Source organism: Poecile atricapillus, chromosome 7 (assembly GCF_030490865.1).
Source record: "Poecile atricapillus isolate bPoeAtr1 chromosome 7, bPoeAtr1.hap1, whole genome shotgun sequence".
NCBI lineage: Eukaryota > Metazoa > Chordata > Aves > Passeriformes > Paridae > Poecile > Poecile atricapillus.
Genome location: NC_081255.1, coordinates 21,917,126 through 22,058,228, shown reverse-complemented (window position 1 = coordinate 22,058,228; position 141,103 = coordinate 21,917,126). Strand labels below are relative to the sequence as shown.

General features: G+C 38.9%; 1 protein-coding gene across 1 annotated transcript; it reads right to left on the bottom strand.

Annotated features, from left to right (window-relative positions):
• Positions 1-31,967: 31,967 nt before the first annotated feature.
• Positions 31,968-105,161, bottom strand: ADGRL4 (adhesion G protein-coupled receptor L4). Its single transcript, XM_058842635.1, has 16 exons — positions 104,682-105,161; positions 103,127-103,276; positions 67,652-67,804; positions 61,586-61,741; positions 60,997-61,067; positions 59,142-59,315; positions 58,869-59,052; positions 56,513-56,629; positions 55,220-55,413; positions 53,784-53,951; positions 52,064-52,267; positions 50,848-51,068; positions 50,687-50,753; positions 35,849-35,940; positions 34,108-34,276; positions 31,968-33,673 (listed from the first exon to the last, which is right to left on the bottom strand). Exons 1-16 carry the CDS (start codon positions 104,701-104,703, stop codon positions 33,611-33,613), a joined length of 2,205 nt encoding a protein of 734 aa, XP_058698618.1. The 5' UTR covers positions 104,704-105,161; the 3' UTR covers positions 31,968-33,610.
• Positions 105,162-141,103: the final 35,942 nt, after the last annotated feature.

The window sequence follows — 141,103 nt, the reverse complement described above, 5'->3', positions numbered from 1 at the left end:
TGCTGCTGTCACTCTTGGGGAAATATATCCAGCATTTCCCACTTGTAGCAATAACATTTAGATCAATCCTTAGCAAAACTGTGTCAGGAGGGAGTTTGCTCCCTGACTTCAGTTATATGTACTTTTTTGCAAGTATTTAACATTTACTTTGAATTTAAGCTTGTCTTTTGTTCAAATGATAAATTAAATATCATGTAAAAAACCACCTGCATACAAAGGTTACTGAGGGGGCAGGAAGGAGAGCTCAGGAATGCATACCTGGTATTTCCACGAGGCTGTGGAAGGTGCAACACAGCAAATACTGCACTAAGTCAGGCAGTCAGACTTTATCCTCCAGGAGGGGAACAACGATTTTTCTGCTGGTGCTGTTCATCAGGCAGGAGAAGGGTGAAACCTAAATCCAGGTCCTGAGGTCTTCACCTTCAGGCTCCATCAAGCAGTCCTTTACATTGTTGCTTCATTTTCATTGTTGCTTTACTGGGAATGGTGCCACCTGACTGGGGAATAATGAAGTTCATCATTGTGGTGCCAGGACACCTGAGCTGGAGTCAGGGATGCAGTTGCATGGTCCCTCTACCCCATCATTGCTCCACCAGGAGTCAAATAAGGGCTCCCTCGCTTGGGGTCCTTCACTACCGAGACCTCCTGACATCCTGAGGATTTTAATATCACAGCTTTCCTTGAAGGAGGGAGCAACACAGAATTGCATGGGTAGTCAGACCTTCCCTGAAATGAAACCTGTCCAGTAAAATATTTAAATATAGTAGACATATGAACCATTAAAAGAGATTAATAATTGCATCTTTGGTTCAGTGTGAGCTCAGGTGATGAAAAATTGAGTGCACACAGATTTTCCTTGATGTGTTCTCCTAGGGTACTAAGTCCTGTGGGCTATGACAAGATACACCATGTTTGTGAGCCCTGTGAAATTCAGCAGCGCACCTTGGTGCTGTGAGATGTAGTCAGAAATTCCTTACAAACAGTTACATTTTTTGCAGCCAGAATGGAAGCAAATGCACAGCAGCAAAGTAATACTGTAAGTGATAACATGCAAAACTCCTGCTTCGATCACCCTGCTTTTATGACACTGCTCATCAGTGCCACAGCTTGACCTCTGCAGTAATATTGTGCTATCTTATTGAGCTCAACTAGCTCCATTCCACAGGGCAGAATGTAGAAGATAAAGTTTTTATTATATACAGAACTGTGTGAGAAAGAATATTTATTTAAACATTGTTTTTAACAGCTCAATGAAATACTGTGTGAGGGACACATAAATATTAAAACAGAACTATAGCATTTTTCAAGTTTAATAAAAGGTTTTATAATTAAGGTGTAACACAAATAAATGTCTTCTAAATGGGTAGTGAGAATACTGCAATTCTTTTTTCTAATGAATCACACTGAATCTAAGCTTACAATCAGCATGTGGATACCTGATTGCTAAAATAACAACTATAATAATTAAGATGGTTCAAGCTGCCATTTTCTCCTCATTTGCAGTATGTACTCTCCCTTTTTAATGGCTCCACTCTACCCAGGCTTGTTTTCTTGGGTGAGAAAAGAAAGTGATCTCAGAATTGTTGTACCCATTATTACTTTAAAGGAACTACCAAATAAATGCAGTAAGTAGAGAGGAGACACAGCTAGAGTTTGAGGGTCACAGCACTGAGCTCTAATCCTTCCTTCAAAGTAGACACATCATTCCAGCTGGTTCTGAGGGAATAAACAGGAGATCTATCACTTTAAGGAAATGGATAAAAGGAGGAAAGGTAAGAGCCACACTCTTTAAAGGCAATACAATTTTTCTTAAACATTCAACAGGTCATGTGAGTGAGCAAGAAAACACGTGAAAAATACATAATCCACAATCAAACAGGCCCTCCACAAACAATTTCCAAGTGCCTAATTTGGTTGCAGAGGAAGGAAATTTAATATGGGCAGAGGCTTTATACACAGCCTGTATATTTTCCTTTTTTTCTTCTTTTAGGTGCAAAAAATGAAGAAAAGAAATTGTTAAAAAGCAGTGGGAAATATCTTGGGACTTTTTTCTTTTAAAGAAGAAAATATATGGTGTTGAGTGCTACAAAGAATGTGATGGCTGTATAAGGAGTGCAGTAAGAGGAGGTAGACTGCTTTGAATTTACAGGGCACTTGCACCATAAATGAAACATGAATACAGCCTAATTAACCTGATTAGAGCTATTGCTTCTACACAGCAATTGTCTTTGCATAACACATTCTGCTTGAGTAACAGAGTCCTATTATCTGCTGTTGTACTGCCACTGATAGCTCTGCACTCTCCTTGTTCTGTATTCACATTGCTGAATTATGGTGCAGTGATGCCATTTCCATCCTGCTAATGTATAGCCTAATGACAAAGCAGAGATTAGCCAAACAGCTCCCAGGCAACCATAGCAGGTTAAAATAGATACCATCAGTTGGCTAGGTGAAGAGATTTTTAGCTTTCAGTTTTCTTCATTTCAAAAGATTTTTAAAAAGAAGCTTCACACCTACTTCATATTTAACATTAGCTCCTTGAATTTTTTGTTAAAAACATTCAGCATTTGTAAGTCTGGCATAGCTTCCAAGATAATGTTTGATATTCTCTCCAGAGACATCGTCTAATGAATAAGAATGTGTTCTAGGTTGGGCTAAATTGCCATATGCTGGTTCTAGTACATTCACAAAGGGATTTTTTTCCATTAGATTGCTTTAAAAGGGGTTTTTAGTTTTTTTTGCCTGTTATCCCAGTTTGATGCTGGCACACCACCAATAGAGTGATAACTGTGCGAATTGGATAGAAAGGTTGAAAACTAAAACAGGTAGAAATGTCTAGCTTTTGATGTATGCATGGTTTCAAAGATACTGTTGGCCTAGATTTATAGAATAGCTGTAGAATTTTATTTTGATAAATTTTCTTTTTGCTAATATATGCTGCTAAGATAAAGGCACATTTTGGTGCATTTTGTGAAGTAGTTGGTGGGACTCCTCCTAAGGCCAAGTGTGCACTGCCTGTCATTTCCAGATAAAAGAATGAAACTCTGAAAAAGAGGAGTGTGGAATCTAAAACAGATTGTTTTGATACAACTTAGTTTTACTAAGAAGCAAAAAGGTTTTTATTTGTATTCAAATATGGAAAACACATTCTGAAGCCTGACAGTCCAGCAGCGTTGATGACAGCCATCATTGGCTCATCAGCCAGCATACTGATTCAGTGGCTTCAGGATTTCCCCCCTTCCCCTTCCAGGATATACTATTTCCCAAATCATTCAGTAGGGTTAAATGTTAGACAACTTGCATCTGAGGTTTGAGTCACGTCATATTTGAGGACTGGTGTTTGCTATGTAATTCCATTGCACTAGAAGATAACTAATAAGTTTATCTTAACCCTTAGACTTCATGGTCACAGAGTGATTAGGTCCTGAGGGGTTGGTGCTGACAGGAAATCGGGTAGCCCTGAAATTTAGCCGTGTCAGGAGTCCAGCTCAGTCCCTTTGGGGTGAAATGGTGATGGCCAGCCAGGACACAGAGAGCTCTGTGCCCTGCACCCACAGGCTTGCTCAGCAGGCTGAGGTGCTGCAAGCCTGGCTATGGGTGTCATGGCTGGGAACTTCTCTGAAGGGAAAATACTTGTGAAATGTTTATTGTGGTGAGCTGTGACTGTATAAAGTGTGGGCACTGCTGCAGGGAGGTGAGGAGAGCATGTGCTCGGGATGGAAAGCAGGAAGAGGGAGAACACCCAGTTTAGCTAACTCAGCATCACAACCCTTTTTCAGGGCCCTGTGAACACAGAAAACAGCTGCCACTTCAGAAAACAACCCATGACCCTCTGCCATACTGCATGAGGATGCCTTCCTATCCCTGGAGGAACAATGCCCAAGTAAGTGGTGGAGGAATTTTAAAAAGGAGAAAATTCTCAAGGCTTTCCTTTTTCTTTACAACAGTCCAAGCTTATTCCACTGCAAAACCCCATATTAGCCTAAGAAAGGAATTTGCCTTACTGTTTTTGATTTTCAAAGCGTGGAGATGTAAAAATATACAATTATTTCTTAAAATTGTTACTTATATTGTGGTCCCACCCAAAACGTGGATTTTTTTTTAAGAATGAAGGGGAAAACACTGATTTTTTTTCTTAAGAGTCAATGTTGTCTGGTATAATGATGATTTTGTTTTTTGTTTCATGAGCCTTCGTCTTAGTAACATATTCCTTTATATCACAGAACCACTGCAAGAGCAGGATGGGTCTGGATCATCCCTTTCCAGTGCCAGAGTAACAGACAGGTTTATGGTGTCAGGAGGAAGCTCACTATGAATTTTCTCTCAGTAGGGAATATATGAGGTGAGCGATATGTTAGTTTCACAGCACGGGGTCACTGTGACATTAGGTCATGGGTCAGATAAGATAAGCTGTGTATTATTCCTAAGGAAGGAGCAGATAATATCCAGCCAGTTCAAACAACCGGCATTGACTTTACCCTCACAAAATAGGTAAAAAAAGCAAAATCACATACTGGTATTTAATAGATGACCATGACTTCCAAAGTATAAAAGGCCTAATCATATACAAATAAGAACATGTTTTAAAGTTAATGTGAAAGTTAGTTCAGTAATAAATTGGCCACCATGTTTCATCAGTTTAAAAGAAAGTTGCTACATGGTTATTCCCACAACAATATGTATTAATCATCACAATATTTTCTGTACAAGACAGTTACAGATAAAATATTAAATGGAGCACTGATATTCATACCTGCTTATCAAGGACGCAGCACTATGGTTCAACATTACCCATAAAAATCAGAGGGTAAACTAACTCTTGAACACACCTTGGGCTAAGACCATGAAGATTTAATTTAATCCCCCAAGTATAAAAAATTAAGGCTGAACAAATTTGTATAGCCAGGAGAAATCAGATCTGGATGCAGATCCAGGCCCGCTGTCTTACGCACTTACACAACTGCATTTTCTCCCATCTTGCAGAAAATCTCTTATCCATTTGTCTGGGAACAATTCTTACATGATAAAGACCATCTTTTCCTGCAAGAAGAACATATATCACTAAAATTTTATTCTCCAGTATGGTATGTGCAGCCTTCATGTGTAAATACTCAAATTCTATTTTCAAGACTTTTAAATATAAGAATTAAAAAAATTTAAAGGCAGGCCCTGCTCTCTACTCTCTGTACCCTGCACTGAAGTTAATGATATCTGTTCATGGAGTTTAATTGGAGTTATATCTAGTGTATGCTGACACTAATTTGCTCATTTAGAATTTACTGTAGCTTCAGTGCAAACACTCAAGGAGTAAAACTGCTCTCAGTATGAATAGGGCTTGAAAATCTGGTCTAGCATGGGTACCTTTCAGAACATTAAAAATGCTATATGAGAATTTTATTTCAGAAATCATCCAAGTTTTTAACTATTCAATTATTTTTTTTTTAAATAATAATACCTCTGTTAAATTCCTTTTGCTCACCTTTGGAAAGAACAGTGGGAAGATTGTTATTTTCTTGGTTTTCAAAGGCAAGTAACTGGGAAAGAAACTTCTAAATTTAATTTTCAATGAATGCTTGCACTGATCAACAAATAATGCCAATCTCAAAACTTAAATTGGACATAATTATCTATTTTTTAATTCTTCAGAGAAGGCAATGGAACAAAGCCAGAGAGATTCCATGGATATTTTCTGCAGTTTTGTCTTGTTGGCTTTCCTTCCTCCTCTGAAGATTTATTTGTAATTCATTCACTGGCTGAATTTCTTCTGGAATTAACTGATGTAGCTGTAATTAAATAGAATTGGGTCAGTTTACTCCTGCTATGTAGTTAGTATTTTATAGTTTTTAACCTAGGAAGATGTTGGTTGATACTAACTTCTTGGTTTTTTAGAGACTTTCTAACAGGAAACTAAGTTCCCTTGAACTGATTACTAGTGCATAAACTCTCTAATTGAGGACTTATACTGCAAAACACAAAGAACCATACGTGCAATCTAGTAAATGATTCAAGCATTCTTATTCATCTTCCCAGGTTTTCTGGACACTGTGACACAAGTGAATGGAAATTTATCTTCCTCTTGATTTAAAGATTGATTTAAGATCTTTCCTGCAGCAAATAAAACTATTGGGATTCACATATCTGTAAGTTTTCAGAAGTGAATGTTAACTTTACCACTCCATTCTGTGTTTGTGCACTTTTAAATACATGCAGCATATACCACAATCAGGTGTAATAAATATGTGCATTTAAGCATATAGATTTTTTTAAACTCCTAATTAATTATACAAACATTTTATACCACTTGTGTTCTTGGTCCATCTATCACAGGCATCTACACTTCAGTGCAGGTGCCAGTGGCTGCCACCTCACACAGAGTCTCAGCAGAAGGGCCTACTAACACAGCCAAGACTCTTAACAAAAGATTTCTGTGTCTATAAAGCTCAACTATCTTTCTTAGTGTAACTATTACTTATAAGCATTACAGATTTTTTCAAATCTGCTCATGTTTAGCCTCTCCAGAGAGCTCCTGGGTTTTCTGTAGCAGCAGTGTGCTTGAGCAGATGATGGCAGTGCTACGGTTGAACTTGGAGTTAAATGATGCTATCATTTTAGGTAGAAGTGGTGATACTAAATAATTCAGTATCTTTCTGGAAGGTAGCAGCCCAATAACCTTTCAGCTGTCCTCACCAACCAGTATACAAAGAAATGTTGCTAGGAGAAACTATGGAGGAGTGTGGGAAGAGCTCATCTTCAAGGCATAAAAGTAACTGCAGGTATCAGCAAAGGAAAATCAAAATATGAGATATGCAGCTGTACAAGAAGATATTCTCTACATGAAAGCACATCAGCAGCTCCATCTGTAAATTTCTACTCACTCAACATGTTGGGAAATGTACAGAAAAAGATAAAAGTCCATGTACAAAGACTTAGGCAATGTCTGAAGAGAGGGTAACAAATGTTCTCTCTTAATGAGGCATAGAAAAGAAACCAATCTCACAGTACAGTTGGGAAAGCCAGGCCAGTCACCTGGGAAACAAGAAAAAAAGGCAAACCAAGAAAATCAGCTATCAGCCTAAGCCTCACAAAGCAGTCACAAAATTTAAGTACCAGAGACTTGTAAGTTACTGGTTAATAGGCTCTAAAATGATAGAACTGTCTATAGCACACATGGAACCACAGGTATGTGAGCCAGCCTTATCACTGAAGATTACTGGAGCAGCAGGTTCAAAGCACATTGAAATGAAGACCATTATAGGAGTTTCTAGATAACTTTCTCTGACTCCAAGGAGCAGTTTAGCAATGGGTTTGAAACAGTCTGGCTTTCCATCCTGCAGTTACAGCAAATAAGTTTTCATTGCCATTTAATGGGTAAAATTCCTCATGCAGGAACAGTTAGACCTGTGGGCAGTTCTTTAAAATGGACCTGGACTGAGATGATCAGAAATAAGGTGCAAGGACCACGACCGAAGGCAAAAGGAGGCAGTGTGTGATTCTTCAGAAACAGTGGGAAGGATATTCCTGAAACAGGCTTGAGCTGCCTGCCATGAAAGGTGGCACAAGGTGTGAGGAGAAGATTTGTGACAACTGTATGGAAGAGCAGATTCAGAGAAGCTGCCAGGTTTTTCATGAGAATATTCCCAGACCCCAAGAGCTAAGGGGAGTCTGTTTTGCTAAAAAGCACGAATCACACAAGATGCTGACAACAGCCTCAGATTGATCTGGAGAGCGGGAAGGGACGATGGACTTCTCAGGGAAGGAGTTGTTCGATTTCTCATCAGAACACTTTGCCCTCACTGTCACTCATTTTGATCTAGAGTCTTATAAGATCTTTAACCCAAAACAGGTGGTTTTGTCCTACTAATGAGACTTAATTGGAAACCTATTGTTTTTACAGAGAGACTCTTAGGTCTCCTCAATAGGCAGATCGAAATAACATGAGGGAAAAAGGGATTTAAACTGAAAGACACGAGTGACATTTTGTCCATGTTATTACCTCAGTATTAAGTAGTTTATTTTTGTCTCTCTGTCTTGGGGAAAAATGGTATGGATTTGCCCTTGAATATGAAAGACAATAGAGGGGTTTTAAACACTTTAGATAAATACACATTAAAAATTACTCTGGAAACAAATGAGAATAATTTGAAGCTACACAATAAAAAAGATAGACATATATAGAGAATTTTATTTTTCCATTTTGAAGTCCATCTAATATACTTCAGATTAGAAGGCTGGAAAAAGGTGTCTACTTCAGTCTCTTATCTGAAAGCCAGGAGCAAGTGTACAATGAAGAAAAAAGGGAACCAGGGAAAACTTTATATTTTTCTCTTTGATGCCTTCACAGATCCTTCAGAACAACATAAGAGAACTTCAGATATCTTTTTTTTTCTTAGTCTTGAACTTCTGGAAGACCCCTGAATTTTATATATTATTTTTTTTTTCCAGTTAGCTTTTCATTTTTATCTAGAAAATGTATTTGAACATCTCCCACCATTTTTAGCTTGTCTCTTGCTTTGTCACAGTATAGACGCAGAAACTGTCTCAAAGTCAAATGAGGGCAACAATATTCCTCAGATGGCTTTTTGCTCTCTGAAAAAGCCCATCCTGCAGTTCTCTAAACCTCTCAATAATATACATTACTTTGTGGGGGCTTCAGGAAAGACTAAGTAAAATGAGAGGGACAAATACACCTCATGAGTACTCATGGGTTAGATGGGCAGAGAATGGGAGCTTTATTTAAGTCACCCTTTAGGTGCTACTGCCTTCTCCTGTGGTGCTGTGACTGTCCCACTGTGACAGGACACTGACCTTGCTGCTTCCCCTCCCTCCTCTGGGAGCTCACACAAGATGTGGGAGGCTCTGTCTTCCCAGACTGCTCACAAAACTGGTCTTGTGCTCACCATAGGCTTCCCTAACAAATGAATAAGCAAAAGAACACCCCAAACCCAAAGTCCCAACCAAAGAACTCCAGCAAGACCAAACAGGAGTTCTGTGTGTGTGTGTTGTGTTGATTTCCAGGGATGTTAATAGCTGCCAAAAAGCACAAAATCCCCAGCCTCACCTCAGCATTATAGCACAAGGGATAAAGGGAAAATATACAAGAAAATATATAAGAAGAGAGTCCAAAGACCTGATTCATTTGCTGGTAGTAATTCATTTGCTGTAGTGGGAGGAAGGTGCTCTAAGTAGGGGTAAGGAGAGAGAGTAGAATGCTGACATGAGCTCCACTCCTACAAATACATTGCTGTTTGCCTGTAAAGTGCCAGAGACAACACTACTTGAGGCGTATCTGCTTGAAGGAGGTTAACAGGAATGCTATCTCTCCTCACATTTCTGTTTCTCATTCTATTTCAATAGGTTTTCTCAATCTATTTCAATTCTATCTCTCTAGCAACAATTTATCATAACCTCATTAGCAATCTCTGACAACTGCTTTCTCTCCAGCTTTGTTTTCTCTCAATTCTTGTGATCAAGAAAGACACAGTTCACAGTTTTGTCTTCCCTGACTTTCTTCAGTTTTGTGTGGTGTGGTTTTTTTTTTTTTAATGAAAGCCTGCAGTATGTAATGAACGATTGCTGCCAGGAGCACATTGCAAAGTGTCTATGTGATGATTATGTGAGTGGTTCACAGTCTTTCACGTTCCATAGTATAGAAGTTAGCCTTTGGGGCAACTCAAAAAGTTTTAAAACACTTGATTTCATTCAGGGAAGAATCAAAGAGTTTCACTAGAAGAAATTGTCTTTACACATATAAAAAATGAAGGTTTCTAAAGGGATCTTTTGGTTAGATGACAGAAAACCTGCATTTTGTAATACCGCAGGGGTTCTTTTAATAAGTCACTGAAAAGTTCCATTTGACAAGTCAAACCTTGAATTTTTTTTTCATACTTATTATAGCCAAGGAGGTGCTAACCTAATACAATGGGCAAAGGAGTGTCATCACAATACAATAGACCAGACAGAGTTAGTACAATGCTGGGCAATAAGGGATCTCACTATAATGAGTGAGAGAAGCAGTGTCTGCAGCATAAGAAGCATGCTTCAGAAAAGAGAAAAGAAATGTGTTTGGTTTGTTACTGGTCATTTTATAGCTGCAATTGTAACCCAATGCAATGACCTCTAGATGCTTAAGAGTCTTTAAAAAGCAGAATGATCATTTCAAAGGTTCACAGGCCAAAAGAAACCATTATGGTACCTAACTGGGGGCCTCAGTAACACAGGCTTATAGATTGCTGCACAATGTTGCCTCTATCTAACTTGATAATTCAGAGTTACATCAGTGGTGTTAACTGAGGCTCAGTTTGGCCCTCTATATTGCTCACATTGATGCTCTGTGAGAGCTACAGAAGTATTAGAAGACTAGATGAGAGAGTTTTCTCTTGACTTCCATTTAATTATATTTGACAAAAATTTGCATAAATTTAGTCAGAAATATCTTCTTTTCCTGTACTTTTTTTGGTATCGGTTTCCAAAATCTTTATTATATTTTTAGCTCTCAAATCACTTTATTCCATATATACTCACTTCCCTTCTCATGCTCAAATTTCAAGGTGCACTAACTCTGGCATCAGGACAATCCTATAGAAAGTATGACTAGCAGAACATTCCCACTCACCACATCATTCTAAAGCACAACATGGGCGAAGGATGCTCAGAACAAATCCATACAATACGCTGTATGTAAATCTCCACAGGTTTTCAGCAAACTACACTCTACAAATTTATGTGACCTACTTTTTTCAGATTGCTTAGTGCATAATAGCATCCTTGCTGTCAATCACATGGCAACTGCAAGTATAATATATGCCCTTGATGTGGAAAGAAGAGAATGAGGCATAACTTGAATAAAACTCGGGCAAGATGTAGAAGAAAATTACGTAGGTATGAGTTCAAATTTACAGCACAACAATACAAATGCTTGGTTGGGGAAAAAGTGCTGCTCATTCACTGGAGACCAGAATGAAATATGTGGGGTAGAATGGAGTAATTGTAGTATACAGAGATACAGTTTGGATCACTTAGATATGCATATGACAGACATCTGAAAGTCCAAGAGCACCTTTCCTGATTACCCAGAAGCTCTAATGCAAAGCCTCATACAAAAGAGTGACATTGCAGAATCACAGAATAAGCTGAGTTGGAAGGCACCCTCAAGGATCATCGACTCCAACTCCTGGCCCTGCACAGCACCGTCCCCAGGAGTAACTCTATGTGCCTGAAAGCACTGTCCAAAAGCTTCTTGAGCTCTGTCAGGCTGGTGCTGTGACCACTGCCCTGGGGAGCCTGTTCCAGTGCCCAAACACCCTCTGGGTGAAGAACCTTATCCTGATATCCAACCTAAACTTTTCTGATGCAGATTTGAAGAGAGAACACAATATGTTGGAGTTACTTGATGCAGTACAGTTTAAGGAGGACTGCATTTCTGGACCTAATTTTTTTAAACATATTTAATAGTTTAGTACTAATGAAAAATGGCATTCTTATTTAGCATAGAAAAACTGTAGTGGTGCATAAGTTTTAATTCAAATGTGGCAAAAAATGCACCCAAACTGCAAACATCGTAAGAATGAAACAACATCCAACTTCAGTAAGACCCAATTTACAGCTACTAGAAAAAGAAACTATGAAATATTTCTGAGTTCCAATTGCTAAATGGCCTTCAGGAGACAGAAAACTTGTTTTTTGGTTTTGTGGTTCATGCAGTAGATAAAGCCTGAGAAGAACTGGTTTCAATTTATGGATCCGTGTTGGTCTTGGAGCAAATCACACTTAATACAAAATGTGGATAGTATGTCATGCCTGTTGGACTATAAGCGTTTTAAGGCAGGGAAAATCTCTCACTAGGTGAAGACTCAGTATCTACCTCAAAGAAGTATCTATCTTGACTGAGAGGTTGAGGTATTCCTATATTAGAAATACTGATCAATAATGAAAACAAATATTGCTGTCTTTTCCCAACTTCCCCTGGTTGCTGGAACTTATTTCAGATGTGAGGTTGGGTACAGAGATTTTCTTCTGCACCTAGCTTTGTTGGGGGCAGACAGTTCCTGCTTGCTGATAAAGATCAAGAAGACTGGCAAAAAAGAAAATGAACCAGAGTTGTGAGGGAAAACAGAAAGAAGGAAGAGCTGATGGAGGAAAATATTCTGGTGGAGATATTCTGGTGTGCAGATGGTGAAGGGCTTATCCCAAGTGCTTTCCACTTCACCATCTGGCACTAGCTAGAACAGAAAGTCCTCAAGGAGTTAGAAAAGGTTGCTTTCATCTCAAAAATAACCCAAATATAGGGCTAATGATTAAGGGGGAAAACAATGGTTATGTAGTCAAATATCCAGAGTTCTAAAAGTGGGGAGAAAGCATAAGCAAGTGAGGATGAGAGAGCTCTAAACCTATTTTTTAATTTTTTTATTTAAATTTTTTCTTTGAATTTTTTTAAAATTTTTTTTTGTCTTGCCAACATTCAGGAAAAAAACTAACCCTTGCTCTAAATTCTCCATCTTGTTCCTGAGTCTGATGCTTCATGCAGTCCTCACCATCCTCATCCTTTCAAAAATCCCTGCATCCGCAATACCACTGTGAGTTGCTCCTAGGACATAACCTGGCACATGGGATGAGGGCTAATGGTTTCAGTAGATATATATATGCTTTTTTTTCTCAAGGGAGATGGCATAGGTTAGAAAATGAACTGCCCCCTCTCTATCACTGTTATATTCTTGCCTCTCTAAGGGACATTTGGGATGTAATGTGGTGGGAAGACATGTTACAGATGGAAAAAACATGGTGAGAAGCTGGTTTTATCTGCCTCAAATTAGACATGGAGACAGAAAGGACAGCAGTTTCTGGACATTAGGAGGAAAGTGTGTTTGGCAGGGTTTTTGAAACTCGGTCACATAGTTTTTGTTTAACAGCTTACAAGATAGTGTATTATAGGATTGAGTGAGTGTTTATGATCTGTGTTGGAAAAAGACTATGGGATGTAAGTTGCTGGTGAATGGTTTCAGTTTATGTCTGAAAGGCTGGCAAGGATGAAGGAGGCACTTTTTAGGGCCCTGAACCCTGGAGAAGTGGATGCTGACCACCCTACATCTGCTCCATGGCTCCTCCTGGGAGGAGCAGTAGTTGCTATTCCAAGTAGTTGCTTGTATTCCATGGGGGGATTTCAGCACACAGTGATTACTTCACTCTGGTGTTTTTAGAGGAGGACAGCAACTCCCTTCAGTTTATACCTGCCCTTGTATTTATTGCTAAGTGATTCTAGCTTCCCATTAAGTGCCTCTGAACTCAAATAGCTCCAATTGTTCTGCCTTCTTTTTTGTGAAAGCACGTAAGGAAAGACCTATACTACCAAAGACAACTCTGCTTCTTATTCTTTAAAGGCTTTGCAAAATGTTCTTATTTAATAACAGTTATCTTTATGTAGTAGCTGTATCTTTTCATAAGCTAATAGTTGTAAAGCACTGTCTACTTTGCTTAATGATACTACTTTCCCAATATAAAACAGGTCTAATGGGTGTCAAATGTGAAAGCAATATTCCTGCAATTTATCACTTAAGCCTTTTTTCACTCTTTTGGGGTGAATTGTTGTATTTTTAAAAGGAAATTGATTGCCTTGAGTGAATTCTTTTGTTCTTCTACATTAACAATTCATGAATGAAGCCAATAGCTGCAACACAATCTTCAGTTCCTTGTCCCACCAATAACCTCAGCTGTATCCTGGAGGGTAAACTCACACTGCATCAATCAGCTGTCTCCGTGGTCTGTAGCACAGCCATGTGAACTGTGGCTTACACTATGTTCCCGTTTGCTCCCTTGACTTTTGGCAGTAGGGAACTCCACAAAAATGAATTAACTGCTACAAAGTTTTCTGGTGTGCTGTACTTTACATGATTGGAAAGTTACGCTCCTAGAAAGAATAGAGACGTTTGCTCTGACGTTCAGATCCAAACGCCAATGGTCAAATGATCCTGTGCATTTTTCTTCTCTGCTCTCGTCTTTTGTCTACCATTGTTGAGCATTGGGCCAGTCCAGTTAAAAAAATTCTGGGAGATTAAAGAGGTTTCTTTTAGGGAACATTTTGAACTACTTTTTTTTTTTTTTTTTTTTTAAATAACCCAATAACAGAAAAATTATCCCAAACCGGCCCTATAAAAATGAGCTGGGAATGGCAAAGTGGGTAGCAGTTTAAGAATACATTAAGATTGCACCTGCAAATGAGTTCATTCACTTCTTTCCATGAGCAAACCCTGTGCTTCTATTCCCAAATGAGAAATAAACACCCAGGGCTGGTCAGGCAGACATCCAAATGCCCAGACTCAATGTAGCTATGTGCCCACAAAACTCATATGGAGAAAATGGAAGCTGTGAATGTGGACTTCAGCCTAACTTGCAAAGCCGGAGCTGTTGTGCAGGAAAACTCATCAGAGTCTGCTGTCCTGGCTGGCCTTCAGTCACTAATAAAACTTCTTTCTGGCATGTTCTTCTCCTCACTGCTCCTGACTCCTCTCCTCTCCACCTGTTCTTAAGCACATTTTCCTTCTTTACCAGCTTTTATTTCAGCTCAGTCTCCACATAAGCATGGGTATGCACGTGCTTTTTGCTGTTTTAGTTCCTCTCCAGCCAAATTCATTGTCTGTGTGCAGCAGCCTGTACCCACACACAGCTCTGCACACCCCAGGCTGGACAAGAGCAGGTTTCCCAGGCCCAGAAGGAACACCTTGGGCTCCCTCAACACACTTATTTCTATCTCAATTTCATCATGGTACTTGGTCTGGCTGGTTATAACAATTTGTACAACAACAACAACAAAAAAAACACTGCTGGTTTACAAAAAAACCAAAAACAACTTAAATGTCTTTCGTTGAAAAAAAGCCATTTTTTTGGTGACCAAAACCCACTAAGACTTAGCAAACACTTAATTTATTTCCTCAGGAAAACAATAAATTAAAGTGTAAGTAAGTAGATCCCCCTTTGTCATTGAAACTATATTTTAGAGAAGCTCCTCTGGCCTAGTTGCTTTAGTATTTGACCTCAGAGAGATGGAGGAGGTTCAAAAGTTTGTTTGCACATTGAAAGATAACAAGCAGTACATATGAAAATGCCAACCAGAGATGACTCTTCTTACAATTATCCTGGGAGAAGATGAAAAAGTACAAGAAAGAAAGAAAATAATAGGAAAGATGCAGAGAAACGAATGACGGACTCGTAGATTGTATGAATAAAAATCTAAGAAAAGATCAGTGAAAATAATTAATTTTTCTGATCCACCACTGAAATTTCTTGAAAGTCCCCAAGAAATCTGATGTCCACCTGAACCTAATTTTTTTTTCCTAGAATTATCCACATTTGAAACAAATATTGCCTGGGATTTAAAAACAAACAACAAAAAAAAGTTTATTTTAGATGAATTATTTTTTTAACTTTAATTTGAGATATTCTCTGAGAATTTAGAAAATAAAATAAGTACTTGAACATAAAGGGATTGACTCATAGGGATCACTGGTAAAATAGAAGACAGAGAACAAATAATGATGGCACCTTTCAGAAAATGAAGCAGAAACAAAACCTGGGTTGTGGAAAACCTAGGCTTAGATTTCATCTCTACCAAAGCTGCAGTGCAGACATGAATCTCCCTTTCCTTTCCTATGCTCATGTCACTTATTCAGACAAAAATGCAATAAAAATTATTTACATTTTAATTTTTCAACATGACAAAAAAAATTATATCTATAGGCCCAAGTTGCAATTGGGGTCCCACACACACCAGGAAGAATTAATGGCATGACCTTACACAGTGGAGAGAGAAGATCTGCATCCTGTTCTTAAACTGTGGCAAGACTCAGGAAGGCTAAAGTTGTCTTGTTTGTCCAAAGCAAATCCCTGGAAAATGGGATCAGAAATTCCAAGTCCTGGTACAGAGGTTTTCTGAACAATATTCCCCAAGACAGACTATAAAGACTCTTTCTAATGTCCCTCCACCCCTTTGCTCCCTGAACTGGTTGTGCTGAGACTCCAGGAAAGCTCTGACCAGATAACCTTGATCGACAAAACATTTTACAAAGACAAGGGCAAGGTAAACTTCCCTGGACTAGTCTGCAGTGTCATAAATGTTTGCAGAATTGACTGTTCCCTCCAGAGGCAGCCCCATGCTTCACTGTCCCTGCTGCATACAAATGAAGTCACTGCACAGCACAACCAAGTGCATATGCTGTGGTGTGACCTCCTGTTTGATGACATCCATCAGTGAATTGCTCTGTGGTAGTGGCTGTCTGAAAATCAGCTTGTACATGAATTTCTACTCTGATTTCACTAAAACCCAATCAATAAGGCCACATAGATTTAGTGTTCTCATATACCTGCTCTGTGAATAAAATAAATGAAATATTTGCACAGACTTTTGTGATTCTTTTTAAAGGGCCTGACCAGAGATTGGAACATGTCAGGACTACAGACAAGCAGCATTGTATGCACAGAAACTGCAAACTTCTCTTCTAGGTGAAGGAAAGGGAAAATCAACCCAAATCGGAATGAACACTTATAAAAAATTCTGAAAGAGTAATTTAGCATAAGTTAGTATTGCTAACTCTCTGATGCTGGACTCTTGTGAGCAGGTAATTCTGATAAAGAAGCATTACAGATAATTGTTCAACTGTAAGCACTTATCCCAGCTATATCTATACTTGCATAGTAATCTGTGAAATAAAATTCTCTTAACATGATAATTGTAAGGAAAATATAGGGGAATTTTGTTTTTTCTGGTAAAAAGTAAAGCATTAACCAACCAGATTATTTTGTAATTATGGAAAGATTAGGTAGGAAGTGGAAACAATGGCTCACTTTGTATTCTAATAAGAAAACTGGGGCAAAACAAACAAAAGCGCAAATAGCAGTTTCAGAACAAAAGGAGATTCCTCTGTACTGAGTGTGTCACTAAGCTCAACATGCCCCAGCTATTGAAAAATATCCATGACTAATTGGAAATCTTCTGAAACAAATTGCTACTAAGGCTCATACAGAGTTGTCCCACTTGGACCAAAATAGACCCAGTGCCCCTGGTGGCAACACTGAGAAAATATAATTATTTTCTGAAGTTCATTCTAAGGTATTGTCTTTTAGTTACAGACAGTACGTGTGGCTTTGTGAGTAAGAGCAGCAGTGCCAGCGTGAGACAGGGGGGTTATTATTCCTAAATGTTATGTTATTGTTCTTAAAACATTCTTCTGCTAAGAAACACTGCAGCAAGATAAAAACAATGGTATTATACTCAGGAGAAAAAAACAATGGCTTTAGGAAAAACAACTCTGGGAAATGGAGAGGAGGTTTTGCAGAAGAGCTCTTGTTTTGCTTTGCAAGGGTTTACATGGGACTGAGCACACATAATGGCTAAAAGCAGAGACCAGAGCATTTAAATGAGCTTTTCAGAAGTTTACTTAATAGATGCATGTTTTACATCAGGGACAGATGATAGTAACTTTACTTGCTCTGGGTTTTTGATTCTGATAAAGATGTGGGGAAAAGATAAACTTATCTGCTCTAGTGAGAGAAAGATATTTGATTAAAATTGTCACTTACTTTTCAGCTACAGAAGTTATATGCTAGTCTTTGGTGTTCAATAAGAGTTTTGTTGTCTTCTCAAGCATTAAAACCGGTTGATTTCCTGCCTAAAAATCTTTCACCTTCTTGCTGGTCCTCTTAATTTTTGTTCCTATCTTATTCCCTAACTCCTTTTCCAGCTGTCCACAATTATAAAAGTAAATGATTTCAATATGATGCAAAAAAGTAAACAAACCCTTACCCTGCAATTGTTCTAGGCACTGTGAAAGAACAAATAATCATTTTGACAGGTAGACAGGAGACAGGTCAAAGTGATCTGCTGAAAGTCTGCCTTCAAGAAAGGGCAGCAATGCAAAGATTCTTTCCCTTTCTTTTCTTATACCTTTGTTTTCTTTCCTTCCCTTCCTCTCACTCTCCTAAATTTCAGGGTGGCCCAACAGCATTCATAGCTACTGAGCTAAAATAGTGACTTTGTTCACAGCAAACAATTTCTGAGGCAGATATTGCAGAAATATGTGAATGTTTCTGCATTTTTAAAATAGTAGTATGAGATCCCTTTGCTTTTCCGTAGTGATATAGAGGCATGGCCATTTTCTCCATCTATTACAATAAAATACACTCTGAACATTAACTAATTAGAGATATGGTAATAATCTCTATTACAAGAGGGAAAGTTTGGACATGGGAATGGGAAGGGTACAGCTCAGCAACTTTTTCTTTCTGCTTCTTGCTACTGGAAGAAAACATCCCATCCTGTTAAAACAAGGCAGGTTTGAAATAATGATTTGGAACTATAAATTATGGACCTTAAAAACATCACGCAAATTCTGCAAAATACTTATAGAGACATCTATATGTATTACACATGTATCTTTATATGAGTAATAAATTTTATAATTCTTTCTAAGGACCTCCTGTGTCTTTTTCTGAAAATTCATTCATCTTCTCAAGCTTTGGCCATCCCTCAGGCTATGGAGATTAGATTTTTCTCCCCCTAATGGCAGCTAGCAGCAATCATCACTTTCCAGCAGCTACTCTGGTAGCAGGTCTGTCCTGATCTGGGGACAAAGGGCACTTGGGACACCTGTCCTGGCAACTCATGGCCTTGTGTGATTCACGGGGAACAGCAGTGGGAGCTGGGGCGGGAGGAGCCGGCTCCTGGCCATGGTGTCCTGGCAGTGGGGTGGTGGCTGGAGGTCCTGATGGCCCCTGAGCAGGGCTGCCACGTGGGGATGGAGGTGTCAGTGGTGGCCCAGCGCTGGTCACAGACCCGGACTCTGTAGGGAGACAGGCTCCAGGAGGCACCACCAGCCCACACCAGAGGCCTTTGTGTTCTGGTAGCTCTCAACTACACATTTGCTTGTGTTACTTCTCATGCTGGCAGGCTCAAACTACCAAGGGTAATCCTGGGACAAGCTACAATTACAACTTCTTTCTGTTGTAGAGACATGACCTTTGACTGTTTGATTGCAGCTGGCTTTGGATCAGGGCCTGTAGCCAAAGCTGTGTCGCTAGCATAACATGCAACACTCTCTGCAGAGCCTCTAAGTATAAGCCATCACTTCTCTGATCTAAAATACACATAATTGCAATGAGCTGTGAGATCCTCCAGAATTTCACAGCATATAGAAGAGATTTATTAACAAAGATTTTCAGTTTCCAGATAGAAAATTATACAGAAAGCCAAATTTTTAGCTTTCATGAAGAAATGAAGCCCAGTGTGTGAAGAAGGGGTGAATTCTGGGGGGGGGTGTGTGTGTCTGCACATGGGAACACACCTTTTCCACTTGGTAGTTCTATGAGAACAGATCTTCAAAGGAGCCAGAAAAAACTGACAAAATTGTTTTAACTTTACAGTCCAGCTTAAGTTAAACTAAAAGGTGATATGGGCATTCCGCATTCTCTTGCTAGATAAATTTGGGTCATGCCTTTTACATACAGAATGATGCTAAATTCTTATTAATAATCCATACACACAACAGAATTATACTTCTGAGTTCATGACAGAATTGTGGTTAAGACTAGTTTGGCAGTCAGACTGCCACAAAAGTTATGTTACCATCTCAGCTGTAGGCACAGCACAGGGCTGGCTGGATCAGTGAGACTCTGCCTTCAGCTCTTCTGTGCTGTGCAGGCTGGGACCAGCCCACTCTGGTCTGACAGCAAAGCAGGCCTGTGAGAGGAGCACTGCAGCTCTGAATATCTGCACTGAATACCACTGAAGCTTCCAGCATTTAAAAACAACCCCAAAAAACCCTCACTAAAGCAACTGCCCTGTCAACCTCTACGCAATCCAGTTTATCTGTCACACATGATTTGTACAAGCGTCAGCCTATTAAATTGAAGAGAGTCAACTTCAAACTTGCTAAAAAGGGAACAGGACACAATGAATGTATTTTGGTCAGGCACAGTACAATATTTATGGCATTTCTTCCCCACTACCGTTATGCTACAGATGCATTTTATTCGACTAGATCTTGTTAGACAAGCAGGCGTTTGCAAAACATTACAAGTTCAACAAAGTATAATGAGTACACTTCCAGAGAGGATATTCTGCTATACCCCATGCCTTGCTTGGGCAGCTTGTTTAAACATCAGGTTAAATCCTTTTAAACTGAAGTGCCTTATAGAGGTTTGGCAGCAGTGCTCTTAATGACTAAAGAAAAAAACAACGAAAAAAATATAAAAGGAAATAGAATAAATTCAGTTCTCATTTTCTTTTAGCTAACTACTCTAACAAAGCTATCCCAATTTTTTTTTTCCCCACACATGAATTGTATGTGGCATTAGAGGGAATATATCTTTTCTTCTGCCTCTCCAGCCAAGCATCCTCCCGATGCTACCGCACCTCCTTAGCTCCTGCCCTAAATCCTACAGCCTTGGTGTCCGGCCGGGTTTCCCCCGGGCGCCGTGCCCAGCGCTGCCAGCTGTTTCCAGCTGTGGCCCCGGCAGGTGGCACTCGGGCTCCGCGCCTGCGGCTCCAGGGCCGGGCCCGAGCGGCGCTTCCCGGGCTTCAGTCGCGACAGGAGCCTCTGTCGTGACAGCCCCAGCGGGGCGGCTGCCGGGGACAGCCCGCGGGGGGAGCGGAGCCCCGCTGGACACCCAGCAGCACCGCACACCCTCGGGGAAGGAGGATTTAAAACACGGTTATTATCCCCAGGGGGAAATCGAGAGGGGAATAGATGTATGCATGCTGTAACTCCTGCTAGTGTTAATGGGAATTATGTGTGTAAATCCCCGAATTCCAGCGTACAAAGATGAGAGTGTCCCCATAAGGGTCTGAATTATGCGTTTGTATTAAACCTGACTGCTGGGAAACTCATAATGCTGTGGCTCTTATTAGAAATTTATACTTAGTAGGACTAAGTTTCACCTGAAACAACAGAGCCTGAAGTGTTATTTGTTCCAGCACATTATTTTGTTAGTTGTGATAATCAGCTCACAGCAGGACTGTGAGAGGCTACTCAGCTTGTTGACAATTCTGGGTCCCATCCAGCTTCAAGCAGCTTCTGAAGCATCTCCAAAGGCTACAGAGGGGTATCCCAAACCTGTCTCTTCAGTAAGACATGGCCTGGGCATTGCTGGCTGTCCACTGCCCTTCCCAGGACATCCCTTTCCGGGGCACAGAGTTGCTTGTTCTGTTCCGTTTTGTCTGCACTCCCACCCCAAAGCAAAGACTACAGGTGAGACTGCAGAGGTGCTGCAGCTCCCAGACCCCTGTATTTTACCAGGTGCATGAGATTTTTTTTCTTATGAGCTAAGTGCCTAGAAAAGCAGTCTGAGGTGGAGGAAGAGCTTCAAATCAGTTCTCCTTGACTTACTGGGCTACTTTGTAGATTATTTCAGGAATTACGTGACCTAAGGGTATGACTTCCATTAGCATTACCTTTGAATTAGGAAGGTGCCTTTTACAGGAGCTTTTGTCCCACATTTATCATCTCAGCCTCAGATCTGTTTTAATCCCAAGGTATCCCTTCTCTCAAGGCTGCACATTTTCTGTCTGGTCTGAAAGGAAGGAGATCCTGTCCTGACCCTCATGTGGCAGCAGCTGGATTTGGTGAGTAGCTGCAGGAGGGACGCCATGGAGTTGGGGGAGTTCCTAACAGGGGAACATGTCTAAAGAAGCCATGTCCATGGCTTCAGCCTGCCCTATCTAACCTTCATCACCTTGTTACATGGGCCAGCACCTACAGGGAGGGAAACAGAGGAACACAGAGGACAGCTGTGGCGGGCCTGAGGCAGCAGTGCATGTGTGGCAGGGAGGGGTCCCTTTCCAGGGGTGGGCACCTTATGTGTCGCAGGCATGTGATGGTGCTGGGGGCCAGCATGAGCTCCAGGGCCACTGCTACAGGTTTGGCCACAACCATGGTCCAAACCACCTCCCAAATAGCCCCTCCCCCCCTCCCATGTGCTCATATTTTCCCCTTCCTGTCTCTTTTTGTTCAGTACTCACACACTTCGCTCTTCTCCGCTACCTCATGCGAGAGCAGCCATGCGTGCCCTCTAATCCTGTGCAGTCCCAAGGTAAGGCTGAAGCAGACCAGCACTTAATGCCACCCTAGATTTAAATACCAATCACAGAGACAGGAAATTGCTTTATTGTGAATGAATCCTTAATCTATTGAGTTATTTGGAACAGCACAGTTAATTATTTTTAAACCTTGTTCTCCTACCTTAAGCCTGGGTGTGTCTCCAACAAATTCACTTTCAAATCTAGTAATGGAATAGAAGTATTGCCAGTCCTCATTAAAAACACCACAAAAGCCACAGCAGCAGAGCTGTGTTCCTTGTAATGGTTTGTTTTACTGATAGACCAAACAACCTGTTGACAGTGTTTGACGGCAACCAACAGCCTCTTTTAATAAGATAAAGAAGTTGTACATTTTATTGATTAGAAAAAATTGGATTTTTGTCCCTTTAAATTTTTTATTGGCTAAAATTTGAGAACTTAGGCCTTTGAAACTGCAGCTTGCCATGACATTACAATGAATTATAATCCTAACCTATTCATGCTTCCTCAAAGGCCTGACCCATTTGCGTGCCTTGCAAGCATGTTGTAAAATGCCCTGCATTTACATACATATTTTCAGGAGCTTTTTAATTCAAGAACTGTGGCAGACTGGAGAAAGAGAAAGGGGCTGAATGGGAAAGAGTTCTTGAGATCCTGGAATTTTAAGAGTCTTGCAATATTTTGTCACAAGCTGAGAGCTCGCGGCAGACATTTTCAGATAAGGTTCTTGGTTTTTCATTACACAGGAGCTGAAATTTTTAATCCTTTCTGGCTCTGAAGATCTATGTTCCTGAACATCCTGGGGATGGAGCCCATATTGCTGAAATAAATCTAACACTTTCTAGATCAATTTTTAGGGTCAGATCTTACAGAAGCTTAAGGCAAGATTTTAAAGACCGACTGCTTAATATTGGGACCCCCAAATCTGCTCTCAGCATCTTTCTTGCAACCCCAGGTGTCTCCGTGCCTGAGTCCAAGCTGTGCAGGCATCTTCAGCTCTGCCTGTGCATTTGCACAGAGTGGAGCAGGTAGATGGGGATGTGTGACTGAGTGGCACTCAAGTCCCCTGCCTGGCACTGTTTGAAGGGGGAGGCCAGTGAACACCTATGACCACAGAGTGCCTCAAAAAAATCATCGTGTCAACTTTACTCTTCTAGCAGAAAGAGAAAGGGAAGGAGAAGGATTGCTTGTCCCTTCCCTGACATATCTTTGTGGGTAAGAAAGCAGGAGCACCTGACTGTCAGTAAAGATGCACAGTTGAGTCAGCAGCGAGAAGGAGCTCCAACTCCTGGTCTCCAGTCTCAGGGCTATTTTTGTTCTGTTGCTCTTCCTGCTCTTTTGCTGCTCACCAGTAGCAGTGATAAATGAGGAGGTGGGGGTGGGGTGGGGATGTTTTGGAAGGAGGTTTCAGAGCACAGGCTTCCACCTACTCTCTCAGGCCTTCCAAAGGGAGAGACATTCGGGCCCCTCTTGGGTCCACGATTTTTTGCTTCAGCAGCTGAGGTTTGTCAGGAAAACATACCCCTATGTGATGAGTAGCAGGTTTCTGGCAAACACTCACAAAAAGTCAGAGACTTAGATTTGAACCCTTACAGGAGCTGGAGCACATGTACCTGGACCCACTGCTCCTGGTTACGAGGCACTTCAGGATAAGTGGATCAGTGCCACCATTGCAGTTTGCTATGAATCAAGAGTGTAAAAAACAACCCTTGCTCTGTTATTATGCAATTGGATGAAGGTTACATCTCCCAAAATGCTGAATCTAGCACAGAGTGATAGCAAATGCTCTCCTAATCACATCTTTGTTAGAAGGACAGACTATTCCTGTGCTCCTCTTTTTCTAAACTAATTCATATATATGAGAAAAAATACAACGTTTCAGATACCACACCACCCTGAAAAACATCCCTCTGGACTGAGAATTTTGTCCATATGACCCTTTCCATGTTCTCAGACTCAACATCTTTCAGCAAGGAGGAAATGCACACACAGAGCCCACATCAAGTGACAAGGGAAAAGTGAAACTCAGGTTCCAGTTGCTTTAGGATGGGCAACTTGTGAACTGCTGCCCACAAAGTGATGAGGCACCTCAAACCACTGCTAGCTGTCTGCAACCATCGTGGCATTTTGACCTCTGATGGAGCTCTGCCCTGTGAAAGGACCAGCTGCTAGTTCTACACATCTGGTCTGTCAGCCTGGAAACTGGATCTGAAACCCAGCTTGTCAAACTGGCAGTGTTTCCACAAATGGTGACCTACTGATTACACCCACAGTTTGGTGCTTATCTATCTTATTTTTTTTTTAATTATTATCTGGAGTGGTTTAGTAACTCCACCATATATTTCAGTGGGGTGTTTGAGCTTGGGAGACTGGTTTGAAAATTGTGACTCAAGTATATGTGTTATAACCAGGTAACATCCATTCACTCACAAAAAGGGTCAGTAAAAAGCAGCTTGCAGTGCAACAGTTCATGCTATCTCTGTCTTCCAGGGTTGAAAAGTACTTTGGTTTCCTGTTTGTTGCTCGGGTGCTTTCTCCAGTGCTCAAGTCAGTCAAAGGAAGAAAAAAAATTAACACAGCTTTATAGAAATATTATATTCTTTCCCCGGAGTGGAGGCAAAACAAACAGAAGTTTAAAGTAAACAATCTCTACCAGCAGATCTTTTCCCCTTTATTGCATGAATTACAATGCCCTTCAGCCAGCAGAAGACAGAGAAAGTTCTGCCAGGAAAAAGAGTTATTTGAAAAAGTTTACTTTAAACTTTTGTTTGCTTTGCTGTATGCACACACACACACACACACACAAAAAAAAAAAAAAAGAAAAAAGAGGAAAAAAGAAGAGAGAACCTTTCTTCTTCCACTTTAGTGCTAGGTAGAAAGAAAATGGATTTCTCTTTATCGACTGGTATGTGATTGGCAGAAGTAAAGGCAAGTTTCCTCATGGTCATGCCTCTGTGCTCAACCATGACCTGGAAGAACATTGCGAGAGATAAAGCAGGACTGTCCTGTTCACCAAGGACATGCAGAGCAGTGGGAAAAACAAAACATGAGTGTCTCTGATCATTCCACTGATATAAAAAAGCAGAAAGCTACCAAAGCCAAACAGCACAATTTTATTCTAATATAACTGTTCAATGAATCTTTTTCTTGTAAATCTCTGTCCCTTTTGTGATGCGGATGAAAATTGCAGCCTGTTTTCATTCTCACTCTTGTAAATCTGGAGTAACTGGGAAAGAGATAAAAAAAGCTCTTTGTTGGCTAGGACAAAAATTCTGAGTAAAAAGTAAAGTGTTCTCAAAACAAAAACCATCACCTTTTGTGAAAAATGTTCCCATTTCTGATCGGTTCTAATGTTTTCATTTGAAACAGACTTCTTGATCAGAAGTTAATAAAAGTATGTTGTGAAATTCTCAGAGCATTTTATAAAATGTATAACAAAAATAGGTGGTTTCATGAAGACTTCATAATAGACAGAATAAGAAAAAGAGACAAAGGAAGATAAAAAGAGATTTCTCGCAATGTGTAAGCAGAGGGGGATAAAGCTGAATAGCAGTTGGATTAGTGCAGCATGAGCTTGTTTTTAAAGTACATCCCTTTTCTGCACTTCCACCCTCTCTTGTTTGCCCCACAACCCTGACCTTGTTCCTCCCCATTTCAAAAGAGCCGTCCCTTCTTATTTTCCTTCTGACCTGCATTCCTCACTGCTGGCTGTAATGTGGTGATAAAGGCACCAGTAAACCCAGCCAGCTTGCCTAAGATCAGAAGATATGGAGGGTGATGTTAGCAAATTAACTGATTGGTATAAAACAAAGGGGGAAAAAAGTTGTCAGGAAGCTGAGAACTTTTGAACCCATTTGAGCAAGCACATGGCAGAGGAGCAGGCTTGTCTGTTACAGGAACAGTGTCTGCAAGAACCAAGCCAGAGCTTGGAAACTGCAATCAGATGCAGCCTCAGAGAGCAGCCCCTGGTAGGGGAACAGAAAGGGGAGTTCCTGCCTGGCAAAAGGCAGGAGATAGTGGGATGCTGCTCGCTGCCCTTTCTGCCCTTGCAGACCTGTGCTCCAGACCCTCCACCCTGCAGCACCTGCAAAGAGACAGCAAAGCCTCTTTGTGCACTCCCCTTGTGACTGTGTGCTCAAGGGCCCTGGGCTGGTAAAGAAAGCATGCTTTACTGAAAATAATTGCAGTTAAGGCTTTGAGACACACAGACTCATTTATTTAGTACTATTAACTGGTTTTCCTGCTTCTCCACCAGCACTAAAAGGGTTAATACCTTCCTCCTGGGCTGGCCTCCAGAGATACTGCTCTCTGTGGCTCCAGCTGGCTTTCAGAAATCTCCAAAGTTTTGTTCCCTCATTAGTGACAGATGTGGGAGTTACAATTTGAAATGTAGGGTCCCTAAAGTAAAGAATTGTGTAATCCCAGGAACCCACAGAAGCACTCTAAATGGCGCCAGTGGTACAGATCACAGAAAACATGCCCTCAGCACCAAGAACATCACTTTCCTTCTCCCCCTCCACTTTGTCACAGAATTCCAGTGCAGCCTCTGGTAGCCTCCCACTTGGTTTTGCTGCTTCCCCAGAGCCCCACAGCATGGTGCCTTGCCATGGTGGGCACCCTGGGAATGGGCCTGGCAGCACCGTGTCCTGAGCTAAATCCCACATGCCTCCTTCTGTCCTGACAGCACAGGAACCTGCCCCAGGCACAGCTGGGCACTGATTCTGTCCTGGAATCAGCCCTGCTATTGCAGCACATTTACTACAACCAGCTCCTAAAATAACCTGAACCAGAATGCATCTCAGCCACTGCATTTGTCATGAAAGTGGACATCATCACCTCTATTCAACATACTTGAGAACCACCTCTGGAGCATGCCTTTGTTACAAATTCCCTTCCTCTCTTCCTGCTATAGAAAGAGGAGATCTAAAATGTGGCTACACTCCTGGAGAGGACATTTGCTTTGTCAAGCAGCCCATATCACTTGTATGCAGAACCTGACACGTAAAGCCTCTGAGGTCAGCCTGCACTGGCGCTGTACAACACTTGGAGAAGAGGTTATTGCTTCATTGTCACCCCACACAGCCCTTCACCAGCAGCTCTTGGGCAGAGAAGAGACTTGGTACAACTGCCACGTGTACTGTCTTCCATTAGTATTGCTTGGATTTTGGTCTGGGGAGGAGGCCTAGAATAGCCAAAAAATGGGATCGTTTCTGAATGGGCTTGAAGTAGACGGCACATAGTAGGGAGAATCTAACTTTTGGGCATTCAAGTGCTTAAGATACCACTGGCCACCTGAAAGGACAGCTGACTTTAAAATATGGTTTTATGTAACTATTGTACACTGTGCATGACCAGAGAGCACGTTTCTGTTCATCCTTCTCTGCACAGACATATAACACGAGCAGAGAAAATATCTCTGAGATGGATGCAGCCTAAGGTCACCAGATTCAGAAAGGTGCTACTCACTTGTATCTCACAGCACACATATTCCATGCACACCATGTCTTTTTGAAGAAAATAATAGTTTTAAAGGAGAAACAACAACTAAAAAAAAACATTCAAGCCAGGCAGCAGTATAAGCAGATCTCATGGTATTCTTTACTCACTCCAAAGCCAAATGTTGCACTCACTCCTTCTCAGCTGTGTTGGGGGGCTAAGACAGCTGCAGGTCAGCTCTGGGAGCTGGCTGCACCACAGAGGGAGGGTCTCGGGGTAGGTGTGTCCTCACCTGTCCCTCTGCCAGGGAAGGGCAGACACCTGGTCCTGCCCCATCCAGTTAGAGAGGGCATCAATGCAGTGCTGCTTCTGAGAACGAGGAATCAACCCCCAAAGTGTTTAGGAGTTGTATTATAGGTATTAAGTGTCAATTATAATGAAGACAGAGTAGAGCTGGGCATCAGAAGGGAGATTATCCTTCAGTAGGACATGCACTGTAATTTCAGTAAGGATATACTTCACTTTTTTCTGCTTCAATGCGACTCACCTGCCAGAGAGGAGTACAAGCTGCCTCTCCCTTAGCTGGCATCTATGCTAAATGGGTTACAGCTGCTACTCACTTCATTTAGGGCCTAACCCCTTGACGATAGAAGCCATGACTTGTGCACAGGATTTTGATGAGTCCTAGCTGGGTATTTGCAATTGGTATTTCTGCAGCTCTCTTACACAGCAAGGAGCATATTTTCAGCTTAAGAAGTGTGACCTGATCTTTCATCTTGAGCATAAATGAGCTATACTAACGTGGCTAAGGTGGGCATTTGTAAGTGGAGGGGAAAACCCCACATATGTTAAGTGACAGGGACAAAATAAAAAATGGCTGAGGAGTGGTAATCAAAACAAGTTGAAGTTCACTTAAAAGAAAAGGCTCATAAACATCATGGAATGAAAAACAGCTAAATTAATTCCACTACTGATAATGAGCAGGAAGCCCAGTGCTTGGGATCACGAGTTTATGCAAATCTGTTATTACTGCAAATTGGCATCCTAAGACCCTGATCATACAACACTTGCACATATGCTTAACTCTATGCACATGAGCAGCCTCATTAACGCCAAAGACTTAGTCGTGCATAAAACTGGGCAAATACATGAGTGTTTGTAAGATTGGGATTTAAACACAAGGGAGAGAAAACAAATTTACTGTATCATCAACAATTATTTCTGAAACCCAGCAGAAGCCAAGGTGATGCCAGAAATCTACACAGTGCAGAAACATTCAGAGAGAGTGGAATGGGATTTTGAAGAGTGTTCCCTTTAACTCAATCCATTAGACCAAATAATGGTGGGCCAGACACAGGAGGAAAACATCTCTACCCAGATTAAAATATAACTGATTTTATTTAACAAAGTAAACTGGTTTGTCTCTTGAAAACATAGTTTTCAAGCTTAGTTATTATAAAGAAGAACAGTTTATAATCAACTTGGATTTTACTAAATTATTCAGCAGTGTCTCACAAAAGTCTTACAAAATTAATTTAAATGGTGTTAGGTTTATGTGGATACAGAGCTGACTGCAGCATTTATATAAATAGTTACAATAAATACAAAGACTTATATTGGAGGGAGGTGTCTATTGCACTGCAGTGAAGACTGATGGTCAGTCTTGGAGCTAGTTTTAATTAGAATATTCAGCAATGCTTTGGGAAACAGAGAAGCTTCCCCTATGTTTGATGAAAATACACTTTTTCCTTGGGAATCCAGAAGAATAAATACAATAAAATTTGAGTACTTACCAGCAAAGCAAGAAAAAAAAACCAAGGAGCTATAAAACCACATCTGTAGAAGTAGCTTCTGTCATATTTAAAGGGATAGTTCTGGAAAAGGAATTCTGGGAAAAATGCAACCCTGCATTGGGAAGATATAAAATAATGCTTCTACAAAACATAATTGCTATCATAAATAGAATCAGTAATAATTTATGTTTCATGATAATTTCAGTGTGCTTTTTAAGCATTTTTTTGTTCCACTTGAAATAAAAAAGAGTACATTCTCAAAAGTCAGTTTTACTGTTACATTTTGGTGTGCATGGATTTTTTTTTTTTCATACTTTCTGTTCTTCTGACCCAGTAGGATTGCTGCTGTCAATATTGCTGTGTAGCAGTAAAGTTGATGGAATTACTGTGTTTCATATTAGTCACATCTTGCAGCTTATTCTGAAGCAGCAGTTCCAGGGCCTGCAGGCTCCATGCACGGCCATGGACCTGACTCCTGGCAAAGTCTGGGTGTGTCAAGGGCTCTTGGTTCTCCATAAGGTTTGTTCAGGAGGGTTGTCATGGAGATACAGAGTCTGAAAACAGCAGTCCCGTCCTTCTGTGGCTGCATCTCCATGGACAGGCTGCCCACAGCGATGGCAGTGAGGGCTGAGCTGGCAGGGAGCCAGGCAACTTGTGAAAATGCTTTAGCATATTTGCACTTGACAATTTGGTTGTGTTTAAATGGACTATCAGTGCATTGATGATCAGCTGTTTGCAAGTCTGCATCCATCTTAAAGGCTTAATTTTATAAAAAAGTTGCATGGGGGATGACTTTGGTGCGGTGGCACCATCGCTTCTGTAATCTCAGAGCACAGCACTGATCGTATAAGAACCAAGGGAAAAGAGTAACACAGGCTGGAGGAAGTTGTTGGCCAGTGGCCCTCCTCCTGTCACCATTTTTCCCAGAGGAAAGAAAGTTTTAACTTCATGGGTTTTGACTTTTTAATCTCATCTATACAGATTTCAAAGGAGGAGGAAGAACTTCTCCTGACATTAACACGCACATGGCAAGGGTGTGAGTATGAACTGGCCTTTAAGGAGCTATTATGATAAAGGTATAAAAACTGATATTATTGATGAGAAAAGTGATGCTGGAGGTGTAGCAGCTTTAGGAATCAGTCCTGAAAATATATTTGTCCTGCTTCATGTGATCATGTGCAGCATTGCTTTATACATGTGGGCAACGAGGTGCACAAGTGTCCAAAGTCCTGGCTGCAGAGCATCACCATGTTCTGAGTTGGAGGTCTGTGACAACTGGAGACTGGAGAAAAATCTGATATAAATTTTCACTGTATTTATCTGGTTTTAAATGACTACCTGCTTCATTCCAATAGATAAAAGGCATAGAAGATCTGTTTATTAGCACAGCTCCATCAGACTGAGCCTCCCAATGGCTATGGTGATAATATTGCAGTTTCTTTGAAATACAATTCTAATTCTTTGAGGGAATGTTTATTTTAGAATAGACGAGTCTTTACCTTATCTGTTGTATTCTGAAACACACCTTGAAATGCAATGCTGAACACAAATTTCTGTTTGGTTTAATGGAAAAAAATTCTTCATCAAGCATTTACTTTCAGAGCGAAACCTTAACATTTTGCTTTTTATCTCTCTGGTCAATCACTGATTTGTTTTTACTTTTTTATTTTTCCTGTTGGCCCCACTGGACATGTCACATGCCTCTAAAATGTGTGTAATCTTAAAAAGTGTTGAACAAAATTCTTAGTTTTCAAGCCGGTCAGCTAGCTGATCTGATAAATAGATTACATGAATTTACTTTTGGAAAAACAGTTTGCCTAGCACTTGAGTGCAAGTTTGCATAACAAAATTGTAACTAATGCCTGATTATTATTTTTCTGATTTGATACCATAGACTAATGGAACAATCCATGCTGGAAGGGATCTCAGAGGGTCATCTCATCCACCTTCCTGCTCAGAGCAGGGTCAGGTTGGGATCAGGTTGCTGAGAACTTTATGCAGTCTTAAAAACCTCCAAAGATTTTAACACAATTATACAAACTCTCTGGGCAATCCTTTCCAACACTTGACTGTCCTCATGGTTTTTCCTCATATCTTATTGAAACCTCTCTTTTTTAAATTAATGCCCAATGTCAGTCCTTCTCTCTCTGCTGAGTTGGGGTTCATGTAACTAAGGGTTGTGACAAATAAACCCTTTAATTTCTTGTCAGTACATCTGCATGCACTATGATGGACAATTGCAATATCCTCTAGAGTCTGAGGCAGGGAATCTAAAAAATTTTTTTCTGTTCTTTATGTGCTGTATTAAAAGATGAAAACTCATCCTTGTTTGTAAGGAAAACAGAGTTTCAATGAAGATCTGACCCAGAGACAGAAGTTTTCCTATAAAAAGAACATCTTTCATTACAAAGACTATTGTAAGCTAAACATTTATGATATATTTTCTTTCCAAGGACCTTTTTTCAATCTCCCTGAGCATGCTGAAGTCATTATATAGTTACTAGAGATGCTTTGTCCAGATCAGCTTAGTATAGGTTACAGTTCTGCAGGAGATTAAAAATGATGGGCTGGTAGATATCCTTCTAAAAATACTCTTTTAAGTAATATACATCTGCATTTCCCAACCCCAGAAGAACATATACAACAGCAAAGGAAATACAGGAATAATTGAGGGCAAATGATATGTAACAATGAGAACTTTAACCACTGTATTTATTTAAATGAATGGAAATGTCAAAATGTGAAAGCAAAGCTCTCCAGTTTATTCACATATTTTACATTCAAAGGACCAGGAGATTTCTTTAGTATTTTTTTGAAAAATAGACTACTCTTTTTTCAAAATACTTGACAAAGGCATGGAACATACTTAATGAAGCCTATCATTGCAGTGCATACAATAAAAACCTTGTGTATAAGGAAAAAAAGATAAAAACCAAAGTTGACCATTACTAAAAAAAAGATTTCCTTTAATATAAATAAAATTCAGACTAGTGCTTTATTTTAACAGACAACACAACCATGGGATTTATTAACTACATATTTACAGTGCCTCACTGGCAAAAATACTGGGCTCCTCTGAGATCCTAGACACTTCCTGAGAAGGCAATGTGGACAGGAAATTTCTCAGCACTTCACATAATTTGGGTGCTAGAAGGGTGAAATTAAGAGTTTTCAAATAAGTCAGAAGCCATAGGTGGAATGGTTGATGCACTGTGTTTATGCTCTGATCTGCCAAACTTGCACCTCGGTACTCCCTTTGATTTTAGTAGTTCTATACATACTCCTAAGGTTCAGTGCAGGATTGTTCCATACCCAGGAGCCTCAGAGTTATAAAACTGCTTAACTCAAAGATGCTATGAGAAAACTGCTGTAATTGGAATTTTACATGGTACAGAGCCACACTACCTTAAATTTGAATCTGTGTCCTTCTGCATGAGTGATTTCCACCACTTAAATTTGATCCTACAAAGTCTGGATTCCAAGTATCTCCATGAAGTGACAAACCTGTGAAAGCATCTTCTTCCCACAGCCTCCAAAATCATAGTGCCAGTTAAGCAGATCTCAGTCTTTTTGGCAATTAAATAAAACAAGAACCAGATCTTTTTCAAAGTATTCACAAAATAAACTTTCAGTTATAAAATGACTGTCCCACCATTCTTGTATCAGATCTGACCTCAGCTCTTTAGATCTAAACAGTTCTTTAGAAGTTATAAAAATAAAGGATTGATTAATATACAAATATATATTTCAGAGTGATAAGAGAATAATATTAAACAAATTCCTTTTTTAATCTACTTTAAATTAAAAGAAGTGTTTTCAAAAGTCTAGGCTGACGCAGATCTTTATCTATTGACTCTTTAATGGAACCCATTCCCTGCAGATGGTCACATACAACTTAAAGTATGAAGTTCATTACTACAAAAGGATTGTGAACATGTTTCCACTAGCAAAGCACTTCATAAAATCTGCTGTGCCAGTTGGTTTTTGGTATCTTGCTTTCAAGAACTGCAGATATTTTTAATATTAGAATCAAAACCTCAGTCTTTAAGTCTCGAGATTCTTTAGAAATTTGCTTCTTTCCCTTGTCTTAACATTTGTTTTGCAATGATCCAGTTTTTTGTATACTGTTAGTATACAGAATAATACAGATGTTCTGCACAAATGCACATGTATGTACAAAACCAGTAATTCAATTAAGAGATATGTCTGCTCACTGGGTCATTTCATACTTTCACAATACCATATTTTGTAGTAATATCCATAACACCACCACATAAGTTGCTTCTTTCTTCAGCTGAGATGATTTTGGGTGTTTTCCTTCCCTTTATCTCAAGCAGCCGAAACAGCAAGGAACATTTTTGAACAATCTATAATACTCCTCCTGAATCTGAAATAAAAATATTGAATTCAATTATGAAATAGATTTATTAATAGGTCTATATGCCTTTAAACTCATTTTGTACTGCTCCCATCACTAGGTGTTTTAAGGCGGGGCTGACTTTTACTTTAGGACAGAACACTGAAGGAAGTCTCATCCCAGGGTAGTGTGAGTGAATCCTGCTGCTAATTGAAAAGACTGGAAGGAAGTTTTATATCATTTTTGTATCATTTCATCAGGTTAATGACACTATCACCAGTTTCGCAGTTAAAAAGCCCCATTTTCCCATGTTTCATACATCAGTTTTAAAACTGGAGCAAACGTGAGGATGTAAAAACTGGACAGAGGGACTGCCTCCACTGAAGGCAAAAGCTCAGCTTCAGGGCTGGGCACCTGGGCAGTGTAGGGACATGAGGCTGAGTCACTTCCCACAAGGAACTTACCTTCCTAGACAATACACAAAGAAATATGAAGATGAACATGCCCTGGAATGCATTGAAGATTGTAAAAAGATAGGCAGTAACCACAGATCCCTGGACCACATGGAGGACCCCGAAAATCCAGGTAGCCCCAAGGAGGAAGAGGAGAGCAAGGGCACCTCGGGCACAGGATCTAGACAGGAAGAAAACATTGTGAACAACACGTGGGCACGTGCTACTCTCCTTTTTCTCCACTTTGGGTGGTGAATGCTGCCTTGGAAAATTTTTTTCCCAGTTGCAAAGGCCTGAGAAGTTGCAAGTACAGGGGCTGCTCTTCAGGGTGTGCTGCAGCACCGTAGCATTAACAAAGTCTCATAATCACTTCAGAAGAGCAAAGGAGTAAAACTGGAGGGCCTTAAAACACTGGCTTCTTTAATCTTCAGATATGTTTTCTCTGGTGTACTGCAGCACCATATGATTTGATTTAAATCTACTGTTAGTGTAATTCCCCAAGGAAAAACATATGTCTGTTATGAAGCATTCCCCCACTTATCCTACTCCCCCTTATCTTCCTCAAAAAAATAACCCAGAAAAATGTTCAGTATGCTCTTAGGTCAGTGCATGTGCATGACATCAAAGGATTCCCAGGCTGCCTCTCAGGTTCACTGTAGAGGATGGGACAAATTGTAAAACCAGATATTTTTAAAATTCTGTCTCAAAAAAAAAAAAAAAGAAGAAAAAAAGAAAAAAAAATGTTTTTAGAACACAAGTAGTCTCAAAAATTTCTGGGTCAGCATATTGATGCCTTAAAATTGTAGGAACTGATTGGCTACGATTTTTTTTTTCCAAGGATGCTTTAGAGCACTGTTCACAGACTTGAGCAAATTACAGCATGTTGTCTTGGAAATGAAGCTACTGGTTACTTTCTTATTCATTCTCAGCTCAGTCATTGCAGGACTTCCTTTGAACAACAGACATTTTTAGCACTGTTCCCCTGAAAATGAATAATTTTCAGCTTCATTAGAAACAGGTCACCACATGAAGCTGTGAAAGGCGAGGAATAAGAGAAAGTAATCAATCAAACAATTGCTAAATCCTAACTATAAATCTAGTACAATGCATTGAAACTGCAGGAGTGTTCCTAAGCAACACAAACAGTAAGTTGTTTTCAATGTTCCCTGTAGTACACTTCAGCTTTTCCTGCACAAACGGTTTTCAAGGTCCCTATAAATCAGTTTTAAAGAGAGTGAGTTGATGGAAAAATCATAGCAGCATGCAAAGTAAAGAATCCACTCCATCCCCCAGTGCCACAGAAGCATAATGTCCTACTGCAGACTTTTCCCAAGTAACATGAATGCCTCCAATCTCTTATCACTTATTACTTCAAGGCAAATATTTTGGTCCCATTTCAGGCATAGTTTTGAATTCTTTTTTGCCTTGCATAAAGGCTGTGGAAAATACTTAAAAAAAGGACAATTACTTCTTGAACTTTGCCATCAGTCTTTACCCTCTGTTTGATATGGGCCACTCGTTTTCTTTGTGCATCTTTCGCACACACCCTATCATACAGGGTATTGCTCAGTGGGAATAATGATTGTGAAATTTACATCCAACTATATATAAGGGTAATAACAGAAAAAAAAAATCTTTATTTTTCTACAAATCTCAGGATATTAAACTGTTACTTTTGAATACTCATTATCAACATACTCTGTCTTTATTTAAACCTACAGAAGGTAGAATTTGTACTGAATGGCAAACTTACCTTATATTTTCATAACAACTGACTTCTGGCTTTAACATTGCAGTGTGTCGAAATACTTTATAAATAATCACTCCAAAAGCCAGCAAATTAACCTGGGGCAAGCAGAGAAAAAAAAACCTTCTAGTTCAAACCAGGATACTTTTGAATGCCAATAACTGCTAAACATTTAAATGAAACAAGTCAGATAAAATTTCTTTGTATCTGAAATCTACAGAATCCTATGCCAGAATGGGAAAAAACCCCACCCTGTTCTGATCCACTTCTATTAAAAAAATATGAGCCCTGAAATAAAGATTGATCAACAGGGATGTAACCCTACCTTATCACAGCAGTATCACTACCAACAGTCTGCAAATGTTTATTGATTTTATTGGTAAATCTCTTCGATTTTCTGCTGAGATTATTTTTCCTAAGTAGAGAGGAAAGGAAAGGAAAGGAAAGGAAAGGAAAGGAAAGGAAAGGAAAGGAAAGGAAAGGAAAGGAAAGGAAAGGAAAGGAAAGGAAAGGAAAGGAAAGGAAAGGAAAGGAAAGGAAAGGAAAGGAAAGGAAAGGAAAGGAAAGGAAAGGAAAGGAAAGGAAAGGAAAGGAATTTAAAAAAAGGAAAGAGAAATGGAGAAACTCCCAAAGAACCCTCTACTCTATGGGTTTTCTATTGTATTAGATATATACATTACATTATATATATATACCTTATATATGTATGTATTGTATTATTCATATTGAACTAGAAATATATGTGTCTTTTGTTGCTGAATAACATTAATAGCATCATACAGTTTGAGGTCTTTACGGTGTGAAAACTTTCAAGTGACACAAAAATCTTAGAGGCTTACACAAATAATTAAAAAGCCTAGCTTTTGTTGAAAGGCTTCTTGCTGCATATCTTCTCATTTATTTTTTGGTTTTTTTCATAGATTAATAGTTTTGGTATTTTTTCCTTGATTTTTGTACAATGGCATTGCTTGATTAGTTTGAAATAAAGAAAAGCAATTTAAATAAGCAATTTTGCAAATGATGCTCAGTTGTGGTTCTGATCCTCTCTTGGCTTGGCTAGGCTTCACTGATCTTTCAGTTAAATTTATACTGCTTTCCTTTAAAAATGTGAATGGTTGCCTTCTTACTTTGCAGCATTTAACATCAGAATATATTTAAAATGTTAGTAAATGAACCAAATTTTAGCTGTGTCATTCAGATACTGTTTTTAAATCCTTGGTTGCAGTCCCTCAGTCTGTTCCTGTGGGGTTCCAGCTGTAGAATGAATAGAATTAATGCCTTCCCCAAGCTGTTTCTCCAGAAAGACTGTATGGTTTTCCCCCTGCTTTTTTACATTAAAAAAACACAAACCAAACGCAAAACCCAACCCAAACAAAAAAACCAAAACAAAACAAAAGTCTCTGAAATGCAAACAAAAAGCTGTTGGAGCACAGCACCACTTGAAAAGGAATCACTTTCATTTGTTAACACTTGTAAGTTGTGTCCTTAGAACATTTTTGTTGTGTCAAGGGGGGAGTATCTGATACTAAGGCAGGCTCTGCTTTAATTAGCTGCATGCTCACAGTTTAATGCAGCATAATATATTTACAATTTGATAAGATAGGAGATAGAGCTGAGGAGCAGTTTAGGGAATTAATCCTTCATTGAATACCTTGTACTTGTGCTGATCGTGAGAGCTATTTTGAAGTTCCTTATATTTAAAATTGTAATCTATGGTATCTCCTAAACTAGCAATTTTTCAAAGTTAATTATGAGTCAGTCAGCAGTTATGGATAATTATATGCAGACTTACTTTTTATCTTATATTTGTTGGTGAATAATATATCAAATAACTTCATGCACACACTGTAATCTGCATAACCCACCTAATGTACTTATTAATTTAAAAAGGTAGCGGGAAATGTGATCAAAGTACCATAAGCATGGAGAACACACTGCTACTTCTCTAGAAACTGCCAGAAGTAGGTTTTGTGAGAAGCTCTAAGGGCCAACCCCCCTTCCTCACAAAAACAGCTGCAGAACTGGCAAGGTTTTGCTGAGCAAGGATGGGGCGGGCAGCAGGCTCCATTTCTCCTTGTCCCAGTGGGGTTCCTTTACACAAATACTATTTGCACTGTCCGTTTCACAGGATAATAGGATTTGGCCTTCTGCATTAAAGTAATACCCATTAACTATGATCTTTTCATTCACCAAGCCATTCTAATGGGAATGATCTTTATGTATCAGGGGAACAGGAGAGGTTAACACCAGCTTCTTGGAGTCAGCTGCCAGAACACAATTATTGTACAATACGTCTCAGGTAGCCTCACAGGAGGTAGTGTTACAGGGTAATGAGGGTGAACTCCTGAAACACCCAGTCATTTCCAAGATTTATTAAAGTCTTAAGTCGGTCTTTGCCCCATTTTTAAACACTCCATTAATAAAAAAATTTCTATAGCAAAGTGAAAGCGCAAAGAGTGGCTTTACACGATGTTTCAACCTATGTTAGAAACCTCTGGAACTGCATTTTGTCCTTTGAGTGGGGATAAAACAGATAACAAGAAAGTTGTAGTAACTATCCTGTGACACAGAAATGAAGCAAAACTTGAGGGAAAACAATAGCTTGAACTCATGGGTAAACCCAGGATAAAAAACTAGCTAATGTAAACAATGTGTCAAGTGTGGCCTTTGGAACAAACTGGTAATCCAAAATATATCCCGAAAGGTATCCTAAACTTAATGCATCCAGCTTCAACCTGATACTCTGCATGTTCTTTGCTATGAACATACCAATGGCCTCAACTATTTCTGGGAAATGTAAAGTAAAAAGTTCATATCGGATGGCAGTACTGAGTATGAACATTAATAAGTTGGACTTACTAGGACTAAAGGGGAAATAAAACTGAATTCCCTAAAGAGCTATATGTGTTCCAACAAATGGAATGAGAAGTCAAATCACTTAAAATGTCTGGCCAAAGTTACAAGCGCTTAAGTAATTTGAATTTGTATCCAAAACTGGGTTTCAAACAAGCAGAAATTGAGGTAGTAGGCTGCAAAAGTAATCTAAAATATAGGTGTACACGAGAAATCCTGGATCCCCAAATTTTCCGTCTGGGACAGAGAGGCTTCTGGATGAGAGACACTGAAACATCTGAAAAGTTTCAATTCCTCCTTACAGCCAAATACTGTTTTATACTTACTTTGGTTGTAATCATGTGTTTTCATTTCTGTAATTAAACCACAGTCTTAAGATCTTGTTGAATAAACCTTCAATGATATTATAATTAAGACTGCCTTAAGGTGACAGGCAAGGTGACTGAGAAGGAAATGGCAAACATAAGGCACTGTGTCTCCAGAGAGGGAGCGAGCTGGAGCAGAGCAGGATGTGCAGGCAGCTGTGAAAGCCAGCTCAGGACAGGCTCTGCACAGGGCTGGGAAGGGGCAGTCTGGGGACGAGGTAGCTGAATAATGAGCACAGTTCGCCTGCAGCTCGGGGCAGAGCCGGAGCTGAGGTGTTGTGGCACGGCCACAGTTTTATCAAGTGAATAACGATGTTACAGTGTGACACGGCAAGTTCTGGTGCCTTTGTTTTCAGAGCTATTACATGGCTGAGCAGTCAGAGAAACTGCTGTGTGTCCTGAGAGGGGCTTCTCGGCAAGTCTAATAGACTAGAGGGGAATTGCACTGATTCCAAGCCCTGAACTGAATAATTTTTTTGTATTTTATTTATTTAACAAACCTCCCAGACTGCTATTGGGCAAACAGTGCACTCAGTCCCTACCATTTTACAAAGGAAACCTCTGACTTTCTCCCTACCAGGGCAATTCTCTGAAGTGCAGAGCATCCTCAGCCCTGCCTCCTCTGCATGCAGTGGGAATCATGTTTCACTCGTTGCTCAGGTGCACTACAGGACTAATTTTAATAATTAATCTATTCCTTTTTTTTTTTTTTTTTTAAGTGGTTAATCAAAGTCAAGGACTGATGCAGAAAAAGCCTCCACTCACAGCATCTTCAGGGAATCAAGTCTCTCTAAAGATATTTGTAAAAGTATTTTTAGCCTTCTTAAATTCTAGAAATGTTGTGGTATATTTATGAACAAATGAAAAACTTAAAATATATTTGTGTGAAATAGACATTGAACAAGAGCAATTATTAGGATGCCATGAAATCAGGATTCTATAGGTATGGGCAGCTACATTTATGTAGCTGTAATACCCTGGGTAATCTCTAAGGAGACACAAACCTGCATGAGCTGGGTTGTACTGCACACCCGAGATGGGATTTAAGGGAAGAATGGTAAGTGTTTGGTATATCTCTCTCGGGGGCATCACATATGAAAAGCAGCAGAAGGATTTAGGGTTTTGGAGTGACTTCTGGCCTCATTAAGCCACTCCCACTGCCACCAGCACTGTCAAGGCTTTAGCGCTACACACCACAGAGAATGGCAGTCCAAGACATTCACAAGCAACAGTGGACACTGCTGCAGGTTTTGCTCTGCAGAGCAGCACTTAGATGTGTCAGGGATGCATACTGTGGTAAAGAGCAGGACAGTGAAATTTTCCTGCAGCTGTTTTGTGATCTCCATGATACAGCTCCCATGCTCAGAACTGTGATGTTGGTGGGTTAGGTCCAGCAGGCACATAAGGAGGAGTTCAGAGCAATCTGGAGTGGTACAAGTCATAGGGTCAGATCTGACCCACAGACTTGATCTGGATAATTTCCTCTTGTAGGAGAGAAAAAGCAATTTAGAATTCAAAGAAATTTCCTGGTGCTCTCCTAATCATCTTGTCAACAATAAGGAGGCTTTGCCTGGGCTTAGCCTGGGGAGCTCTGTTCAATCAATCGTATGTATTTTAGAATAGGGTGGGAAAAGCAGCGTGTGGAGTTAACCTACCTCCACCTACATCTAGGATAGCTCTGGAAATCTGCTTGCAGATTAGCATCCCTCTCTCTGTCTCCCTGCTACTGAACAGGTGCTTCTGCAAGAAAGGAAAGCTGGGCATGGACTCAGCAAGATGCTGCTGCTCTGGCTGCTACTTTTATCAGGCCTGGGACTGCTCCAGCAGAGACCACTGAGGAACAATCTCATCTATTGTCTAAGCAGATTACCAATTTCTCTGTTGATTGCTAGTATTTTGGAAACTGAGTAATAGTATAAAAATGAGCATGTTGGTCCTAAAATGCTAAATATTCCAGGCTGCTCGAGTTCTGCTAGTAGCGCATTGCCTAGCAACAGCTATATTTAAAATAGGTCCTTAATTTCACTCTTAAATGTACGTATTTTACATACTGGAAGAGTACCCTAGTGTTCTGTCCTCAAGTAAATATGATGTTAGTACTTCACACCGCATGAAACTCTCTCTCTTTGTAGATACAAAATGATAGTTATTGTTAGTTGAACACTGCACAGTATGAACTACACAAAATTTAATATAACTTGCAAATAAAAATATTTGCACTCAAGTTGAAGAGCTGTAATTCCTTTCATAATTAATTACAATTAAATTGTAAGACACTGAGTGAAGAGATCCATCATCATTTTGCCCCATCAAGGTAGCTGAAAGCTGTCAAATTTGACAACTAAGACATCTTTCTTCCTTCTTCCCCCCCCTTCATTTTTTAAGGCAAGACAAAGAGCACTTGAAAGCTCAGAGGGGAACAGTCTGTCTTTCATGGCAGTAGCTCAGTTAGCACCTGGACCTCCGGTGAAATTAAATGGATCAGGACAGGGCATTCAAAAAAAAATTCATCCAATACTTTTTTCTTGAAAAATGTCAGTTCATTAGCACTAAAAGACATTTACTGTTTTAGACTGTGTTTTCACCAGGAAACGCTTCCTGACGAGGATTGCTTTTCTGAATAAAACCAGAAAGGACACTCCCGAACAATGAAAGTCCCTGTGGACAGCACATTTTTACAGGATGTTGGAGACATGGGGCACAATTTTCTGTTTTACTTAATATTCAGACTAAGCTATGACCCTTGGTTTCTCCAGGCTCTGTGTAGTTATTCACTGCTACTGCTGGATCTATTCCATGCCATATAAATAATTAAATATTCACTGGAGCAGAAAGACCTGGATTTCCCTCAAACCTCACCCCTGCCCCCCCCCCCCCCCCCCCAATTCCTCATCCAGGATTATCTAAAGACAGTTTTGTTTTTTAAACACTGCTTTAATTGTTTAATATGACACGGAGGTTTTGAGACTATTTCCAATACACATTATTTATAGAATGAAAAAGGAATTCGTAATTTCATGTAGGATATCTTTGTATAAAAGATACACCCTAGCCTTTCAAAAGTTATTAAAACATTTCAAATACCAGCCTTTAAAGGCTCTCTAGTGTTACAAAGAGAAGGTATGAGAAAGAGGCAGCTAATTCTAAAGACTCAGACATACTAGTTCTGATTCAGTCTGAGCACTTTACATTCAAACTTCAAAAATGAAACCCCCAAATCATTCCCTTTTCCTTTCTTAGTCTCTGTCTCAATAATTGATGAAACCATCTATATGCTGATGTCAGATCTCACAAAAAAGAATGAGAAAATTTCTCCTGCTGCTCTCTTAGGCATATACTTGAATTTTTTACATATATCATATTGAATTTGGCTCTTTCAAAAAATGTCTGAAGTTCAGAGCAGCTGTATCTGTATCAGTCTGTACAATGACCCTCATTATGAGCGTTTGAATTAATGAGCTTGTGATGGTCTGAGTTCTGCCACAGAGAGCAATACATTTCTGTCTTTCTGGCTGGATGGCTAATGGCTGGGTAAAATGACAACATTCAGTGGGTCATCGTTATTTCAGTCAGGGGAGAACGGAATTAAGCTATTAACAATACAACAGTTTAAGCTTCAAAATGAAAATGTATGCTATATTAATTGCATAAAATTGGACACAAGCTGGCAGTCAAACAGTCAGGGTTTGTCTCCTGACTGATTTATCTCATTACCATGTCCCCAGTGAATATATCTTCTCAAATGCTTTAAGTATACAACAGCAGTCTTATCTGGGAGTAGGAAATGGAACAAAAACATTAATGAACCCCCTTCAGGCTGTATTTTTGGGAAGAATTTTCAATTATTCAGGCGTAGAATTTTATGCTTCTAAGATTTTAATGATTTCACGTGTTTTAAAAGTTAAAACATAGCCAAATGAATTTATTACAAATCCTGAATCAGGAAAAAAATAAAAAAGTTCACATAGAATTGCTTTTTATTTATGAATACTTCAAAGTTTTCTTTTACATACTTCAAGCTATAGATTTAGACTCAATTAAGCATTTCTTTTATATTTTTAGAACACTTAAAAGAATATGTAAATAAATAAATAAATGGGGTTTCCATGCTTTTCATCAGGGTAAACAACTTTATTGACTTGTGGATTCAGTGTTATTTCTTACTGGATTGCAAAACCAAACACATTATTTATCATCAGTTCTGCAGCCAAGGGCAGGAGGGATGAACCAACAGAGGTGTACCTGACTCAGCCGTAAATGCTACCCCAGTTAGATCCAGTGGTAGGACTGGGGTCGATTTTGCTCGCAGTGTAAATAATTCCTGGGCTTACTCTTCTTTTCCAAGAAGCTTTTGAGAAGATGTATTGTGATACGGGAGTGACATAAGTCAGGCTGTTTAATGAACTAATCCAAGGTGCATTGGAAAGTTCAGATACACATTGCTCCTATGGTTTCCTTGTGTACATGGAAACCTTTCTTAGGCTGCTACTGGAGCCTTATGCAGGAGCCCTGCAGAAGGTGTTTTACATGGAAAAGAGGGGACAAATAGTTGTATATCATCTTTTAGTACAACTAGCTTCAGTGACTGGAGGAGTTACCAGGAAGGAGAAAGTATCAGGAGCATGTCTGAGATGTGAAGTCTTGGAACAAGCCATATTTTCCATTTTGGAGGTGTGAATATTTGGCAGAAAGCTATGCATATCTTCCACAATTTGCCAAATCCTCTTGAGGATTTGGCCTTTTGCTTTTTCAGGAATATCTATGATTCTGCTGTGGATATGGTCACAGAATCCCATGGTGTGATTTATTCAAAACCACAAAAACTTCTTTTGGTGTCCAAGTGAGATTTCCAAGCAGACTATTCTTGTGCAATTACTATTGTGAATTTAACTTCTCCTCTCTAAATGCCTGTCAGGTATGAATCAAAGGGGCAGCTGAATAGTGGAAGAAAATCTGATTCAAGTGAGAAAATATATCATGTGGATGAAGTCATTATGCAATTGCTAAGAAAGTCCAAAAGACATCATCAGTCCATGTTAACTATCTGAAGCAAACCTATGGTGTCCTTTCAATGAACACTTTAGGGGAAGCATATATGTTTATAGTAACTGCACTTTTCACAAGGCAATGTACAGAACCATCAAGAAGATATTAAACAATTAAAAAACCCATAAAATTAAAAAACCAACCAATTTCAGTCTGTTGTGTGGCTTTCCTGAAAAAAATATCCACAAAAGCTGATTATGTGTGGATCCATTAAAAAAGTGGGCACAGTATAGATTTCTAGAACTGAAGGGGGTTATGTGTGACATTAATCTGCACTGAGCTGTGGAACATCTCAGGAAATCTGCAGCCAGCTGGCACATGCAGGTGCTCTTCTCCTTTCCCTTGACATCCACCTCTGTGCTCCCTCCCCTGCTGTGTCTGCTTGGTTCACTCTGGGTGTCAGAGGACACATTTGACTTTCAAGTCTAGTGTCCTTTCAGTTGCTGCAAGGGAGAACTTCATATGCTTTTTATTACAGAGCTACTAAGTTGATTTTTTAAAAAAACAAACTTTTGTTTGGAACATCCTTCAAGGACCCTTCAGCCTTATGTGATGAGTTTGTTACTATGCAATAACATAGGCTCAAGTAATTTTTTTAATTACATTACTCTAATATGACTAATGGACACACCCTTTTTTCTATGCATTTCCAGGGACCAGAGAATTGAGGCTATAATGGCAGAGAGAAGGAAGATAAAACCTTGATCCATGTGAAAGCTCTGGTCTTGCTGAGAAATTTGGTTTGGCAATATGGAAGCCGTGTCTTGGAGATTTAAGCTGATCCTGTCCACTGAACAGGGCAAGTATTTTCTGAATCAGTTATTATTTAGCACAGCAGGTATTGTTGCTGAACAGCACTGTGGTTTGAACTAATCTGATTCAAGCAAAGTTGCAGACTCTGTCTTTAATGCCACTATATAATTAATTCTCTCCACTTTATCCACAATGGCATAAGAAATGCCATGGAGACACCTTTAGCTGAAGCCACAGAGGGACCAATGAAAAGGGGACTATTACTCTTTAAAAAAAGAACAATAAAGGAATTGCTAGTCCCAGTAGGAATTTATTTCCACTAGAAAGGCAGACTGAGAAATAACAGTAGATATTAAAAAAAATGTTTAAAATAGCTTTTTTCTGAAAAACATACAGTAAATGGTAGAGTATAGCTTTCACATCTATCTAAGAAACATAACTAAGCATTTATCACAAAAAAACCTGCAGAATTTTTCAGAGCATAAATATTCACTGAAAAATGTGAGATGGTTCTATGTTTTGTTAAGTCAGAGGTCAGGCAACATTTTTGATAATAATTGTTAGAATAGCAAGAAATGTGAGGAATACTGAATGTGCAAGGTTTCACTGAAGAGCAGGGATAATAAAGTGAGGAAGCCCAAAGAGGCAGTGGACTTGATGACATCACTGTGATGTGACTCACCTCAGAGGGACTGATTTTTTTTTTTTCTTCATTTTTATTTTTAGATGGTAACAATGGTCCGTCTGACCATGTTCTTTATTGAAGTTTGGGAAAACGTAATATCCTAGATTATTTTAATATTTTTTTTATAAGAAAGATGTTCAGTTTGAATAGCCTAGATTAAGTACATGAAATTTGTGAGTATATGAGAAAACAGCACAGTAATGGATTTACCAGGAAATTTCTCTGCATTGATTGCAGCAGTATTACTAGTCCTGAATCAACCTAAATGTAAAGAACTGAATAAGTATTAGAGCTGTCCATTAAGATTTGATAAATACACTAGTCCATTAATTTTACCTTTTTTTTTGTTGAATAAATTATTTGACAAATAATGGTAAAATTCATCAAATAAATGATCCGATGAATGCATTTTTTAAGTAATCGACTAGCTCTAATGAATATGTAGGCAGTTGCTTAATGAAAAGCATTACTCTACTGTTAGCCTGCTTTCATCACTCATATGTCACTTCTTTGTATTTTGCAACTGCAATCTGTATATTTTATTCATTTACCCATTCATTTATACAAGAAAGGTTCAAAACAGTATGGTTAATCAATCACTGATGTTCTTAGAATATTTTTGCTTTACAGTTGATTATTCATTAAATTTAGCAAAAAAGGGCTTGGATTTTCTGGGGACACCACTCCCAAGAATTATTCTTGGCTTTTTGTTCCAAGTCAAGTGCACAAGAATGCTCTGAAAATTGCAGGGTTCATGTATAAGCCATTTTTATAGCTGTAAACACTACAATTACCAATTGTTTCAAGAAACTGGAACTTGAAACTAAGCCAGACACCTTCAAAGTCCTTAAAAACACTCATTAGAGGAGCAAAACAAGGCATAGCATACAGGAGCTATCTCGTCACTGCACAGCTCTGGGATGTTTGGACAAAAGCCACAGAGAGGATTATCTGGATGATGTTCAATTTTGGAAATGTTCCAACCTCAAAGAGCAAGTCTGTATTTTTTTATTGCAGAGGTGATCTCAACAAATGATACTGATAGATTTATACTGTCAAATGGCAAATTGCACCTATTAATGTTACAACACGTCACACTTCTGAGTCCTGGCTCCTCACAGAGGTGTGCCAATTTATTGTGGCGGTGACAGTAGGTACAACAGTCAAGTCTGCATGACTCTGTCGATACTGTAAAAGTACAAATCATGTTTTCATGGGTGACTTTGAACTTGCTGCACAAAGCTCAGCTGAACACATTTGATGGGAGAACCTTGTGGGAGACAGGTAAATTAGAAGGGTTGGCTATAGCTGCTCTTGGAGTAGCAGTGACTCTTTTCCAAATTTTCTTTTAAATGTCTCATAAGCTTTCATAACTACAGAGTTAATAGCCCTTGGCCAACCCTTCCAGACATCTTTGCTACTCCCAAATGGATAACTAATATATAGCTGAACCTCAAAATAGGTACAAGTGGAAGGATTTACACTGTGTCCACAGAGTTTAAAAGATGAAGTTTACAAAAACATCAGGGGTGCAGAATAAAGCCCTACACAAGTCTACTCCTGCTCAAAAAGCGATGATGCCAGAGGTGGGGAAAGCCATGTTGAAATCCTCCACGATGGGAAGGAGTTTGTTATTGACTGGTATTACATGCTAAACAAAACTGCAGCTACGTCACCCTGGTGGCAAATACTCATTTCCACTCTACACACTTATTACAGGGAGATTATTATTGTAGGAATGTATTACGATAGAAAAAGTCTTCTAGGGCTCTTTTTGTTCTCTCTCTCTTTTTTTTTTCTTCCCCATTTTCATACCTTTTATCACTAGGGTTTATATTTGTCTTTTCCTCAATCAGTCTTGGGTTGCCATGTGTGTGAATGTTTGTCCTTTAAAACATGAGATAACCTCACGTTTCTATAAAAAAGTTTAAATACTTGTTATAACTAATTTCTCCATACTTGTATGCTTTGATCTAATCTATTGCATAGTTTTAGTTAAAATGGTTGTGGTTCTAAAGATTACAAATATTAGGAGGAAGAAATAAGTTGTAGAAATTATCTTCAGTTTGCAGCTTGTTTTATAGAGTTTTTAAATGCTTTTCCTTTGCTAAGTCTATCTAAAGGGTTTCTGACCCACTTCTTTTCATGTACAGTCACCAATTTAATAATAACAATAATTATTTTTAGATGGGATCAATAAAGCCATTGCTTTGCACTTAAGACTTCTAATAGAACCTTAGTATTAATAAGCAAACACTGTCAGAAGTAGTGTTTCTGCTTAGGCAATCAGGGGAGAACTTAATTTGTACTGATAAACACTTGAACTCCCTATGCTTCATTATTACTACAGATTTACAGCCCAAGAACGTGTTTGAAACAACGTGCCCTGAGACAGCTAACCCACTGGTACAGGAGTGGTTCTGTTCCTCATCATGTACGTGCTGTCTCAGAGGCATATTACAACATAATCCTAACCACAAATCTCCTGGGCTCCCACTCACAGAAATGGAAACCACCATTTGGGTACATGGGAATTTGTCCTGACAATGATTTTAATGTTTTTGTGCAAGAATTTTGTGGTGAGTAGTCCTCCAGAGAACTGGTATCCATGGTCTCCTGACTATCTTGGAAAATCTGCAAATTCAATGCTATTAGTAGATGAAGTCCAGGATTAAAGGTAAACTTGAAGCTTCCAGATTTTTCAGTTTTCAGTATGATGGTTGCAGTGCCCTGTCTGGTTATCCCAGAACAAAAGTGATATTTTTTTTTCAGAGCCCTTAATTAATTATATTTTTTTTTCTTCTTCTTTCTCTTTAATTAGCTGTGGGAAGAATGGAAACATTGAGAAAATATTGTCTCTTGTAATTAAAAGGACTGCCTGAGTGGCACTACTTTGGAAAGAGTTTAATCTTTGTCATGTTGGAGCCCATGCAGTGTTCTCAACAGGAAGGCTGCACAATGGAAACAGAATTACTACCAGCAATGTGTTTTCCATGGAGAAGACATCTGAAACCCACTTCATCTTCTAGTGTCAGTGACTATTTTCATAGGGTTTTCCATATTTTCTTTTATTACCAGGGTAGAGCATCAGGAAAACACCTAGGTCCCTGCACCCTTAGAAAATATCTCTTTTGCAGTTCAGGCTTCATTTTGCTATCACTCCATCAAAACAAGCTGTCTGAACCCTCAAAAAAACCCTGGAGCAGCTGAAGCACCTTTCTGAAAGCACATTGCCTTTTCCCCCGTGGTCTAGTGGCACATCATTATGAAGAGACAATAAATAAAAGTATGCCAATACTTTGAAAACAAGTCAGCACAAAGTGACACAAAAAAACCACAGAAAGTGGCTGAACAACCACAGGGTTCTTTTCTGTTCAGCTACAAGTCTTTTGCATGGCTGCACTTAGGCAAAGGAGAGAGAGAAAAATAAACTAGCTGCTCTCCTCATCCATAGGAGGGCTGCACAGGCCTGGATCAACTTCTAGCACCTCCCTTTTTCCTTTTAATTTGTAGGGATTGCAGGAAGATCTGGAGTGCTCAAAGAATGTCTACAGGCCTCAGAGCCCAGCTTGCAGGATTTGCTTCAGCAGCCAGCCAGATTTACAGCAAAGCCACTGCAGACCTGCTCTGCCTCTGCGCCGTGTACCTGAGATCCCCACTGGGCACAGCCCAGCTGGAGCTGAAAACAAGGCTACAGATGCCTACACTTGGGGCATTTTAGAGATTTTGATAATGCAATTTTCATGTGCTAACCATAGAGAGATACATCACTGTGCATAAATCTTTACTTGAAGGCAGAGGAAGAACAGGAATGAGAGAAATAACAACAAAACCCCAGCCCTGCTGCCTCCATGGAAGAAAAGATAAGGTCCAAAGAGGAAATAGGAAATTGTAAACTTAAACATAAGAATTTTAAGAATTTCCTGGTAAAGGATGATGTCTCACCATGGTTTTATTCCATTTTAGTAACCTGCTGGCCACTGACTATCTGACCTAGAAGCACTGAGCCAAGGGAGGTCACGGTGCTTTGCCTCTCAAAACCTGCTGTGCTCACCAGAAGGGTGAGATGAGGAGGCACAGCCTTGCAGCTCTATGTGGCAGGTTGTTTCCAGCTGTACCCAATATGCAGTGGGAATCTGGTGTGAAATTTGACCAGAATTATACGTGGTACTTTATTAAGCTTTGAAATGGATAATGCCTTGAAATAAAACTGTTTCACTACCAAGTTGTATGTGCTAGGATCTTCCACTTCTTTTTTAACAAATCCTCACATTATACCAAATAGCTTAAAAAGCAAGACAGTTGTAACTGACTTGACCATAGATGTTGTGTGGCCTCACTATTGCACCTTCTCCTTCTGTTAGCTCCAGCTATCACTGTCAACACAGTTCTACAGAATAAAGCCCCATTACAGCTAGAATGGTTCCTTAAACTTTATAGCACTTTGAAATGCTCCTGAGACACCAAAAACATCTCAATTCAGAATTGAACATGTAATACCTGCCAAATTTGCAGGTTTGAAACCACTTCCAATAGGAATTAAAAAGGCCCTCTTCACAGCTGAAATAGGGCTATCAATACTTGACTTGTCTGCCCATCTGAAATAGCGGGTTCTTTTCTCTGACGTCGCAATTTAGTTTAAAATGGCTTTGATGATGACAGGGTACATGCGAATGATAAAACCACAAAGATGACAGTCTAATCTTACAAAGATGACCGATCACTGATAAGAGATTAAGCCACACAACGTTTGAAAAACCAGATTATCTGTCTGCTAGGATGGTGTCTGTGTACACCCCCTGCTGAGCCATGCTGAGATGCCAGCGACATACAAAGATTCTTTGTAAAAACTAGAAATGCTTCACAGAATTTCTCAAACCATTGTGATAAAAGAAAGAGAGTAAGAAAAATACTCCTCTGATATTATATTGAACTTTTTTGTCAAATATTCATTTTTCAGACTAGTAAAGTATTTAGACGTACAGCATATAAATAATTTAGGGGTACTATAAAAAGGTCTAAATTAGTCAATTCTGCCCTATAATTAGCACTCACAGCTATGCTGGCAGTGGGTGGGTGATTATTAAACACCTTTTATTATTGTCTTTATGTACTACAATAAAAAATTAGAATTATACTTACAAGAATTATTAGACATGCTGGTCCTATAAAACTCCATATAAAGTTATTCTTAGTGCTGAGCCAACATCTGAAAATTAAACAGCAGAAAATACCTTGAAATGTGCTTTTTTGATTATTGCCTCCTTCTGTACGATGATTTGGACAGAGAAATGGTGACTTACACTTCTGTGGTGCCGTAGTACTTGTATCCCAGAGCAGCAGAGATTCCAACAACCACGGCTGGACTGACATAGCCAAAGACATAGAAATTCTTGTGCAAGAAACCCTTGTTGTAGATGACTCCCACAACTATAAGGTAGAGGTGAATACCTTCGATGCACATCCATGCAAAAGCAGCTAGGAGGAAATAATGGAGTAGTCCAGCAGTAATTGAACAGAAGAGCTAGAAATTCAATCAGAGAAAGCAGGAGTCATAATTCTATTAATATGCTCTTGTCAATATATTTTATAATATAATAGTACATGCACAACAATGAACTCTGAAGTGGTGATTCAGCCCAGTTGTAATGCTGGTTAACAAGAACTTGGCCTACACAGATTTGCACATTCGATAATTAGTGTTTTCTGTAGCAAATGGTAAAATAAAGAGACTACATTCAACTTTTAAAATTAGTGTGTGTCTTTCCAGAAAAACTGTATAAATGGCTTGATCCTATTGTTGTAGCTGAGTACTCTATATGCTTGATCTACACAAAGTTAATTTTTACTATTTTGATAGCATTGTATTTAGGCATCACAAGGAATTATTTCTGAAATAACTTCTGTTTTCCAAAGTGTTTGTAAAATGATATTTTTCAATCCATCAGTAATGGAGTGCTACATCAGGGATAGCAGCTCATATTTTTTCAAGTGATTTTACATCCTTTTCAGCCACTTATAGTAGGCTATTTTGATAATTTATGCATAATTTTATTTCCTAAAACTAATTTGAGATGCAAAAATCGACACCCTAGCTTTCTGAAAAGCAAAAGGGACAGGTCAAGACCCCACATGTGGTCCTCCAGCTAACAGCTCAATATCTCAGATATCAGCTTGGGATTGCAGCTCTGGCCTGATTTTAGAGAAAACTCACACTGGGAGCCACCAATGTGGCTTTATACAGCATCCTAAGTGAAGAGAAAATGCTAAACACATTGAGATCACAGTCTCAGTAAAGGTGACAAATTTTAAATGAAACCCGTGGAGCAAAGTCAATGCACACCAGCTCAGATGAAGGCCCTGCTTCTTTAAATGACCATTTTGTATTTCCTGTTGCTGTACTGGAAAGTCAGGGTCACTATTGTAGGTAGGAAATGTGGGGAGTAGAAGGAAGAGCGTATCTTATACAGTATTTTTATTTTGCAACACAAAATCAAGGCACAAGTGAAAACTACCCACCTTATTATTGTTCATATTAATTCCAATCAGAAAAATAAGTTCCGCCAGGAAAAGGCTGCAGCAGAGGTTTTTGTGAATTGTCGTTCTAGTGCTTTGAATTTCACTGAAGAACCAGAATGTGAAAATGCACATGGAGAGGCAAATCAACGAAATAATTATTCCTAGCTGAGTGATTCTTGTAAGAATGCTATAATTTGTAACACCCTGGGGGAAAATTATAATATAGTATTTAAAAGAACAGCTTTGTAACTTCTCAAGAAAGACCTCATTCTATAATACAGCTCTTTTCCTCTTTTCTACAAAATATTAATCAAAACTGTTGGTAGAGTTTCACTGGAAATGTAAACTTTGGATAATCTATAAAGTATTGGGTTTTTGTGAGACAGATATAATTCGAGGGGAAATTAGTAATAAACTGTATATATTCCCGCTCTTGCATTTTCTGATATTTCTTAACAAAACTTTTTATTAACCTCAGTATCTCCTAATAAGATTTTCAAAATCAGATCATTTTAGTGAATGACAAATACACGGGTAGTAGGACATCTATTAATATGACACGAACATTTTCTAATATAAAAGGACTTATCACAGCAGTGACTTAGATAAGCAAAACTGAATAACTGTCTTACTGAATTTGCAACATGATCAAAACAAGACTCTGAAACAACAATCACTTCAAGCAAATGCTATTCCAGACATGTAACTTGAACTTTCTCCATTGAAACACAAGATATTTCAATACCGGATGCGAATATTTTCTGTTTAAGAATACAATTTCTTTTTGCTGTTTGCTATTTGAACAAAGAAACTCTGAAATACATGACTGTACATCAGCAAAAGGATAGCATTCAGCTGACCATAAAATGTATCTAAGTATTTTTTTACTAAATAAAGGATGAGAGATTCTTCACCTCCCAGCCTTTCTTTTCAAAATAACTATATAAGTACCTGCAAAGGTTTTAAATTTGAACTGAAGACTTAGGATGCTATTTAGCAACCAGGAAACAGCCTCTATCAGCATGAAATTCACAGTGTGAGAGAACTGTCTCAATACAGTATATTCATGCTAATATTCTGCTTGCTGTCAGTTCTGATACCTTATAAAGCTGCCTCCTGAGGCAGGACCTGAGCTCCTGCAGATCCCCACTGAGACCCTGGAAATCTATAGGGCTTCTTAATATAAGAAGGACATAAATTGAATGGCCATTCTCCCAGTTTTGTTCTGGTTGTGAGTGTCCATGTTTAATAGTCATAAGCTTCAGATTGATTATGCTGCTGCAAACTCTCCAGAGAGAATTTAAAGCAGATTTTTAGATGCTAAGGCTAGACAAATGGGTGGCAAAGTTTTGAGAGACAAAAATTCAGGGCCATATGGTTACTGACCACCAATGAATGGCAGATAAATCCCACAGCAGTCTTAAAGTGAGATTTAAAATGAAATGCAATGCTCCAAAAATAAGCACAACAGACTGTGTTTTTGGAACAAGATACTTTGCTGCATCACTGCTCTGTAATACTGCAGAAAGGACATAAGGAAATTCAAACACATATGGGAGGAATTTTGTTTGCTTTGTGCACAATAAATTGTGTGTTTACTGAACAAAACCAAGAGACAACCTAAACGGGGGTAAGTATGCAGGTTGCACTAGCATAAAAACATAAGGAATAAAAACAGAAGAAAGTATCAGGTAAAACACTAAATTAAAATACCACTTACAACGGAGCCACCTGAGGACATCAAAACAGCAAAATGAGTCAGATGATTACATTTGCATGAGATATGAGTGGAGTTGGAATGTGTTAGCTCACAGCCTTCTGTAGCCCAGTTGCCATTCATTGTGTCTGAGTAGTTCCAAAATGCACATTTAATGTCTTTATCTGCAGTCTGGAACAGAAACAAGATGTTCTGCTGATGGCAAAAGGCAGGATATTTCCCATCAAGAGACCTTTCTTACGCTAGACCGCGCAATTCATTAAAAAAATGCTTGTTATCATTGGAAGGTTGGGAAACAAAAAACACATTCTGTGAGGCCTATTCCAAGCAATTAAAATGTGGCTGGGGATGGAAGCTATTTATTCACACAGCTAAAACCCCACCAAACATGTAGTCTAATCAGATTGCTGAACCCTTCTGGCACCTGCAAAGATGCTGGAATTTTTACCTATTGAAAACATTGTTATATACACACTTGCACCTGCTGAACATGGACTAGACTCCAAGGTTATAGCCACGTTGCTTTTCCATTCCAAATGAGCAGTTCAAAAGCTGAGACTTGTTCTGTGCTTTTTACAAAGCAATCTGGGATAAAGCCAGGGTCATATCACACCTGCTGTATCACCTGCTACACAACCGTGATGAGTAAGACCAATAGTACTAGGACAGTTAGTGCTTACTAAATCTAGTGAAAGACTAAGTCTCCTCTGTAATATAGCCTTTATAAATACATGCAAATTTATAGAAAAGTGATTTCTGACTCAGAAGGGAAGTAACAAATTTAAAAGCTATGTAACCAGGGTTAGCACCTTGTCCCGTTGCTCACCTCTCTACAGAGTTACTGTCTTGTTATGTTTCTGATTATTCTTTGTGTGGTATAAGGTGATTCTTCACATTTGAGTGAAGCCAGAAAAAAGTCTGTATTTGCTGGAAATAAACCTCTCAGTTTTAAATAAATATCTTCATATTTCAGAAATACCAAACCTTCAAAACCATAGGTTCTGCTATGATCCCCCCGATTCCTTTTTAGCATTAACCTTGAAGCATTTCTTCTGTTTTTTTTAGTATACATGCTTAAGCATCTGATAAACATTCAGCAAAAAAACCCCAAACCCACCTAAATATAGAGCAATCAAGATTCTGTAATATTCTCTGGTTTAGGCTGGTTTACATTTTATCCATACTACAACCCAGGAAAGATGGCATTATTGCCCTTGTTTTAGTCCCATAGCAATTTTCCTCTGTATCATATTTAGTATATTGCACTTAGGATGTCACATTTGAGATTAATCTTATTAGAGTAATAAATGACAACCTCACATCAGCAAACAACAGAATTATGTCTTAGTTTATCACATGCTGCAGGTATGCTCACATCACATAAAATGATTAGCTAATGTTTTGTTTTACTTGAAGCTGATAATAAAAAACCCCCTTACCTTGGCATACTTTAAGGTAAATGTTATTTTCTCGAGCTCATAGAGTGTGGGTGGATTTGAGCTAATTGCAACAGCTATAACCGCTGAGCTTACTGTCTGTCTCTGCTCTGAAGGATCTTTGGAGGAGCGGTTTTTAGGCGATGAAAGCAGAGAACCGATATTGCTGTACCGCAGAAAGACAACTGCAACAGTGCCTATCAATCAAACCGACCATGGTTAGTAGTTTGTGGGTTTTTATAGAGGAACAAAATTGAAGACATTAAGGAAACAATAAACAATAGACATTATTGCTGCTATTGCATAAAATATGCAAAACAGATGGAGTCTTTGTGGAATACTTATAAAAATGTTTTAGAGACAATGAAATATAGCTTTATTTAAAACAATGTAACTGGCATTAGGAATAAAAGTGTGTGTTCACACTGGTAATACTAATTAGATATATGCATATATATTTTTCCTAGAGTAATGTATGCTTGCTGCTGTTCTGTAACTGGTTACACATGTGGTGTCAGCTCTTACAAAGTAAAATGTCTCACTACCTGAAGTAAATTCTGGACCTTTCTGAAGCACCTGGCTTGCTTTGACTTCCATTACTGTGGACCCAGGATGGAGTACAAATAGGGAAAAGGAAAACATTTTTGGATTCAGTGTGATCTTAAAAAATATAGTGACTTTTTCCCTGGTACCACAATAAACCACATTTTTAGATATTGACACATGGCAAGATACAGATTAGATGGAAGATGAGGATTTAAAAAATATTTTCCATGATTATTTCATTATGTGTTTTAATTCCAGAGCTGTTTAAACACACACATTAATATTTAGTGATGACAATTGTTGTAAGCCTTTTCTGTATCACTCTTAGGTACAAGCCTGATCTGGGTCCTGCTGGTTTTGGTACTAAAGGTTACGTGTTCTTGTCCCAGTGAGCTTCTCTTTGAGTGGGAAAATGCAGCAAATTTTGAAGGAGAAGTAACACAGAGAGTTGAAGGGGCTGGTCGAAAGTCATACAGCAGATCTATGGCTGAGGAAAGGATAAAGCTCAGATTTGTGATACCAATACCTAGTGTGAAAACTCACTGATTACTCACTGTGCCACTGGATATGTTAGAAATATCAGTCTTGAGACAATAAAGGAGAAAGGGTGACAAAAATACCTTGTCTTCTTTGTAGTTAGCAGTGTGGAAATTCAGCCTCGGTAAACTGCACATTTGGCTGTTTTGTAGTGGATACAAGTCTATCCAAAGTGTTCATTAACCCACCTACTCCCCAACCTTTGTTTCTTACCATTTGGATGAGGTTCCTTTCTCTTCTTCGGAGAGATCTTTATGTAGTCTCCCCCTGTGTATACATGAGGGTGGATGTGTTTCATGTGGTGTGAATCAAAAGCAAAAACCTTGAGCGCTGCAAAAGAAGAAAAATACTGTACAAATAACTGCTCCATTATGGCCTACCATAATTTAGAGTTGGGTTAATAAATGTGCTACTGGATTGCATAATTACTGTGAATTTTAAGACTCTATCCTTGTGCAAAATATTTCAAGAAAAAGGTCATTAATATAACATTTGTTTAAACATCTATGTTTTTTTATTTTCACGCATACATTTTGCTCTCATACGTTTTACTCTTTCCCTGAAAAATATAGTCTCTCATTTACCTTGCCTTAAATTAGGTACTGGAAAAAACAATGTAGGTTACTTTAGGAAGAGCTATTGCTTTATTAAAAATGTATTTCTGAAAGGGGCCACAAATCACAATTATAAAAAGGAAAGCATAAAATTCTCCACTGAATAATAACATTTGATAAAAGCCAATTTTTGAAAAGTATATATTTTATGGTTATCTATCCACGCTTCCAAATACACATTGCACCATGAACTAATGATATGTCTTGTCAAAAAGCAAACAAACAAGCATCACCCCTTAGGACAAAAAACTACATTAGAGTCTATTGAGCTCTTTACTTGGTTCATTACAGTGCTGAGTTTCAATCACCCAGGATGGGAACAAAAATAAGTCAATCAGGCTTCTTTAAAAAACAAAACAAAACAACAGCAAACAAATCTAAAACTTGACTGATGGTGGAATATCACTAAGCTAGACCATCTGCATTGCTTATAGCACAGCACACAAAAATAATATGAGCTATTCAATAGACCAGCTGTCAGAAAATGTTTGTAAGGGCATAAGAAATTGTTTTCTTTGGCTAGAGTTTTGAAAAGCTCGTAGTTCAAGAGCTTGCATCAAAAAAAGCAGTGGAGAGAGAGGGGTGATGTTGTAGGTTTTATCCCAGAGTAGTTGTGTGTGGCACATATGAGACCTGTGAGAAATTTATTCATGCTGAAAAAGAGTAACAAAAAATTTTAGTGTTTGTGTCCAATTTGGAAAAGAGCTCATTCAGTTTACCATTTCAGAACAAACCCAAGGAAGATAATCATTAACCTTCCAACACAGGAATTCCTCTCCATTCTCTTTATCAGCTTTTTCTTCACTTTGGTGACAGACACCTACAGTTCCACTGGAGACTGCACCTGAATCCTCTCTTCCTGACTTTCATGGCCCCAGCTCTGTGGTGATGAGAGCCTCTGCTTTCAAGCAAGGGAGGCGTGGGAAGGGGGCACAGGGGTTTTACAGCCAGCACCTGGCCCTGCTCTGGACCTGCTGCAGACCCAGAGGTCTCTGCAATACCGTAAGTCTGATTCTACAGAGTCTGTGTCAAGGAACAAATCCATCCCTACTTTTTCATCACTTTGTCTAATTTATTTTCAGAAAGGTGAGGGTAGAACAGGCAGTTTGACCTGCCGCAAGACCACAGTAGGAATCTTTCTCATCAAGTCATCGTATAAAACAGCAAGCCAGTGAGACACACCGAAGGGCTGTACTAAATCTAAAATAAGAAATCAGATCACATACAGTTTGGGGACATTCAGAAAAAATAAAGATGAAAGAGTGGCCATTGACAAAGAAATCAGCCATGCTTTATCAGGATTTTCAAAAGTGGCTGGTGTCAGCATTTCTCCACTCTCAGTGAAGGAATGGTAAAACTATTACCACAGGAAAATCTGCAGGTATTGGTGGGAAGACACCAGCACACAGGGAGAAGGCAGAAGAGAAAAATGGTGCAGTTGAGACTAACCAATTCTCCTCTGGGGGAATTCCTCTTAATATGAGAAATTCCTGTTGAGATAAAGCCACTCAAGTTTAAACTCACTAGGTACAATCCTTATTCCAAGTTCATTTATAATAACTAGACTAAACCAAAAGGAGTAAAAAAAAAATCTGTAGAGAGCAAGTCCAAATTTTGTTCCACTGGTGTTTTTTTATACACATAAGATGCATAGGATTATTTTGTGCTTATAAAATGAATCTAGACTGTGTGATAGGTCATAATGAGAGATTTAAGAGAATATGAAAACAAGTTTCCATAGACTCTCAATTTAATTTTTTGCTCTGGACTCAAATGTTTAGTCTGTGAAAATTATGATACCTACACTGAAAGTCAGGTGTTAGTTACAAAAATCATACAAATTAACACCTGTGTCTTTCACATAACACCATTTCTAATCTTCATAATTGTGCTGAAAAACTCCTCTGTTTAATCCACATCTAAAGTACATCTTAGAATGATTTTCTTTATCTTACCTATGTCACTTGCATTAACATCCAGCTGGGCTGTCTTTTTGAAGCTCTGTGACATGAGAAGTGTCGCCTGCTCTGCAGTGTGCAGCAGCTTAGTCAGGCTCCGCCTTTGGTTATCTGCAGGTAGAGCTTCCCAGACTGTAATTTTGTCTTTTTGTAAAAAATTGTTCACAGTGTTGACCAAAACCTGTAAGTAAAAGCATGTGTTTGAGCAGAGTCATAGGCTGTCCTTGGAATAGGGATAAAGCCCACAACTCCAAGGCTTGAGCCACTCACGTTAATGGTGGTGTTGTGCAGGGCTTCATTGTCAGAGACAGAGTCACTCATGGCACCCCACGATGAATGAGACAGTGCTTCAACATATGAAACCACTTCTACAGGTAAAAGGGGTCCCAAAGTGTTTTTATTAATTTCTTGCAGCTTCTCCAGAGGTGTTTTTAAATGACTAATCTGAAAAATGTCAGAATTCACATCTTAATGAAACAAGTAAAGCCATATTTCTGCATGTGAAAATGATCCCAATAGACTGATTTCTGTTAATTAACATACTGGTTTGTAAGACACTTGTGCATAAACACGCCTTCTCAACCAACAGGCTGACCTATAAATTATTGATATTACACATATTTAATATAACTTTCACAAGCAACCATGGTTAAAAAAATCGTGTGCTATCATTACACATTTTTTCCCTATAGCAGTTGTTTTGTTTATCCTCATGATCTAAAGTGAACCAGTAAATGTTCTGCAAAAGTAATTATATATCAGTGATATGATTACTCTGCTCCTGTATTAATCTACTGATTTTCTTTTAAATTTTAACTGAAGAGGTGGGAACAGATGGAAGTTTTTTAGTTGTTTTTCCCCAAATGCAAATTATAAATCATGTAGTTGAGTGAACTGTACTGTCTATTTCTCCTTCAGTGTTTCAGCTTATAAACTTCTAAGTGCACTTACATAAAACAGCTAATTTAAAAATATAGGCAGGAAAGTTCAAGATGAAGATTAAGCTTCCACATTTAAGTCTCATGGCTGAATAAGAGAAGAATTCTTACTACACAAAACTAGAATCTAATTAATAAAACACTCAGCATCTGAGTTTGTATGATCTCTACTCTCTGCTGTTGAACAGCTTTTATAGGGATTGCTTTGTCTTTGAAACTGAACAGAACTGGAAAACAGGTTAAAAATCTGACAGATATTTACACAAAAGTATTTTGAATTATTAATTTAAATTAATTTTAGTTTGAGTATATTTTTTCAAAAATCTCAGTCTAAGATTCTGCTGTAACTTTTACCATGGCTTTGCACGCAAGTGTGATAAGCAGGTATTATATCTGATATAATGTATTACACTGCAGGTAAACATATAAATGTTAACATGTTAACACAACATATACATAGCACTAGGTTAATAAAATACTTTAAAATGATATATTTTTGAACTAAGTAACTTAGTAAAATTGCTTAATATCAAATGCAAACATATACAATTGCTTTAAATTTATTTATGCCTATGCTTCATTTATCCTTTAAAATTAGACAATACTGAAGTTATAGAATAATGACTAGTGCATTCATTAATATATTTTTAATTGGTTTCAGGAATCTCTGTTTCTGGTGAAAAATACTCTGGCCACAGAATATTTGTTTCTATAAATCCTGTATCACTTTAAACACTCGCCTTTGAGGAGTAAATAATCCAGCATACCAAGTTATTATGGCTCCTTTTTCTGTTTAGTCACTTGTTGACATTACTTTTGGAAGCTATCTTGCCTTTCTTCTGAACAAGCAAATAATTGCACATCAGTAAATGCAGCAGTGTGTAACTCCAGAAATTAGAGAAACAGCTGAGTAATTACCACACTTCTGAATTTTTCATGCATCATGAATCACTTTGCTGGAAAGGGAACATGCAGATTCCCGGCAAGTTATTATCATGTGTAGAACATACAACCCAGTTCAAATAATTTGAAATTATTAAAAAGCCTTCTGTAAACATGCTTAAGTTCAAGTGTATGCTTCAAGCCTTTGTAAAAAACTGTTTAAGAACTATTACAATTGAAATAGCAATTTCAAACAGAAACAATTAAAGGATTTAAAAATTAATCTATGAACCAATGCTACTTACTCTGGCTAAAGTTCTGTTAATATGTTCAGCTATACAGTCTTTGAATAACTCACACTTGGCCTTTGGATTTTCTGTAAAAATAGAAAGGGAAACTAATTATACATTGCAGTTCAATCAATATTCAATACATACTAATTGCAAAAGCTCTTGTCTAGGTCATTCCCCAAGCCACCAGCACTCTGAATTTATGCACACAAAACACAGCACTCTGTTCTCAAACTACAATTATAAAGACTTTATCTTAGCCAAAATTATAGCATTGGATTGGAATGAGCTGTTTTATTCAGGTAGAGGGTTTGGTCCCTTTTATGAGACTTCCACAGGTGGAGTAGAGGCAGCTCAAATTTACAGAGAGGAGTACAGATCTGACAGCTATGAGGAGGTAACCATTAATTCAAATGGATCTCATCACACTGTTTAGCAAAAATACATTTACAAAATTATTCTATTCTCAGGAATTGTAGATGCCACAGCCTTGCCTCTTTTTCATGTCTTGCTGATTAATCTAACTGAAGATAAATAGGCACTGGTGGGTTTCTCAGAAGATGTATCTCTATAATAACACATAAACCTTTATAAAATCATGTACCTTGGCAGGAAGTGCCATCATTTGGCTTAAACTGCAATTTTCCTGTGGATGGTTGATAACCTTCCTTACAGGAGCAGTTAAACCCTCCATCCACATTTTCACATTTTGCATGATCTCCACAGGCAACAGCTCCTTCGTTGCTGCACTCATCTACATCTGCAAATATCGGTAGAAATTGAATTTTTATTAAGTATTTACAGACTAACACCTTGCTGCTTTGTTGATAATAGCCCCACACACTACAAGCAGTTTCATAATAAAATTTCATGTAATAAAAAAAGCAAAAAATAAACCCACAATCTCAATGGCAAAATCCCTGCCAGTTATAATACTTAAGGATTAGAAGGATAAATCATAATTGATCATATTTTTATACCACCTCTTTTATTGCTGTATAATACTACACTGCTCGTGTTTTAAAACCACATTAATTCTATCATAGCAAAATTGTTGGCATGATGCAAATCATCTGAAATCCATTTTTCAAAGATTAGACTAAATAGATTTTCTCAGCTCAGTTAGAAAAGAAAAAAAACAACCTGCAGACTTGTCTTTTAAGTTGCAGCTTTAAAATGACACTGCAAAAGCTCACTCTGTCCATCTTGTTAATCTAATAATTAAACTCTGTGCCCTTTAAAGTGCTTGGCATATCCTTTTTTTTAAAATTCACATTTAAATTACATTTGCCTAAAATGTCCTTTGTGCTTCTAAGTAAATTGCCATTAAGTAGACAAGTTCAGTAACTGGGTGGGGCATAGTCCAAGAGTAAAACCAATGAATTCCAGTAAGGGAATTCATGAATTGATCAGTTTAGGAGAGCTGGGTACTAAACCCCTGGCTGGAGTACCAATTATTTTGCATTATTTGACTGGCTAAGGATAAAGATCGAATAACTCAATGGAGAAAGCTAACTGGGAACTATACCAAATAATTCTGGAGAATGAAGTAATGGACTGTGAAGTGCTGTGTTGGAAAGGAGAAAAAAATGAAGAGCTTTGGGACAGGTATATCTGAAAAATGAGGTGGTACATGAGTGGGTTTAGAGTAACAGCTTGAGAACTGAACTGAAGGAAAAGAAAGTGCAGGGAATGCAGGAGAGAGGATGACAACTCCAGTCAAGAACTGGTATGCCACTTAATTTTGGAAAGAAATTGGAAGTGGTTAATTGATCAGTGGAGAAGAGCTATCTGAATTGATAGGCAGCCTCTGCTCAGCTAGAGGGGGTGCTAAGAACAGACGAGCAGAAAGCAGATATGGGGTGGCTGGAAATACACTATTAGCATATAGCACACTGCTTTTGATAAAAGAATCTTGGTTTACAAAAAGGAGCACAAAAAGGAGCAATAATGCATGTGAAGTGAGGTTATTATTGAAAAATAGAAAGATATACTGCATGTATATGGATATATCAAGGGAATGCAAAAAAATACCTGAAGGTTACCTGGGGGTCATCTGTCTATTTGGACAGAGGTGTCCCTGGGATTCAAAGTTGAAGTCCCACCTCACTTTCATATATCCCTTTTTCTCAATGAGCCATTGGCTCTGATTTGCACCTGATGTGTTGTGTTTTAAGCCTGAAATTCAGAAGTTGCCATGGAAAAGCCACTCAGAGTCCTGCATGGACAGGGAGGAGATGTGGGGCTGGAGGTGCTCCTGCCCTCCCCAGCAGAGCCACCACTGCTCTGCAGGGAGAGGCACCAAGAAAGCAGTGTGTTTAAATGGCTTCTGCCAGCCTGGAAGTTTAAAGCAGGTGGTTAAATTATGATTGTCTGTGTTAGGGAAATAGTTTTTTCCCATATTTAATGCCCCAAACTGCTAATGTTTCTCTTTAAGAAACTGAGTTTTGCATTATCCGTGTATGTATGGTTTCTGTGACCTCAATGTTCATAGTTATGGAGCTAACCACATTATACATGAACCAATATGGCAAAAAGGAAGGAAAATAGCATGATACAGTGCTACACACAGGATACCTCGTAATTAAATGCTGTCATTTAAAGACATAACACTAGAGTTGTTACTCTTTGCATTTAAATAACCTCTCGCATCAGTAAATTATAAAGCTCTGTTTGAAACAAGTGGGTGTGTGTCAGTGCCTTGTGTGACTCTGTAAAACAGAGAGACTTTGAATGAATTAAAGTGGCAAGAGTGAAAATCATGACAAAGCCAGTTTGTCTAACAAGAAAACACATCACCCTTAAACCAAAGATTTCTCTGGCCTTGTCAGCTGCTTGGAGGACATGTACATCTGAGCAAGCCATTCATCATTTAATGCAGTGCTAAACCAACAGCAATTCACAACAATCTTTGCCAAAACTTACAATAACCTATAAATAAGAAAAGCAATATTTGAATGCTTTTGAGAATACTCTTACTAAGGATCATGTTCCCATATGATTTATGGATACAAATGTTTCAAAATTGCCATGGCATTTTTCTTTTCAAAAACTTTTAGATCAGTAAATCATTTATTTGTTATCATTGGGCAGTCATGCAAATTCTTTTTGTAATTATGTCAGATATTAAGTGTAATGGAGATTTTAATGAGAAGACAGGATTATCCAAAACAACAGCAGAAATTCAAGTATTTTGGCACATCTCTGGCAACAGAGCTGCTATTTAAAGTCTGATAGAGACACCCTGTTGAGTATATGCAAATAGACTTTCTGCAGTTGAGTTGTCCATATGGAATGAATCCATATCAAGCCTATTTAATTCACTGTTTCCAGAAGAATAAAACAACTCCTGGATGACAAAATTAAAAGGCAATATGCCTGATCTTGCAAGGTACTAATCAGCTTTGTATCTCTTCTAAATCAATGAGATTGTCAGGGGCAGCCAACAGTTTGTGACAGTTGCAAGAATGCAGCTTTTAAGTTCCTGCTTTGAAATGCTGTGCGCAGTAGCCGTAGGCTTTTGTTTCTTTGTATTTTGTAGTTATGCCTTTTTAGCCAAATATGCAATTGTTGGGCACACATGGACAACAGCTTGTCAGTGCTTTCAGCGATGCAATTTTAGCGGAGCTTTGGGGTGAGGATCCCAAACTCCACCTTGAGCAGAGAGCAGAAGAGCAGGAATCGGGCTGCCAAGGCTTGCCTGAGCAGTCTTCACAGACAACATTCCTGAGCAAAGGTTGGAGAACAGCAGCCTTTTAAACAGAAGAGCATTTGCCATAGGTCTGTAAAAAAAAGCCTTGGACTTTCAGTAAATATTCAAAACAAATCCCGGAGCTGAACTATGAAGTTTTTATAGTAGCTGTGATCAGAAAAATAATATCACCAACACCACTTAGGCTAGTGTGAAAATAGATTTATAACCTTTTATTTTATTTCTGTGCTTTGTCACTCTTCATTTACTGCAGCAGGCAAGAAAATTCCAATTAAATTAAAAGTACGGAGAACAGTTATTATGTTCAGTCTTGCCAATTACAGGATTGTACCTACATCGCTTTGATTCTTCTCCAGCCAGTCAAGACAGCTTGATGTCTACATCATACCTTCTGCTTATTAGTAGCTTGCAAGTGATTGAAAAGTCCAATTGCAAAGGACTGGATGTTCCCTCCCCGTGTCTCCACACTGTGGAAGGCAGCAGCACACACAAAGTAGAAATGAAAAAGGCTATGAATGGCAAACGTAAAAGGAAAGTTAGCAGTGTGGCCCAGTGCCAGATTCCATCCACTGTACAGCTCCCTTGTCACAGCAAAGGATGAAATGGAGAATGGGTGCCTTCCCAATACCTGAAGAGAGCTAATAGCATGTTCCCAGAAAAGGCAGAGTGGCGTGGATGACACTTTCATTTCACAGATGGCCATTTTCATGTTTTTACTCTGTTGACTGGGGTGAAAAAAGTAGGTTTATATTTCACTTTTTTACCTGCAGCTGAACATTCAATAAATTGTCAAGTCTAAGGAAAAGTATGGCTTTTGCACAAGTCAAAAAAGAGATTTTAATAGCTCACTTTGAGATCAGCAGAAAAATGCCTTCAGAAATATCACATCTCTGCATCCTTATTTTTTTCTTTCCCATTTCCTTCACAATTATCTTCTCCATTTCCTTTATCCTTTTCTTCTCCTCTCTTTCCCTTCCTACCATCTAGTTCCTCATCTGTCTGCATCTTTGTCATCTCTTCACCAGTTGTCCTTGATTACATGGGTAGGAAATACTTCTGGCTCTCAGCTCAAAACTCAGCATTCTGACTGGATTAAGGGTGAGCCAACATTTCTCAAAGCCATTGTCCCGAGAATTCTTTTGATCTACTACCTTGGGGAACATGATCATTTTTCACTTGGGATCTTATTGTGGTTTCCAAAGAGGGAACACACGTGTATGTGCAAGGAATTTGAAAGTGACTTGCACACACATATGTACCACACTTCCACAACTGGAAACTCAGGTGGGTTTGAGGGCATAAACAATTAGGGTTCATAATGGCATACTCTCCAAAATTCACCACTGTAGTTTAAAATTTATTGCCATGTACATATATATATATGAAAAAGAATATTTAAGACTTCTAAAAATATATTGTGGGGCCCTATAAACATGTGTAGGATGAATATCTGGTAGTTCTGTTCCATGATTTTTACTAAATAACTTGCACTCTATTTACGATGAAATGATATTTGCTTCAGCTGTCACCCTGAATACACAACTGTCAGCTGCTTGTGTGCCTGTAGCAGGAGATCCATTGGGTACAGGATAGCTTATTATGGTTTCCCTGACAGATAAAGTCAAAAATCGTGGACCAAAAAGTTGTCTTTAGGACTCACATCTTGGTAAAGTAATTGGTGCACTTGTTTAATGAGAAAGCATGCCCACCTTGTTTAATGACAAATGGTAATTTTTTTATTTCAGTGTGAGTTTTGAAAGCTCTTGGCTCCTCCATGTAGATTTTCAAAAGGAAGTATTAAACTTTAGTAGAGGATAAGAAAGATCAATCTGCCCAGTAAAGAAGCAAAAAAGGAAGAAATTTGCAGGCTAATGGTAAGAAGTTAAAGTGACAAAGTCAGAGAAATAACTTTGAAGACAAACTTCTGAAGCTGAGGAAATGTCATAATGTAAAAATCAAAACCTGGAGCAGTAATGGTGAGAATATTTACAGCTCAATGTGCTAACTGTCTCCATCCCAGCTAATTTAAGAATGATTCATAGCAGCTGAATAAAGCAGAGCACTTTTAGATGGATGTGAGCAATGGGCAAGAAATGTCGATTAGATCACTTTCTGGCTTAATATGCAACCACTCTGCTGATATTAAGAGCAGTGAGAAGAGAGGTTGTCAGCACTCACAAGCTCACAGGAGACATACCTAGAATGAGACACAGTCAGCATAAAGGTGTAAAGGGCAATAGATTTATTTCTCATTTTCCCATTCCCTGAGGACTTTTGCAACATACAGAGAAAATTACCAAGAGTTTGAAAAAAGAGAAGCAGTTACAGTTCTTCCATTCAGAGGAAATCCTAAAGGATTGCATGGTTGTTCAGAAAATACATTTTTCCAGAGAACTTTTTCTTCCCTGTTATCTTGAACATGTTCCATCCAACTGGTACAGAAACAGAGTCTAACAAATGGCTCAGGAGACAAGATAACCACTGATCCTGCCCTTGCTTTTGATCAGACTTGAAAAATTACGAAAGGTATACCAACCAAGTTTCCAAACAAAAAATATTTATACTAGTTCAAACTTACATAGAATTTTGGTGATCCAGATCTGAATGCAGAATATTTTGTCACTTTTTTTCCTGAGAATGTGACCACCTTGCTCACAGATTGGTGAAACAGTGGTATAAATGGGTGAATTGGTGATTTCCATCTTGCCTTAATTATATATTTATTGTGTAATTCTGTGGCATGTGGATTTAAATATATTGAAAGCAGAGTCAAGATTCAGGTGTCACTGAAAGCAACTGGAATATTAAGCTAGCCTCTTCCAGTCCAAAATGTGGGAATTTTATACCCAGACTCCAAACTTCACAACTATGGAAGCCTTTTGCAAGGTTTCTTAATTAAGAGAGGCAATAAGAGAAGAGTGACAATGTAAAGCTATCTGGCAGACAGCAGTAACTTACCCACGCAGGAGGTTCCATCATTAGGAACAAAAATTTGTTGACCATTGCTGGGTTTGAAACCAGACATACACGTGCAGTAATAACTTCCCTCTGTGTTTGTGCAATTGGCATGCTCTCCACAAGGCTGAGTAGCATTTTCACACTCATTATCATCTGCAAGACACAAATTATGGAGAAATATATTTTCATTTGATGATTGAAGAAAGCAGTATTGTATAAGCTTAATTTGGCTCTGGTATTTCACTCGTATAAGCCTTGAATGCTGAGCTGGCACTCTTGGTGTTTGTCTATACAGTTTTCCCGTTGCCAAGGATGTAATCAGGTGTTCAGCAACACTCATCTGCCCTCATCCTGTGTGAATAAACAAGTGAGAGAATCGGTGGGAAACTGAAATGAATGATTTAATTGGATCTACACTTGGAATAAAGGATTGAGACAAATGCGCGCTCTGCCGTGGTTGTAATTGACAACATTTTTTTTCCTATCCAAAAATCTACAGGTAGAAAGTCACTCTGAGGATGTGTCTGGGAATTCTGAATTATAAAAAACAGAGGTCAGAAGGATATAAAGAAATCACCCCTTTTATTCTCTAACATCAAAACCACTATAGCTAAATGCACATTTTTATGTGCTGTTTTTAAAGATCTTCTGTGATCTTTCTCAGCATTACTGGAAAACAAAATTAAAAATTCATCCTACTGACTGGCCTGACTTTTCAAGTATATTGTTTTTTCTTTAGTTATCCCAAAGACCTTAAGAAAGAGATGAGCAAGATTCATGTCTTGAGCCTTACCTCTTAGCAATTGCTCAGCAGGTCATAATTTTTGTACCTGCAAATTCTCATGAACAATTTTACAGGGTTAATCCCAGGCCTCCAATTATACAGTGAAAAGGACTGATATACACAAGTTTGTGACTATGTCATCTCTGCAGAGCCTCAGCATGTGCTGTCATATGAGCATGGGGATCCAGCAATCTTAATCAAAGGTCAAACAAAATCATGAACTCATGCTTTGGATTGCATAGTTGATCTCCTGCAATGACTCAATAAAACCATTTCCTCTCTAAAATCTTCCATGGTTTCTATTGTTTATTGAGTAATTTTCAGACCAAACTTGAAAAAAATTTCAAAAACATTTTTATCTAGGCACACTACTTATCAAACTGAGAGAAACACTCATAATACTGATAAATCTGTCTTTTCAATAGCCCATTTCTTTTAAAGTACCCCAAAACTTTGAAACAAAAACAAATCAATGAAAGTCTCCAAAAGAAGGTGACACTCTTGAGCAGAATTCTCCATTTTCTACATCATGAGAAAGGAAAAGTTACAGACTTCCCTAAGTGTACTGGGATTTTGTTCCTGTTCTCAAGCAAAAGGTACTCATAACATGATGAATGGCAGGAAGGAGTTCTAACAGGGAGAGAAATAACAATTTATTGCAGAAGAGAAATGATTAAGGAGCATGACAGAGAGAAGAAATATGATTTCAGAAAAGACACCCAAGGATGAGCTTTAGAAAGGTGCTCCTGCTTCCTGATGGTCAGAGTTCTCATAAGCTGTTTACAGAGATAGGATGCAGATAAGAAAAGCCTCATGTAAGCTGGGGCAGTGACAAGATTAAATTACAGCAAGAGCCTTGCAGGAATATATTTCTGGAATATAACTTAGTCATAACCCTTAGCATAACTTGAACAGGACATTTTTTGAGATTTGAAGTCTGACATGATTTTGAAAGTGACTCAGTTGACTCAGACATGCAAATATAAATTCAGAGCTGCAGTTTTCCTCAGTGGAATTTGGGTTAACAGTATCAAATGGATTATGCTCATTAAAACTAAAATTTAATGTAATTTAATGAGGAATCCAAGTATAAAAGCACTGTGCCAACACACGTCAACAATATTTATTCTACAGCCTTGGTATTCATGAGAATACAGCAGAGGATGTGTATGATTTGGATTTTAAAGAATGCCAAACTCAAACCTAATTAGCCTAAGTGGAATTATGATAGGGAGGAAAAAAGTGTGATGTTGATCCCCATTCAAAAAAAAGGCATGAGAATAGGAAAAATCTGTTTTGTCATGTAGCATTGCAGAGACCAGGTCCCAGAAAACTTTGCAAACCTTGATTACAGGGTCCACTGCTAATGTATTTTGTGTTTGACTCCTTTGCAGTATAAATTTGCTCCCAGACCCCAGCGTTTAGTGACAACAAAAAAAGAGTGTTCTACCCTATTGTAGTTGTAAAATAGATTTGGTCTTGGGAGAATATTACAGATTCTAGAAAAGAGTTTGACTTTGGAAATCTTATGGGATTGTAGTCTTAGAAGATGAGAACTAGAAGGTCACTGATGGTGGAAGGACTTGATTTAAAATAGAGGAATAACAGAGCTAAGGAGTCTAAAGGCTATATGCAAGAACATTTCCTTCGGATTTTTTCTTCTGGACGATGTCCTGCAATATTGCCTTTTTCAGGTGGTCCAAAGGATTTATAAGCAATATTAAAATGACTCGTACAGTGGTTATCAATAAATTCTCTACAATTATGCCTAAGCAACTTCACTGGATTGTTGGTGTTTTTCTTAATATTTATGATGTCTGCAAGGGATTTATTGGTGACTAGATGGCCTTGGTAAGCTCGCTTATTCAGACATCTTTCAGAAACATTTTGAACATTTTGAAGAGCAGCAATAACTTACATTGCAAACAAAAGAATGAATATTTTAAAGAGTTAAATTCACATGGAGCTTTCTTTTCTCTATTCTCATGGTCTAAAGTAATACTGAGCAGACTGTGCTGAGAGATAATTTACTGGACCACATCCTGCTTGCACTGAAATTAGTGACGTAAAAGCTACTGACGTAAGTAGGCTATGGAAAACTACTAGGTTAATGAGAAAGGCAAGGAAAGAGTTTTGAAAAAAACAGGGAGGATTTTTGTATGCAGTCTATCTAAACATTCTTTTTTACACAAAATAATCTGCAAGATAAAAAATGATGGCAAAAATATTATTGAGTTCTCTGTTCAAACAACCTGAATTTTTTATTCAAACAGCGCTCCAATGAGGAGCCCAGGGGCTTAAAGTAGTGTTCCAAATTTTACATGATTTATAATGTCATTGGATTTGTGAATGTCAGGAAAAAAACAATGGATGAAAAATGTTTTTTTAACAAAATTTTCTGCCTGTGCAGAAAGGATACTTTAAGTGACAGCACTCATATAATCCACCTGCTTTGTTGCTACCTAATTTAATTACAGCATGTGTATTTAATGCTGCACAGATACTCATTGAACACTGCAGGCAGTATTTCAGGAATGCACATTGCTTTTAAAGATTTTTTTATCTCCAGTAAATGATGAAAAATTTGGAGACATGACTAGCCAAATGACAAGGTTAATTATCATGGATAAATGGTAACATTGCATTCAAGTCTGTTTGATACTCAAGGAATTTCCTGAATAGCTGCACTGTCTTAAGGAATGACAGTGGGGGACATGGAAAAGGTTGTTGGGATTTTAGGCTTGGTAGATTTTTTTGGGTTGCTTTCCATTTTTGATTAGTTATTTTTTTATATGGCAGATCTATGATTTGAGTTGCTCTAAAATCCCATCATTACCAACCAAAATGTAAGGAATGTTGTAAATAATTTCCAAGGAAATTTGTGTTGAGTAACTCAAAGATATGTGGGGAATATAGGAACGTGTACCTGAATGTTGGTAGGATGTTTACATGGTAGAATTGTATAATAAAATCCATTTTCCATTTTTACTTTAAAATTATAGCTAGCAGGTATTTTACTGTACACAAATGTCATTATGGTTAGATAGAATCAACTACTGTTATAGTAATCAATGTAATGATTGTAAATACCTCTACCAGTCTCTTGAGAGCATTTTATGGATTTTCAAGAGCAAAAAAAAAAAAAAAAAAGAAAAAACTGATATATCCCTCTAGACCTCCATTTTGATTTGAGCTAGTAATTCTGTTTTAAAACACTTGCGCTCATTAATATGATTACATTTTTTTATAGAGAGCATTAAATTATTTTAGAAACTTTAAAATATACCAATACAAAAATGAAGAATGATTTGTGGATTTTAAGGTCATGATGCACTTGGAAGCTAAAGGAACTTGATAAGATTTTAGGAGGAAAAAACCCAACTTGGAACATTTCCTTTGTTGTATTCCATATCCCTTTTAAAATGCAAGATTTACCCTGTCATATATGGTAAATATAGGGTATTTTAATAATGTGTGGTTATGAAATTATAACCTACAATTGGAAAACAGCTACAAAATTACATAATTTGTTTTCTTTGTGACAAGCATTGGAAAATTCTTTGAGTTATCAATTTTGAAGATTTTTTTGTAATACTGTTTGCGAATTTACATGAAAAATATAATGAGGAAAAGTCTTTTGGTAGTGGATTTATCAAACAGCTATGAAATATTTTCATTGCACTGGGCATATCTTTGTGATAGATTTTTTGATTATATGATGACATATAATATGAAGAATTAGTTTTGGGGTGAAGCTTGTCATATTGATTCACAACCACACAGAAGTTTTTCCTGTTTTACTTTTCATACATTTTGAAATAAATTGTTCCTCCCTTCACTTCAAGTAACAAACAAACAAGGTGTAAATCCAAAGTTAAACAGAATGATTTTTGCATTTTCAGTCCTCCCCAATGCATGCAAATTGAGATTTTGTAGAAATTAAGAGAATATTAAGGACTCCTTGAATTTGTTAACCTGAGTTTTCCCAAAGCCACGCTGGAATGAGCATAGGTCCAATGCTGTGATTTTCATAAATTTAGTGAAGCCTGATGTTACTAAGGACTACAAACAGCTCTTACACTACAATATATCCACATCCTATTTACTGCCTGGTGACAGTATATAATTACTGCAATTAAAACATCAACAATTAATTTTTCCCTAATCCGTGGGAACCTGCAGAAACCGAGGTGGGAGAGCTCTGGGGCACACCCATCAGTCAGGATGGACGCGGAATCTGTGGGGCACAGCAGGCTGGGAGCTGGGCAGCAGAGGGTAGGGAGGAAATGCAGCCAGGGTGGCTGGGGAATACATTGATTCATTGCATCCAGCTGCTCTCTGCTGACAGGAGCCTCTGCTGCCAGAGCTGCTATGGAGCCCCTGGGGGAAACGAAAACCACCCTTCCCCAGTATAACCCTCATGGGAAAACAGGGCTGGAAGTGCCTCACTTAACCCCTCAAAAGCTAGGAAATAAAGGCTTCCTGTAAAACAAATTCCAATGCTACTCCCCCCCTGCTGTGCTTAGCTTGTCTGGAGGTCTCAGAACAGTGGGTGATTTTACATACATTACTTCTGTGCTGCAGGACTGCATCTACTGCCATCAAAGCCAGAGCAGAGAACAGCAATACCATTAACAGCCTTGTCTTTTCTTTCTTGTGATTTGTTTCCATTAATGGCAATTTAACACAATTTGTTTATGATTCTCCAAAGATTCAGCATTTGAGCTTGGTCTAAATCAGCATGAAAGAGCAGATGCTTAGAATAACCACTTGAGACTGTAGAAACTGGCCTGGAAATCTCATTTAAATATGAATTGCTTTCATAATGTGCCTGATTCATCTTTGTCCTACACCTGGGCAGGGAACCATGCAGTAGCTGCATAGGAAATCTTGCCACTTCGAGCTCTGCCCTGTTAAGATTTCACATTTCCCTACTGCCTTCAAGAGCTTTTCACAATGCCTTCTCTGGGTGTTTTTGTAGCTTGGCAGGAGTTTTTAACTGGTTTTAACTTGGTGGCTCTGCAACTAGCTGGTCTCCTATAAGGTCTTAGTACAGCAAACAAGTATTTTCTGTCACACCTTCACAGGCTATGTGTATATAAAGGCATGATTTCAGATAAGCAGTTCTTTCATGTCTGGATGAACTAAAGGGCCTCACAACAGAAAGTTCCCTTAGTCCCAGGAACAGGACAGAACAGTGTAAAAGAAGGAAGAAAGGAAAGTTTCCTGCATATTAAAGTCACTCAGGTTGAGCTTCAGAGAATGGACAAGGTTTGAAGAGGTTAATATATTATCTAAACTGTTTCCCTCATCTCTTGCTGATATTTCCAGACATTATAAATTAAACATGAACAGCATTTATAATCGTGTAAGTGCCAGTGATGAAATTGTCATTTGTTTAGCCACACAGAACATCCTGCCTTTTTAGCACTTGTGAAATACCAGAAAAAGGAAATCTATAATTTGTGATCACTCATATGTGAAGAATGGAGTTGTGGTGGGGCATATATCATTAAAGGTACTAGTCCTTGACTGGAAACAAACCATTTACCCAGAGAGGCATCTGCAAGGATTTGAGAACAAAAAGGAACAAGGTGCTTAAATTAGTGAGACAGAAGTAAAAGGGGGATTAAATAATTGAAGGAGGGAATAAATACTGAGTGGTCCTGTCACACTTCTTCCCCCATCACTTCCTCCCCTGCACCTCTGGAGAGCTGAGGTCTACATGCAGTACATCAACACCCTCCCATCACTCTCCCAGAAGAGACCTCATTGCTGCACTGACCAACAGAGATTCTGCAAAAAAACTTCAGAGCTGCAAGTGCAGAGCATCAGTTTCATTGTCCAAACCACAAATTAGTTATTTTTTGCCTGATGGACACCCCTTCCCTGATCAGATCATGAGGGTGAGACCTTGGAGAGCTATGAAGGTTCACCCTTTCCACTGCAGGCAGAGCTCAGAGCTGGTCAGGCATCTCTCTTCTGGAGAGCAGAGTCTCAGAGCCTGGCAGAGATGTGGGTGCTGGGCACAGCCCAAGGGGCAGCTCAGGCACAAGGGATAAGGAGTTGTCACTCACTCTTCAGGGTAGCTGACTGTGACCTCCTTGTGTCTGGAGTACTCCAGGATCCCCTTCTGCCTTTCTCCCAAGAACATGGCATTAATTTACCAGCTGCCCTGATGAGCTGTTAGGATGCAATGCTAAAGAAGGAGAGAGATTGTAGCAGAGTAATGTCAGAGACAGTATAGTGGGAAAAGTCTGAAAACAGGTTGAAGATGGTCTGCTGGAGTTCCAAGGCTGATTTTTGAGGTGAGAAGTTCTGACTATGTGAACTATTTGGAAAACTGGCTAATAGATACTCAATAGGTTTGGATAAAAAATAATCCCAATTTCAGTTCCAGTCACATGCAGCTCCTGGTTGGCTATATTGTGAACTCTACACAATGCTCCCATCTGACAGGATGTGAATGAGATGTCACCACTCAAATCTAAACATTTTGGTCCCACACAAGAGATTAGACAGAAGGAAAGCAGTTTAGGAAACTGTCTGATTAAGGGGGAATAAAAGCTTCCCTTCCAGGCAACACTGTCCTAAATTTCAAAACAAACAAAAAAATATTTATTCAGAAAACACAGCTAGGAAATGCATCAGCACTTTACAGCTTATATATGAAATACAGAGTGGGGCCTCATGGTGTGGGTGAGCAAGATGTGAAGGTGATGTAACAGAGACAACAGAACTTGACTGAGGCAGGGGAACATTGGGCATTATCTCATGAGCTTTATCAAACTTGCTACAAACATGCAGCAAAGGCTGTGATAAGAAATGGTGCTGTTCTATGTCAGGATATGGGTTTATCATCATTCAGTCACTCAGGACTACATCCTGGGGTCTGGAATGTCACATGGCAACAGCAGCACTGCGTTCCCATTGTGCCAGGCAGCTGGGGCTGGAAGCACCCAAATGCACCTGTGCTGCTCTGGGAGCCTCTGCAAAGCACAAAGGGCAGCATCAAATATTTGATATCAGTGACACTGTGGGGTGTGTGAGCTCGTTTCACAGGTGGCACCCAGTGATGGACACAAATGAGTGAGCACGTGGGGCTCTGCAATGATTCATAAAATAACTGCTCAGGCACAGAGCTACTTGGTAAAGGTAGCCTGGAGCTGATGGGATCCATTTGTTTGGGGTGGTCCATAGTATACATTTGGGAGCCAGAAATTAAGACTGGGTTTCTGAATTCCTCCCTGGAGCAGGCAGACAGGTGTGTTTGAAGAAAAGGACAAGCTCTGGTTCATATCTAATTCTGAAGCAGGCTTTCCCCTAGCTGACTTGCTTCATTGCTCCTCAGAAGGAGGAGCTCAGAAATACCAGGACTGTTTCTGCATTTCTCTCCAAGTGAATATGCTCATGTTTGGTTTAAGTGTGTGAAAAGTCTGTTTCCATAAAAGAGCCTGACCTCAGACTCACAAATGCCCAAGGAGCGACTCCCATTAACCTACACCATTGCTATTACGGGAGAAAAGGGGCAGCACCTGCCAAGAGCAGAAGTCAAAAATGAAGATCACATTGCTCTCCCTTTCCTCACCCCACTCTGATTTAATTACAAAACCCAACCTCAGCATCCTGGCAGACACCCTGAGTGAAGCTGCTACTTCAGGATTAGGCAGAATGTAATTGAGACACATCATTAGTTTCTTGGTTCACCTCCTTCAAAAACAAGGAATTAACACAAAATGAAGTGCAGCTGGATTGAGATATGCTGGATTTGAACTGCTGGCAGTGTGCAGGTGTCAGTGTCTGCTACCAGCAGAAGTGCTTTAGAAACTTCACTGTTATTAAATTACATATTTTCCCATCTAGTTTTTATTTTTGTTGCTAACTTGCTTGTTTTCACTGGAAAGCATCCTTTAACTGAAAAGTAAAAAAGGACATGCACAGTCAGAATATTTTTGCTTAAAGGCAAGGGAGCAGCAAGCACAGCAGTCCCCTACTGAAAGGGACTTGCCAGTAGATAACCATGCCCCCTCCTGCAGAAGTGAATGGGAGCCCAAGTAGAAGTTGTGTTTCAGCACCGCAAATAAAACTGCATCAAATAAAAACAACAAAGAAAATCAGAAATCCAACCAGCCCCAAAACAAACTACAACCAGACAATATTGGCATTCTAATTTCTCTCAGATTTCCCATTGCATTTTCCATTTTCCATAATGCTGGCATGGAATCAGCACCATCCATGAAAGCAGATATATCAGAATGTGAGAGTGAAGTCTTGATTACATTAACTCTTTCTTCAGAGTATTTACTCATTCTGTGTACATAGATCTGTCCAATACTCCAGTAGCCCCTGTATAATAGTATTAAAGGAAAATAAAACTTGTTCAAATAAAGACTTAAACAAATAAAGTTGTTCGATTACCAATGCACCTGCTTCTTGTAATTTCCAGCACTAATTTCTCAAAACTCTGCTTGCAGAACTTTCTGAAACACAAACTCAGTATGACAGAATTTTTTGCATGTTACATCAGAACTGTAAACACTCTTGTAGAGGACATAATTCCCTAGTAGCTGCAAAGAGGTTGTACATTACCATGCACCAAATCTTGTGAGCTATCTGATCTGCATGCAACAGATGTTAAATGCATCCAGAGAAAGACAGCATAACCACATTAGAATTACTCTGTTCACATCTAAATCCCAAAAGCTACGAGATGGATGTCTCCTACAGACAGTTACAGAGGGTATCACTCAGAGGCTGGGATCTCTCTGGCTTCCTCTACAATGTCCCATCAAACAGCAAGCAAAACACAAAGCTAGAGGTCAGGGTGAACATGAATTCCTACATCTCACATTTCCAGACTACCTTCATGGTCCATGGGAGATAAAGTCTGTCCATTTACATTTGCCATTTTACCAGCATTTTTGGAAGGGAAAAGACAAACTGAATTTTACTTAGAAGGTTTTTGCTAAATCCTAAATTTAGAGCTGTAGCATTAAGACTTTCTTTGGGCAAGAAGGACAGCTAGATACGTAGAAAGGACAAATGGGCTCCTCAGTGTTCAGCTTTTGAATCTGCTGCTTAAAACCAGGTCGTACATTACGAAGCCAGCTATCACTGTGTTACATTATTTTCCAAAGGACAAATTTATTGCAGATAATTTCCTGTAACATATTTGAAACAGTATTAAGAACATTTCTTGCTTCAGAGGTGCAGGAATGCACTATGTTCCATTTTGAATTTTAAAAGCAGAATACAGTAAAAGGTGTGGTAAAATTTCTTTGAGAGAAGTAGTAACCCAAATAACATGGAAGGCCATAAAACAGTGACTACAGAAGCTGGTTTTTTTCCACTGTGGAATAGTATTCATTGATTTCTGAAACCACAGGCTAATTATGCTCTGAGTGGATAAAATACCTTAAGGAGTCTTGTCTGGGCATCAGAAACACAGAGATGACTATTTACTTTTGTCAAACACAACTTACCGTACTAAAGATGGGAGTATCTTGACAAAATTTGATTGCCACTCTTTAAGAGGTTAGACGAGGTGACCTATGCCCGCTCTATCAGACACTTGCACCTATATTTCTCTAAGATAATATTAGGGTTAGGTGTTTAGAAGAAGATACTACAATAGTGAATAGTGGTTCTATTTATTTTATTTTTAAAGTCAAAAATTGCATGCTAAATTACATGTTCATCTTCTACAGTGGTCCGCATAGATTTCATGTGGCTTGATGACTGCTTTTGATATTAGTCCTATTTGTGAGTTATCCCATTTAAATGTTCTGGAATTCAATAGCTTCACTTCTGGATAATAGACTAAATCACAAAAGGAAATAATTTCTATCTATAACTGAGAAAAGCCATTAATTGCTGGAATACATCCAGTCTCCAAACCTGAAGATATCAAATATGGTCTGGCAAGGAGGAGACAATTAGGCTGAGGAATTCTACCCAGAGGGACAACATGCCAGCATTATTTCAGCTGGACTAATGACTACAATAACCACTGAAGTATTCCCAGCTACTGTCAATGCTGAAAGTATTTGACTCCATGGTCAAAATATCATAACTACTGACAGTGATATTCTTAGAGACTGACTCCAGTGGGTGATTGCAGAAAAAAAAAATCACTATAAAACCATACACTTTTGATGCTGTGTACTCCACACAGCCTCCCCCTCCTTTTTTTTTTTTTTTTTTCTGACCTGAATTAAAGCTAAATGTAATGATAGAAATGGAACAGGAGGTTATAAAACTTACAAGTTAAATCTGTGGTACTGTTTGGCTCAGTTAAAAGGTTACAGGTATTTTGATGATTATAATAATTTTCCCATATAATAGCCAAATATCATCTTAGTGGAATTTGCTGATGTGAAAAGCATTTAGCTCTCCCCATTTCTGTAGCAACTTCTTCCAAAAACCAGACTGGTCTTAAGGCCAAATTTCCTCTTTCATCTCTTCCTCCTGAAACATACAGCTTTGAAGTGATGGAACTCAGGGTCTCCTCATGCCAAATACTCTGGGTAGCTCTTTCTGGACCTCTTTTTAAAGGCATAAAATCTGGAAAATTTTAGCTTCGTGTCAAACAGTAGAATGAGTTAATCTTCTCAAATCTCTTAATGAATTTTGAGTGTGAGGGGTGTACATTGCATCCTAAATCAATCTGAAGTGACTTCTCCCTTGCTGACTACACTAACAACTTTACTCTTCATTAGTTAATACGTTCAAGGTTGAAATATTCTGTTTATTCATAATCACTGTTGTCTACATAAAGTTGTTATTTTCTAGCAGAGGTTTTTATTCTCAGAAAGAGAGGCCAAAGACTTTGTTATCCCAAAGATACAAAACACTTAGTAGGCAAAAATATAAAATTCCATTAAAAGCACATCCAGATTTTGGACAGAAGTGATACACGTACCATGGAATAAAGTTGAAATGTGGCACAATCCAGAGATAAAAACACTTTTAAGTTTGCCTACCATGATACAAGCTGCCACATAAAGTGTTATAATGTACATTTAATGCCTGGGAGTACTGACAGGCGGGAGGGTGTGGGTATGCAGTATAAATGCTGTGTATCTTTAGGCAGCAGGAGCCATGCAGTGCCACACTGGGGGGCTGCATGAGCTCAGAGCTGTGTCCTATCACAGGCAGTGATGCTGCAGCAGTGTTACTCTCTGGGGGGTTAATTTGCCCTTTGAATCCTGTCTTTATTAGCCTGGCACAGCCAGGACACCACTCGCTGCCGCCTGACCTGGTTTATCCAGCTCTGCACCCGCCCAGCTCAGCAGACACTTGGAGAAAAAGTCCCAGTTACAAAGCACAGAGAAAGCACTGCTACTGCTGGTTAAAGTGAGGGGCATAATTTACATACCAAGATGACAGAAAAGGAGGATTGTCCTAGGGTACTGAGTGAACACACATAAAACACAACAGATTTCCAGAGACTGCCGTGATGAGGTTCCACTGAGTGGGAGGCACTGAAGAGAATTCCACTAGTATTGTTCTCTGAGTATTACTCTGCTTCAGAGTTCTCACCTGGAAAGGCCAAAAAACGTGCTTCCCAAGAAAATCACTCAAAAATAGAAAAAGAACCTTCCCTTCACATATTGAAATAAACTCCTCAAAGTAAGTGCCTAAAAGTAAGTTCAAGCAAAAATAATCAAGATAAATATTACGATTACTGAATCAACTGAACTCATAGAAGCATTGGATAGAGTTCTGCAGCATGTTAAGTATCCCTGAAAATTGGGCTGTTTACTGGAAATGTAATGAAGTCCTGCAAGCAGCAGTAAAGATGGTTACTTTGTTTTCAATCTAGGAAAACCATTATATCATGTAGCAAATGTTTTATTCATCAAAAGAAGTCATTGCCTTTTGTCCTCTGCACTCGCCTGCGAATGCATCAGCACAGGCAGTTCTATAGGAGAGCCTCAGTTTTGCTCCAAAGTCCTAACACAATCAAAGTACTGAAAATCTCAGTTTCAGTTTGTTGGGAAATATTCTCTGTGCTTGGAATTGTGTCAAATTTGACATTATTCTAAGCATTAAACATTTCACCTAGAGTAGGTTTATACCTCAAATCTAAATTCAGACTATGGACACAAAAATTAGTGTTTAAAAAGACAATAATTTTCAAATGGTCAAGCTGTTATATATGAAAATAATATATTAGAGCTCAAATTCTTATACCAGCTGCCTTGGCTCCAGATCAGGCACTGTAAAGTTAACCTCCAGGACCTCCTCCAGAGACTCACTGAAAGATCTGGGATACAGAACAGCTGGAGCCAGGGAAAAGGGCATGTTGGGGTTGGGACAGCATGCCATGCTTTGGGAAGGTTGATATTTTATTGACTATTGTTCAGAGAAGTGTTTTACCAGTCCTAAAATCTACTTAGGGATTTAAGTAAAGAAAGGGCATGCCTTTCTTCTTAACTGGTGACATCCATGTTACAGCTGCTAGAGACAACTGGCAGAGTCACCCTGTGAGTTAAGGCTCAGGCAAGAAGGAAAAATTGTTTTCTAAGCAGGCCCCACTTTTAGGCCATTAAACTGCAAGATAATGATGGTTTTTTTGAGGAGCAACAAATTTCTTTAGAGCTTTATTTGGTGCCTGTTTTAGCCAAAGGCTGCTGTGTTGTGATATTTTATGTTTAAATGTGCCCTACTCTGACAAGCCACCAAAGTCTTTAAAGTCTTCTCATCTTTATTGCAGACAGTACTTTGATCTCAATGCCAGAAAAGGTCAGCACAAGAACTTCAGAATTAGACTTGTTTACATCCAACATAAAATACAAATAAATGAATGTGGCAAGGACATCTCAGGCAGATTAAATAAGGCCACGTTTTCCTAGTTCCACTCAAAATGTTTTTGTTTTTGCCAACCATTGTGCAAGCAATATCATCATCAAATCCAATGAAATTCACTTATTGAGGCACTTTCCCCCTCAGAATGTTTCATCAATCATAGCCCAGAAGGGCTCTGTCATAGGATAATTGCAACTTGGCGTACCAACAAAGAGCATCCCAACATCACCAGCTTCCTTATCTATACAATAGGCAGGGATGACAGCCATTTCATTAGCTGAGATATTGTTACCCCCATCAGATAAAATAGCATGTTTTGTTGCTTTGATGTTTTCTATCACCAGAGCAGAGCTGTCGTTTCCAACTGCATGTTTAGAGAATGGCTGTGGTAGCAGCTTATGTTCCCTCACAACACCCCTGCCCACAAACATCTCACAGGGTGGGTCAAGGGATGTACTAATTACACTTTATCAGAAAGGAATGGGAAGACCAAACGGGGTTTCTGCCACAGTAATTTCTAGCCAAGACATAACTGTGGAGTCATTTCTTGTCTAAGTACTTTTCCATGAGGAAGAAAAAATCACGAGTGAATTCCCTCTGAAAGCAGCCAGCTGAGGAGCCACACAAAGATGATTTCAGCCATTCCTGTTCCAATGTCTCCACATACGGTATTATTAATCCACAGAATATTTAGTGAATTAAAATAACATTTGGAGTAACTACTTTTAGCCATTTTCCACAATAACAAAACTTATAGCACTCAGAAATATGTATCTTGCTTCTACATGCTTGGTTAGATCATGCAGACTTTGAAGGCTAACAAAAAATCTGTCATGCAGAGCAATATGCAAACCCATTTAATTTTCTATTTAAATTCTTTCTGAGAGAGTGGACTTTTCTTGAATTTCAAAATAGCAAGCCTGTTAACCAAACTCTGAAGGTGGAAAAGTCTGCTTGTCGACACTGGGCTTATCTCGCTGTACCATCACTTGGGCAATAATTATATGAAGTGCTGTAGACATAATTTAATAATTCAACATTTGCCTACTGCTACTGAAGACTTCCCATCTATTCTAAGAGAAGTGCTCTGGCCTGTCCAGTGGACTGCATGACAAATATGTCCACATCCTTTATGCCAGCATGGCTATAGCACACTGCTTTGTGACGAGGGGTGTTGTTGGAGCGATAACAGGAACAGCACATTTAAAAGTCATTAACCCAGCAGGAAATCTCATCTTTGGTGGCTACTCAGCAAGGGGTTGCCCCTGATGACAAAGAACAAAGTAAACAAGTGTAAACTGTTCTGGCAAATACCAGCAACTCTGTTGACCTTCACAGTTCTGCACATGCGTTGTGCCTCAGAGTCAGGCATTTCCATGGGTGCTCAGTCCAGCAGCCCTGACATGATGACACCTCTCCCTGCTACGCCTCCAGCTCCCCAGCCCCCAGCCCTAAATAATTCCCAAATGCAAAAGGTGCCTTACTTCCTTTACACAGCAGTCTCCTCTCCTGGTTTTCCACCTCCATACATGCTCCTGAAGCCACCTCCACAATTGAAGGTTGTGAGCTGGATGTGCCCTTGATTATATGACCTTGAGAGATGCACAGATTTAATTTTCTTTTATTGACTGTCCTATAGACTGTGGGTGGAAGCTCGTGGAAGCCTGTGGAATCACTTAGCCTGCCTTTGTCTCAGTTCCCCATCTACAAAATCCTTTCATTTACCTTGTCTGTTTTGATTTAAACAAAATGAGCTCAAACCCTTAAAGGTCACATTTGCTTTGATAGCAATATGAACTCATTTGGTACCTTGATCTTGTTTGGGTAAGCTTAAACCACATAATGAATCTTAAGAAATGAAACAAACTGAAACTTCCTTTCAAGCACTGCTCTCCAGAATGTTTTTACTTTGAGCAAAGGATGGTGCAAGATTAAGTTGCATAGTTAGAAAGGTACCTTATTACCCCATTAAAAAGCAGAGCTGAAAAGGAAATTCTGTCATGGATTCGAGTGGTTGGGAGGTTTAACCTTGAATACCCTTTTGGTATTGCAGAGAAGGTACTCATGTTTGTCTCTAAGCCCTGTACTGCTGTTTCCCTTGTTGAGCACAGGAGATGGTCTGGAGACACAGAGGTGGGGTCCTCTAGCCCAGTCATCAGATGCCCTCCTCACAGCAACCTTCTCAAGCAGATTAAACACCACTCTAAAGAAAAGTTCCTTCTCCTATGGAAAAATATCCTAGTGTAGAAGCTAAGGTCAAAATTGCAGACAAAAAGAGGATTGTGATAGTCTATTTTGAGCAGAATTGCTTGTTATTTTTATGCATCAGTGGGCATCTAAAGGCTAGAGTGCTTGGTCTTTAGAAATGCCTCCTCTATATGAAATTAATACTTTTACAGAATTCAGTATTTTTCTTTTACTTAAAGCTTTAGCTCCTGAAATCACATTAACAACTCTAATACTTAAAACGTAAACAAAACCCCCCAAAACCCAAGTATCAGCAGCTCCTAGCAACAGAAATTTTAAACTATTTTAAATAAAAGAAAGTTAAGTGTTTTCATGGTCCTACTTTCCTGGTTTGCAGGATAATACATACATGAGGTCTGGTTCACAGATACATAGCTTGGCAAAAAGGTTCTACAAATCCAGTGGTCCTACCCTTTAGTTCATGAAATTCTTTGGTTTTTCAATTTTGCAGACACATCCTGGGCATACCACCTATCAAATCTCTTGAAAATGAATAAAATATTGAGTTAAATAAATGTGCCTCCTTATTTTGTTAACATATTTCTGAAAACCTCCTCACAAGAATGTGACAGATGATAAACTAACAATAAAGAAGACAGAGACCAGCAAATAATCAAGGGAAAGTCAATGGCAGGGAATCACTCATTTAATTTTTTTACATATTTCTTCGAACAGCAGCTTCTGACTCCAGTCTTGCAGCTCTGACTAACACCTGCTGGCAGACTTAGCTCATATCTGACTACCTGCTTCACAGAGAAAATAACTGTGTAAGGGTCCCACCTTGCTTTCTGCTTTTAAAAACATGGAAGCACTTACCCTTCCTGCTGGTTTTCTTCCTTCTGCTGCTGCTGCTCACTGCCATGTCTGCCTATACCCTGAAACACACTGTCAGTGGAAATCTCAGTGCTGTTTCCACTTCCTTCCCTTTTAATAGATAGCTCAGGAAAGAGGTAGTAGATTGGCACTTGGAGTATTGGGGCTCAGGAAACTACTCAGCTGCAATTGAAATTGTCTGTGTGTCAGGTTTGATGAGTTCTGAGAAAAAAAGTCAGAAACTTCCACAAATGAACTGCAACTGCGTGAATCACAGCATGGCAGTAAAAGGCACTCTTCAATGGACAGAGTGCTACTTGGCCATTTATCAAGGATTATTCAATTATCTAATAATGAAACCTTTAGATAGTGAAATATTTTTTGGAAGGTGGAGGGAGAAAAAACAACAAGGACTTTGCTGAAGCAGATGTAAAACTGACACATCTGCCTCCCTCGACACCACCAAATTGGCTCTTTCAATATGTTTCATTTGTTCTCCTGCCAATTGCTGATCTCTCGTCAATTTACTTTCAGACTTGGAAGAAAATTAAATGTTTTGATGACATATTGGTATTTTATCTTTGAAATGCAAAATACATATTTCAATGATCTTAGAAATGTTTCGCTTCTTTGAAATGTTTGCAATTGTACAATGTCGGACTTGATCTCTGTCTGGAACAAAAGAGTATAGCTCCGTCTGACTAAATGAAGCTAGGCAGTTTGTCACAGCTGGTGATCTTCTCCATATTTTTTTCATTGATTAACAAAGAATATATCATATACTTATTTAGAAATATGCAGTGTGAAAGGTGGTGACACCCTATATGCTTTAGGCATGCTTGAAAATACCTGTAGTAGATGATTACCTAAAAATGCTTCCTAATAGCCTTAAATAGTCAAAATGAAATGACAGAACTGTCATCACAGCAAATCACATAGGGAAAGAAAAATGATGCCAGCATTAACTGCATCAGCCACCTGCTCTATATAGGTTATTAAAATGATGGAAACAGTATGTTGACTATTCCATATATGCAGGCTAAAATCCCCAGCAGGTCCAATGTTTCATAATACTGGTTGTAATTTACATGCCTATAATTTATACTATACTATAATTTATGCAGCATTTCTCAAAATGCTGGCTGGAAAAGACTGGCTACTGACTGGGGTACTCTAATTCCTTTCTCTGTGACTACTTCCTTCTCTAATCACAACTTGAAAAAACAATTTTGGCACCAAAGCCACTTTGACAAATGCCTGTGTTGTGCTTCTTTACATGCTCAGGACTGTTTTGACCCTGTCAACAATAAGTGGGGCAGTCTTTATTTTGTAATGATGCCTCAGTTCCACTGGGAGCTCTTTGTCAAAGTGTTGGGGTCCTATAAACACCCAAGGGAGCTTGTGCTATGGTCAACAGAGCTGCAGTCACTTTCATTCAAACACAGGAAGAAGAAAAGGAGAAAGACATGGAGGGAATGGAGTTTAGAGGCAGTCCTAAACAAACCTGCCCTCCCCTTGTCCTGAGACACAGGCTGATCACCCAGCTGCAGGCAGTGCCTGAGCACAACTGCACCCCATCCCTCCTGCCCAGGGCACCTCAATCACCCCGAGCCCAGGGGTGCAGCTCTCCAGCTGGGCAGCTAATGCCTCATGTGCCAGCCTTGATTTCAGGTTCCTGCCCTGGGGATGCCTAATGTATTTTATCCAAGAATTGTTTAAAGTAAAATAATCTGTCATATAAATGAATGGAAAGAGGCTCATTTTAGGAGCCACTGCCACTATGACTGACCAATATAGATGAAAGTGCTTAGATTTAGGCTTTCTTAACTCAAAGCAGTGGCTTCCCTCTCTTTATGCTAAGTTTACCCATCTGTAAAGCAGACACATTACAGTTTACCTAACTCAGAGAAATGGGATAATACAACTTTGACAAAAGAAAGGCTCCATCACATTTCTTTACTAGACATAAAAAGGTAATATGAATATATGATTTTAAATCAATATTAAGATAGTGTAGACACTGGGACATTTCTGATATTACTTTGGCTGGATAATGTAATTTATTTTCAAACGGGTTTCTTGAAGTGCTTGATATTCCACAAAGTCAGCCTGTGTTACAAGATGTACATAGCTAATCTGCTGAGAAATAATAAACAACACTTTATCCCAAATTATTTTATTCATGAGACCATTTTTCCAATTGGTGCAATCTTGAAGTATGGGTCGGATCTTGGGATCACATAGCCACGCCAACACACCCCTAAGTTAATGCTTTAAGCATTCTTAATCTACAGAGGAAGAAGGTGGTGCAAAATATTTAAGGCTGGCGAATGTGGTTTAAAACATCCTTGTGTTTTCTTTTATTTCTTCTTTTGTTTTTGCATATTTTCATAATGGATAAAATCTCATTACACGATTACCCATACTTTCCTATGTAAGTATTGTGAGCAGTTACTTTCCAGGGTGGAAATGACAGCATCTGCCTCTGATTGTCCCAGCACAGGAAGTATGACTTTTGGGAGCTCTCAGAACAGGCACCCACCACTGCCAGAAATATCTTGAGCAAGATTATATTGCTTCTTTTTTTTCCCCAGGAGCTGGACTGAAATTTTTGTAATATGCATAAAGTGTCCACATATAACTTACAAATCAGCCATCACATATTTTCAGCAGTATTGTTTTCACAGGATAAACCTTGGTGTTGTACAAAACTAAATCTGTTATCTATTTGATAAATGCATTTTAAAATCCAAGAACATGGGTAAGTGACACAAAGAGAGGGAAGATTTGCAAGCAGTGACAAGAGTTGACAGGAAGGAAAACCAGCATCTTTACAAGTGGCTTGTCAGAAGTCATCTCCCCCCAAAAATTTGACTCTGCTTATCCACACTTGTGCAGTACTAATAAATTAATACAAAAGCTTCATTAGATACTATCCCTATAAATTATTGAAGAGAGGTAGATCCCAAGGTCTTGGAGACATTGTCCAGAAGATTCTGCTAGATTGGATGCTGAGAGCTGTCTCCCATGACAGTCCTGGATACTAAGCCACTGTTAAATGTCTGTCTTGACAGAGATTTATTTTGTATGTGCTTGAAACTGAACCATGTCACATATTTGGCAGGAAATGTAATCCCTTCAGAAAGAGGATTTGATCCTCGGTGTGATCTTGCCATTCTCAGCCTGGAATAGCTCTTGGTAAAGCCAGCATAAGGTCTGCCCATACATTCCTGCTTGAGCAAGAGAAAAGTCCCAAACGTGGGGCTATGAGAGGAAAAGCTCCTGTCCCCACCAATCCACATGGCCCCAGTGGCATGAGAAAAGATGTCCTACAGATACAAAACTGCACAGTGCACACACAAGATGCCTCCATCTGAATTCATACAGAGAATTGGTGGATATTTTTCAAATTGTTTCCCACTCCCCCAAAGTAGCATGCCATGCAAACAGCAGCAGAAGAATTAGCAAGGAGAGTAATGCAGGGCTCCTGGTTTGAACAGAATCAAAAAAATCACTGAATGAATGACAGCTTAGAGATCCTCCCTTAGAGCTGACAGCTCCAGAATTCCCCCACCAAGTTGATTCTGAGTTTTGATACTTTCTTTGGCTTGCCCTTCTCCTTTCTTCTGTTCAGACCAGCATGGCAGCCCTTCCCCTGCTATCAGCTATACCATGACTTTCTGTCCTTTCCTGCTGACCGTATCTCCTAAATGTAGCTAGTCCCACCCCTCTGCCATTTTGTGTTTTCTGGTTGCACTTCTCATACGAGATTCCCATTGCTCCAGTATATGAATTGGAATTTACTACTCCCTTTGCCTGAAAACCTGAGGTGTGAACCTCAGCAACAGCTGAAAGCACAGCATATCTGGGATGTAGCCTAGCATTTGATACAGTGGCTCACAAAATCTTATTAGAAAAATATCTTATAATGTCTTGGATAAGAGTGCTGTCATGGGGATTGCAAACCAGCTGCAGGAATGTAAACAAAGGACAGCAGGTCAGGACAGACAGCACTGCTCTGAGCTGTGAAGGGGTATCCAGCTGGGTTTCCCCAGGAGTTTCATTTTACATATTTCTTAATGCTCTGGAGAAAGAGATGAACATTCTGAGCATTAAATTCATGGATGATACTAAATTACTAGATGTTTTTAATATCAATCAGGACTGAGTTATTCTATAGGGGGAAAGCAGAGAGGATGGGAATGGGAAGAGTCTGTGACCAGACTCAGCTATACAAATATGTGAGGAAGGGTTTTATGTCCCAGCTGATAATAATGGGAGGCCACTGGAAGTCCAGCCAAAAGCAGCTTATATCTGATCTGTCAAAGGCTGGAGCAGAAAAATAACAACAAACTCAACTAGGAGGTAATTATTAATTATAAATTTTCTCCCAAAGATGCCAGATAAAAATTTTCATTTTCTAGTCTCAGTGTATTTCAATGTTTGCAGTTTCCTAAGATTTTGTGTGGTTTCATGCTACAGAGTAGCACGTAGGAATGTAATACAAAGCCATGTGTCTTCATATAAACATATAATATCTCTTTTCTGAGGAGAAACCAATGGTAAAAATCATACCATTTTCTTTGAATAACTTTGCATGACTTTGTATGACTTCTATCACCATGATGAGAGCAGAAGTAGTAAAAATTGACACAGAGGCAATAAGCCCTTTTAGGAATTTCACTCTCTACAAGCAAAACAATCCCCCAAATAGAATCTGCCTAGAGGTGTAAAAGCAACAATTACTTCTGCGTGTTCCCAATCGGTCCTTTATTACAGAATAATAGAATCATCAGAGAATGGTTTGGGTTTGAAGGGACCATAAAGATCTGGTTCTAACCCCCTAGCTATGAACAGGCTTTCACTAGACCAGGCTCCTCACGAAAAATGAGATTTTTTCCAAGCACTATGCTCCGTATGCTATGGAAACACCCATGAAAGCATGCCACTGTCCTTATCTATTTTAGTGACAATATGTGTGGAGTGCTTAACTGTATCACACTACTCCATAACAGATTGTGTCATGCTCAGCACGTATAGCTGGAGGAGGAAGGTGGAAGGGGGGACATTCAGAGTGATGGCTTTTGTTTTTCTAGGTTACGGATGATGGAGCCCTGCTGTCCTGGAATGACTGAACACCTGCCTGCTCATGGGAGTGGTGAATGGAAGCCCTGTTTTGCTTTTCTTGTGTGCATGACTCTAGCTGTACTTGTAAAACTGCCTTTTTTTTTTTCAGCCCACAAGTTTTCTCACTTTTTCTTTCCTGATTCTCTGCCCTACCCCACTGGGGAAGGCAAAGCAGCAGCTGTGTGGGGCTCAGTCACTGGCTGGAGTCAAACCATGACACACCAAAAACCTAAACATGTCAGCTAAAACAAAGGTATCCATTGAAAATTGTACTGTTCCCTACTTTCCCTCCTGACTGGTAAACACTGATATGGAAAACTAGATCAAAATCAACAGAAGAAAGAGTATGCAACACACACAAAAGTCTCTTCAGGTTGCTTTAAGTCATGACAGAGGATGACTTCAGCAGAGGCATGAAAACCATGCCTGGCTCCAAGTACAAATCCCAAAGGTCTGAGTAGCTAATGAGATGATTTTAATCCATCTTTAGAAATACCTACCACTGCTAGTGGCTTATATTTTTTTCATGTGAGTATTGCCAAAGAGACTTCTTAGGGAGGAAGAAAAATATTTCCAGGAGCTGTAGTACACCTAAAGTAAACATAAATTTTGGTTTTATGCAATGCAATCGCTTGTATGACATAAAACACTAATGTGTGGATGCTTTATTTTTTAAGTGAATGTTACACTTAAAAGTTCTTAGGGCTGACAAGGGAAAAAATACCTGGGACTGAATCTCCTTTGATAAAATCGTGTATAGTTACTTTAAATTTAAAGAATGCCTTTCAAATATGATAAAAAGTGTTTTCTAATGGGTTCTCTTGTATTATAAGATAATAATTATAATATTTTCTCTATTTTCTTATGAATTTAACACATCTTTTCAGTGGAATATTTGCAGAGACTCTTCCATTCTCCAAAGTTTCTACAGAAGATAAACACAAATTTGCTTAGAAAAGTTATGTTGAGCTAGTTTCTGGCAGCAATCTGGCAGCATCTTTACATCTGCACAGCATTGTGATTATCTCACAAATTCACAATACTTTAATTCTGAACCCTACTATTTTCCATAGAGGCAATATCTTCAGTGCTGTTCTGAATGCTCTGAATGTTAAGTGTCTGGCTCTGGCTGGATTCCCTACATTTTTTGTCCGTGAACACGTAGCACATGGCTCTTGATTACTACTTTTAAATTGATCTGTGTCTGCTATGAAAATATATTGCTTCATAAAAGTCTTTCAGGGTATCAGCTTCCAAATTAATGATTTTTCTCTCAAGCTCTGACTTTGAGAGCTTACAGTACAGAATCGTGCAGTCCAGCTACTTGAATCAAATTGAAATCCATCCATCTGCAATTCAGATCCAAATTCTTTCAGTGCTCTTGGCTCATCTCTAGGTAAAGAGCAGCTGTTGTCCTGTTAAAATGACTGTAAATAATTCTAACTTCAAGCTCCAGCAGTGAAATTCACCCTGCTTCACTGGGGAGCACTTAATCCCCAGGATGTTCCTGGGTTTGGTGTTGAGCTGGCGGAAGCTGCACAGTGGTGCTGCAGCGGTGCTGCTTTACAGGGTCTGGCCCTGGCAGAGGCAGTGCCCAGCGCTGCCAGGAGCTGTGCCAGCCCTGCAGGGCACTGTGCCCTCCTGGGGCCACAAGGCTGAGCCACAAACCCTGACTTGGGCTAATTTCACAGGGTGCTTGCACCTGTACAACACAGGTGAGGAGGGGAAGAAGCTAGGGTTTCTTTCTCTCGCTATTTTCTCCTTTTTCATGCCAAATGAGCCTGTCACTGTGCTTTTCAGGGGTTACATGTGTTCTGCAACACAAACAGCACAGCACCAGAGAAAGGCGTGTTTACAGCAGAGATTCAGTAAAGTGTTTAAATGAAGAATTTTCCAGTAAAAGGAGATGGGCCCTAACCAAGAAGGAAGGTACTTGTTAAAGCAACTCTATCAGAATAGCAGATGAATCACAATGTGATATAGCACTATTTGAAAGGATGTTTTGAATGGAGCTGTCAGCAAGTATTTTAATAGCAAGTCTTCAATTTCTTCTTTATGGGGTTTTTAACCACCAAGAAGAAAACATAAGTAACAAGGAGGGATTTAGGAATTGTTTAGTGTTTGGCTGTTCAAAGAAAGAAAAGAGCCCTCCACATGCATTGCAGCTAATGAAAATTGCCATTATGGGGTTTTTTATTCCATTTGTGAATGCTAAACACTGTAATAATGCAAAGTCCTTATGATTTTCTAAATCTCCTCAATAAGGAGGATATTATCTACTTATTTAATGACCCAATCTCTAATGGCAAAGAGCTGCTACCACCAGCAGCTCCAGCTCATTCACATAGTTCCTCTCCCTAATTAAAAGGTCTTTACAGTTAAAAATAAAGAAATGAATCAATCAAAAACCCAAACTGCCATCAGATGATAGGAAAATAAAAGGCACTTCAGGGACAGATTTTCAATTGCTTGGCATCTACAACTGGGAGTACTCTTTTGAAACAACTCAGTCCTCCTTTAGGCACCTCAGATAGAGCCAGACAGTTCAAAAGTGCTCAACAAATATTTCTTTGGAAAATCCATCCCTAGCTGTGGCTTTGTGTCCTACAGCCATTGTGGATAGCGAGACTCAATCGTAAGTCACCTACCTCCCTGTTGGAGCAATGTCATAGCATCACCCCTTCTGCAGGAAACTATCATAAAGTACCTGACTGTACTCATCCTGCCACTGCTTGCTGTTACAAGAACAGAGGCAGCAGGTCTATTTTTACCACACTGCCAGTGAAGGCAGCAATAGCCCTGCTCTTGGATTTCCCTTGCAGGGCTCAAAGCCAGATATCCATGTTGCAGCACAGGCTCCTTACTAGCTTGAATATCAAGCTCAAAATGGAGTGTTGCTGTCTGCATGGCATTCCTTGAGGGTAATGTGCCAGGTTAAAGGTTTCCTGTATGATCATCAGTCTAAGGCCAAAACTTGAGTAATTATTCAAGAGCTGTTTACAGCTAATGAAAGCTGCAGTTGCTTTCTCTAAGAACAAAGAACAAAGCCCAGAGGTTTTACAGTACATCCCTCTTCTCAAGCATTTGGTGGTATTAACGTACTACCTGTTTATTCTATAGGAAATTCAAAAAGTTCAGTTAACAGTTCTTTTTTTCATCAGTCTACAGCTGTGTAAATATTATCCCAGTCTCTCCTTTGACATCCACCTAATCCCCAGACCTTGTGTGCAAAATGATATAAATGGAGTCACTTGTGTAACCCACTGCTGTGTCCCAACATACCTAGGACTGAATATTTGACTTCTGTGAGACCAGTGATGTTGTATGACACACCTCTGAGGTGACCTCATTTTCTAAGCACAGTTTTACTATGAGTTTCCCAGGTTTTAACCATGGAGCCGAGTATGATGAAAGAGTTGTGGAAACACCATACCAAGATTTGCATGACAACACTGAAAAAGAAGCCAAATTGTCATTCTGCATTGTTTACTGCGGTTGCCCTGCACAGTTTCTGTTTTGATCTACTCAGATGAAAAGCTCTGTTAAGTTTTAGAAACTTCTCCTCATCTCTGCTTTTGAGTCACTTTTGAAGGCTATTTGCCTTTCCCATTTTCTCTGTGGTAGCTAAGGAGACGAAAGTCTTTCTGTATGCACCAGATATCCCTTACACAATGGGAGAGAAATATTGATATTTTTATATTGCACAGTGGGTCATATTTATGAATTGATGCATGCTTCATCATAGCTCTAAATAATGGAACATTTTGGATAGGAACAAAGGGCCTGGAACTCTCTGTCAGAGTTTCCAGCTGCAGCTTCTTCTCCCTTCTGAACTCCTTGCAGGCTGATTTTGGAAAGGTAGAGCTTTCTCAGGATCAATGTTACCCATGAAAATGATTTATTCAAGAGAAAAAGTAAGCTAAAGCCTTCATTGTAATACAATTTTCCACCTACTCTTTTCTCATCACCTCAAGGTAAAAATGCAGGACTTAGAGCTCATATTTAGGCCTGCAGAGCTTAGCTGAATTCCTCTTTCAGTCCATGCCAACATCCAGAAGTTTCTCTGGCGTTTCTTTAGGACCTCTGATGTTACAGGGATCAGTGATGAAGACTGTCATGTGATGCAGAGATTATTGCTGCAATTTCACACTGCCTGCCATGATGCAAACTCCTGATGCACACTGTGAGCCAAAGCTGTGTTACCCTCAGCCCTTTTGAGCTTTGGGGATACCCAAAACAGCTGTAACATCAGGAGGGCAGTGAAGATGACTCTACTCTGTCCCAGAAGAACAGAACAGAAGAGGAGAAGACAATGTTGTGGGGACAGACCCACAGCTCATCGGCACAGATGGGGCAGGGGTCTCCTAGTGTAGGGTGAATTCACCTTTTCTCTTTGTCTTCCACTGGTAAAATTCTGGGGATGAAAACTGCAATACCTCAGGCTAATTTCACATTTTTAAAATTGAGATTCAGACACTTTGCAACAAATAAAAAGTAAGTATATAAACATGCAAGTCACCATCCAAGCTTATGTTCTCCCTCACTGTAACTTATGTAGATTGCTGCCTATGTGCATAGCTTTCATTACAAATAAAACATAAAAGCCAGCGCATATCCTGAAGAACTATTTTTCTTTATTGCAACACCATTACACAAAGCCTAGTAACATAAACAAAGATTAGACTTGGCTGTTTTGAACAAATAACCATTTATTGCCAAGGCTTTTCAGGAGCTTTCATTTTCCTTTTTGAAAAACAAGATCCTCTGCCAACCTAGCAAATGTGTAACATTAAATAATAAGCAAAATAATGGGACACCCTACCACACTAGTTTATAGACAGCCTCAGAGTGCCACAGTTGTACATGTCCAAGCTAAGTCAGAAACCCAGTTAAATTAAGCAGACATAGTCAATCAAAACCCCATCAGCAGAGTCCTTTGGGACACAGCTGCTGTTCCTTAGTGCTGCAGCCAGCCTTTAGGGCGGGAGGACACAGGAGGAATGGTCCAGGGGCAGATTGGTCCATGCCACTGGAGCAGCAGAACACAGCCAGAGAAGCTTTGTGCTGTTTCCTGTCCTGGCCCAGTGCCAGAGAGCTCAGCACAGAGCTGTCTCAGCCCTAGAGGAGCAGCCAGGTTTGTGGTGGGCAGGTGGAAGGAGAACCCCCTGTGCCCAGGATGTGCAGCCCTGCCTGCCTGCTCCGGCTGTGGAGCTGCAGCTGCCGAGGCTCCAGCGCTTCCCTCAATGTTAATTCCACCAGACTTCTCCATTTTAAAGTAATCGTGAATCTCCTAAGCCCAGCCAGAAGTAATCACACAACAAGCTGTCCCTTAGACAATGAGCAGAGATTATTCAGCTTCCTTGTACCCCAGTGAAACAGCAGCTTCCTTCCTGTGGCTGGGGCTGTGATTAACCATGCAGTTCAAGGTGAAAGAAGAATGCGGTTCCAGGCATATATGGCTTCCTTTAACCTCAGCAAAACACGGTGCCAGATATTTCAATTAGTGTGTACCAAGGTCACAAAATCAATTTCTTATCGCCCAAAAACACACATACTGTAAATTTCATTTTCAAGCCATAATCTCTAAATTAAATCTGTGTACCTAAAAAATATACAGTGCAAAATTGCAGTCCTTCAGCCCCCTCCTTCTCTTGCAGCACAGCAACATTTTCACAAACATCACCTGGCTTTGTGCTCTATATTTAGAGCACAATGTTTGGTTAGATTCTAATCTTGGAGAACGTCATTATCTCTTTCTTTGGCAAATAGAGGTCCAAAGTGTCAATTACCTTCTTAAACTCTTTCATACACAAAGGGCTGAGCTGGGTTTGATATTCTGTCTGCCAACAGCTCAGTCGGCAATTTTTCACAGTCATACACAGAAAAATTGTGCACCAGCATATCATCCTAGATAAATTACACATTTCAAATGTGGTTACATACAACTTCACCACTCCTGGCCAGTATATTCTGGCAGAAGAGAATAAAAAACAAGTTAAAAAAAAGGGAAAAAAAAATCCCAAAGAGAACACTTTTCTGCAACTGAACACTATGAGTTCAATAAAGAATTACAGAGAAAAAAAGTCAAATGAGTGTAGATTAGTGGGCTATTGTACATAAATCAGTGTATCTGTGCAGAAATAACATCATCTCTTCTGTGTGTAATTCCTGATGATACATCCCTCGTTCTGTGGGTGACACTGACTTCATAGCCCCAAAGGCAGCTGCACAGTCTGAAGGCTGCCTCCACCATGGGTGAGTCTATGTTGAGAAGTCTCAAGGAAGTGGAATGTATGGAAGCAATTTCTTTAAAATAAATCTTGGTCTTCACTGAACTAAAGCTGATTTTGACTATGCAATCACGGAACAAGTAAAACTGACAATTTTGAGATTGCCTTATTTTCTTTCACAGAAAAGTCTGCTTTTTTCACATGCCTACTTATACACAGGTTCCTGTGTATATGGTTGTGTGCATCTAATATACATGTATGAGTATACATGTTCAGGAAATACTTTTCATCCTTTTACTTCAAACCAGCAAGTGAGAAGAACACTTTGTTACTGTTGGACCTCCGGGGACTACTTCAGATGTTAGACACAGGAAGGGAATCATATCTCTGGTAAACACAAAGCAAGCAAACTCTGAAATAACAAGTTTATAGCTCCTTAAATTGATTTTCCCACATCCTCTAAACATGTAACAATTTGATTCTTAGTACCATGAAGCAGGATGAAAGGAGTATTTTCTCAAGAAAGGAAATTAGTGTTATTTGGCAAGGGTTAAAACACATTTTGAATTAAACAAGAAAGAAACCATCCAAGTGCAGATGATCAGCCTAAAGTTTGTGTAAATTTTTGAGTGAGACAAATAACTCTTTTCTACCACATCATCTACACACATTTTAAAAACTTCTTAGATGCAAGCAGGACAAATTTAAAAGAGAGTCTGGTTATGATTAAAGATATAACGAGCAAGTTTTTTTTCTTTCTGGTCCTTTCCAAAATGTATTACTGTATTTTAGTCATGCTCAAAGTACCATTTCAAAAAAATGTAAACAAAACACATGAAAAAAATGGAGGGGAATTCACAAATCTGTGAATGTAATGAGTCTCTCTAAAAAGTCCCTGAAATGGACTTTGTCCAAGACTTCTTAAAGTTAGGGTCAATTTTACTAATGGTTTTGTGGGCTGTGTCTTTGGCCCAGGTGAACTGTGTTTTCTGGAAGCAGGAAGAAGAGCTAACCCCCTGGTGATCCTCTGTCTCTCATTTGAGTAGGAAACTGTGAGGGATTTCTTAATTTCTGGATTTGACACTTTGGGTGCATAAAATGCTTTGAGTCAAAATTTTATGGACTCAGCCATTTACAGAGGTAAGACAATTGGAGTGAGACAGCCTCCACCTTGCCTTACTCAGCAGGCATTGTACTCCAGACATCCTGCACTGCTTTCCTGACTCATGTTCTCATGCATCGCCAGCCACTGCCGTTACACATGCTCCCCTTTCAAATTCCTGACCTGCTCTTAAAAAATTCAACTAGAGCATAATTTGAATAGTAGCTATAAAAAATAAATTCAAGGCTACATAAGCTGTTTTGACTAATATTGTTAGCCAAGGGTATGGATATTTTCAAGAACATAAACATAACTCCATTCTTTGTGGCTGGAAGGCAACCATACAACAGCTGCTTAGTCCCCAGCAGCCTACAGACATCACAGCCATCAAGCCCTTCCAAATTCACAGAAAAATGTGACATCTTGCACATGAAAAGGCAAAGGACATACATAAAGCCGTAGGTCCCCAAATGGCCAGGAACCTGCTATGTTAACATTAACACCAGCACTTTCCTAGGCAAGTGGACTGTTATGCACCAGAAAATCAAATCCTCCTGGTTAATTTGTCCAGCCTTTTCAATTCCATGGTCTGCCTACAGGTTTAATCTGGAATATGAAATCAAGATACCTCAGCTGGGCAACATCTCACAGCCCAGCAGTCAATCTTCAAGAAAAGTAAAAAACCACTCAGCTATATTATTACCAAAGAAGACACAAGGGAAGAAAACTTTCTGTTCCCTGGAGAAGAACCCTGAAGCCATGTGCTCAGTTAAATATAATACCTAAATATGCAACAAACAGGATCTTTTGGTGATCCCAACAAATCTTGGGATCACCAAAATATCCAACACCAAAACCTGAAGTAGGAATTCTGAATTCAAAGGTGACTCCTGCTCTTTCCCTGAAACCCTGTAAAAGCTCCAGCAGAATACAGAGGCAAAGCAGTAGAGATTAGGAGATGCAGGAAAAGGGGAAAAGAAGAAGGGTAAGGAACATGTCAAAAAGGCTGAGAATTAGTGATCTTCTTTGGCCCCCCCATATAGCACATCCCAAGTTTTCTGAGCTGTCACATGCTGAGTTGAACCCTGTTAGTATTTGGCTAAGGCATATCTATCTCCTGCTGTGCTATGTTAGAGCAGCTGCAATTTGCCTTTTTATAGCTTGTGGTAACTGATAGCAGTGAAATGAATTTAGGAAGTGTGTGGATTGGATCTTCCATATCAGCGATTTCAGACTATTTGGTAAACACAGAAGAGACATCCAGTGATGTATGCCTGCTGTTAAGAAAAGTAAAAATAAAATTTTCCTTTGGTGAACCAACATTTGAATTAAATACTTTTCTACTGAAGAACAGTTTTGAATAGAATAAAATGATTATACATAGTAGTTTTACAGGGTCATTTTAATTTTAAACCAAAAATTCCCTCTATAAAGACTATACACAAATTGGGTGCTGCAAAATGGCAGCAATGACACCAGTGAATCCAAACAAATTCAGTGACTGCAATAAAAGGCAATGGTGGGACTCAGCAACATCACGTTAGAACAAGGAACTGAGGTCTCACAGGAGAATTCCTTTTTATAGATGGCAAAAGCCAGAGAGTTTGTCTTTGGACCCTCCATAAAACAAGAAAATATGTTTGTGTTCAGATATTGAGCATGCTTTCAACTTGATTCATCTAGATTTATACAAATTGCCCTGTGTTCTAACAGGGATTCTGTATTTTGATATAAAATACCACTTTGCACTGATGTATTTTGTACCTCTGTAAAATGATAAATCCTCCTACACTGAACTTCAGAAACAGAGTTACTGCCTTGCTCCAACAGAAAGTTTCTCTGACAGCCTAAGTCCTTGCACAATATTTCTGGAAGAGCTGTAACTATTTTACAAGTAACACTGATTAATCCTGCAGTATAATTTGCAAGTGACATTTACAAGGGAATATTGTGTAGGGATATCTGGGAGGGATATTGTGTTCAGGCTCTTCCTGCTTGCCTGCCTACCCTCCTGGAACAAACAGCGCTGCTTCATTTTCCTTCCGTATTTTACAAAGTTAAAGTAAACACTGTGATCACACTGTTTACTTTAATTTCCTGCAGTGTGCCAGCAAAGCAGCAAATTGGCAGTCAGCAATCAAGAAGCAGCCAGCATTTGAAACAGCAGAGCTGCTTAGGAAAGCATCACTGATGCCAACTCATTTTCCCTTTGTTTTAAAAATAAAATATTGGCTTCTATGAAGTTTTACTTCTACCCTTATCTTTTCTAAGGGATCTGAAATTTTGTTTGTTTCCCTTAATTTTCTTTTGGAAGAAAGCTGGAATTATGAACAACACCTAATTTATATGTCCTACTCTTATAAAAAGAACTACATTTACAACTGTGGCAAATATATTTTATTTATCTGTAAAAAATCTGTGGCATTTTTGCATGAGAGGAAGTTAACTTGTCTATAAATCAGTTGTGTCTGGGTATATCTTTATTTTTTATGCCAAGATCTTTAGCCCATGTTACTTTAATTAGGTGTATGATATGGTGAAGCTAAAGCCTAGTGCATTACAAGCAGAGTACACATCTGCCCAAGAACAGTCCTAAAAAGCAAATAGATGTACTGTCAGAGGTCATTCTTTCTTATTTAATACTACATAAAGCAAGGAATATAAATACAAAAGAAAAAAGTAAGGAGACTGGGATAGTATTTTGTACCTCAGAGGTGTAAAGCTTGACAAGGTGACTCATTTATGGCTTTCTGGAAGATACTGTACAGAGGGAATTTATTGCTATGTAGGTTATAATTCCAATATATAAAAGAGGCCAGATACCACAATCTGTTATTCTCCTGACTATGTACATTCCTGCATATATTCTTGCTGAAGACAATGAGATTATGAAGAGGATTAGCTTTTTGTTAGAGTGGCCAAAGTATGCCTACAGAAAGTCCAAAACATGACCTAATTTAAAGTGGTTGAAATCTTGTGGGAAAGATTGTAAAAGGGTAATTATTTTAAAAGCCATGACTTTGACACCAGGAAATTAAATTCATATCTATGTGTCTTTATCTATACACAGCAAATCCAATAATCTTGAGCTCTCTGCAGTCACTTAGCCAGCTGGCAAAGGGAGCAAAGTCAAAACTAACAAACCCCATTCCTAAGGTATGTTGACATCAGTGATTCATGATTCATCAATAATGGTGCTAGGAAATAAATGTAAGAGGACATTATTGCCTTTTGCAGCACAGAAAACTCAAGGGAAAATGTCTAAGTGTGTCACAGTGAAAAGACAGGGCTAGCGAAGAAATAACTTTTACAAGTATTTAAGAGGTGTTACAAACAAGTGAAGGCAGAGAAACAAATGTAAACCTTTCACTGTAAGAATGTACCTATAAATAAAAATGAAGAGTGTCTCAGCTATGAAAGCTTAAGAGGACTAACCTGAAAATTAACATTTTCTGTTCAACATGTTTATAAGGAGGAAGAATTTGAATTGCTTGTTTCAGAATAAAGTCTCAAAACAATGACTGTAGTGATTTAACTATCCACCAGGATAAGCACAATGAAGAATGGTTCTACGTTATACAAAATTAGTAATGTTGTTGACAGTAATTATGACTCTCACAACCTACCTAAATAACTAAAAGGGCAAATATATAAACACAATGTACGATACAGGCTCTTCTGAAAATGCCTGTATTAGCACATAATTGATGATCTCCTTTGAAGGTGACTGCACTACTATTGTAAAAGCCCAAGATTATTAACTGAATAAAAATGGGTAGCTATCTCTAGAACAGCAGATACACCTGCTGCTTTTGCCACACAGAACAGCAAGACCTCATACATCATTAAACAACTGAGGCTTTGCTTTACGTTTTCACAGCTTTAAACTATTTATGATAGGGTGTAGCCTACATTTCTAACCCTTTATAGAACCTACCCAATTAAAATTCTGGTTACTTTTTTTTATGTTATTAGGGGACTACTGCACAATTTTAGTAATGCACCGGGTTACATGCTGCCCTAGAGAAACATTGTCTCTTTTTCAGGGCCGACAGCCACACAGTTCTGCTATAAGCTTTGCTGCTTTGCTGGAGGGTGAGTGACTTTTGTGGCTGTTGAGGTATTTTACCAGAGAAAATGTTGGTCTCCAGACATGAGACTTGCATCAAACCATTGTCACTTGCCTGCAAAGCACCACAAGTACATCTAGGGTCTTGCTTGCCTGGACTGACATTGGAAATTTTATTTTAAAGACTGAGTTTTCAAACACTGAGCATAATTCTTAATAAAAAAATTAATGGATTGACAAGATTTGTGAATGCATATTACACTGCACTGAATTTTCTTTAAGTGCTCAATAAATGTTTCTATGAAATTGAATGTAGATTTCTCTAAGAAAATACAGGTAAAAAAAAAGAGAAAGTAAGAAAAAGTATGAGTAAAGGAAGAGCATGGAAGGTAAGATAAATCTGTCCTCACAAATTTGTATTCAATAGCATTAAATAGGTACATATATGATGGATAGGTTTAAGAACATCAGTCATGGCAGCGAGAACAACAGGTATCTTTACTGCAAATTTAATTGATGATTCATAATCACAGGTTTTGTAGACCAGTACAGACAATGTAGTGGGTACCAGATGATGCTAGGTAAGTAAATTCTAGTTTGATTTATTCCAGGCAGTATTGCTGAAATTGACTTGGTTTTCTTCTTTCTCTGCATTATGTACAAGTGTAGGCCCCTGATTCTGCAAACATGAGGTGCACTTATTGTTCAAACCAGCTGACTTTCATGGCATTAAAGCTGAGCTAGTGCAAGAGCAAAAGCAACATTGTGAAAGCCATTTCTTACTTTCATTTGACCAACTTGATAGACAAATAATGATTAACCTATCACAGCAAGGTTAGCATTAAATTCAAGCAATATATTTAGAAACTACACGACAGTTGATGCAAAGAAGAGCCTGACAGAACAGTGTTTGTTCAGACTTTAGACGGGAAGGCAAAGGGTAAATAATAGTGCTGCCTACACTACCTAATGGGAGGTCATGAGGGTTTGTGGAGGAGATGAAGCTAAACTATTATTAGAAATGTACAGTGGTAAGTGCACATGGGAAGGAAAAGTTACAAGCTGCAACAGGAGAAACCTCAACCAGATATTAGAAAAAATGTTTTCACAGTTATGGTGATCAGACATTGAAACAAGGGCCCAGAGGTTTCACCCTTGGAAATACCCAAAACTCAGCTGGCCAAAGCTCTAAGCTACCTGCTCTAAGTTGAATCTGCTCTGAGTGGGGAGCTGGACCAGATGAACTACAGAAGTCTCTTCTAAACTAAATTATTCTATGATTCTGTGATTCCTCATTTTTTGTTATTTTAGCCATCTATATTTCTCTTTAAACATTCCCACCTTATAAAAGGGTAGATGCCTTTCTTAGAAAAAAAGGCCTTTGCATTCTAAATTTTCCTAAGCAAACATACTTCCAAGCACAGCATGGCAAATGAGCTATAAAAATCCAAAACCCTGTGGGCTGTTTTCCTGCATTCATACCAAACCAAATGGTTACTGCTACATTTCCCAAGATGCTTGAAACACAAAAACTGTCCTAGTAGATGGTTACTACTCATAACTACTTCTCAGGATACTGAAAACTGACAAGATTCATGTGACTTTTAGCCTGTCTGAAGCTGTAAGGTATGGACTTAGCCATACCTAACAGTTAAAATAAATATTAGAGCTATTCATAATGGAAGACAACTTAAATATAAAGGCAGGAAAAATATCTCAGCTTACGGTTCTTCAGATGTAAGACAATCATCCTAAAGTAGATTGCTTAATAGGATTTCTGGCATATTTCTCTTGCAAGAAGCTGTAGTAGAAAAATCAACACTGGCATGTCTCTGGCATACACACCTCCTTGGTTTTCTAGAGCAGCCCAGGAGCTGTTATTTGGTGGTGATCAGCTGCTGGGAAAGAGTGGCCAAGTGCTGTGTGTGTGAGGCAGGGAGCTGAGGGCTGCACAGGAGCCACCACACCAGCCCTAACTTCAGAAATCCTGAGTCACAAGGGAAATTGCTGAGGGTAAATTAGCAAAGATTAGTTAGCAGCTCTCACGGAAAAGGAAAGCTAGAAAACAGGTCATACTCAACTGAGATACATGGCAAGCTATATCAAAACACCAGGCTGAGCATTGTACATGTACATGTACAATTTCTCAGAAAATATTAAAGTTTTTGGCTTTGAAAACCTTTTAGTGTGTGACACTGTTGTGACATTAAGTTTAATCCTTGAACTAGTGGGCTCTTGTGTAAGCTTTTCAATTGAGCACATAACAAAAAAGGCATAAGTAAAATCTGTTTACCTTTACAGACTGTTATGCCATTTCCTGTGTATCCTTGGGTACAATAGCAGCCTGTTGTCCCACCCTGAACTTCACACCTGGCGTCTTTGTGGCATGTCATGTTGCAGCTTGGAGAAGTGCAGCCATAGTCCAGCAGACTGGAAATCAGAACTGGAACAAAGGAAAATCAGACTTGTTTCATTATCTAAGAACTTTTTTTCTGAGCTCTAAAACAAGGTCTGGGCTAAAGGATTCCACAAAAGGCATGTATTTCAGCGAGCATCATCACAGACTCAGTTGTACTGCGGGGTAGGGCAAGGGCCACCAGCTGCAGGGACCTTATCTCTGGTAAAACAGCAGACACCACAGATAAACAGCTCAAATGTGTTCTCAACCAGTATAAAATTGGTAAACAGCATAGAAGTTACTCAGTGATCTGAGGGAAACATTTGGATTTCTTTCAAAGCTCTCTAGTAGTTTCCAGTAAAGCTCAGGCACGTATTTGCTCTCTGAATTCTGTATGGAGCATAAGCCAAACTGCCCTACACATCTGATGGAAAAACACCAAAGAGGGTTCCCCTGGTTGGATTTTTTATTATTATACTTCTTTTTTATTCCATACTTCTGTAGCTAACACAGAGGCATGGTCTGGTAGATTAAGATAAAATGTCACATATTTACATCATTATGACAGCGCAGTTTAAAAGCTATTTATGGTGTGGCAAATTATTTATTCTCTTAAAATACCATAGCTACTTTTCCATTGTATGAATGCATATGGTTTTCAACACAAAGGAAAAAGGAATCTCTTCTTTTGAGAAAAATTACAGGTCACTGTACTATCACACACACCCTATTATTGGTTAGATATAGAGAAAGTAAGAAAGGAAAGTAAGTTTTTTACTTTGTAGTTTACAAACTGTAAGCAGGACATAGGGAAAGTTGTAGAACACCAAGATCCTTCTGTGCGCTGTCTTACCCTGCAGCTCTGTTTTTCCCTACCTAAATGTCATTCTGGATATTTGTTAGCCTAGCATCACAGTTTTATTGCCTCATGAAATCTCACTGATATGTTGTTTTCTTGGACAAATTAAGACTTCATGAAAAGTTCAAAAGACTAAAAATTGCACACAATTTCAAAATAATTACATATCATCGGAGTCAATTTACATATCAACAAATTTCACATTTTCTCTGTGTTTCTGAGAGACTGTCTTCCACAGTGATTAAAACAGAAACCTGTGGGATTGTGTTGTCATTTTACTGTTTTCAGCATGTGAAATCTAAAAATTTTCCAAGCAGATGGAGAGAGAAGGAAAAAACACCAAAAACAAATGCACAGAAACTCACAATGTTTCTGTGGAAAAGTACAAAAGTCACAATGAGATAAAGACAGGCATTTTGGGGTTTGGCTGTGGGTTGATACTAGCCATGCAGATTACCAAATCCAGCAGCAGCATAGATCAAAGCTAAAGGGACTTCCAGTTCAACCATCCCCAACATAACAATTCCTCCTGTCGGATCCCACTCCCTTCTCACCTGCCACACACTCCCCAGAGACAGAGATTCCACCTACCTAGGAATGGAAGCAGTTTCATTGGTGATGCTGTTGCAGTGCCTGTTGCAGAGCCCCTGTGTCAGAGAAAGAAACTCCCTGCTTTAAAATAAATGACCATGTGCAAAATACGCACACATGAGTATCAGGGAAGCGATGTCCTGGCGCAGGCACAGCACTGACACTGCCCTTTGTCCCAAGCCTCACGCTTCCAAAAGTTCCTGAGGCTCTCAGGCAGGACAGGAAGGGTCAGGAGGGGCTGAGGACCTGGTCTTCTGGCGAGTAGGAAAGCAATGAGAAAGCAAAAGGGAAACAAGAGGCTGCGTCCTGCAGAGGGTATCAGAGAGGACTCCGGGGTGAGGAGGTTAGAGGAGCATGGAGCTGCTTGGGAGAATGGCTGGGGCAGGGGGAGGGCGAGGCTGGAAGGGGTGGCTGCAGCCTGCTGGCAGTACAGGAGCAGCAGGTGGAGCAGATGAGGGAGGGTGAGGAAGAGGTGGAGGAGAATAGTAACTTGCTCAGTGTTTACGAGCTCAGAGGTAACGGTCTACATGCTTCCTTCCACCTTTTCCTGCTGACATGAGTATATGTGAGCCCCGAGACTCCTTTTGTTTGGAATCAATCTTGGCTAACTGCTGTTCTTACTGCTTTCTTCAGTTTTGAGATGGATCTTTACTGCAGCCAAGCAATGTTGCTTTAAGGGTAATGGGATGTAAGGGAGGTACAGGAAATCACTGAACTCTGCCTTGTGAGGAAAACAAAGACAGGCAGGGAGGAAAGAGACAGGAAACTCAGGAACTGAAGGAGACCAAATTTCTGTGAGTTCATGGATTGTGTAATGGGACATGTTCAATACAGCATTTGGCATGTCTCTGTGTTTAAAACGAGAGCAGTTCCATTCTGACTATAGCATCCTGATGAGACTTCAGCATGAACCTATCTCATGCATTGACATGGCAATATTTTCTCTAATCTTGCCAGGGACAATGTGCCTACAGTCATTTCCCAGCTTTCTGGAGAGGATGACTCTCATGTTGAAGCACTGCAAAGCTGAAGCAATGGCGTGTGCCTGTCCTTATAGATGCAAGCTGAAGGATGTGCACAAACATGCACGTCCCATGCATGCCATGCTGCTGGGAGAATGGAGAATCTCTCTAAGGTAAAAAAAAACCACATGAGGCTGTGGAATGTCACTGTCACAAAATATATCATGTCTGACTAGAAAGTTTTGAGGCTGGGACTTTGGTAAGTACCTGATGGGAAAGCGTCAGTCTGATCCTGGGAATTATCTCTAGATCTTGCGACAATTTTTTCTAAACTTTTTAGGAACTATTTGCTCACCACCATTTTCCAGCCTCATGATCACTGCTGGCTGGAGTTCAGTGAGTAAAATGACTCGGGCCAGGGAGGTGTGAGGCATGTAGAAATAGCACGTAGGTGTCTGGTTGGCACAAAGCACTTCTGCAGCACCTTGGCAAACAGAGAGGAAGCTCCGGGAACCGGATGTTGATTTCTGGTGAACCTCAGCATAAGGAACAAAGGGTCCAGGTGTAGAAAGACTTTTTTCCTCCTGTTTGACTGTGATGGGGGGAGGACTTAAAGAGTAAGAGAGGAAGGGACTAGGAATTTGTTTGTTTTCTTAAGTTTTCCCGTAATCTAATGCCTAGAGACACAGAGGAACAGAAAATCAGATGACCTGAGGACAGCTTTGATCTATACGTCCTGTCCCTTGTGCTGGCATGTGCTGCAAGCTCAGCTGGTCTCTACTAACTTACAGATCCTGCTGCTAAACTTCAGTGGAATAATAGGGGCTGAAAATTTATAATGCAGAAAATATTATTATTTTTATTTAATTTAAAATATTATTATTACAATATTATTGTTCTGTGTCTTATTACTCCCCAAAATCAAGCTAAAAGATTTTAACAGTAAACAAGAGAGCAAGAAGTTACAACCTAAGATTTGGGTCTTAAGAGCTGGAAACAAGTCAGAGATGTACACTTTTTACAAGTCAGAGATGTACACCTCAATTTTGTTTAGACATCATCATTCCACAAGGGATGTCCAGATAGACTGGTTGGAGAACAATTTTATAACCCCAGTGATAGTAAATTTATACTAAAAAACTTTAATTCCTTTTCTGATTCAAGGTCTAAGGATAGAGGACAAATTGTGGATTAATCAGAAAAAAACCCATTATCTATTACTCTATTATCTATTATATATTATCTATTATTAATCAATAAACTATTGTGAGAAAAATGCCTCCTTTTTGCTGAAAAAGCACGTGATAACACCTTCTCACTAGTCATTGATTCACACAAGGGGGGTATGCTGATGACATCAGGCTATTTTCCATCTGGAGCAGAGCTGGTGACCTGCTGATGGCACTCGCAGGGACCCAAGGCAGTGCACAGGTCTCATTGGCAAGTGGCTTACTCTGTGGATGGCAGTGGGTGAGGAGGGAGCACATCAAGAAGAAAGATGAGGAAGAACAGAGCAAGGACAGGAGAAAGGTAGGCTAGGTCAAGAGCAACTCGATGATAAAAGGAGCTTCGATCAGATTTAGAAGGCAATAGGGAGACAGTGAAGAAGAGGGATTTAGGAATATCTTAATGAGATCTCAATACCGGGAGCAGTGGATTACTTTTGCATTACACTGCTTTAAAAACTGGCTAATGTGAGTGTCATTTAGAGGCTGAAGACGGCAAGGTCGCAATAGGAATGGATGTGGAGAAGGATGGACTTGACAAAGATTTTATGGGGAGAATGAAGAGGAAAGAAGAGATTTCTGAGACATTTTGGAGATTAAACCAGGAGGATTTACTGATAATATCTATTGGCATACAGGGACAGGAGTTAAACAAGTGAAGATGAGCAAGTGAACACATGAAAAGGAGACACTTTCAAATTTGTGCTGTCAAAAATTTCAAAAAATGCTGAGAAAAAAAAATATTGAGTTGTCACAAGTAGTATTGATGGGTGCCTGTCTTTATAGGCAGGGAGAGGCACATGCACAAATGTGCATTGAAAGAGTGGAGAATATGTCTAAGCTAAATAAAATAGGTACAAGAATGTGGAATATCAGTACTGCAGAATCCATCATTAAGAAATATTAAAAATAAATGGCTTGTGGAAATATTTCAAAAGTTAGTCTTTCCATTCTTATCCATGGAGAGCAAAGCCCCAGTTCTGTACTTAACTGTGTTGCTCATTTTATAAATGGGCTAATTTATCTTTGCAAGACTGAGTTAGGAAGACATAAGTAAATGAATATACACAGGTTAACATGTTTGACTTCAAACCACACATTTCTGATTACTGATCACTGTGATTACAACATCTTACATGTGGCCGCAGAATTCTCAAGCTGGTTTTTTTTTTTGCTGGTGAACTGATAGGAAGACATCAGCTTGCTTTTATAAATTATTGGGTATTTTCCAAGCTTTGTATCGTGAAAAAACCTATTTATTCATAGTGGTTTTAAAGGTAATTGGGATGCTTATTATACAGACAATGCTGTGAAAATAACATGCACAGCTGATGGCTTTCTAGAGCTCAAACTTAGGTAGCTTTCAAAAGATAAATATAGATAAATACAGAGCACTGCTTTCATTCCAGAAACTGCCTATAGTGCCAACAAAAGAGCAAAAACTGAACAGAGCTAGTATTAGGTGTGTTTTTTTAAATGAGCAGAAGGGTGATCTACTGTGTTCAAGATATAGTTTGGTGTGATCAAATTTGGACTACTGGCTGAATATATAGGAAAGAATCCCACCAAATTTGCACTTTGCCATAGGCTGCAGACCCCACTTCCAGACCACAACGAGTCATCCTCAAAGGAGACGGTGAGAGGGTGTGTCAGACTGAGAGATGCTGACTCGGGGTAGGTTTACAAATGTTCAGCCTCCTTGGTGTTGAGTTCTGTATATTTTCAGCACCCCCAAATGCCAGTATCTAACCCATCACAGTGTGCTCCAGTATAATCCACCCTGTATATGCAGAACAGCCAAATGCATGTGCATGCAACACACACATTTATCACACAAGTACATACATGTATCAGTTACTGAATTGGGATAATAAATATTTCATGCCAATAATAAAATTACAAAAATTATGATCATGATCTTTCAGTCTTTGCTTTTTTTTTTTGACAAATTACCATTGAGTCACCAAGTTTCCTGCCAAAAAGAAAATATTATATAAAACAGACAGAGGATGCACAAATGCATTGGATAAAGCTTTTTCTCTGATGCTTGCTGTGTTTTTTATATCAAATTTATTTATTGGTTTCAAATCAAGTCCTATCACTTCAAAAACTTATATGGTCTTTATAATACTTCAGAAATGTTTCATTTATCCTTGTCACTAGGACAATTATAGGTTTTTTATTCTAGTCACTGAAATCTGGATACAATTGAAAATGTACTTAAATGTCAGATCAAAATAATGAAGTTCCATTATTGGTTAAAATTATTTTTAAATAAAAAAAAATCCATGGAAAGTATTTTTCAAACACAGGCTACTCAATCATAGGGCAGCCTATCTCAGAGGGCTCTAGCTCAAAAGTAGTGTCAGCATCTGTTTTATAACTGTCTCACCTCACCTTCCTGTCTGAGTGCTTTACAAATCCTTATCATTTTATGTGCAAACATCATATTCCATCTGAGCATTCAAGGCTGAATAGATCTCTTGGGATGATGTAACTCTAGGCAATTCTGAAGCAATAAACACACAAACTCACATAAACATATGCATGCACACATCCTCCTAAATCTGCGTAGCCATGTCCACCTGAAGGAAATGGCACATTTCAGTGCTCAGAGCCAGTTCTTTTCTTCTCTTTGTTTTACCTTGGATGAAGTCATGAAATAAGGGAATTTAAAGTGAATGCAATGTTTCTGAAAGCCAGATTAACTGCCCTGAAATTGTGCTCTGTTTCTGCATCTGCTATAATACAGCAGAGATGTACAGATTGAGTACAAAGTCCCCACAGCTAAAAGGGATAAAGTAATTCAGTTTCCATGTCTGTTTGTGTTCTCCTGGTCATGCTACAGTGAAATTGTAACAATAGTCACATCTCTGCAGGAGAAATAGAGTGAACTCCATGAATAATTATACCAATGAAATGCCAGACTAGCTGTTTCTTTTAATACACTCATTTTATACCAGAGCATCAGAAGCGAAGGTCTCTTACAGTGCAGGGCTAACATCCGACCCACCAGGCTAGGTCCTACAGGCCCACAATTACATCCTTGTGTTTTTCACATGGGAGAAGAGTTCTGACACTTTTTGTTTGCCTACCACAGAGTCCTAGACTGGCAGTCCCTGTCCTGGCCTGTCCAGGTGTTTACCCTCTCAATGCCACAGTCAGTCTCCCAGCAGAGCAATATCCCACAAAAATCAGCTTGAATTTCATGTCCTCAGGTACCACTGAGAGCTGGTTAAATTATGACATAAGTTTGGGGTCTTATCAATTAACTTCAGTGTCCGTTGAAGAATGACTTGATCCTGAGCAAGGATATCAGGATTTAGTCCTGCATTCCCAGGAACCTTGATGCTGGGGTTGAATCTTGCAGAAATGCAGGTCAAAGGGAGCAGAGGAGGACCTGTGGCCAGCTAGATGTGGCCACGGGAATGGACAGAACTGTGGTCAGAAGGACGTATACACAATACTGGAAAAGAAGATGCTCTTTTCCATTCTCTCAGTCCCCCAGTATTACAGATGTCCTGGATAACAGTTCATAAAAGTTCTGGTGTTCTGCTGCTGCCGTGTTCTGCCTCACTTCTCACAATTCTGCTGAGGCCAGAGCCCTCTTCTCCCTGCCCTCTTTCCTTCCTTACCACCTTACCCCTTCATGCCTTCTCCCAGTGGCTCCTCAAGAAGCTGTTCCTTTCCTATCTGAGAACTCTTGCAGAAGGAAAAATACTTGAAGACCATGACAGGAAACAAAATTTTACTCAGAAGAGGAAAATAATGAATGATCATTTAGGACAGAGGGTTGAAAATTTCATTGTATGAGCTGCCAAGAGTGCTTTAAGTCAAACCCGAACATCTGCATTACAAACAATCCTATAACCACTGACTCTGCATTATCCCTTCTCAGGCAGAAAGTACTCTGTGGTACATGGGCCAATAAAACAATTATTCTGTCATATTCCCTCTCTGTGATATCATCTCCTTCCTTGAAGGTTTCAGGAACATGAGAATTTGCTGGGAAGTTGTAATGTTTGGAGAAAAGTTGGCTGTAGCACATGGAGTGCAAGTGAGGCCTCTCCACTCAATGGCAGCATGGATAAGTCTTTGAAAGAGAGCATGGACAGGAGGGACAGGTCCTTGGACAACCCTGCTATTATCCAATTGCTCTTCCATCACACCTGTCACTTGGTAAAGCATGTTCTTCATGCAGACTGACTCAAGAAAGGGCTTTCCTTGGGCCCCAGTACTAGAAAACAGAGAGTTAGTAGCAGCTACGGAAAAGATTTTTGTTTGGCCAATGACTTAGAGCCATGTTCTCCCTCACTCATGCTACAGGGTCATGTTTCCCTGGTGTTGGGGCATAATGGCTCAGTGCTGGCAAGTTCTGTTGGAACTGTTTCATTTTCAGTTTAGAATGAAAATCTGAAGTATGCTGAAATAGTTGGCATCCTCATATAAGCCTATGAACTCATTGCTAAAACTTTCTGTCTGTTCTCTCATGCTAGACATTGGATTGTGGCATGTCTTGAAGAAACTCAAAATTTGCCCCTCACAGAGTTGCACATTCTGTATGGTACTTGTGCTCTTGATGCTCTCTTAACTTTGAGAGTAAAATTGCAACTGTAAAACTTACATCCTTCAGACCCCTTCTCACATGTACCTGGCATTTTACCTGGAGTTGTTTGTCTTTTCAGAGATGCCTTTTAGCTTAAATTGATGCAATTTTATCCCCAAAAAGAGAAATTAATTATCAAGAAATAAATCTAGTGATAATTGTTTCCCAGCTTGGACTCCTTCTTGCATCTTGCATTAGCCCGGCAAGGTTATTTCCTATCTTTCTATATCTTTTTATATTTCCATCTAACCCTGCTCATGGCTGGAGTAGAAATGGAGAGATATTTCTGCTCTGGATTTACCCTCCCCCCTGGCTTACAGCACTTCTCCTTCCTCACTGCTGCTGGATAGTGAGTCCATCCTAACCCAGAGGTTAGAGCTAATTCACACCCCATCAATATACACAAGTAGTTTAAATGATTTCTTACAGTGTTCATTATCTTGTACCTGTCTGCAGTGAACTTCATCTGGTATCTTGTTAGTCAGTCACTCAGGTTTTATTAGCTCCTCCTGAAATTCCTTACTTTGCTCCTTGGTTTATATTAACTTAAATTATTGTGTATTGTCAGCAATTTCAGCACCTTGTTATTCATTCCATTTCCCATATCATTAAATATGAGTGGTGAGCAAATAGCGGAGGAAATTATTCATGAATATTCATTTGAAGTTAAAAGCAAATTCCATTTTCACAGCATTCGTGACTAGCCCTTGTTCACTTTCTGCAAACAACTGAGTGTTGAAGATTTACTAGTGCAAATGCATGCAGAAGATTCACATTTTATTCCCATATACAAATAATCTCTCCAAAAATTTCCACCTGCATGTTTCTAGACAAAATTCACATTTCAGGAGTAGATATCTCTAGAGAGGGGACAGAATCCCAGAAGCTAAGAGTATATTTGAATGACCTATTCCTTTCTCATGCAGAGACAATCTGACACAAGTGAGGAGAGAACTGCACTTCTGACACATCCCGTTCAACATCTGCACTGGTGTTCACCCAGCGCCAAGCAAAGACCTGCGGCCTTTTGTCACCATCTGCATGGGCTCCTGACCGCATTTCCAGCTAGTTTGGCTTATGGATTGGCTATTCCATGCATCCTGGCGTTCTGCTCCAGTCCTGTCTGGCAGGGCATCGTGCCTCGGTGCAGCAGCGGTGGTCAGCGGTGGTCAGCTGGCCATGGACCCTGCTCTGCTCTGCAGCTGCACACCCAGACAAAGCTCTGGCCAGGTCACTGCCCCTCCTGGGCCCCTGGCCACCTTCTCCATTCCAGGGAGCCAGAGCCTCCCTCACCTGCACAGCAGAGGTTGTGCTGCTTACACCAAGCACAGCTCTTTAAACATTACCCTGTGCATTTCTGAAACAACATAATGTGATGTGTCACAAATGAAGACCATGAAAGAACGAGCTATTTTTATAATAGCAGTTAAGAACCCATCCAGTCTGTTAGAAATCCTGTTGTGAGTGGCACAGCAGCGCTCACCTAGATCAAGGTTATCTTTGGAGTCCATGTAGATGCTGAAAAGAGAGAAAGAGAGGCGAGGCTGGTGAATGGGGCAGGCAATCTGCAATACTGTGACACAGTGCATGAGAAACATCGCTGTAGCCAAGGGATTAAATCAATTTGTCTTCCAAATGCCAAGGAGAGGCTGAATGGAGGTAGCTGGTGAGCAGTTTAATTTGATTGCCCCCATACTTTATTCCCTATTTTTTTAAAATGGTATCTATACTCTGTTAAGCGTGAATATAAGGAAAAAACCCATTCAGTTGCTTCAGTAAATTCAAATCTGTGCTCCACATTTAGCTCCACGTGAACACCATGTCACACACACTCATAGCAGACAATCTGGCCTTTTGGGTGATTAGCCTAAATTGTTTTAAGGTCTGCTCCATGCATTAGTATAATGACAAAAACAGGATGGAATGGTTTGCAGTACTTAAAAAGCAGCAAGAAATATGTGCTTGCTTCAGTCATATGTACTTCTGCATGTGAACACTCAGGTGTGGCAGGCATTTCCCGAATAAACTCCTGCCTGCAAGCTAAATTTAGTGGAAATTTTGCTCATGCACATCTATAGAACTTGTTCTTTAAAAGAACTGCAATACAATAAGTCTGTTCATGAACTGCTTTCACTAGTACACTGAAATCTTCACTTACTAAATCAGATGTTTTCAGATTAAATATTTAAAATATTTTCAAAACACACTGCTGCCGTATGTATGTGGCCCAGTCAGTGCTGATTATACCATATGATACAGCTTTTTTCATAAGATTGCAGGAAAGGAGACGTGCAGATAGTCATATGCAACTTCCTTCACAGAAATGCTTGTATTTAAAGTGGAAAAAGAAAGGAAATTAAAATGGGATTCCATTGTTTAGATGAGAAAGTGCAAAGGTTCATGACTAGATTAATGTAATTCTGACTTTGACCTTTAGACAAAGCATTTAAGAGCTTTTCAATAATGACATCATATTTACTTGGTGCTTATGCCTTAGTTTGCAGTTTAATTACTTAAAGAATAAACCAACTATAGATTTATAGTATATGCATTATACAGTAGATATGTTATAACCCTTGCAATCATCACAGTTGCTTTAATTGATTCAAGTGATGATATGCTGCACTTCAGCTCACAAAGCCCTTCCCATAGCCTCACAGCCATGATCCTAGAAACATCTGGGTGCACGAATGGATGCTCGTGAGAAATTCCAGTGTGTTTCAGGGAACAACAATGATGCAGAAGATGAATGTATACATTTGCTGTTCTATATTTCACATTATTTGTCAATCTTCATTTTAAAAAAAATTCTCCCCTAGGTATCTTGAATTATCTTTTATTTCAATATTTTTGAAGCCTCCCTATCAAGAAGAGGGTTTCCTTGGAGATTTTGAGATTTTGAGTTCACTGAAGTCAAGGGAACTATGCTGTTTTAAGCGAGCTGGGGATTTAGTCTGATAGTCTCATCTTAGTGAATACAGAGCAGACTGAATTTATCCAAAGTTATGAAAGCCACATGAATAAGTTTGTTTGAACAATTCTGTTGTATCCCCTCTGTATTTACAGTGCAATTTAGGAGGCTGAAATTAATTTTTCCTCTCTGATTATGTTTGCTACAGACACTGGAAAGGTTGATGAGTACAATATAGTTTTAAATGATGTGCCTTATTCATGCTTTTTTCTTTATGTTCCATTACTTTAGGATTTGAGTGGAACCATATGATTATAGTCTTAGGCTGTCATGCAAATGGACTAATTTTGTTCCATTTCCCATTCCCCTCACCGTCCTTGTCAATGCGACGGATAAATCTTGCTCTGTGTTCTGTTCCTCATAGACTTGCAGGGCTGTCATCAGAGTGGATTAATCTACAGCCTGTGTTATCACAAAATTCTCTGTCCTAACAATGACTTATCAACGAATTTAAAGCTTGATATACTTTATACTCAATCTGTAGACTTAGTCTTGCAACAAAAATTGTAATGAGAGCTAAAAATGGTACAAAAATAATCCATTCTTATCACAGTCTTTGAATTGTAATTTCATGGATTTCCTTGAATACAGTATTTTACTGAACAATACCAAGAGAGAACATGATAGAATAACATACTTGAAATTTCAATTTTAAATGTCACCTAAATTAAGCTTTCAAATTGTTTAATTAAGTGACCATTGCTGTATTAAGGTTATTGTCAGCACAATCTCTGTGCAAGCAGTTCCTTCGATAAAAACCAGGGTGTGGACAAACAATTACTCAACAGCATATAAAAACACCACTAAAAAGGGTTACAATGGTGAGACTTAAACCTAAAATAATACAAATTTTAGAGTTAATTCTTCCACATATAATCCTTTAACTCCCTCCTTCATGCTTGGCTATTGCATGGTTTTTAAACTAACATATGGTTGTTATACATGCCTGTAATTTATTCTTTTCTCAGGGTTCTCACACTGTACTACATTACAAGAAAAAATGTTTTAAGCATTTCTTTAAAATATGTGTTCATCTGTATGCTCAAGATACTAGATGAAATAACAATTTTTTATTATTTTTGCCTTCTGATGTAAGGTATAAAAGGTCAAAATAAACTGACTTAAGCTACTCTACATAAAAATAATGCTTTCTAAACTTAAAGCTATCTTGTTATTTTTTTAGCATATTAGGTTTGTCTACATGGGAATTTTAGAATGAGGCAAAGAAGTCGGTGCTAGATTATGTTAAATGGAAGTGGCTTCCACTCTACTACCTAGAGCTGATTTACAGAAATTCCTACGTTAACCATTCATTTACAGATTCTATTTTATCTTTACAGATAAAGTTTTTTTTTTTTGACTTCCTAGTTGGCAATTTTGGCAAGGAACCCAGTGCAAACTTTTGCGTGTCAGCTTTGTGATTTTTCTCACTGTGCTGTATGAGATGCCTCCTACAACTGGCAGTAGGCCTGAGACTGGCTGTGTTAAAGTGCCATGATGCTTTTCCCATAACTCAGCTGTGTTTTGCCAGCTCCATTTCTAAACTGCCATGAGAGCAGCCTGCAAGACACACTGCTCACTTGCAGCAGCCTTTAATATAAACAGGATAATGTCTGTATTGGCACTCATGCAGCCAGATGGATTTGCCCATGTAGCTTTGGAGGAGCAGCATTATGATTTCAGAAGAAAGAAATCTGGAGGATGATGTAAAAAGCAGTGTGTGGTTTGTTGTGTTTTCAGTAGTTGGTTTGTTTTTGGTTTTGTTTTTTGTTTTTGTTTTTGTTTCATTATTCTTTGAAGGTCTTTCTCTGCAAATGCATTCAGAAAGTGCAACATTGCTGCTTTCCTTGGCAAGCTGTCAATGTCTGGTAGGATGAATTCCTGGGAGGAAAAGCACTGCTGAAGAATTTTATGCCGGAGAAGGTGATGATCCCACTAAGCTGTTTGGTGCTCTTTTGAAGGTACAGAATATCCACATGAAAACTTTTTCCTCCCTATAATTTAATATCTCTCTTGCCTAAAGTACTGAAGAAGTAAAAGCTTGAAAGGCAGCAGCAATGAGTGGGGAATGTACTGGGTATTATGGATGTCCCCTACAGACATTAAGGACATTTGGCTAGGTCAGTAACATACTGTGCTGCCCCTGGGTGAGAAGTGACTGCTTCAGAAATGGAAGAAGACCTGGACAATTTGCAAGATAAAACCTGTCTTGAAATGAGCATGTGAAACAGACTGTTTTGCCATGAGCTGCTCTCTATGACACCCACTCTCACACATCACACTTTGCAGCCATGGTAAAAAGAATGTTTTAAAATGATAAAAAAATAATTAAGAAGTGTTCCTGCTTCGAACATTAGCCCATCAATGCTGTGTGTCAGATCCAGTGTTCTGTGTCTGGACTATAGCACTGATGCACAGCTAAGTCTTGGGAGCCAAATTACAGCCCTGACTTTTGCAAATTTCATAACACACACAGAAATGGTTTGCTTGAGGAGCTCTCATTGTCCGCAAGGTTATATAGTTTATGAGCACCATTAAAAGTCTCCTTCTGGTCAGATCTCAGCATTTATGTAGAAAGGTTGTCATTATGCTATGATGGGAATTTGTCACCTTTTCTTGGGTTCCTGTTTGGCTTTAATAATTTTTGAGAAACTTTACAGCGTGTTGGTAAGCACACTGGAAGTGTGCAGTGATAGAACCTCTTGCCAGAGTGCTGTTTTCCAAAGAAACAGGAAGGCATTGGGAGCCCTGACTGAGGCTTGGTCCTCTCTTGTCTTCAACACAAGAATATTTTTCCTTTGACTTGGCACAGGGAGTAAGAGCAGGAATTACCATCTCAGTTTTATTTATTCCAACAACATCTTGTAGACATTTGCTTTTGTGACACCCTTCCAGATGGGACTGAGCATGCAGCTATTTGAGTCCCAGAGCTCTACAGATGTCCAGATGGAAGACTAGAGTGCACAGCAATCAGTGAGTAATTGGGTAAGTGATAGACCTGCTGCAAAGCAGCATTACCTCAGCCTTAAGGAGGATTAATTACAAAAGACCTATGATGCCAATTAATTCTCTTTAAATAAAGTTATGTGTGGATTCAAGGCACTCCAAGTCAAAGAAGCTGTAGTTAATTCAACATAATATGCCTACAAAAATAAGCAAGTGTTGAAAGATATTAAGCAATTTATATAGCACACTAGCAAAAGTATCTGAGGTTTTTTTTTTTTGTAAACGTGTTCTGGAAACAGTAATAAACTGATCCCCTGTCACCAGAGGTGGTCTTCCTAAAGCATAGTGTAACCTCTAGTTTTGTCTTACACATAGCACCCAGTGCTGAATACTGAACATGAAGTTTGATCCCAAAGTGCTGATAAAACACAGCTGATTTCTCAGCTTAGGCTGACAAGATTTGTTCATGCTTAAAAAAATAATGCCTCAAGTGACAAGCCCTCAAGATTTCAAAGGAACCCTAAGAGAGTTTTGTTCAATCAGAAGGTAACAGAGATGCTCTTCCTGACACATCGCTGCATTCTCAATGGAATAAGATAGACACCAAGGAGGGGGAAATACTACTGATCAGGTTAACATGAAAACTTTTTTGCAAGCACTAATTGGAATGCAAATCTTTGTACCATAAAAAACCCGAGCTATGAATAGAGCATTGGAGTTTAATTGATTAAATCTGTCAGTTTCTAAAAAAGCCAGATATACACGCTCTGATATACTTGACTCCCAACAGTTTTATTAATAGCTACATGGTGCTTCAGCTTCCTTAGAGATGCAGGTATAAAACACAGTATATTTCCCCACTTAAGTAGATTTCCTATGAAAGGCACACAGCAGAGAGTGGCTCGCAAGGTGAGCAGGAACGTGCCTGTCAATGGGGCGCTGGCTGTGCTGGCACAGCTGAACTGCCGAGGCTGCGGGGCTGTACAGCAGCAGGAGTCAGCCTGACAGTCACTGGAGACCAGGGACATGCAGAGGTTTGCCATTGTTCCATGAAAGAAATTACAATAAGTTGTAACAAACACAGACTGGGAAATACCAGGAAATCAAAGAGAAGGAATAAGAGAAAAAATGAAGTCCGGCTGTTTTAATTTCATCGCCATTTTCCCAAATTTCTGCTCTAAGGAGCTAACAAATTTATGAACCCTGCACGGAGAGATGTGCTCCCCTTCAGATAAGTTTAGACAGAATGTATGAATGTATGTGTGTGGGGAGGGTGTGAGCCCCTCTGCTTATCAGTATGCTCAAGCTTAATGCTTAACGTGACAACTTCCCCCACAGCTGCTTTCTCATTATAACTCAAGTAGGTTAGCTTCAAAATTATATCTCCAGTAAGTCACTCTACAGATGTTCTCTGTCACCCTATGAATCCTCTGTCTTATTTCCTCAATGTGAATCCTATTTTTCTCAAATCCTGGACCAACATTTATCAGAACATATATCAGAACTTTTCAAAATAAATTAATTTGTAATCAGTTGAGAGTCTGTAAGTTCCTTACCTATCCAAGGGCAAGAATAAAACCCTGCAATGAGATGCCATTAAAAATTATAAATTTTTAATTAAATTAAAATAAATTATATTATAATTATTTATAATAATAATATAAATTAAAGCTGAACTGTAATGCTTTTATTAATCTTCCATCCTGCTACCAAACTTAAAAAAATAATAAAGACTTCATGATCCTATGATACAAAATAACAATACCCATGTGTACAGCATGACACATGCTGTTTCACTAGTAAGACTGCTGTATGGATTGTGTTTTATTACTGCAATAGTATTTAAGATAGTTCTTTCAATTGGCATTGCATACCTGTTCTCACATTGTGGCTCAAATATTTAGTCTTTAAAGAAGAGACCATGAAAAGAGGAAATAAAAAAATTAATTCAATAGGCTCATATTTCTACTCTGTGTAGAGCCACATGAACCTTTTCTGATTTTCCAGCAATTCCAAAATGTCTGAAACAGTTCCAAACCACCTGAGTCACAATGAGAAAGCATGAACTACCTGAAAACATAAGATAGCAGTTTAAAAATTAAAATGGTAAAGGAAAAAGACCTTCAAGTAGAAAAATCCTTTCAATTTGGAATACTGGAATATCAAGATATTGAATCAGAGCAAAGCACCTTAACTTCTATTTCAGTTTTTATTTAAATTTCCATCAATCTCTTCTTGACCCAAACAATTCAGAAAAATTGAAATGGAGCCAAGGGAAAATTCATTGCCACCCAATCAGTGTTTTCCAACAAAATCTGACCTACCCCTACTTTCTCTCGGTGCTTGGCAAGGAGATTAATTTATTTATGAATTTTTCAACTTTACTTTTTATGTTTTTCTATAGAAAAAAACAAACACAAGAGGGGGAAGAGGTTCCAGCATAAATATATTTGACAGCTCATGGAGAGATAACTTGCTGCTATTAATCCTGCTGGCTAATAACAGCATAAATTTACCCTGCACAGAGTCCTCCTTCTAAGGTATGAACGCTCAAGTTTGGACATACTAAATAAGAAGTGAGTGACTCGTTCCAATGCAGGTGGGCTGGGTGTGGGCAGCATCACAGGGAGCAAAGCCCAAAGCCCTGGTGGGGCACTTGGGGGTGGGCGATGTGGGGAAGGCTCCAGCCAACATTTCATGGCCAGAGCAACTGCAGCAAGTGAAATTTGGAGTGGCCACACCCCAAGAGCCCATCACTGAGCTCAGCCAAGCAGACCCTGAGGGGTCAGGGGAAAGGAGTCCCCTGGGGAGGTGGAGCTGTCACCTGTCCTTGCAGGGCAATGCTGCAGGCAGAGCAGACACAGGACATGTAAAACACTCCTCCTGTGCAGAGGAGCTGGGCCTGGAACCTGCAGGGTGTGCCTTTGCTCCAAATGCCATAGCAGCCAGTTTCAGGGTTCAGGGCATTTCAGTGGAGGAGCAGAGATCACAAATGGTGCCCTTTAATTGACACTGTACAATATATTTCCTATACAGCCTGACATAGCTGTCTATATTTCAAGTGGTAGGTTTATACAGCAATGGTTGGAAATGAGCAGATTTACTGCAAATACCACCATAAATAAACTTTCCTGAACCAACATCGGTAACACAAACAAATGATTATGTCTGTTGTCTGAAATGCAGCAAAAAGCAAAATTGTGGCAGGTGTGACACCTGATAGCTAAATTGAAATTTATAGAATGCATATGGCAGAACTTCATTTTTATTTTTTATGTAGTGATCAAAAACTAGATGACAGACAGTGTAAAATGAAAACAGATGAAATGAATTTCTGAATGGATCCTGCCAAGTTTCATTTTCTCCACAAGTTCTTGGAAAGCCCAGAACCTATTCCCATGTGCACAGCCAGAATTTGCAGATTCTGCTCTTTACCTCTTCATCCTGCCATCTGACAGTTTGCCAAGTCCTGTGTGCTGCAGAATGATTGTGAAGAGAGGTCTGTTTATTATGGTACCAAGATCATTCTGTCAGACTTGATAGCCTAATTTTTATATGCAGTATAAATAAAATAATAGATAAGTATATATGTACACATGCACACATTAATTACAAAAGTTTCCACAGTCATAGTAATTATAATGCTTCCCCTGATGAAAGTAGAAAGACTGGATAATAAACGAAGTGTAATGGAAATTTGATATGAGTTTTTAAATGTGGGCTGAGGTAAAAGGTGAACATAAGCAACAGATCCTTTTACTCGTCCGATATGAAACAAGATTCTCTGTGGAATAAGTTTCAGACAGGCATGGAGAATTTATTTTTAATCAGCTTTAAAATACAGTCTATAATAAGCATGCCCCCAGGCAGTTATACTGTGCATGCCATCACAAAAAGAAGAAAAAAAAAAAAAGAAAAAAAATCTTACAATGAGGCTTAAGAAAAATGGCCAACTGGCTGCTAGATTTTTTAATCTGTGGTTGTCTTTGCCCCTGCTGAGGATTCCTATATCATCTTTTCATCAGGAGAGTTTGGCAAAGCCACTCAGCGGGTGCTGTATGTTGGGAGCCACAAAATCAATATAGGGAATATGAAGGCAATTTTTAAAAGCTAATGTGTGAAACATTAAAAATCCATGCAGTATAAACCATGTATAATCTTAGCAACTCCCCGGCTCAAACGGATCAAACAGCAGAAATTGTGGTATATTGCACACTAAAGTGAAGTAACCTCTAAGGCTGAAGATTGATTCTTTTGGGAAAGTATTTACAATATGGTATATTAAGCACTTTGGATAGAAATAACATTCAAGTCTTCTTATAACAGAATATACACTTGTGAGAGAAAATAACTGGACAGTGACCTCATGAGCTAAAGGAAAGGATTCAAGCATACAGGGAAAAAGCTCAAAATTTATGCCTTTTCATGAGAAAATTATTGGATAGTTTTCACTTCAGAGTGTAACATCGCTCAATTACAGCTTTTAATTAGGACATATTAGTTGCAAATTTATGTAGTGTTTTCTTGGAGACAACATATGTCATATAGCACTGGAATTATTTTGGATAAAGCTTTATAAACCTCTTCAGCATCTAATGAGGTCCAGTGCAAAAAAAAAAAAAAAAAATTGCCTTTGGCAGAGTTTCCATGCATCAAAGATATCTCACTAAAATTGAAATGATTGTTCTGGGGAAAAAATTGTGCAAAACACCAAAGCATGCTGCAGTCTACCCCAAAGAGATGAGAGATGGGGAGTATTTCTGCCTTGGCTGGGTAGCTGGAAACATGAAGAACAGAGATGAGGGGACATGCCAAGGTTACGTACAAAGTCTTTGTCAAGGCAGGATCTAAATATACATCTTGAGAGTCCTAGAGGGCACAATATTGTCTCATTTTGAATCGAAGTACTCTTTCTAATTCAGTGCAATCTTCCAAAACAATTATAGCCTACAGCATATGCACAATATCCTTGAAAAAAATTAACATGTGTTTTGTATAAAATTCCCAGCACAATTATCATCCTAGCGCATTAGTATGAAATCAGGAATAAAGAGGTAGGTAAAAGGAAACAGCAATAAGCAGAAAACACTGGAAAATGGAAAAAAAAATAAAAATGGAAAATCTCCATGAAACCCCAAACAGAGAACTGAAGCAGACATTTTTACCCTCAGCCCTACCAAATTGTCCCTGTACTGGCCAACCAGATTAAAAGGGCAAAGGAATCCAAACGTGAACCTAATTGGAACTTGTCTCAATTTCTGTGCAAATACATACAAAATGTCTCCAAAGAGATATATATTGCAACTTTGTCATAGGAATAATATATTCCATGGCTCTTAATAATTTCATTGAGATCTATGGAAGTCCCTTGTTAAAACTTTTGCTGTGATGTAAAGTCACACTTTTTATTATTTAACATTTTTGTATTGTGCATTTTGTATTTGAAGAGTTTTAACTGGAACATTAAAAACCTTCTCCTTCAGAACAGAAGTGTATTAAGTAAAGAACAAATTTGCATAATACTTCTTAAAAGAGAGAGAGATTAAAAATGCCTCTACAACACCTAAAATACCTGCTAGCAGTCAAGAACTGAAGGAGGAAAATGAAATTCTTCAAAATATAATGAACTCCTGTGCTGTAATATTAAAGAAAAAAAGAATAGAATTTTCAAACAATGTCCAGGGGAAAGAAAAAGAAAAGATGGAGTAAGATTTTTGAATAACAGAGAAGGAGAAACAATCACCAAGGACTTAGGCATGGCAAAACTACTGTGTAAACACTTCTCTTCATACTTATAATAGGAATTAATCAGAAGCAAAGATGTATTGGATGCAAAATCCAAGAAAACAAAGGGAACATGTAAAGCTGATCATCAGTGAAGGGAATGTAAACATATACTTAAGTTAAGCAAAGAATACTTCAGGATCTGATGGGTTTTGCTACTTGGGGACAGGAACTAGCAGAGATGATAGCAGGGGGCATCTGACTGATTTTGCAGATCAGGCTCCAGGACCCAAATGTTAAACAAAATGTAGAGCTCGAGTTTAGACAGAGAGGAAAGACTGAGTGACCAGGACATGTAAACTTTTAACCTGGCTTTTGTTCCAGGTGAAGAACTTGAAAGGATCACAGAGGAATTAATTTATGAGAGCTGATGGAGTGGAAAGCATCTCAGCAGAGTCAGCTTGTGTTTGCTGAACTCAGGCTAACATCACCGATCGACTTTTTCCACATACTGAACTGGGCAAAAAAGGATGAGGTAAAATTAATCTGGACTGCAGCAAGATGTTTTGATCTAGTTGCAATCAGAAGAGCCACTGAGATAATGGAGATGAATTGCTGGCTCAAGATGATGATATGGTGGATGGTGATTAGTTTTCAGATAGAGTATTATCAGGCTGAGTCATGGTTCAGCTCAGCCAGCACCGTGCTACATAATCTCTAGTGATTTTAAGGCAGTGATTAATTTGGTCTTGGCCAAATCTATTGTTGGGATTGGGAGCAGCAATAAATATTTTCTTAGAGTTACTGTTATATACATTAAAAGCATCTGAGGGGGACTCTGGGTATTGATGGAGCAGCAGTTATGAGCTCTTATGTCAAGGAATGGAAGAGATGGTGAGTCACAATTTATAAAACAATTTTTTAAGTGTTACTTAGAAAATGATTAGAAATATAGTGATAGAGGAAAAGCAGTGAGTAAAGAAGGGGTAGAATACACATAAAGTGGCCATTGAAAAGCCAGTTTTCTCCTGGGATGAATACAGGGGGACATAAGCTATGCTTATTGCATAGCAATGTGTATTCAGCTCGGGCTGAGTACAAAAGACCACCAAGCAGAAGCACTTGAAGTTTCTCACCACTTCCAGGAGTGTGACAGACTGTGTGTGGTACTGAGTGGGGAATTCAGGTCAGCAGCATTCCCAATTCAGACAGAAGCTTCAAAGCAATTCTAAATGGCCTCAATTACGTTTAGAATACCACAAAATATGCATTTTATGTCCAGTGGATTTTTTGCAAATGACATCACAAAGGGAAAAGTGGTTCCTGAAATGGAAATTTAACGTGAAATGCAGATTTCCCTAGCCAAGATGCCATTGAGCCTCCTTCTCCACAACAGTCTTACAAAGGCTCTACTTTGTCTGGCAGGAGCACCATTCCACATAGCCCTATTCTTTGTACTCCACTTTAATGCCCAGGCTAGGATTTAGGGAAGAGCAAAATACATTATTTTGGAGATTGAAATAATTAATTTGCACTTGGGTAGGGGGAACATTCAACAGCCCTGGTATTTTTACTTCTGCATTGAGCCTGAGCTGCATATCCCCAGGTAGGGAACAGCCTCTGGAGTCTTTGCTTTACTTTTTCCCATGCTGGTGTTCAGATACTTGTAGAAGAACAGGTAACAGCTCATAAGAGAAGTGATCACCTTAGGAATTCTCTGTACCAGCCCTACTTTCTTACAACTGGATTGGTTTGATGGGGAAGAAAGATTTTAAACCCAGAAATGCTGACAGTAGCAAAACTATGCTGATTTGTTTCAGTATCCTCATTCAGAAATCAGTCATTCCAGTTCCAGTCCAGATCTGCTGGGACTGCAATAACAGTCTTTTTGTTCAATGTTTTCTTGATTTTTCCTTTATACATACAAAATTTTGTATTCCCATACCTATAACAGGATGCACTTTTACTTTTTCCTGACTCCTCTTCCTGGCAGGAAACTGGAGCAGCCTCTCCATATTTAGTGTAAAAAGAGATAAAAGAGTCAAGATGGTGACTTTGGACAATATTTTGCCATTATTTATTTCACAAAGTTTTCTTCTTAACAGAAGGTACTATTTCCAGGGTATTTTCTCCTGCTTTTTTAGATTCTCTTCTCTGGGAAAATGAAGAAAAATAATAACATTTTTTTTTGGAGTGTCAGCCATTCTAACAAGAAACCAAGTTGGCTTTATTTTAGCAAATGAACCATATGCCTAATATCAGTGGGAGATGTACCCCATTGAGAGGAAATAATTGCCCCTGATTTTATGGAGATCTATGCCAGGCTACGGGCTTGGCTTCTGATCTGCACAGAACATTTATCAATGCTTACAGGTTTGTTGGAATTATTCCTCTATGCTTATGCTGACAAAGACCAAAGCAGATGGGAAAAAGAAGAAATATTGCTTTAGCCTTACTTCCACAGAAGGGACATATATCATAGCATACCATAATATAAATGCAGTAATATAAACACAATATTACAAGATTGTGGTCCAAACACAGCCCTGTTCACATTTCTTGGTACAGTTTAAAGAGAAACATCTCCTTTTCCTACCCGTTGGAATAGACAGCACAAAGATTTTGACCCAGAAACGTTTGTGCACAGGCTCAGCTTCTAGTACTAATACTAATCAAACCTTTCCACTGGGCTCATCACATACTTAAACTTGAGTGTAAGATCTAAGAACTCACAGGGCCAGAAATATGAACCAGGAGAGAAATATGAACATGGAGAGAATTGAGGTCCAGAGGGATGCAGTTGTCAGGAAGTGACTATATATCAGAAGAAAAATTGAATTCAGACCTCTGAGATCCAACTAAATCACAAGAGCAAATTTCCTCTATTTAATTGTTAGATAAAAAGTGAAGTTGAAGAAAAACTTCAATTTGTTTGGAAACATTTTTGCCTCCATTTTGGGACCAGGTTTCAAAAACAGTACATTTGTCAAATTCAAAAGGGTAAATGCCCACAGAAAGTGCCAGTGGAAGACTGTGATTTCTCATTTGCTTGTTGCTGCTTTTTTTGTTTCCCTAACAAGTATTCCTAAAATAATCTAAACCATATATTGTCCATATCTGAAGAAAACAGTCTAAAATATGCATACCTGTTTCTAGTGAGTTGAAAGCACAATGTAACTATGATTTTATTACCATATCTTTTGTTCTCTGGGTTTCTGTTTCAAGGATTTGATCAAAATTAATGTGGTCTCTCTACCCAATGGCATTTATTTTGGTTATAAGATTAGAAATGTAAATTTGCAATAAAAGAAGAAAATAGGAAGCTGTTTTTAATGAATATTTTACACATGACTAATTAACAGAATCCCCTACAGGAATTTGGAAGTAATAAGGAATTGACTGAAAATAAATTAAAAATTAATAAAGGGGTCTCCAAACAACTTTGTTTATGAGCATTACCAGTTGCATTCTTAGTTATGAATATTTCAAGCTGCTTTACTATTCAGAATGTTTTATTCTTGGAGTGTTCATAATTTTAGAGGTGATTAGGCGAAAAAAGAAGAACAACACAAAACAAAATGTCTTGAAATGATAAAGCCTACCTGGGGAAAACTTGCTAATGCACAAATAATGGCTTAATATCCATTCTTTTTGTCTAATAATACCTGTGGTATGATGTTCCTCTTAATCCTCATCTTCTAAATGGAGGGAACAGAAATGCTCGCTAATTCATTGAGAAAAATGAGAAATTTTCCCAGCTATTGTCTTGAGACGAGAGCTGCAGGCAGCAGCTGTGCACAGCCACTGTGGCTGTGAACTTTGCCCTGGGCTGGGGCTGGGATGGGGCTGCAGCGCTGCTGGGCAGAGCTGTGTGCCCTGCACAAGGCATGAGCACAGCCGGCTAGCCTGCTCCATCCCCTCTGCTAAACCCGGGCATTAAAGGGCTCAGGGCATGAGCACACCCGGCTAGCCTGCTCCATCCCCTCTGCTAAACCCGGGCATTAAAGGGCACAAGGCATGAGCACACCCGGCTAGCCTGCTCCATCCCCTCTGCTAAACCCGGGCATTAAAGGGCACAAGGGATGAGCACACCCGGCTAGCCTGCTCCATCCCCTCTGCTAAACCCGGGCATGAAAGGGCACAAGGCATGAGCACACCCGGCTAGCCTGCTCCATCCCCTCTGCTAAACCCGGGCATGAAAGGGCACAAGGCATGAACAGCACCCGGCTAGCCTGCTCCATCCCCTCTGCTAAACCCGGGCATTAAAGGGCACAAGGCATGAGCACACCCGGCTAGCCTGCTCCATCCCCTCTGCTAAACCCGGGCGTTAAAGGGCACAAAGCATGAGTACACCCGGCTAGCCTGCTCCCATCCCCTCTGCTAAACCCGGGCATTAAAGGGCACAAAGCATGAGCACAGCCGGCTAGCCTGCTCCATCCCCTCTGCTAAACCCGGGCATTAAAGGGCACAAGGCATGAACAGCACCCGGCTAGCCTGCTCCATCCCCTCTGCTAAACCCGGGCATGAAAGGGCACTGCAGTGGTACAAGAAGTACGGCTTTATATATTTAGAGTGTATCTTCATTTATCAGTCTAACAGAAATGGTACCTGGGGAGGGCGGAGGGGAGGGGGAAACAAATGCCACGTGTTCTCGTATGCCTAATATGATGTTTTAGCTAGGTTAAAAGTCTTTGAAATGAAAGTGATTTAAATTCTGCCGTATTGCCTTTGGTACAAAAACTGATGTAAAAAAATTCCTCAGAGAACTTAGGCTAAACCATCCAACACCTTTAGCTGAGGAAGATCAGAAAATAAACCTGAAGAAGAGAAAAGAAAACAGCTAAGTGCCTTCAAAATAAATAAATAGATCCTCTTCACTGCTAGATGATCTGAGATGATCCAATCAATCTATATATCCTAATATCAAATATAAATTACTGCAAAACTAGAATAAAACAATAAACATTGACTGAGGGTTTTTTTCTTGGGGGGGGGGTTTGTTCTGTTTTTTTGTTTTATTTTGCTGTATCATCCAGCTGATACCAAATATTCACAGAGAAGATACATGCTGTGTATGTTCAGAGGTAAAGAACCAATACATTCTGTGTAATCAGTGAAGACTTTGTGAAGGTTCCCTGAACGAGAGCTTGATGATCACTGCCCAGAATAAAAGGAGCAGCATAGTATTTTTCTAAACATGACCCCCACAAATAAGAATATAATACTGCTGCTACTACAAATAATAAAAAATAATACATTTGGTTGCATATGGAAAGAGAAGTCACACACATTAATGCAGGAAATTCTAACCCTTCACTTTAGTGAAGACCACAGTTTCTCTGTCCAACACAGCAAAAAGCTCTTTCCTAGCTAAGTGTTTGGGCAAGTATCAGTCCCATTTTGCTTCAGTTTCTGGGCAAATATGTCTCATGGAAAGTGCATGTCAGCAGTGTTTGATGGCTCTTTTCAAAGGCTGTATCAGACAGGATGTATGTGTCTTGTTTTTCTCCCCCCCTACCCAGGGAGACAGAATAGTGAGAGAATTCTGCTACCTCCCATGATAAAATTACCCATAGAAAAACAAGATTAAAAAAATACGAAGATACAATCTCATCTTTTAATTCACTAATCGCTTTTACACTGTCACTGCCACCTGAGAAGTGTAAGGTATCTTAAATTATGAACTAACATTTATGGTGTGACCTCCTCTCTTGGAAAAAATCTGCAGATCTCTTAGGAATAAAGAAAATGATGACTCCATCATCATCAAATGCAAAATCCCTTAAGAACCTATTACACTTCAGGCCTGGCTCTTCTCATCATAAATTACAAGTTTTTGTTCTAATCCATGGAGGCACTAGAACTTCTCTATCACTCAGAGGAAGACCACTTATTTCTCTGATCAACAGCACAGACTAATTAATTTTGTTTAAGTTTTCTAAAATAGAAATACTTCCCTGTGTCTTGCAGGATGAAACTTAAAAATATTCATGGTCAGATTTGATGTTAGGCAGACTCCAATGAAACCTAAGAAAGCTCCTAAGTCTCTGAATTTCTATCTGAACATGACAGTCTTCAGATATCCTGTGCAAGTAATTTAAAATTACAATAGGTACTCTTGAAAAGTCAAGGAATTCTCTCCAAGTGTGAAGTCACTTGTTAGCCTCTGATCTTTTTTCCCATTGCCCTTGTCTAACAATGAACCAACTAAATAAAGCTTCCAACAGTTTTCACCAATCTGTAAATGTGATGTGTTTCTTAAAAATAAGTGACTGATTACGATGATTTAGTTATCAGTAAAAGCTTTTAAATAAAACCTAAAATATATCCACATTGTAAAAAGAAATTGTAGCTTCTGAGGCTTATTGATAAGGCCATTTATTAAGGACTTTGGAGCTGATTTGCTCATTTGAAGATAAGCTTCGAACAACATTTGTTGGATATTCATTCAATTCTCCACAGCCTTTGTTCATTCCCCTCTTCCTAATGGAAACATTCCTTTTTTTTTCCTTTTCCTTTTAGAGTAGAAAATCACCTTGTGTGCTTCTGAGCGGCCTGCAAAGACTAGACTGAGGCAATGGCTGACACCGAAACATCAATATCTGCCAGCAAACACAGGCAAGGAGTTTTTGTTGGAAGAAACAAGACCATCATTCCCGTTGGGAATTAGCGCTGCGCGGAGCTGTGCTCCGGAGCGCGGTGGAACCGTCAGCGGGCAGCGGCTGCGGAGCTGGGGAACAGCTTGACTCACAGGAGCTGCCATGCTGCTAGGAAGGCTGGTGGTGAAATCCATGGATGTTTTACAAATAACAAACCCATGGCTGTCCCAGCTGTGAATAGTCAAGTTGCAAATAAGAGTCTGAGGCTCCAGTTCTCCCCAGAGCTAGGAGGCTGTGTGCTGGGTTGCTGTGTGGCTGCAATGCTTTCTGCCCACAGGAGTGGGGGAAGGAAGGAGCAGCAGCCTCTGCTCCCCTCCCTGTAGCCCTTACAGACCGAGCACAAAATTCAGCACCCAGTTCTGCTGTGTGCTCACACAACCAGCTGTCAGACTGTAACTGTTCTGAACATCAAACCTTTCAAACCACTCTACCAAAGAATAAAACCGTGCCTTTCAAACAACAGAAAGATCAAATACAGGCCCTGATTGACGCTTTGCAAGAGTTCTTCAAAACAAGCCCCAAAAACCAAAGGAGCAATTTGTATGTATTTTCTAAGGTTTTATTGTACTAACTCTTTAGAAAACTCTGGCAAATCTTCCTCACAAGACACACGTAACAGGGAAGTAGACAATAAACCAGACTTCTCAGGTCGTACTGTTTAGTTCAAGAAAACTTGAAACAAACAGAACAAGAACTGAAAAGTGAATGAAAATTTTGAAGTCTCTTATGTATAATTTCTTCAGGTTCTCATCTTACATTGAGTCTTCAGAGCAGCTATTACAGGGTCTATCTCAATAATTTCTATTTACAACAAAGCAGCAAGCAGGTGATCAGTACAGGTAGCAGTAATTTGCACTAGCCATTGTGGAAATACAAATGATGGCTCTAATGGACTTTAATGATTAAAAAAAGGAATTATTCAATGCTGGAAAATGACATGCAAAAGAGTCTTGTGAGGGCAAACTAGTTGTGTATGCACTGAGTCATGCTCCATGGGAAAAATAAAATTCCTTTACTTAAAAAATAAAAATAAAATAAAAAGGATTAGTAATGATTTGAAAGCAGAAGTCTGTCCATATATAAAGAGCTAAAAACTATAAAAAACAGATTGAAAAATGTGTTTAATTGACATTTCTAGCATCTGTTTTATTTTCATCTTCAATTACGAACCAAATCCAAAGAAAAGATGTGTTTTGGCTCTGAGTCAAGTTAGATTTTTCCAGATTTAGTTCATTTTTATCAAGTGCAGTTTCAATACCTTTTATTTATTTATTTATCTATTTTTATGGCTCAGTCTTTTATAGAACATCTTGCATACATGGGTGAGTTTTAGATCAGAAATAAAGCAATATACATTGACATTTCCAGTAAAAGCTATAGAAATGTTATGGAACTCTGACATGCCTTCCTATCCTCCCCACTTCTCCCTTCCCCAAACAACAGTAATTTCTGGCAGTTATTTGGACCCATTGTCTCTCCAATGCATGAAGAATTTTGAGTTCTGGAAAAAGCAATGATCAGATATAATTTAGTCTTTTATTTCAGTTTCTCAGCAGAACTCATCCTACAGCAAATTGAACATAGTTTCCCATCACGAACCTAGACCATGGTAAGTTTGTGTCTTTGCAGACACCACCCTAGCTTCTGTCCTTTCCCCAGATTTCCTAGTTGCATGTTGTCAAGACCAACAGCTCAGGCTATTTTTGCCCTGCTGGATTCTTTACCTTCCCCTGTCTCCATCTCTGAGGTCTGTTCACTCTTGTGGACTCAAAATTTCTGGGGGTGCAGGTGGTGCACTGCCTCTGGCCATTACTGTGGTGCATCATACATCCCATTAGAATTATTCCAAACTCTCATGGGGACCTACATGTCAAAATACACACCCAAAATGAATAAGGGGGCCCATAAGAAACCACTACCTGTGACCTACTTGGTACCTGAAAGCCTTGCAAATAAATCTTTAAATAAGATTTAGCTAAGATACAGCTGTTTGAGATCCTTAGTTGAAAAGAAAAGGTTGTAAGATGTGAGCAAGTCCCAAGAAATTTTTGTCTTTAATGACAGTACACTGACAAGGACAGAGCTTTTTAAAACAAAACCAACTGTTCACTGTAGCTGTGAGTTTGAATAAGGTGTATTTTATTGCTTATTTTCCTTGCTGCATTACCCAGGGACTGTAATGTAATTTTCTGATGCCACCTGCCCTATTCCAATACAATAAAATAAGGATTCTTTATTGTATTCTGAAGAATGTAGCCACTTTGTCCTTTGATCTCAAGCTTGTATTAAAAATCATGTTTGGATGTTTGATTTGTTTTTACAATGAGTAAGCAGGCAGTGTTTTGCAATGGGTTTCCATAATCAGATATTCACTTCTATCAGGCACTTTTAAATAAAGTATAAAGTGTTGGCATGGAGAAAAAGTACAAAGCTATTCCAAAAGGAAGTACACTGATTAAAAATGAATAAATATGTTCAAATAATGAATGACTATAAAATAAGCCAAAATCTACATTCCAATGCAAGCAATGTATGAGGATCACAATATGTTTACATTAAGTTTCTATTTAACTCTACTGACAGGTAACACTGAAATAATACCACGTCTTTCTTCTCTTTCCTTTACACATGCGTATATATATATATATATGTGTGTGTGTGTGTGTGTGTGTGTGTCTGTGTGTGTGTATTGACACATAGATACTAGTACTAGCATTTCTTCTGTAAGATTTACTCTGATTCAGGTCTCAGCCTTGCAGCCTGGGAGATTAAATTGCATCATGCCAGAGTTTTCAATGAATGGAATTTCCATGCTCACAAGAGCTGAATCCCAGGTATTAAACAGAGAGAGGTTAAGTGCTTACACCTGTCTTACCTGGGACCCTATTGCTTTGATGCCATTTTTAGCTCCTTTTAAGAGATAATTAAGCCCCAAAAACACTTTCATGGAAGACCTTTGGGCATTCATGTACATCAGATCAGGACTGGAATCTGCAGATTGCTGATCAAGACCCTTTCTCTTATAACATCAAAGTATTTTTTTTTTTATTTCATGAACAGTCCTTGAAACTGTTCCTCTATCCATTAAAAAAGCATACTAGAGCCAATTAAGCTGTCATATGAAATTGATTGGGCTTTAAACTGAAAAATCTATGTTTAAAGCCTTGCCTTCATGCAAGCTGGTTTTACAACTGGACTGATCTATAGCAAATAGTCAAGACCATCAGAAATAGTATGATGGACCACTGTATAAATGGAGACTTGCAGTCAGTCAGAAGAGTTTGCACTTTATTGATCAGCTAAGAAGAGAAAAAAGATCTGTAAGTGCAAGTCTGAAAGTAAGGGGAGTTCTTATACATCTCTTTTACTTGTACCAGAAACTAAAATGCCTGGATTCTTCAATACTTTGGAGCTGAATTTAAAGATTCAGTAAACCAAAATACTGCCTTAAACAATCTGTAGCCAAAACCTCAGACAAAAGAAAGGGCTCAACATCTGTCATGAGCGTTTCTGAATTAACATGTTGTAGCAAAACTGTTGTGTATTTCACACACACACTCAAAAGAAGTGAATTACTTTTTGCATGAATATTGGCCACTCCAAAGGTACACAGGAGATATAAATATTACATACTTTTCAACATAAATTATGTTATCAGTCATAGATAACAGTTACAAATATATCTGGAAGAAACAGGAGAATTTAATGCAAAACCTCTATAAATATGAGGATTGGATTTTGGCCAGTAACATCTTTTATCCAATACCTTAGCAGGTAAAAAGCTCTCCCTCCTGGTGAATGGCACCCTGAGGGAGGGAGGATGGCATGAAAACTGAACACTGTAAATACACGGAATGACTTCTTTTATAGTGGTGTATTACTAATGACTCCCTAGTTAAGATTGGATTGAGATTTACATTTAAATCAAGGCTGAAAGAGCCTTATTTCACACTTTAATGGTTGAGTAGTCTCTAAATTTGGCACAGTAAACTTCAGAGTAGAATCTTGCTAGTTACTTTCTTTAGTAAATATTTACTACACTGTTATTTAATATTTGCAAATGGAAGTTGCAAAGGAAACAGCTTTCTTTTTGTGTCTCATTTTCTTGGATTTTACAGCCCTCAAGTCCAGCAAACTTCACAAATACATAAGTGCATATATGTGTATGTGCACACCTTCAGGTATTTTTTACCTGGTAACTTACTGGCAACATAACAACTCTGGAAATTCAGAATGAAGCACAAACTGCTGTTTGCCAAGCCAGCCAACCAATCTACTAGAGCTGTATGTAGAGGACATCCTTCATCCAGGCTCTTGTTGTGTTTAAAATAAGTCTCTTGTTCCTTGGGTTCACCTGTCCTTTTCTCCTGTGTGGAGCTGGGCAGCTCATCACATATATCATATAATATAATATAATATCACATAATAACATGTAACATAGTATCATATAGTATAATAATTACTGTATTAAAGATTGTTATAATCATGGATTTTTATGATTGTATAATTTGATAAAAAGGACCCAGTCATAACTGTAATGGGAAAATAACACTGTTTTGCTACAGAGATGCATAAAATGGTGGAATTGGAGAACTTACCCAAAGCTAATCATAAGGATTGGAAAAATGGGTTGTAAAATTGGATAGGATCTGAATGGATAATGTAGTTCTTCATCCCTGCTTTGAATCTTTTCATTGCAAACCTTCTGTTAGCCCCATAACTCCTTCACTTCCTCACCTTTTTTATTCCCATGGCCAAACTCCCCACTGCAGGACTACCTCAATCCAAGGTGCTTCACCACTCAGATATGAGGTGTTTCTTTTGTACTAAGCCAGAAGAAATTCAGGAGACAGGCAAGAGGTGAGGATTTGAATTAGACTAAGTTTAAGGTGGGTAGGGTTAAGGAAGAGGCCAAGGAGAGAAATAATAAATCAAATGCCAGCAGAATATCAGGTAACTTCAGAGTTTATTTGCCTTTCACAGCTGGTGTTACTGGGATGTATAATCCAATAACCCTATCCATGGAAAAGAAAGCAAACAACAAACATGTGTGGACTTCATACAGTGTAGCAAATATTTGGTTTAATGTATAATATTACAACTGGATTATGAATAATGGATCAAATTTCTCTTTGATTAAGTAGTGTTGGATTAGGAAGTGAGTAGCCTTGGATCAAGCAGCTTGTGGAAAGAATTAACACAGTTCTCGAGAAGCCTAGCAACTAGCAAAAAAGAAAAAAAGAGAGAGAGAGAAGAACATTAAAAGAGCACAACAAAAAGTTCCCAGCTTCAGAGGGGCAGAGAAACTCTAAAGAGCAGTGAACCTTGGGTGCAAGTGAGAGGTTGCCACATCCCGCCCCATGAGAAGCACTGAAAAGCTGTGCCACAGGGATTTTCTCCTCTGTCCATCGAATTTCCTCCAGTTCCTCTGCTGTTTGTCTCTGTGAAAGACCCCTTTTTTTTCAATTACATAAAAGGACAAGGAGAGATAAAAGATGGGTCCAGGAAGTTATGCTGCCCAGATAATGACCCTTTCTTTGTTAAAATTCCTACATGTGAAATCGCAGAGAACAAATTCAGCCTCTCATCTTCTATTTCCCTTCCTCCTTTTGTCCACGTTGCTGTCAGTCTCTTTGACACATTATTCTTCAAACACTCCCTATCAACTCTAATATTTCCCAAGAAGGAGACTCTTTTATGTTCTTCATCATCATGAAGACACCATACATTTCTTTGGGTCAATGAACAACTTTCTCTCTGACCATTCAACCTGACAAGTAAATTACACTCAGACTTCAGAAGAAAATAATACATCTATGACCAAGATCAAACAGAACCCATACTAACAGTGTGTGATTCACCATGGACCCTTTACTCATTTCAGTGTTACTGGAAATGCAGCTTATTAATATTAACTAACCTAAATATTTTCATGCCTTTAAAATCAAATGGAAATGTTAAGACTGCAGTTATCCCTAATGTAGAAAGCCTTGGATTATTTGTTGCAGCTTCCACTGACACAGCAGCATTTAAAGAGAAAAGCTGCCTGGCCAAGCATAGACCAAAGGAACGTATAAATTATCTATTCAGAAGCCCTAACTGGCTGCAAAATAGACACCACTGGTGCACTTTAAGTGAGTGCAAATGACAATAAAGTGCTTCAGGTCATGGAAGGGAAAGCAAGTGACTGTCAGAAAAATGCCCAGTGATAGGCAAAATAGGAGACAACTGAAGTGATGAATATTTAGGTACAGAACTGAAAACAAATATTTCCATGGTAACTTAATTTAATTTTTTTTTTTTTGGTGGAAAAAATTGAAAGTTATTATGGCTGCAACAGAAATTGAGCTATAGGTTTATCTTGAAGCCTTTTTTTAGGCTAGGGCTCACAGTTTAATTCCTGTCTAGCATCATAAACCAAAGAGACAGCTAAAATGAGTAAATATTGCATGGTTGTCTTAATATTTGAAGGATTCAGTGCATAAAGGGTGTGGCATACACAAGTAGGTAAATAATACAAATCTAAGAGATCAAGGTGTTAGATGTGGGATTTGAAGTTTGAAGTACATTTCACTGAGATGGACACAGCTTACCCAGCTACTGCATGGTATATACAGCAAAAAAGCACAAGTGGATAGGAAATTCCCTATGAGAAACAAGACACTCAGTGTCTCTTCTAAACTACCTAAAAACGAAACAGATTTTTAGACATAATTTATCATACTTTTATACAATATTACTGATAAATGAATTTTCTGTTTGTTTTACAAGAAAGATTGTGCTATGTGGTAAGCTGAAAAAACAGTGTTATACAAGTAACATTATACAATTCCTTAGCTGAATCAGAATAACAGCTTAATACAGGCATTCCACACAGCTAAAAACAGATAACTGGAATATAAAAAATAATAGAAAGGACTTATCATCAGATAATCTGTCTTCCTGCTATAAGAACAACAACTACAACAGTGATTCATAGTCATGCAGAGAGAAGCTTAGCTGCTGAAACATCCTTTACTGGTATTTTTGGTCCCATAAAGATTTTGAAGATGCAAATCTTCATTTATAGGTCTTGGAGATCTTTGAATAATTTGTACTTTAGGGAGATTTTTTTTCATTTCTTAAAGTTTGTCAGACTCTGGAATTTTTTTTTTTTTTTCTGTACACAGAAATAATAGCGTGCTGTAAAATCTGTGGATAGAAATAGTATACAGAGTACACGTCACTTTTCTGGGTAAACTTTGAAATACTGAGATATGGAAATTCAAACTCTTCAAAGAGTTTGTTACCTGCCAGAGTATGTAAGATGCTTTCTGCTCATACTTTAATAATCAAACCATTCTGTTGGTCCACCTCACCCATTTTCTTTTTCACATCAAGCTTTCTACCTTAGTGTTGAAAGTGTGATAGTGTACGTTTCCTTAAATAAAATAATATTTTCCACATCAAAAAATTGCAAACATGGAATCATGGGTGGAGCTGAAAAGAAAATGATGAATAGCAAACTTGTTAAAAAATTCATTAAAACCAACAACCTTCCTTCCTTTTTGAGTGGGAGGTGAAAACTTATTAGCAAATTCAGGCTGACTTCTGAAAATATTTTTACTCAAAAATGAAACATTTTGTTTTGAAACTGAAATATTCCTTTATGGAAATAACAAAACCTTTCACTTTGACATTTTCTAAGAAAACATTTTTGAAATTTTATTTTGAAAATAATTTTTCATTTGAAAGAGGCTCAAAAAATTAAATATGCTTTAAATGGGGAAGAACATTCTGCTTAAGGTAAAAGAAAAAAAAAATTCCTTATCTTGAAGAAAACCCATAAAAGGAACATCTTCCAGTTTTCAGTATTTGTGAACCTATACTTTCTCCCTAAGTTGTAGTTTGCTTAAATCTGTTGCTTCTAGTCACTGTGGTTCATCCACTTTCATTGGTCTCTACCACTTGGCTTCAGCTGGACCACAGTGTTTATCAAATGACCAAAACTCTGCATTCTCTGTTCAGAAAGGAGAAGACTCCAGGAAGAGAAAGGGAATGCTGTCATCAGCAGAGTGCCTGTGGGTGTCCCTGACTGTCCATTCCTCCCTCCCTCACAGCCAAGTCCCCATTTTCCATCTGTTTAATTTGCTTAAGCAGTTAATTAATTTATAGGCAGCTTGTGTCAATATGTTTAGTTAGCAAGTAGCTGTCACAGGAGTATCCCATCTCACTAGTGGGAAGATGATTTTTAATTGTCAGATGAGGATTTAATGATGTAAATGTTGGTATTTTGTCAGAAATCCTGCTTTACATCACGGGAATAGGCACAGGACATCGTATCTACCTTTTGTTTATAGTGGAAGGATTCAGCCCTGTCCTCATGGGAGCTGCCCACCAGGCAATTTACCCCACCATTTACAAGATTTGTTCAAAATAGGCATACCAGGGCAGGATTTTAGTTGTTTATAATTTTTAGGGAAAAGTTCTAGAAACTGTCAGTGCCCCTGTGAACTATGAGCTTTCTTTATGTTTTTACAAGCAAAGGAGAAATTCCCTCATTGATTCTCCTAAGATCTTTCCTCTCCCTGAACTCTGGTCCCATTTCACATTCGGTCATTTCCTATTTCACAGGTACTTTGGGTTCTCTCACTAGAGCGGGCCATTCACGCATGGAGACATTTCTTGTCAAATCAGGCTTGAAATGCCACTGCACTTTTGCTTTTATTAACCACCTTTACATGATAATCATCACCTTGCTGCTGTGACTCGGCACTGAGCATTAGTGATCTATGTGCAGCAGATCACTGCAGTTGGTGAAAATGTGGGTTTTTCCCTCTCCTCCCTGATAATCGAGGCTTGGCTTAGATGGTGAGAGGGAAAATATTAACACCTGGAGATGAGGGAAAAACAAACAGCATTGTTGAGCTTCATTATAACTAAGAGCTTTACTAAAAGGAACATCAGTGCAATTAGAGTGTAATCCAAAGCCCATTAAAGTCATTGGGAATCAGTCCACTGAATTAAATAGGCTTTAGATCAGGCCCACACTGCAAATCAGAAGGCAGTGCTATCTGGAGGAGATTGCATTTCGAAGTGTGAATAACACTGCTGCACACACAGCTTTGCTAATAGAAATTCCAGCTCTGACACATTTTCTGTTGCTGGCATCCTCTTTTCATCAACATTTGTCTTGTAGCAGATTGTGCTTATTATTCTAAATCCAAAACGCTTTTTGAAAAAGCATCATCATCATCTGGGCAGATCTGCTGAATAGTTCTATAATATAGTGGGCATGGCCATGGCCTACACAGAGCAATAACAAAAAGGCACCTTGGAAACATGTCATTTTAATGTCCTATCAATTTTATAGACATTTTAAATGTTTTGTAGCTATGACCAAAAGTGGCTCTGTATGCAGAAGCAGCAGCATGATTGGGGTCAGTTGCTCAGAATGCTTGAATGTCTTACAGAAGCCCAGTGTCAAAAGACCATGAAATAACCATACCCCACCACCCTGTGATGCTGCCAAGAGAGGGGAGGTGGCAGAAAGTATTCTGATCATTAGCAACAACTTTGTCCCTAAATTCATTGCTGATATCCATTGCTGGCTCAGCTAATTATGGTGAGTCAGAACAGGACAGACTGTTGCATTTACAGAATTTAAAATGAAAAAAATGGAGTATGCTAAGGGAGCTGGCATTAAACAAAATTCCTTCACCAACATGTGGCACACACCAGGGTGCTGGCTCTTCTCTTCCTCCTTTTGCATGGATGAATGTTTTTGTAGGGGTTGTGCACCATCTCTACCAGCTACACCTGTGATCAGCAGTGGGCAAGGCATTTGTGCAGAACCATCATACCCTGTCCTGCTGTGCCTGAGAACTGTGCCTCTTACCTCTATGGCTAATCCTTCTTTCACCATGGGAGTCATTGTGGGGAAAAAACCACAAGTCCAGATGGGCTAGAAGGAATGGATCTTCTGACTAGGCCCATTTTTCTCACTACACATTTCCAGGACTTTTATAGAAGCTGTGTTTATAGGAGAAGTGACATGAAGGTAAAACAGTGATTGTTACTGTGTACTTTGCCATGAATGAGGGGATGACGGAAAAAAAGTTATGAAACGTGCAAAAAACTCAAGTAAAACAGTTAATTAGCTTGATGTAGGAAGCTGAGAGCATATGTCTGCTCTATATCACTCAGTCTGGCAGGCAAGAGGAAAGGTGGTGACTCTCTGGGGTTGAAGAAGGCGATGAGTGGAAGAGCCCATCAGTCTCTAACCCAAAGGCAGCTTGTGCAGCTGACAAGAACACAATGTTCTTTGGTGGGGGAGGTTTTAAAAAGCCTTGAACAAATTTCTTTTTATATTTCAGGCCAAGTAAGGCAATATTAATACCATCAACTAATCTTCAGAGTTGTCTTTTTCCATTAGTAGCCTTCAAAGTGATTTAGAAATGAATTCTGTGTCAATATCTGACACACAGACAAAGCAAAGAAACACTACATGAGCTACACTTGAAGAACTTTTTTGACAAGGCAAGGAGAACAGATAGAAATAGTGTGGAACAGAAGACACATTTCTTTTTCACCGATCTATAAGAAAATCCAAGACAAAATTTAAATCAATTAATAGAAGCAGAAGAATATTCCTTTATCAAATTCTGGGATGGAACTATTAACTCTTAGATATGAGAGTTTACAAAAACCCCCAAAAACCTACTAGAAGTGCTGTTGCTGAGAGCACTGAAGTTTTGCTACCGGTGGCAAGTAATAAAATATGGGAAGCCAAGACATAGAGTTTGTTATTCCTGTTATAAATATGCATCCTCTTTCACCCAGCAGAGCAGATAAATTTAAATTCTCAGTTCTTCAATTCAGCTGCATCATTTGAAATTAATTTCCCTAAAGAAAAAGCAAGGGATCAAACAAGGTTGATCTCTGTTACAGTCACCAAATAGAATTGAACTTGATGCCAAATATTAATAATCCTTGGGCATAACTAGTGGTAGAAATAGCAAATTTCTGACTCAAGGCAAAATATGTTAGCTCTAATAAAAAAGGCTTGGATTGAATTTATGATTTTGCAGATGAGGCATCTAACACAATTATATTCTGATAAACTCACGTCAGAAAAAGGCCAGAATATTTTTCATGATGCCCAGTGTCTGCCTTGGATGAGGTAAGAGTTTAGACTTCTGTAGCTGCTTTTTCTGAAGAAACCAGAATGATGCACCAGCATCACTTTACCTGTGCAAACAACAGAGAATGGATAATTACAAGGTGAAATAAAACTACCCTGGTGTGAAACTCAAAAATAATCTGCAAAAGTTTAATCAAGTGGGAAGA

Excerpts from the sequence above, each read along its gene's own strand:
- ADGRL4 (XM_058842635.1), bottom strand. The coding sequence starts at position 104,703 with ATGAAACTGCTTCCATTCCTAG. Across the intron at positions 34,277-35,848 it reads AGTTGTTATGAAAATATAAG|ATCCTGTGCCCGAGGTGCCC; the intron begins GTAAGTTTGCCA and ends CTTCCTGTCTAG. Across the intron at positions 33,674-34,107 it reads TTTGTGTATTGTCTAGGAAG|ATTCAGGAGGAGTATTATAG; the intron begins GTAAGTTCCTTG and ends TTTTTATTTCAG.